The 110,993-nt window shown below is 37.6% G+C and overlaps 2 protein-coding genes and 1 non-coding gene across 6 annotated transcripts in view; 2 read left to right on the plus strand and 1 right to left on the minus strand.

Moving 5' to 3' along the window:
- LOC145996312 (uncharacterized) overlaps positions 1-20,726 on the minus strand; it is a 27,527-nt gene extending 6,801 nt beyond the window's left edge. Inside the window, exons 1-4 of the mRNA XM_083132744.1 lie at positions 20,606-20,726; positions 18,103-18,183; positions 5,011-5,071; positions 1,077-1,185 (exon numbers count right to left, since the gene is read on the minus strand). Of these exons, the coding sequence (XP_082988870.1) occupies positions 1,077-1,185; positions 5,011-5,071; positions 18,103-18,183; positions 20,606-20,639 (285 nt within the window). The 5' untranslated portion in view covers positions 20,640-20,726. The remainder of the gene's footprint in view (positions 1-1,076; positions 1,186-5,010; positions 5,072-18,102; positions 18,184-20,605) is intronic.
- A 12,700-nt stretch (positions 20,727-33,426) lies between these two features.
- Positions 33,427-33,499, plus strand: TRNAM-CAU (transfer RNA methionine (anticodon CAU)). The gene has a single exon. It is a non-coding gene; the product is annotated as a tRNA-Met (tRNA).
- Positions 33,500-37,724: 4,225 nt separating this feature from the next.
- bur (GMP synthase burgundy) lies at positions 37,725-102,277 on the plus strand. 4 transcript variants are annotated; one of them, XM_083132182.1, is made up of 14 exons: positions 37,725-37,969; positions 51,100-51,305; positions 56,927-57,021; positions 62,975-63,092; positions 70,248-70,401; positions 71,590-71,733; positions 78,061-78,226; positions 83,667-83,818; positions 85,948-86,163; positions 88,433-88,612; positions 94,470-94,595; positions 96,775-97,005; positions 98,157-98,345; positions 101,491-102,277. In XM_083132182.1, exons 2-14 carry the CDS (start codon positions 51,121-51,123, stop codon positions 101,590-101,592), a joined length of 2,058 nt encoding a protein of 685 aa, XP_082988308.1. In that variant the 5' UTR covers positions 37,725-37,969; positions 51,100-51,120; the 3' UTR covers positions 101,593-102,277. The 4 variants fall into 4 exon arrangements, with proteins under 4 accessions (XP_082988308.1, XP_082988309.1, XP_082988307.1 ...); XM_083132183.1 differs by having other exon boundaries at positions 37,729-37,834; XM_083132181.1 differs by lacking the exon at positions 37,725-37,969 and adding an exon at positions 37,981-38,351.
- The last annotated feature ends 8,716 nt before the right edge of the window (positions 102,278-110,993 follow it).

Genomic DNA, 110,993 nt, shown 5'->3' on the forward strand with positions numbered 1-110,993 from the left:
GATCTTTTTTGAATTTCTAGTCTAGGTTTTTTAGTATAAAATAACCTTGTATTGCGAGTTGTGCGCATAGGTACTCTAAAGTGGAATTCCTCAAGGAGTGTGTTGCAGCGGATTTTGCCATTCACAATTTTGTATAAGTAACTGAAATCATTCTGCAAACGTCGCTGATAAGCAGTTTGTAAGTTTAGAAAAGACAAGAGATGCGGAGATGAAAAATTGCGTAATGAGGGAACCCTGTGACGGACTATAGCTAGGAAGAAGTTAAAGACTGAATCGAATCTGGAGAGGTGAGTGGGACATGCCATGGACCAGACGGGAGAGCAGTATTCTATTATTGGGATATTCCTGACGAGCATGGGGCAACATGGCACTTTCAGCTATCATTGATGCTCGTATACCAGCGTGTAACCTCAACGGCGCATACTACGTTCAAATTCAAGCACTTTAGACTGAAAGCCACATATTTCCAGGGGCGACTGCCTGGGGTCACGCTCGAGGGAACCAAACCAGAGCGTCCCCTTTGAGTAGCGGCAAAACCTAATTTCTGATAACGTAAGCCTGGCTCCTTGTTTTGAAAAAGTTGGGTTTATGTAGGCAAGAATTAATTGTAGTTACTGCTGCATAATGTAATAAGTATATTTCTAAATCATGTAGCAATTTAAGCTAAGAGATTACAGTTATTTTGATATCATTATGTATGTATTAAATAAATGTATACCTACAAAAAATTTAAAAATGGGGCGACATTTTTCATAATTAAAACCATAAATGAAGGATGGTCAAGGTTTTTATTGGAGGAAGTGCAACGTAGCGGGACCAGCGTGGAAAGTTAAGAGTGTCAGAGTGAAAAATAAGGAGGGTGCCAAACGCCACCTCGTCCGGGTGAAAATTTTATCTTGAGTCGCTACGTACACTAAAAACGGAGTTGTCCTGTGAGACCGAACTCTTGGTTCACCCTGTATATCATTATACAGGGCGAGTCAAGAAATAGAGATTAATCTTGGAAAGACGCTGCAGATTTACATGCCAAGGTTAACTTGAAATATCAAACCATAGGTTTGTCACAGATAACTCACTTGCAGAACGCTCAAGAGAAGTAGAAAGCCAAGGAAACCCAAAGCTACATCCCCTGCGTTGGCTCCACCGTGGTGATCCGGTACAGGGACCGCAATGTACCCTCCATGCCTGCAAAGAATCAAATACGAATCCATAAATACAGTAACTTATACATACAACCCCCAACACTCCAGTACCCCTAAATTAAGCGTGAACCAAGTGAGACTACATTTCCTACTTGATTATACAGTTGGACTTGGACTCTTGGTGTGGTACTTTCTCACCTGCTGGTTTTCGCCTGGCATGGTACTCGTTGGTAGACTTTTGTTCCCACAAGGCATTGCGCAGAGCAGACAAGCTAAAAGATAGAAGAGTGGCCTGAAGAACAAGGTTATAAGCATGGCTGTATTTAGAGGGAGAGGTATAGGGTTCAACCCTCCCCCCCCGAAACTTCTGGCATGTTGGATTAATGGAAGTTAAGAAACCAAAGTTTGTAACACATTTTCAAAAATGTATTCACAGTTTCATAAGAATACAACAGGGAGACAATCCTGGAATGAACGAGCTAGAATTTTCAAACATTTTGAATTCTGAAATTTGAGCGAAACTGATATAATTCTCAGAATAGCAGTCCACCTGCGACCCTATCATTTTCACTTCTGCTGTCCTCTGTTGCTGTTCCTGGATCAGACTGAAAATTCCCTTGTGATTGTCCCAAAATTCCTGATCCAACTTCTAAATTCCCAGTTCGATAAGGGTTAAAACTCCCTTTACAAGAGTTCAAACCTAGGATATCCAGCTTCGTAGTGCATCACATTCATTATCCTTCACCCAGCGGTTCGATATAGTATAGGGTGTTTTTTTTTTTAGAGTGATAGAACTTTGAATTGAAATAAAACACATACAAAAATAAGTTTGAAGCCAATTGTGTTTCTATTTGAAAGATAACTTTCTGACATTTACTTTTTGAAAATAATTTCCGGCATATGTCCACCACGACTAGCTGTGATAAACCGGATTCGATCAGTCCAATTTTGAACCACTTTTTCAAGTAATTGGGGACGTATGTCGTTAATAACACGAGTTATGTTGGCTTCCAAAGCGTCAATTGTTGCTGGTTTATCAGCATAAACCAGAGACTTTAGATATCCCAAAGAAAATAATCCTCCAGTGGCGTTAGGTCCCATGATCTTGTGAGGCCAATTCACTGACAGCACCGATATTTCCGAAGTGCTCTAAACGTTTGGCGAACAGAATATTGATTTTGGAAATATATTTCCACAATTTGTAAACGTTGTTGCGGCGTCAGTCTTTCCATGATCATTTGCCAATGCTCACTGATATGAAATGACAAAACAACATGTCATCAAAACAAAACAAATGACAGCTATCCCTATCGAAAGTTCAATCACTCTTAAAAAAACACCCTTTACATACATTTATCCTATATGCGGTCCTATAAAACACATACTTGTATAGTGCATAGTGGTTGTATATTATATAATGCTATTTGGTATGTATAGGAACAATATGAGCGTCGGAAAGTGGGATCGAACTGGTCCATCCACCCCCCTCCTTCCCAGAATTGACATAATTTATTGCAAGTTACAAAATAGTAAAAAGTTTGTTAGTTTTATTGTTAATAACGGAAATAAAAGTCCAGTTAGTTAGTATTTGAACAGAATAACCAAAGAAAAACGCCGTCAGATCGAAAAATTGAGGTTACAATACAGGTACCACGTTATGTTTTACCATTTAATACAAAGAATAACTGGTTTCCACAGTTTTCAAAATTCCAAAAATTTAAGTTTTATGTGAGTAGTCAAACACATAAACTTTATGACTAAAACTTATCTCTTACTTTTAAAGCTTTTTCTTGAAGTATCTAAAATTCAATAACAAAATATAATAATGGGGTATTTCAGTCACTGCATGAAACGTAAACAAAAAAATAAATAAATAAAAAGAGTTGTGCTGCATATTCAAACTTCTGATGGATAGAATAGAAAAGTCTCATCAAGCATATAAGGACAGCAATAATAATAATAATAATAATTAATAATAATACGTTTGGAATCAATTAGTTTATTATGAAATTGTCACTATTATTAATATTGTTATTATTTCTATTATTCAAATTTCTTGCGACGAAGATGGGAACAATTATGAGTGAACAATTATGAGTGAACAATTATGAGTGAACCCCCTTTCCTGCCTACTGTCATTGTTATAAGAGAATAGCTAGTTCTGCTATTTTCCTGACAATTGCAAAAATTAAAGGTTTAAGAAGAAAGAAAAGTATGGACAAAATAATGGCTTAAGAGATGTGTGTATTCATATCATTCATTGGATTCGCAGGATTTATTCGTTAAAAAGTTTTTTAACACACTGGTAAGAAGATTCTCATTGTCGGTACTGTAATCACATATCATTGCTATGAATAAATTCCATTTATTTATCGAGCAACAAACAAAAAAAAATCGCACAACCAATACTCATAAACCACAGACAAAACCACTTTTCAATTGCAAGCTCACAGATTATCTCCACATGACCATAGGTTCTCTCTGATTGGTTGTTGAAACATCGAGCAGAGAAGCAAGTTGCAATTAGGCAACTGTCTAGTCCCCAAAACTATTCTGGCAGCCATCATCATTCCCAGTCTGTCCAGTGTCCAGCCAGTCTAGCTCCAACTAGAGCATTCCAATAGGAAATCCAGTTCCGTGTGATTCAACCACACGAAACGCCTACTGACTAAATTCCTTTTCCTCTAGGAGACAATCGGATGTAAAAACTTACAACACAATATTTCTATTGACATTCATTGCAGTTGACCTTTATACAACGTCGCCATCTTTACTTCTATATTTAACACATGCTCATGGCGATTAATTGTGTGTGTGTGTGTGGGGGGGGGGGGGGGTGTGTGATTAATACACAGGCGTGCGCACGGGCGGGTAGATGGACGTCCGCAGATTTTTTCCACGGAGGGACAAGCAAGGTATTTTTTCATGGGCATATTACCCCGATAATAGTGTTGCCCCCTCAAAAAACACCTTGGCTCTCTCCCTTCCAGACATCCATGTCCCTAAATTTTTATACTTTGACCTAGAAATTTAGTGTAGAGGAATCCTATCGCCGGTATTAAACGACATTATTTTATACTCTTAAAGAAAATTTTTCAAGCGATTAAAGTTTAGAGCAACTACGGGAGAAGGGTGTGCAGTGGCGCACCACAGGGGGGCAATGGGCATTTCTCCTCCCCAACCTTGGACGGAAATCAATTCTAGGAGGGCAAACGTTGAGGAAAAGAAATTCAAGACTAGTAGAATTTAAGAGTAACAGGATAAAAGGATGCTCAAGATGGAATTAGTTTTCACGTCTTTCTTGCATTAATTCTTCCAGACGGCCAAGAGCATCTGCAGGGGGGGGGGCACAAAGGGGCAACTGCCACCCTCGATATCAAATTTTATACAAATAAAAATACCATTCGTAGAATTTTCTTTGCTCGCTTCACTGGCACTTTCTATCTGCTTTTCTTACAGTCTTGCCAAGTTCAGAGCCGCAGCTAGGGGGCGGTGGGTGTATGCCCCGGATGCCTAACGATCTAAATGAAAAAAGAATGTAAAGGAGAATGGCGCCCCATTAATTTTTTTGTGCCACACACACACACAAACCAATGCAATTAAACTAAACAGTGAGATAAAATGAGGTTTTTCTTTCCCGACTGAACTTTCAGCATGGCTTTTGCCCCCCCCCTTAATCAGAGGGTCTGCGCACGCCTATGGTTTAATATTGCTACCAGGTGGAGACTGCTAAATAAAAAAAATAGAATACAATCACATAACTGATGGTTACCAATTATTTCATTATTATTAGGCCATAAAAGTCATAGATATTTCCGGAATATTTAGTGCTTACAGTTTAGCAGTTTAAAACATTTTCTTTACTTACCCATGGCCTCCACTAGGCCCATAGCCTCCTCCATGACCACCACTGTAGTCACCTTCAGAAGCTGAAAAGGAAAAGAAAATAAGAAACCTTGCAATCAATTTTGTCTTGTTTCTGGACATTAGCTAATAAAGCCTGAATCACACGGAACTGGATTTCTAGTTGGAATGCTCTAGTTGACGCTGGACTGGCTACCCATTTGCTAGTTTTCGCCTCACACGATACTTGTTACACCGTACTTGTCGATAGTCTTTTGTTCCCATAATGGCGGCCGCGCGAGATGTAAACAACGCATCACTTCACACTTTTAAAATACGATAACTATTCAACCGAGAGGAATATCGCTTCGTATTAAATGGTTTTAGGTAGAGAAGAACGGCGCTGATAAAATACATACTTTACAACGTTTACTATACACGTATGGAAGAATATTTTAGCTTTTTCAATTGTAAACAAGCCTTTCGTTCTGTATGCACTCGGAAACCACAGACAAAAAACGCTACTTTGTAAGCTCACAGATTATCTTTACATGACCAAACTTTGCTGTGATTGGCTGTTCAAGAGAATCTAGTTGAAGAAAGTTAGTAGCAATTAGAACATGTCCTATTCCTCCAAACCAGTCAAGCAGTTAGCCAGGCGGCCATGATTGCTACTTAGAAAGTTAGTTCAGCGCCAACTAGGGCATTCCTACTACAAATCCAGTTCCGTGTGATAGGGGCTTAAGACTATGAAATTCACTGCTGACTTCTAGAACATTACCACGCACATGGTTGCATCCAGTGTTTGGAAGTGACTAGTCTCTTGTATCGCAGTTACAAGTAGCAATTACTTTTTAGCATGGCCGTAGGCAGGAAACATTTTCGGGGCGGGGGGGGGGGGGGTTCATTCATAATTGTCCCCAGGGGCGTCGCCAGAAATTTGAATAATAGAAATAATAACAATAAATATACAATAATAATTAAAATGTCATAATAATAAAACTATTTTATCCCATAATAATGCTAATTATTATTATTATTATTATTATTATTATTATTATTATTATTATTATTATTATTAACATTGTTATATCCTTGAGGGGGTTTACTCAATCCAGCAGATGAGTGAATATCCAGCACAAGGTCTCTCTTTTGTTTTCTTCCATTACGTTTCATATAGTGTGTACTCAAATGCACAATTATTATACTTTGTAATTAAATTTTAGATACTTTCAAGAAAAAGCTCTAAAAGTTAGATGGAAATTTTAGTCATAAAGTTTTTGTTGTTTGACCTTAAAATTCAATTTTTGGAATTTTGAAAAGTGTGGAACCAGTTACATTTTTTTTAAACATTGCCTGGTGCATGGGTTGTAACCTCAAACGCTACGAAACTGGAGATTCTAGGTTTGAACTCCTATCAAGGAGGATTTTCGACTTTTACTGATTGGGAATTTTGGGACAATCATAAGGGAATTTTCAGTCTATATTCATTGTGACGTTATAGTACCGCAGGAACAACACTGGAAAGAGGACAGCAGAAGTGAAAATGGAGAGGTTGCAGGTGGACTGCGATTCCGAGAATAAATTCCGTTTCATTCAAGTTTCAGAATTCCAATTGTATGAAAATTCTAGCTCGATCGTTTCAACATTGTCTCCTTGTACTTTTGTGATGCTTCGAAAAAAAAATTGAAAATTAGTTACAGATTTTGGTTTCTGAACTTCCATTAATCCAACATGTCAGAAGTTTCGGGGGGGGTTGAACCCTAGAAACCCCCCCTCTAAATACGGCCATGCTTTTTAGGAATGCTAACTGTAATGTAAACTACTTTTAGAAGTAAGTAGCTGTAACTCTTAAAGTGTTACTTTTCTTCAATATGACACTTAAAATGTTAACTTGAAAATCTGTAATCTGTAACGTTTACGTGGGGGAAGTTGTAAACTTGGTGACTCAGATTCCAAGGTGAAAGGATGTCCGTGGAAACTATGCTTCGTTGCGTACTAAATTTAGAACATACACGCTTTATTGCAATTCGTCATTTCTAGTTCCGCGAATACTTCACTCTTTTGGGCGGACTGCTCCATTTATTTTGTAGTCGAGTAAATTAAAATGAATGATGGTTCTAGCAAAGCTGACTCCTTTCTCCATCATTTAATTAGAGCTCGGAAGTTGAAGGCCTATAAATTGCCAAAAGAAAGGCCTGTAGAAAGACCTAAAAACGGAAAAAAGGACCTATAAATGTGATCCGAATTAAGTAATAACAAATTACAAAATTCTGGTGGTATGGAACACACAGTGCGAAAAAACTATATGAATGAAATGCATCTTCTTTCAGTCAAGAATGTTTTTCTCTCGTTTCAGGGATGGTTCAAATATACTTCTTTCTTTCTCTTTTTTTTTCTTTACTACAGAAAGGATGTTTAAGAGGTGATGAACTGATGATGATTCGAATTGAGAATGGGCAGCAAAAACGTAGTGGAAATTAGGTGAAGTTACAAAAAAAAAGTCGTTAAGATCTAAAAAAAAGGCTAAAAAAGGACCAATAAGGCAAAAAACGCCGAAAAAGGACAAATAAACCCCACCTGTTTCTGGCCTACAATGACCCAAAATGAACATATATTATGTTGGGCCTCGTCTTCGGACACTAGGGGAAAAAAAAGGATATTTCCTCAACTTCCGAGCCTAGTCATAATAACATAAATATGTGCAGATATATTATGTACCAGAAGCATAAATAAAACACATGTAAATCTTCATCTTCGTATATAATTTTAATGATCACTGCTTGTGTGGACTTTGCAATATTCCCAGCAGAAAGTACGCGTAGCTGTAAAAAGAACTTACGATTACTTTTCAAGTACCAGTAAATGTAATTGAGTTACTTCTCAACTTGAGTAGCTGTAACTGTAACTAAGTTACTCTTTGTACCGAGTAACTTTAACTGTTACTCGGTTACTTTTCAAAATTAACTGGTTATCTCATGGGATGCTTAAAACGGAGTGTTGATGGGACGAAGGCAAGAATTCATTCTGTGAATACAGGGAAACAAAGGTAACAAATATCTGTCAGACGATCGTTAATCCAGCACTGGTGATTAAGGTTAAGTTACTAATTAGAAAATTAATGTTTTCTGTACATGAGATCAGGAAAACGTTGTCTTCTTCCTAATTTATCAGCTCAGAATGTGAAAAGAATAAAACAAATATAGGGGACTAAAATTTCCATAGCTATGATCAAAAAGCCGAGACAAGAAAGGGACATCTCCACACAGCCCAACAGATTAAATATAATTCAATTACCTTGCCGTGAGTACAAACGCTCTTTCTCTTTCTTCCTCTGTTTATTTCTGTTTCATTCTTTTTCTTTTTTCCTGTTATTTTGTTTCTTTCCCTTCTTTCCTGTTTGTATCTTTCTTTCTCTTCTTCCTGTTTGTATCTTTCTTTCTATTATTCCTGTTTGTCTCTATCTTTCTCTTCATTCCTGTTTGTCTCTTTCTTTCTCTTTTCCTGTTTGTCTCTTTCTTTCTCTTTTCCTGCTTGTCTCTCTCTTTCTCTTTTCCTGTTTGTCTCTTTCTTTCTCTTCTTTCCTGTTTGTCTCTCTCTTTCTCTTTTCCTGTTTGTCTCTTTCTTTCTCATCTTTCCTGTTTGTCTCTTTCTTTCTCTTCTTCCTGTTTGTCTCTTTCTTTCTATTATTCCTGTTTTTCTCTTTCTTTCTCTTCTTTCCTGTTTGTCTCTTTCTTTCTCTTCTTCCAGTTTGTCTCTCTCTTTCTCTTTTCCTGTTTGTCTCTCTCTCTCTTTCTCTTTTCCCGTTTATCTCTTGCATTCTCTTCTTTCCTGTTTGTCTCTTTCTTTCTCTTTTCCTGTTTGTCTCTTTCTTTCTCTTCTTCCAGTTTGTCTCTCTCTTTCTCTTTTCCTGTTTGTCTCTCTCTCTTTCTCTTTTCCTGTTTGTCTCTTTCATTCTCTTCTTTCCTGTTTGTCTCTTTCTTTCTCTTCTTTCCTGTTTGTCTCTTTCTTTATCTTTTTCCTGTTTGTCTCTTTCTTTCTCTTCTTCCTGTTTGTCTCTCTCTTTCTCTTTTCCTGTTTGTCTCTCTCTCTTTCTCTTTTCCTGTTTGTCTCTTTCATTCTCTTCTTTCCTGTTTGTCTCTTTCTTTCTCTTCTTTCCTGTTTGTCTCTTTCTTTCTCTTCTTCCTGTTTGTCTCTTTCTTTCTCTTCTTCCTGTTTGTCTCTTTCTTTCTATTTTCCAGTTTGTCTCTTTCTTTATCTTTTATATAGTGGTAATTAATTTTACTTCCTTACCAGGATTAAACATATTGTATAATACGTAATTTGTAATATACTGAGAAATTCATCTTCAGGGCTATTACTGTGACACACATACACATTTTTTGTTATTAGATGGTGACTGCTGATAAGGGATGAGCCCCTCCTGAAATAAATTCCTGGCTACGTGCCTATTCCTGTTTGTCTCTCTTTCTCTACTTCCTGTTTGCTTCTTTCTTTCTCTTTCTTCCTCTTTGTCACATTCTCTTTTTTCCGATTAGTCTCTTTCTTTCTCTTTTTCCTGTTTGCTTCTTTCTTTATATTTTTCCTGATTGTCTCTTTCTCCCCCTACTCTGTTCTTTCCCCCTCTTTCTTTCTCGCTCACTCTCTTTCCTTCCTGTTTCTCTCTCCCTCCCTCTCCCCTGCCGCTCTCTGCCCGCCCAGCATTCTAAACAAGAGAATGTCAAATGCAGGAAAATATCGCAAAAATAGAGTTGTTTTCTAAAAGAAGAAGAAGGTACAACCCCTCTTGCAAAATTTCTGGGCACCCTGTTGGATTTTGTGAAGGAGCTACTAAAAAAGGTAGAAAACTCCCAGGATTGTGTACGATATCCTCTTTTTCGTTTCTAAACATTTGGCCACTTCATCCCGTCCGCAGTTTCTTTTTTGTTTTTTCAGAGTGTAGCAAGCAATCCCATTTTCTCCCATAATAGCGTTGTACCCTCAAAAAACACTGCATCAGTTTGAAGTTATCATGTTCCTGCAACACCCTTGCAATAATTAACATACTGTTATTGAAATTAAATTATATGTTCGGAATACGTAATTTTTGGTCGACTTTCATTGTCCATGGGGTCATAGTCCCTTTGGGTGGAATATTTATTTATTTATTTATTTATTTATTACTAAACACAACAGGCGAATGCCCAATTACAGTGTTCTACATTTCTTATTTATCTTTACACTCAGTATATCAGATCTTTACCACCATGTACAATATATATAAGATACAGATATAATATATTATAAATTACATAAAATATGGAAATAAAATAAACAAGGATAAATCAAGGATAGAAGTTATTTACATTAAAGAAATATATTAATTATGTGTGTAATAAATTACCTGTAAATAATTGACACACTAGAAAGTACGTACATATATGTAATTGAGTATAAACTACGAAAGAAATATATATTTACAAATATTGCGTTTATGTTTACATTGTTGACATTTATTCTTCCATTCCTTGAATAACATTTTTGAATGTCCCAATAGGCATGTGAAATATGTCTAATTTTGGTTCCCTTTCGGAACATCTGTTGTACAGTTCACACATTCTCCTGATAGGTGATTTATTTATAATGTTCGATCTTCTGTTACTACAGTAAAAGAGGCCCCCTTTGGATCGTGTCTTGGAGATAGGAACACGTATGTGTATTTGTTCTAGAAGATGTTGCACTTGAATATTATTGTTCATGATTTTGTATAAGAAACAGAGCAATTGCATTTTCCTTCTTTTGCTGAGAGAAGGCAGGTTGTGGTGTTTACAGAGGGAAGTGTATGATTCATATCGGGGATATATGCCTGTTTCTTTATAAGTGGCGTACCTTACGAATTTAGACTGCAGCATTTCTATTTTATGCGTGCACTTTTTGTCCTGAGGAGCCCATATTTCTGCTGCATATTCTACATATGACTGTCTTCATCTCTAACCAGGCAGTCCTATATTTTATTATCTTGTCCTTGACATTTCTTTCTGTATTTTAAGAACTCTGGGACAAAGGGGGGGGGGGAGTTTACAACCCATACCAATCCCAACTTGCGTATGCCACTGATTCAAAGTCGCCCGAAGAGGGGGGCAGCAGGGGCACGCCCCCTTGAGATATCTTGAAAGACTTGTAGCTTGAAAACATGGACGAGGGGTGCCGTGAAAGGCAGCAAATTATCCTAGTGCTGCGGATGCTTTATGAGAATTTTCTTAACTGGGGAAAGCATCCGCCCGCTTTAAGCACTGCTGCCCCCTTGAGAAAAGTCCTACGGGGGACCTTATACTGATTACATCTGTAGTCTTGTTTCTTACTTCAAATCAGTTGGTAGTAATGTGCGCAGAAGTTTCACAATGAAACAGGAAGTGGTTAGAAGGAAATTCTGCAATTCTGTTGCAGTGTTGCAATTCGTGTGAGTTTCTTTCTGTAAAAAGGACATAAAAAGTTCTTACTCTTTCCGTACCGGAAACGCATGTGATTTATGGGAGCGCAGTACTGGTAGTTTAAAATAAATAAAACGTGGATTTATCTGTTTTTGTTTTTTTTTTATTATGAAGGATGACACAAGCTTGTTAGGTATTATTACTGAGATATTATTTACGTACGTCAACGTAATTTTACATGTGTGTGTGTGTGTGTGTGTATTGTACTGTAAGTACGTATGTGTGTGCTCACAGCACAACTTCGCGAAATGTTCTTCCGACAATTACGTAAATCAAGAGCTGAAAAACTAGAGGCAGAGTTAGTTATTGGAACGCGACCAGCCAGGCATGTACACGTAGTAAAGGAAAATGCCTGCAGATGGGGACACCAACAAAACAGATGTATGTGACATCTGATGGTCAAGTGGGAAAACAGTTGGACATTGACGCTTGCAGAGTGACGTGTTTTATTTATGTTTCTGCTGTCGTAAGTCTTCATGTATTTATACTATTGCAACAAAAAAATATGCAACAAGACGCTGGACTCTTTGGGTGCAATTAGAAATGACGAATTGCTATAAAGTGTGGATGTTCTAAATTTACCATGGAAGGAAGCCCAGCTTCCTTGTCTTAGATAACTCCACGAAAATATTTTCACCTTAGCATTCATTGGGTAGTAGTACTATAGCGGAAGGATACAGACAAACCTCGTGAAAGTTTTAACAATATTGCAGTGACGTGCGGTGACGTCGCCACTTGGAGTAGCAATCAGTGGCGTGCTCAAGGGGTTGGGGTTGGTGTGGGGCATAACGCTCCCCCCTTTATGACACAGAATTCCTGAAAATAGAACGTCAATAACAGGAAAAGATTGCAAAATGATGAATGAGTACTAAAAAAAAGTACACGTAACCCCCACCCCCATTCGAAAATAAAAAAATATTTGATTTGACTACTAAGCCAGAGATCCTGGGTTCGAATCTCGGCTTGACCATGGGTATTCTTTGAGTGTGTCCCTTCATCAATTATATTCAGTGGCGTGCGGTGATAAATCAGGCAGGGGAACAGGTCACCTGCACTTGCTCCCCATCGCATGGGTGTCTTAATATAATACAATAGATCAAGTAAAATTCAACCCTTATTGAAATGTCAGAAGTGACAAACATGAGGCACGTTAAAATTATATGACAATAATAATTTTAAAGCAAATGTGATATAATATAAAGAAAACATTAAAAATAAAATTGTCGATGCACAACAAAGAAAAATTTGATAATATAAATTTATGAGTCATCAGAGAAAGAAAATAATATATTGTCGTGACCTGTTTCATCTCTTTATTCGTAGATTAAGTTGACGTTTTTTCATAGAGTTGAGTATTCTTGTAATTCAAACTTTCTCAATCCAATAATGGCACACAGATGGTTGAGTTTTTCATGACGTTCGCTAGATTAGTCAGGGTGGCTACTGTAGGACCATAATAAAATTCAAGTATAATTCCCGGTTTTCAAAGCGAACTTTACAAAAATTCAAGCAGATGTTTTCTCTATTTCAAACTAAGGTTTTACCGTCTCTCACCACCCACACACATACACACAAACAAATACTTATATTAACAATATATGGTTTGTGCGATTCCAATGAATCCAATAATTCTAATTCACTTGGACGGTACATATATATAATTTAAGGTGCGGAGTTTACATTTGTCATTTCACATAGCTACTCGGCAGTGGCGTGCCCAATGGGGGGGGTTGGTAGGGGTTATACCCCCCCTTGGCCCAATATTCCTAAAAAAAGAACGTCAATGGTAGGAAAATATGACAAAATGAGGGCGGACTACCGAGAAATAGTATAGGGGCTATCCACCGGAAGGAAGTGCCTTCGCGCAGACGCCATACTTGTAGCACAACAACTTCCGGTTCGTAGGCTCATAACATGCTGCTAAAGGAGCTGAGATTGTGTCATGTATCAAAGGAACGAATGGGTGTGTACAAGGAGGATGTAAACTACGATCAGGGCTAAATAATCTTTCATGGATCTCTCTTCATCCATTTACTCGAGATCTAGGCGCCAAATTATTGCATTGAAGCTGTCAGGCGTGAAAATTGGAAGACCATTAGCAGTAGACTGCGCAGTAATGACAACGGAACGAAAAAAAAAAACACATTCCGATCCAGACTTCGGAAAAAATGATAGTTTAAAAGTAGTTTATTCCCTGCATTTTTTTTGTACTAAATGTCCGAAATTTATTGAAATTAGCAGTTTTTATTCCAAAAATGCAAAATAAATAATCACCCGAGGGTGATATTGTGTGTATAATTATTATTATTATTTTAGTATCGGGTAATGTTGAATATTTTCTGCTCCTATAATCTCCCAATTTAGTCGGAAATAACATTATTTTTCCCGTTTTGAACGTCAGGACTTTAAAAATACCCCGTCCTGTTTTCTTCCTAACCAAAAATTTTGCGTCCCGCACCACTTGCACTTCATTAATAGTAGAAGAGAAATCATTCAAATCTCGATTTTCTCTCTGTTTTAGTAATATGAGCAAAAATATTACTTTTCCTTTCAAAAGATGCTCGGTCATGGCCAGATAGGTTACACGTTAAGTTCTTGAAGTACACACGAACTGTATTAAATTTTTGTGTAACCAGATTTTTTTTTGTGTGTGTAACCAGAGGAAATATTTTTTTGTGTAGCCAGAAAATTAAGTGCGGGTACTATTATTAATTTTCGTCTTTTGCAATGGAAATCTTTTCAACATTGATAGATAGAGTGCCTCCCCGATGGCGCAGTGGTAGCCTCGTCGCCTTGTAATCAAGGGGTTCCGGGTTCGATTCCCGGTGGAGGCATATTGTGGTTCGGATCCCAATTTAAACTGTAGGTCCAGTCCCGATTAGCCTTACTGTGCACAAAGTGTACTTAAAACACCAACTCAATCAATCAAATCAACATTGATGGAGAAGAGGTCCTAGGTTTGAACACCATGGTGAAGCAATGGTGTGTCATTGTGTTTGTCCCATCATTAATTTTTCCAGTTTATTATTCATCTTCATCGTCATGTTTAACACAAATAGCAGAAAATTGACTTAAAAAAACAATGAGCGTTTTGTATTTCTGCGTTCAAACGAGAACGAAACCAGCAAGTGTGCATTATCGCATCCCTCTGACTCGTCCTGACTGAAGAAAGAAGCTCCTTTTTCCGTTTTTTATATGTCCGTACATCTCGCACTTTTTCACTTAAAACATAAATGTATGCATTTAAGCGCTCTCGCTCTGTAGGAAAAATTACTTTCTATTTAATATGTAGGCTACAAATATCGCCAATGAAACGACGATCAGCAAATGGATCTCATCTTGGAATAATGCCGTATTACTTCCTAGTTGCTCATCCAATTGATATGCAAAGGCCTCTACTTTGCCCTGATATCTCTTATTCTCCTCGTCGTCAAGTGCTTTTATATGATCCATTTCATCCGGTATACAAAACGAGAAGAAATGCCACAAGTACGCGCTTGAATTACCCGGCCGCCGTGAACCGGAAGTTGTTGTGCTACAGTTCGACAATCGATTGTGCCGTTCGATATGTTTTTGTTTACTCGTGGATAGCCCCTATAGGTAACCCCTCCCTTACAAAAATCCTGGGCACGCCACTGCTACTCGGGACTATAAATACATCTACAAACACAAGTCACATATGTTACGGGAAATAGTAATCTACGAAAAATTGTTAATTCTATAAGAATTTTAAATTTACCTAATCAACTTCAAGATATTTTATCTTGCAATAATCTTCAGTCTATCAGATGGATTGTTCTTCAAAGAACACTAACAAAGCAAATGGATTGATAGAATTCTGTTTTATTTTCCACGCAGCTTTACTTACCTTCCTCAATAAAAATAAAACCTAAACTGTGAAAAACTTGTTTCAGGTCATTAATAAATATGTATAAATTCATAGAACTTGCTCAAGATAGGGAAAGATGGAAGGCCTGTGTTGCTGCAGCCATGAACCTTCGGGTTTAAGAAGGCTAGGGAGTTAGTTAGTTAGTTAGTATAAATTCAATGGAATTGGGATTTTAAAAAGTTGCAATTTTTCATGTCTACAGAGAAAATTTCAAGCAGAATTCACGCACAATTCCCGGAGCCAATAATTCACGCATAATTCCCGGAATTCAAGAAATTCCCGGTGAGTAGCCACCCTGTTAGTAGAAGTTGTTAATGTGAGAAAACCCGACCTGTTCCAGACTCCCTTCTCAGGATTAAACAAGGACAACAATATAATTTGCCACTGGAAGAATATTCAGTTAATAATTTACAGAAGTGTAGTAACTCGTTTGAAAATGCTCTGTGTATGATTTCGTTTTAGTTTTTAATTCAGTTAGAATATGTGTTGGTTTGTTGTATTTTCTGCAAAGTTGAATGAACTAAACGCTTTCGTCCTCAGCCGGTCGATCATACAACACTCGCAACATTCGCTTCTTGTCCTGCCACTGCATGCCTTGAAACTTTGGTTTTGGGGTTGGTGGAACAGGTGGATGTGAGCTGTTCCCTCGGAAGCTATTTCCCAGCATTTAGCCAAGGCATTTAGCAGACGCTTAGACTGTAGAAGATTTTTCCAGTTCGTTATGAATGTCAGACGCAAGTTCTCAACGAGATTAGGAAGTTATAGACTTTCTACACTCAAATGTATCACTTGTGACGCGATTAAACTTCAGCACATAGCAAAAACGGGAAGAAAAGCGAATCCGCAATATCTCTCTGAGGGAACAGCTAGAGCGTTCAGCTTCCGTGGTGCCGTGGGGATCGTTCACCTTCGGACGTGGTCGGAAATACTCGGCTTCAGACAGTAGAGGGCATGATACTAAGAGACCATGGTAGAGCATGGGGTGAGAACCATGATGCGTTGGGGGTAGATGACGTCAACAAACGTCCAGCCACGGTGAAAGATTTTCTTCAGTGTTACTTTTGGAAACGTTGATTTCGAGAGAAAAGTGTTCTTATTATGTTAATATAAATAATTTAAATAGCCCAAAAGTGCAGTAAGTAGGAGGGAACAGCCTGTTCCCTCTGTTCCATGGAGGGACCGCCACTGATTATATTGTATCATTTTCGCGTTTAGCCAAAAGTGGCGGAGAAGCGAAATAAAATAAACCAAATCAAGCAATCAATCAATGATTTGACTTGATTTTTGTTACTTAGCGCCGCTTTTTTATCATATTTGGTTAATTGCGAAGATAATACGATAAAATTAATGAAGGGAGAAACAGAAAGAACACCCATGTCCAGGTCGGGGTTCGAACCCGGAACTCCTGGTGTCGTAGCGCGATGTGATAACCACTCCCCCACGGTTGATTGATTTGCTGTTTTAAGTTCACTTTATGCACAGAAACAAAACAGGTAACAAAACACACTTTTTTTTGTAGTTTCTTCAATAATATTCATTTGGCTTCGTGAGTTCTGAGATACATTTTTCATTTCAAATTATTTCATTATTCACTGCATAGTACAACACAGGAACAAGAATGCGCGCTCATCACAGGTTCGAATCCCGGCCTGGATTGTTCGAGGTCCCTTCATCAATTTCATTTGATTTTGATTTGAATTTAAAATTTTGGGTGCGTCAGCACTAAGGCTATTTTGCACCCGTCATTTATACGGGGTCCAGCCCCTTATCGTTACACAGAACAACTCTAACGTTGCATAACTAAAATCATAAAATATTAAAATCTTCTGACTTTCATTAAAAGCTGAGGCTGTAAAGGAGCACTCAGCACAAATAAGGAGAAAACACAGGACAACACAAACAAAATTATACTGGCCATGGGGCCAGTCGCCAGAGCCTCGTTAGTCTGCAGTCCAGGGTGTACTACGTGGAAGTGAGGTTGACTGTTACTTGCACGACGTGGAAGGAGCACCCCTTACACCCCTTCATCAATTTCATGATATCATCACTCATCCTCATTTTCGCGATAACCAAATGTGGCAGAAAAGCTAAGTAAAATAAACCAAACCAATAACAATATGAACATGCGTTCTCTTGCCCAAATAAATACATCCGTTGGAGGCCAAAAGATTAGTATATTTAAATAAAACACTACTAAAACGAGAGCGAGAGAGAGCCTGAGCAAATATTTGTATTTTAATCATTATACGTATATTCCATATTTGAAAAAAAAAGAAAGAAAGAAAGCATAACATTATTGTCTGCACATAACACGTTCCCATTTCATAAATAATAAAACTACATCCCATAAGGTTCTGTAAATACAGAGAACATACGTAAGTACTGCAGAAAATTTTCCCTTGAGTTCTTTAGAAGATTTACAAAGAATCAAGGGAAACCAATCCCCTATCTGTCCTATAGGAGATAGACTGGGGGACCTGATACCACGGGCTTTCAACCATTGCAGCGGGAACGAGGGGACAAGGGAGGGAGAGGCAGAAATCTTCCCTTTTCACAATAAATATTGTGATTTGAAAATAATTATAGATCTGAGATTGATTAATCTATCTCTGCTAGACTTTCTACTCCTCAGTGCACGTCACTGCAATATTGTTGTAACTGTGCAGGAAGCACCTGAGACAAATTCTGTCTACGTTAATCTTAATAGTTTATACTTCAAAAAATAAACTGTTAGCAAATTCAAGATCTAAGCACAGACCTGAATATCCGTACGCCGAAGCTCCACCGCTTTGATGACCTTGGCCATGATGATTATGTCTCTTCTCCGGTTGCTGGTGAACTAAGAATAAAAAAATTATAAATTTCAACTTTATGATCACATTCTAAACTTCAATGCAATCAAAAATATAGACAATGGCTTGAACGCTCTGGAAATGGCTTACGTTTTACTAGAATGGTCCATATCAGGCACTATCTAAAACTCAGGAGCGTATATTCTGGGCTGGCTAGGCTATCTACGAAGCCTGAAGTCTAGAGAATAAAACACAGGCGAGAAATCGATCAGAAATTGTAAATAATAATATTCATATCAGTGAGATGATGATGCTGATTCTGGAGCTGGCAACCTGATTTCTTGTGAGTTGGTAAATTTATTTCTATTCATAGCCTAGGACCACGTGACATAGTGAGATAGCCCAGATCTTTGACTCAGTATACGCTAATGCTAAAACTATATTTCTAGAGAGGACCAAACCAAGTGTCTCCACATGTAATAATAAGAACAACGTTTATCATTAATAGATTAATAACATTAATTTGTCTATTAATGATATTATTATTAAACTAGTTCAATTTAAAAATATTATTATTATTATTATCATTACTTGTTAACATATTATTGTTACTGAACAGGTAAAAGTATGTATTAATACCAGTGGCGTACGCAAGGGGGGGGTTACCGGGTTTAAACCCCCCCCTTGAGCTTTTGAAATATTATGGAATATGCTGTAGAAAAAAATGGCTAATTTATCACAGTCAAAGATCTGCGACAGTAATAATAATAATAATAATAATAAAAATAATTTGAATTATTATTCCCATGCAGCATGAAGAAAAAAACAACATTCCAAACACAATCTAAGCGGCAGCAAATTTCAATTTTGCAATTTTTTTTTGCAAAATGACGCGCAGTGACTCTCGCGAGAATTGTGAAAATTCCTTGCTTCGTCGCTGTGTGCCGACCTTATTGCAAACGTTCTTCTCTGTACTGATTTCGCATCCCCTTGTGAACTCTCAAGTGATGCTGAGTCTACATCCACATCATTAAATAATGTTGAAGAAGTGCTTTGTGAATCACCTAGAAGTGATAAATGTGTTGGAATGTCTATAAACTTACTTTTCAACGAACACATAGACTCAGTGGAATTTAGCAACATGTATTCTCGCGCTTCATCATCATCCTGGGCGAGTTCCATAGGTAAAGGTAATGTAAATTCCCCCGTGCATATAGCACCGTGCCATGAAGGCACACGTAGTGGTGTGGTGGGCCCCAAAGATTCTTGATCTCGAACTATTTTGCAGGTGATGTGATCAGCACCATGCTCCGGCAGCCTTCATCCACCAGGGTTGCTCTCAGGTACCCATTGCTATGAGGCTGGGTGCGGAGACAAGGCTGGATAAATTCCAACCAGTTCCGGGAATCGAACCCGGATATCCCACGAAGTTGTCAGACTAGACCAGCGCGTCTCCTTGAATGAGTTTCATATTTCGATTATTTCAATAAATTTAATATATTTGCTTGTTTTTATGGATTTTCTTCACACTTAAAATGTCTCACTTATCATATACAAATAACCGTTGACTAGACAATTATTTTGTAACAAAGAAACAAAAGAAATGTAATTTTGTTCTATTTCTGTCATAAATAGCAGCTGCATTAATAATAATTATTAGTAGTAATTAAATTAATTATAATAATTAATTAATTAATTATAATAATAATTAATTAATTAATTATTATTATTAATTAATTAAATAAAGTATAATAAAACAATGGTAATGTGAATTTGTAGAAAGTTTTCGAAATAACACCCCCCTTGATGAAATCCTGCGTACGCTACTGATTAATACAGTAATTATTATCTAGCTTATGTCTAGTTAAGATCACTAAAATTTGTATAAAAACACTTGTTCTGCGAAAGATATCAATGTCCAAAAAGAAAATGAAAATGGTTCTTATTGAATACCAAAAAGGTTGCTAGGTCCAGCTAATCAAAAGCCAAGTATCTGATCATTATTTTAATGCGTATTAATATTAGTAGTAGTACGGATAAATTTTGACATACACTATTAATGCAAAGCTGTAGAATCAGAATCTAATCCTTAACTTTATGTAATTTCTACGTAAATAAATCAACTTCATATTATACAAGGGTATACTAGTATTTTGCATATATAATTTTGGTCTTGGAAATTTTTTTGAGAGGTCCGGCCGGCCCCTTGCAAAGTTAGTGTACAAAATGTTACTGATTTTCTTAATGTTTTACTCAACTTTGGGCCTCCCCAAATATCAGAAGAAATCGGCGCTTATGCATATACTACTGCAATTTGTATCGATCATCGAAATCGTTTAACAATTTATTGAGCTTCGTTTGAAAACAAACGGTATTATCGCATGTAAAGATGTATTCTATATTCAAAAAATTCTGCAAATACAATACAGGATGTTTATAAAGTATCTTTTTTCTATCAAAAGTACTTACGTGAAGAAGTTGCATCGATGTGATTGTTGTACATGCTTGTTAGAAAAGGTGAACTAGAGTATAGAACGGAATCCGCAAGGCTAGTTGGCCACACCAGTGCAATCAGAAATAGAAATGTAAGCTTCATTCTGCAAAAAAATATGAGAATTCATTATATTTCCATTACTTTCACCAGTATTAAGTCTTCTCTGGATGCTGTGAAAGGATTTTTGTTGAATCAGCTAAGGCAAGGAAGCATGCTAAATTTAGAACATCCACGCTTTATTGCAAATTGTCCTTTATAATTTCGCCCGAAGATTTCAGTGTTGTGTGTGGATTGCTGCATTCATTTGGAAAGAAGTCTTTGTTTAATAAGAGTAAGTGTTTAAAGTCCATGCCTTGAATGATCATTCAAGAAAAGCTAACTACTTATTCATATAAATATATAATAAATATGAGCCAGGAAACTGACTTAAAATTACAGAGGAATTACAAAACACTAGCTAGATATTTGTTACTGAAATTACGCCGAGATAACAAATATGGTCCGAAATCTCGTTAAACCTTTCACTCTCTCCAATAACATCTTCGGCAAAGAGTTTTCATTGTAACATTTCGTTGACCATTTCGGTACATTGTACGTATCAAACTCTAACATTGAACAGTTTGCCACAAAACAGATGAAGATCGTTTTGGTATTAAGCTTTTCGAACGATCTGTTTGGATAGCGGTTTGACCCGAGGAGCAACTCATGACCAAGAAGCAGAAAATCTGCGTATCGCTGCAGTGTGGCAGCTCATCCGAATTTCCACAGCTCGCTCGAACGAGCACAGAGGATGAAAATACAGAGAGCACGACCATGAAATTCAAACGGCCTGCCTGCTCCAGTTCAGTCACAGTCAGTGCAAGCCGCGAGTAACAGTAAACAGAGATCATCGATATCTTTCCCAGTGAGCTACATTGCCAGCTGGATGCACAAGAAGAAAAGAGTGAGACAGGCCCGCACTCAGGTTTTTTTTTTGTTTTTTTTTTGGTGGAGGCAGGGCTTAAAGTGAGCCGGAACGCACTGGTACCCCGTTCCGGCAAATCAGTTTGGTGCCAGAAATCAGTTCCTGCTGTAACATTGGACATCCATTTTATTTATTTAATATACTATACAAAAGTCCATCCTTTGTTACATTAATTTTTGTAAACAATAGATGAAAGTGAAAAGAGAAAGTTCTTGTACTAAATTTATCTCTTTCCGGTGGACAGTCCGGAAATTTAGATAAATATATTTCGATGAGTGCTATTTGTTTAAGATTTAAGTGAGAACCTAATTTCCTGAAATAACAGATGTGATAGATCTTGTGTTTATATATTTACTTTGGATGCAAAAATAACAATATTCAGTGTTCTATTCCTGGCGGTACGCAATGGTACGCCGTACCGGAATCTATTTACAGGTGAGTATAAAACTAAAAACATTTTATTTTAACGAAAGAAATGTGTGTCTACATGTATGCACGATCGTTTATGAACATACCACAATATTCAAAGCAGTTCTTATGATTAACACAATAACAAATAATAATAACAACAAACCAACTTGAAGACTACCAAAACCTTTCTTCCCAGAAAAAAATAATAGCAATAGTAGTAGTAGTAGTAGTTGAAGTACTACTACTAATAATAATAATAGTCTAATAATAATAATCAATACAATTTTTAATTTAATACTATGCATTTATTTTCATCATCATCATTATTATTATTATTATTATTAGTAGTAGTAATAGTACTCGTGTCGATTCACTTGTGGTTGGTGTTCGTTCCGGATATTGACTTAAACCACTTTAAGCACAAAAAGGGGGGGGGGGGGCAGATCTGAAAATTTGGAACAAAGGGAATATCTGAAATGTTGTTGGAGTGTTACATATGACCACCAACCCTATAGTAGCATTGGAGCTAGATTTACCATAATAAAAGTTGGATTGTTGCTTTGTTTACATTCAATTCTCAGAAGTATTTCAGTAGTAGCTACTGTATTCCGCAAATTCACAATGCATATTTCCATGTTTTCTTTAATTTTCTGATATCAGCTGATGAACAGCCATGATAATTCTGTTTATAAAATAATATATTTATAAATTAAATGATACGTATTAACAATGATTATTATAATGAAGAACATGTCTGAATGTGACTTATAAAAAAGAACTGGATATTTTACCATCAAGGCTGCAGTTCGAAAAATGTTGCAAGAGGAATTAAAAGAAAGGACTTCCCCGACTAAATCGGGACTAAACCTCTCTCCACAAACAACCCATTCATTTATGCAAGGACAAAATCGAAGTTATTGCACAATCTGAAAAATTATCAATGTTATTTTCGTAGCTTTTTATAAGTTCACATTAAAAATTGTCATAGTTCGAGGGGGGCATGGCCGCGTGTCCCCCTCCATTGGGTACGAGCCTAGAGAGAGAAAATATAATGACGAGAGTAACTGTGGCTTTGTATTTATGTTGCAAACTCAGTAAATTTGTCACTAGATCTAAAAATTTACTGAATTTTTAACATATTGGAGTTATTCAATCAAACAGCAACTGTGGGGTGACCGGGTAGGTTGGTAAGGATCATCACTAGAGCCCGGAAGTTCAGGCATTTATTTTCGTTAAAATAGGCAGGCAAAAAGGCATTTATAATGTGGTAAATAGGCACTAAAAATGAAAAAAAGGCAAAATAAACCGAAAAAAGGCACATTTAGAAGTCGCTTACTTTTATCTATAATTTCTGGCAAAATGTTAAAATCTAAATTGGGAAGAGCATTTCAATTTTCTCCGTTTGATTGCACATAACTACAAGGTGCTTTTTAAGTTCTAAACATTCATTGATAGTCGTCTGTCAGAGAGAATGTTTTTCATAATAGAAAATGATCTTTCTACTTCGACAGAAGTTATTGGAGCGTACATATAACAAGCTAATGTAGCTGGACTCATTTTGGTAACATCATTTTCACCTTTTAGAATATCACAAATTGTTTTCAATTGTTTCAAGCAGCGGCGGCTCAAGGGGTAGAGCCGCCGTGCCATGGCACTACCCTCAGAAGAAATTCATACGTCGCCAAGTAAAGTTAAATGAATACATTGATAGTTTACAGACAAGGAGATTCGAATCTTGCAATCGGTCAAGCTGACGTGACGACCGCCCCAACCCCCTCACTGTATCGCCAGCTGTTTCGTTCGTACCCTCGCGAGGCAACATTTCGTGCCACTGAAGAGCTGGCCTAATCATGGACCTAACCAAGTTGACACACGTGCAGAGGGTTGAAGAAGTCTCAGCGAGGAACATTTCCACCATGAGCCGAGAACGAAGTGGCAGGGGGCGGGGTTAGCCCATAAGAAACCGTGCCAGTCGTAGCCTGGCCTGGCGAGGGAACTTTCGCAGTGTTGACACGACACAGTTGCCACCTTCAGAAAAAAGTCGCTAAATACGACTGGTTTGTAAGACCCGTTGGGGAAGTAATTTCTGCCTACTTTTGGAGAAACGAACCTAATATTTTTCCAAAGTAAAATGAACATTTTTGATAATAGATAGATGCACCAAGAGGGCCATCCAGACTTTTTTAAAAATATCCTATGATGATGCGAGTTTCCTTTTGCATTTCGACAGTTTCTTTTCACAACAAAGATATTTTCGACAACCAGTTAGAATACGTGTGCATGGGGGAGGAGAAGATGATAGGATTTGTTTTTTCCTCTTGTAATTGTTGTATTTTTAGGGAAGTGTCCTGTAGTGTATAAAGATAGGTTAGTGAGTGAAGATGAATCTGATTAGTACGTTATTACTTAAACACATGTTGTTTTCCACGTTACCAAACGAGGACAAACATCTTGGCTAGTGGCGCAACCTCAAGGAGGGGGCGGCATTGCGGTGGGATTTTTTCTATTTACTTGATCACGTTGGCACTACCCATCATAGTTGTCGCCGGCCGCCACTGGTTTCAAGTCCTCATTTGCACTCACTACCCGTTAGCACTTTTCCGCAACAGCTCACCCCTTTTCTCCTGGCACTTCCATCATCTGCTGCATAGATTCCTCAAAGATTTTCATGGATGCTATAATTGTAATTGTCTCTGGCAATGCACCATAATGTGCAAAAGTAAACTTGAATAGCACAGGAGTTTTTGCACTTCACGAATTGAAGCCGCTTCATTTTCTGGAAGAGCATCGATCACCTCACTGATTTTTTGAAGGTTGTTAGCATAATATATAGCTGCTGATATCCAGGTTCCCTATCTCGTCAAGACTGGTTGCTGAGGTAAACTAAGCTCAATCGCAACTTCCTGAAATTTTCGGGTTCGAGAGGGAGATTTCAGAAATATTTTCTTTGTGTTCGAAATCAACCTGTTCACTTCAGCAGTCAATCATGCACAAGAAATGTTAACCGAAAGGCAATATCCTGACTCAGCATGAAATACTTTTTTCTCACACTTTTCTCCTTCAGCAATGTTGAAACATGCGTGAGTTCAATATTACTTAAATAAGGCGAAAATTATTCACATAATAAATGGAAGAAAAATAAATGCCAACAACGTTTTTTGGGAGAAAAATAATTTATATACACATTTTTTTTAAAAAAAAATGTCAAATTATATTTAAAAAGGCAAAAAAGGCATTATAATTAAAAATAGGCAAATAGGCAAAATAGGCAAAATGAAAAGGCTTCCAAAACATTCGAAACAACATAAGAAACGTATATCCGGAAAAATTTTATCAATATATGCAGTAGATAAAAAGAGGCATTTTGCCAAACTTCCGGGCTCTAAACATCACCATGTTTGACTTGGCACTCCTAAAAGAAAAATTCTTGAGAACCGCTAAAAACAAAATGAAATGTTAAATTTGGATTATCTCGCGCCTTGTGGTCGCGTTAACAAACCCAACTGTGTGATTTGGGCTACTGAACATCCACATGTGGTGAGGGAACACATACGGGACTCCCCGAAGTGGTGTGGTGTGGTTTTTCAAAGTTGGGAATAGTGGGCCCCTATTTATTTAACACTGCAACGGTCACTGGCGCCTCCAATTGGGCTATGTTAACTCATTACGTGGTCAACAACTTTCCATTAGCCATTCTTGCAAGTGGCTACTTTCAACAAGACGGTGCGGTGCGCCTGCACTCTATCACGCGGATGTTCGTGGTTACCTCGACAGGACATTCGGTCAACAATGGCTTGGTCGGCGTGGTCCACTTACAATGGGCGGAAAGATCACCCGACCTTAGCCCGTGCGATTTCTGGTTATGGGCGATGGTAAAGGAGCGTGTTTACGCAACAAAACCAAGATCTTAAACAATGAATTTCGACAGTGATACGCTCTATACCGCAAGACATGTGTTCAAGGGTCATGGACTCGATGGTTGACAAAATGCTCAAATGTATTCACATTTATGGTTCACAGGTTGAAAGGGTATATTAAATGTGTATGTTTCCCTTCGGTGGTAACATTGTTTGTCCCACCGAAACACCATATAAGTGGTAACATTATTTTGCCCCACCCTGTACACTTGTAAGGAATCTCAGGAAACGGTTAACATCTTTCGGTGTTATTGCAGTCGCGGAAAACAAGGCCCATAGACATACAGTTACATATCCTTCCATAACTTAAAAAGAAGCCAGGGCCAATCAAAATCTATTTTTAGAATGGCTACTTTTGTTTCTGTAAAACGTGCATTGTAGGGAAGTGTAATTGGAAAAAAATTGGTAGGGAGCGGACTCGGTAACCCCATGTCTGGATACGCCAGTGAGTGACAAGCAATTAATAATTAACCCGGTAATATTTATGCATTATACGTACAGTGGGATCCATGAGTATTACCGTGCAAATTGTCCATGACTATTTTCATTAATTTTTCTCTTACATCCTATGTGTTCTTAAGCGATGGATTTTTATGTATGCTGGTGAAGAAGTTGTCAACAGCTTGTTTTGAGTTTTCTTTTAATTCTTGAAGCTGTTATTGGGTCAAATAAAGTGCACGAACATGGTGATGGACAATTTGCAAGGTAATACTCATGGATCCCACTGTACAGTCAGGCGCGTTGCAGGATTCTAAATTTCCTTTGTTCATATTCACGCATTCACCACGTCTCGTGGTAAATTTAACCTAGTGGACCTACGTTAGACTTGGATTGTATTGTTTTCAAGCTAATATACATGGGCGGAGTTTGAGCTTTTGCTTTGGGGGGGGGGCAGACCCTAGGAAAAGCATATGATGTACCTGAGGGTTATTGAATATCCCCTAGTTTATAAGGGATCCGGAGGCCTTCCCCCGGAAATTAAAAAAAAACAACTTAAAAACACTGAGTTTTAGGCCCTTTAGATTTGAAAATGTTAAATTTCCTCGCTTAAGTAAACAAGTATTAATTAGTACATTGGTTGTCAGCTTTAAAAGAAGCAAAACAGTACGATTATTGCATTTTGCATTTCATTATCTTTTTATTGATACAATACTCGTATTACTTTAAAAAGTTACGGTACAATAGTAAGCTTCAGAAATTTTAGAAAAATTAAATTGAAAATTCATTTTGATGCCTCAGCAGTAACTGTTGACTCAACACAGTCATTTTACGTTTTTGTTTCTTCAAACTGCACACATCAATCAAATCGTCCAAGACCCGCTATTGCGGCGCAATTACCGCATCATGCCAAACGTCAAGATTTGCTGTATGGCTTCATAACAAAAATGTAGTAACTGAACTTAATCATGTGTTATTTATTTAGTCTTCTTTAAGTTGGGGGGGGCAGGCCCCCTGGCCCCTCCAGAACTCCGCATATGCTAATATGGTTCTCGTTTTTACTTTTATTTGCTTATTTAACGTCACTATTCTGCTTCTTTAGAGTAATTGACTTCGCAACCAGTAGCTTTAGTTAGACTGGGTTGAAGAGTAACGGAATATTTTTCCTTTGCTGGCCGTGGTGGCTACTGCCAGTATAAAATCCTCAATTGCTATCTCTCTTTTTATGTCTCTTTCTTTCTCTCTTCCTCCATTATTGATTCTGTTTCTTTCTCTTTATCCTTCTTTTTCTCTCGGTTTCCACCTTCTTACTCTCTCTCTCTCTTGCCCTGTTCATTTTCTCTCTTTCTTTCTCTGTTTCTTCCTTATCTCTTCCTCCTTTTCACCTTTCTTCTTCCCTCTTATTCTACTCCCTCTGTATTTATTTTCCTGCTTCCTTATCTCTATCCTCTGTCCTCTGTGTTGTAACGTATTGAAACGTTAACAAATATAGAAGTGTAGCAATTATCTTGATGTTTTTACTGTAAGGCATCTTTAAAATGGGTGTTAAATTGCGAGGGAAGTAGTTGACGGAACTTGCCACTGTAACCTTGACTTACATTTATGAAAGTCCCAGTTGTTACTTAATCCTCCTCTTTCTTGTCTTTTAGATAGAGCTTTGACAGTGAAAAAAAATTATCAGTATGGCGTCTCATTTTTCTAATGACGAAACAGTTGTCGATATGAACCCAATTATGTAAGAATGTCTCATTTTTATTTCACTGATATTTGTGAATTAGATTAGGGACAGAACGAGACATATAAACCAGACATACTACTAATAATAATACCTTATTGTTATTTAATGCTAAGCACAGCAGTGGCAAGATACAGTACCAATATTTCTACAATTAATCCACAGCAGATCTTCGTTGAAATTATCCATAAGAGTTTCTACCAGTCCTCTACCATTGTTACTACTGTTGTATTTACTGAAAAAAGGGGAGTATGTCTACCCCTATAGTATTTAGGAACCTCGTAAGTAATGGCTCTCCAGAAATAGCTACCATCAATCTGTCCTTCTTAAATTCAGTGTTTGTAAATTAAGAGATTACAACCATTTCTCATATTTAAGTGTTACATAGCAGTGACTGATAATAATGATGACAATAAAATTGCTTTTTTGAGCGGGTGTGTTTTTACAACAAACCTTTGTCCGTTTTAACTAATAGGATACATACAAGACAGAAAAACATTGCTACCAAATACAAGATATCAACTAAAACGGCCGTATGTAAAGTTAATATGTTCAAATTTCTGATGTTAGTTACATTGATATTTTAACACCATTAAGCCTTGTTTCCATGATATGAAAAACTCAATGTGCTGACCAAGGCAGAAATTTATTTTATTATAAAACATAAACTAAACGTAACGTTTCAACCTTCTAGCAAGGTCTTCTTCAGACTCTGTACAAAGTACAAATGTAACAAGGTACAAAATAGGACGATATATATACACAAACATTACTCCCCTCCAGACTATTAGAATGTAAAGAATGTAAAGAATGTCAGAGTGTGTACATAGGAGAAACGAAAAAGAGGCTGAAAGACAGGTTGAAACAACATAGGGATGATGTACGACTTAAGAGAGAGAGAAATGCGATATTTAACACACGAGAGAAACAGGACATGACATAGAGTGGGATGAGGCTAAGCAGATAGGAATGAAGAAGAGAATACTAGTGAGAAAATGGAAGGAGGCCAAGGAAATAGAGAAGAAAGGTGAATAAGACACAATGAACTGGAATGGGGGACTGAAGATAAACAAAGAATGGAAGAAGGTGTTAGAAAGAGTGGAAAGGACAAGAGAGAAAGAGGAGAGAAGAAGGAAGAAGATTGAAGGAAAAAGAGCGTGAGAAAAAGAGTCCAACCACATTCTATATGGAAGTAAATATGTTTAGCCTTTTAGGTGAAAGTGCAGTTGACAAGGGAAAGCCATCTGCTACAATGTTCCAGAACAACTTTCTAATAGTCTGGAGGGGAGTAATGTTTGTGTATATATATCGTCCTGTTTTGTACCTTGTTACATTTGTACTTGGTGCAGAGTCTGAAGAAGAACTTGCTATAAGGTTGAAACGTTACGTTTAGTTTATGTTTTATAATGAAATAAATGTCTGCCTTGGTCAGCATATTGAGTTTTTACATTAATGTTTGAGTACATATATAATATAGGCCTATATCAGGTTGTACTATAGTCTAGGTGTTTCATCTACGTCCCAAACTGTTGCATTCTGGCTTCGAGCAGCTATGATTGAGGCCAGTTCTTGTAAGCATACGGAATTCATGCGGGCGGGCGGGAGATACCAGACATTTGTGATTTAGAACAAGGGTCCACTTGGTGCAGATGTAACTAACAGGGTCGGCGCTACAGGGGGGCTAGGGTGGGCTGAAGCCCCTCCGAAACTGACCTCAGTCCCCCCTATAGACTCCCAGATTTTTCTTTAATATGTTGTTGTTCTTACTTTTTTTCTTTTTCTCTTGTCTCTCATTACAGCGAAAAAACGTAAAATGACGCACTGTATTATAATTAATAATGGTTAGGCTAATATTAAAATTCATACTGAAAATAAAAATGTAGTAAAATATATACAAAAATTAAACGTACCGGAACAGTCCGTTGCCATCTCTGGCGAAAAGGAACGGAAAAGTTCCAGATATTCACGAACCAGGACGTCATTTCTCTTCAAGCTGTGGATCTCGTCCCGATTAGCCTCTGTGCATGTAGTGGATGTGAATATAAATGCAAACATCTAAATGCTGCAATACGGTGCAAAAATCAGCACGGTTGGGCAATTGTAATGCTCATGGGCCTAAGCGTAGGCCTACATAGCCTATTAAATAATTATAATTTGTCAGGTTAAAAAATATTTTCTGCAGTACTGTCATAGTAGCCCATTTCGATTCCAGCATGTGGAAGCAAAAGAGCTGCATGTGAAGAGGATATTAAAGTTAGGATCCATTTTCCAGCTCTTGATCACCTGATTTACTAAGGATAGTGATGTGTTAATTGCAGTTAGGCGTTTCAGTTCAAAAAGTGCAGAAAAAAGCTACAATCTTTCGCCGCCCACTACTTTTGTGATATGGACAGTTTACAGTTTGAATTAAAGCTGATGCCTAAAGTTATGCCAAGTTACGAGGCAGAAAGATAACTCAAAATAAGAATGTTTCAGCAGCTGCTTGCGCTGGTTGAAACGTTCTAATTTGCCTTTCACTTTTTTAAGCTTTGTGTTGTGGTAAATTGCAGTGTGCAGCATACCCAATCAACAGCTGGATGTGAAAGAACATTTTTCTAGTTTCCATCAAATCAGATGTTACCTTCGTAATCGGATTGGTAACTAAAGGATGAGTGCTCTAACTATTGTCTTGAAGGTAACAGTTATTTAGGAAAATCGTCCTGGACACTATTCTTATGCGATGGAAAAATTTTCCATTCTGCCACCCCCCCTCCCCAGCCTCTTCGAAAGTTAGGTCCCAACTTACGCGCATGTGTTAGCCCCCGAGAATTTTAAAATAAAATCTGGAGCCCCTCCCCAATTATATCAGGCTGGCGCCATCACTGATAACGCTATGTGGTGGATATTTCCTTGGAAACGGCAAATATAAGTGGCCGCAAACATGGCGACTGTGCGCATCCTGATGTCACATGAAACCCACCTACAATGGTGAAAGAATAGGGTTACCAGACGTCCGTTTTTTTCCGGACATGTCCTACATTTTAGCCTTATGTCCGGCGTCCGGGCGGAATTTGAAAGAATATCATAAATGTCCTACATTTTGAGCGTCACAAAATATGAATTAGGAAAATACGTGTTTCAGTTGAATTAATGAGAAATCATGCAAGTTACAAGTCCATGGACTACACTCCCAAATTGAATAGTGAAATTTATTTTGATTCGGTCATTGCCCAAAGAGAAAATAAAAGTTTGTCCTGCTATAACAAAAACGGAAGCAATTTATGACTAAGTTTTGGGGCCACATTCTGATGATGTCACTGTTCGGTGCATGAGCAAAATTTCTTGCCTTCGTGTTTACACCGATGGACTAAAGTCTGTAAAACGTTTGGCACTGGTTCATCAGTCTCTCAGAAATATACTTTGACTAAACCTGAAATTTTGAGAACTTTGAAAAGTACCAGTTAAAATATGTAGTAAGAAGTGTACTGTTTACTTTTGATTACAAGTTTAGGAATTTTGCACTTAACAGGTCGTAAATAAATCATATTTAAAAAAAACAACTGAAAAGTGCTAATTTTAAATGACTTTGTAACTTGTTCTAGAAATCTGTATTATTTATTGTGAGTGTTTTGCGTCCTACATTTTGGGACATTATGTCCTACATTTCGCTCATAGCGATCTGGTAACCCAATGAAAGAAAAATCACCAAATGTGAGGTTCAAATATTATCCTTCTTTTCTTTATCATTACGTTTATTTTCTCTGCCGTACTCTCTCCTTATCTTTAATCTCTCTCTCACGCTCTCTCAGATTCTATTCTAATGTTCCTTCTTCTCCCAATACAGCTTTATAGTTTATATTTTTCTTTATTTTCAGTTCCATTATTTCCGTTTACTTCGCGAAGGCATTTTTAATCTCCCGTTTTTCTCTCCTCTTACCCTTTACTTTCTCCCTTGATACTTTCATTTCTCACCCACATCTTTTCTTCCGCTTTTATCTTCTGTAGTACATATAGACAGTTTTATGTTTGTATGGAACCATGGGGTTTATGTCGGGAACATTAAGAGGATGCTGAAAATTGATATCCTGTTGGATCATCACAAGAGATGCGTTCCTGCAAAAGCATCCGGAGCACTAACTGTAGTAAACCCGGTGTCCCGGGTTCGAATCCTGGGTAAGACATGGAGGTTTGGTGTTTTTCTATGAAGTTGAATATTAAAAGAGTCAAAGTGAATAAAGAAAAATGAAAAATAAAATAGCGAAATTGTTTCTTAAAAGAAGGAAAAAGTGGCGTAGTCAACTTTCGATCTCGCAACCGGGTTCGAGTCTCGGCTTGAGCATCTGAGTGTTCCTTCTACAATTCTATCTAATCTTCCATCACACATGCTCTTTGTCGGGATTGGCCCAATTTGCCAGAGAAGCGAAGTGAAATAACGAAAACACAGTTCACAAGTAGGGTGATATTTGAAGGGGGGTGGAGGGTTTTTCCCTCCTGATTTCTGCAACCCCCCCCCACTCAGTTGTTAACTTTTGGCACACACAAAACCCGATGCTTCAAGAGTTGTTACTAGAGTTTCGAGTTGTTTTAAGTTCACTTTATGCACAGAAGGCTAGTCGGACGGCACTGGGCCTAAAGTTTAAAGTGGGATCCGAACAACTATGAGTCTCCACGGGTAGGTGTGTGCGGGATCCCGAAAAGTCGGGACCGGGATCGAGAAAGAAATTTCCCGTCCAGATCCCGACTTCGGGAAATGACTTCCAGACTTTTCGGGATCCCGAGCAGTCGGGGAAATACCGAGTGGTCATTTTAAAAAGTAGTTAATTCTCGACGTTTTCTGCATTGTAAGTTTCTGGAACTTATCGGAAATTGTTAGTTTTTATTCCAGAAATGCAAAAACAATCACTTAAAGTGAAAATGGCGTGTAGAATTCGAGATTTGCAGAGCTTCGGGAAAATTCGAACATTTCCCGTCCCGAATGTCGGGATTTAAAAAAAATTCCGTACCGATCCCGTCCCGACCCAAAAAATTCTGTCCCGCAAACCCCCAAACACTTTGCGTTATTACTGGAATTTACCCCCACTCGAAGATTTTCAAATGCCACACTGAGCACTGGAATTCACTTCCATTTAAAATCAAACACAAGAATTATCTGTTACATAGTCACTTCGATCGCACTTTGCGGTGAAATCTATTACGTAGTAGATCTACTGCATATCGAGTGAGTACCACAAGGCGAATGAACAATCGATGAGGTTTTTCTACGAACGCAGAAATGAGACAGGACTGAAATCAAGGTTGAACAAGTACGGTACGTATTTTCTTTACTGTCCAGGTGCAGCTGTGTCCAGAATCGCCTCGGTAGCGCAGTAGGCAGCGCGTAAGTCTCATAATCTTAAGGTCGTGAGTTCGATCCTCACCCGGGGCAAATTTTTTTTAACATTTCTCTTCCTTTAGACTTTTGTTTTTTTGTATTTTCCTTGATTGTAAGTTTTACTTATTGGTTCGTAGAGTCTAAAGAAGAAGTAAAAGAAACAAGACTTTAAATATGATCTAAACAAATAAAATCAAACACAATGCAACCAATAATTCAAACTCAAAGGTATCAACGCCTATGTTTAAAGAAGAGGCGTATCAATTATACACAAACAGCTCAGAATAAATTTAGACTTTTTTTTACACCCCAAAGAATAGAAATATTAGTAGATGACATGTACAAAGTTTACAAAGGTTAATTCCTACCTGCTACCTTCGACGTCTGTGGTAAACGAAGAGCGATTTGAATCCAACTTCCATCGCCAGCGACCTATAAAGATGATAGAGTCACCAGAGCGTAACGATCTGAACGCTGAGAAGTTAAAGTGGAACTTGACTTACGGAAGGTAAATCGCAGTTTTCCGCAAAATACAAAAAGGAAAGAAGCTCCACTTTAAGCCTTGAAGCGTTGAAAATCACTCATTCGGCAATCGGTTAGGAAAGAGATACCATTTACCTCCTTACGGTGTCGATGTGTTACTTGTATTGTTTACAATAGCAGAAAAAAGGTCACGACTCAGACTGGAAACGGCAAATTGCCTTTTTTTAATATGTTTTTTTACTTTATTTCTGGGTGAAGTGTGTTGACGATCTAGCCAAATCTAATTTGTGGGAATCTGAAAGGCACCACACAATTGTTGATATTCTACACAAAGAAAATAACAGAATTACGCATGTTTTTCTCTGTAACTGGAGTAAACGAGGATATAAACGGAAAAGTGTACCCCAATATTTCATATTTCATTTAATACATAATATTTTAAACTACAAGATTACAATTAAAAGCTATGCAACATTACAGATGGACAAATCACGTTCGTCGAACCATGAAACGGAAAACCGATTGAATATTCCAGGCTGTGTCCAGGAATTTTTAGTGTTTTTCTTTTATATTGCTTGTCAAAAATTTAATTCCTATTTTCCCACGTACTGAATTCCATGTACTCAGGTCCAGTTTGCATTTTCGCTTAAGTTTCTTTCTACGATATATTCTGTGTGCATCTAAACGTAAGATAAATAAATTACATGTGCTTGTATATTTCTGTTGCGGTGCGGAAGCAGATTTAGTAAATAAAGGGAGTTTATCACTTTGGTAGTTTAGAGCGTTGAACGAACGTAAAAAATAGATCAAATAATGTTTTAAGTCCAGTTTATGCACAGATAGGTTAATTGAGACGCCACCTACGGTTTAAAGTGGGATCCATCCAACTCACTTGGCAATGTGTCTCCACCAGGATCGAACCCTTGATTACAAGGCGACAGCGTTACTACGCCAGCGGGGAGGTCCTCAAACGGATTATATAGTGAAATGAATGTTTGATTGATTGATTGATTTAGTTTTATTTTACTTCGCGTTTTGTGCCTCTAGGCTAATTTGCGAAGACGGGGATGAGTGATGAAGTGATGAAAGTGATGAATGGACATTCACAAACAACCAAGCCCGACCGGGATTCGAACCCGGGACCCTTGGCGTCGCAGCGCGATGTGCTAACCACTCGGCCACAGGGTCGGGCTGAAATGAATGTGGCAAGGCAATTAATCTGTGGTGGAAGGAAATGGAATGCGAAGTGCCGAGAGGGGAGGGGTACGTGATTGAAGATTATAGCATTTCCATTTGACGTAGCTCTTTAGAAGATAAATCATAAAACAGCCAGTAAATCAGAAGTCAACATGTCTTCTTAAAATGTATCTAAATCTAAATACCGTGCAAAAAAATGCATATTTGAGCTAAATAAGCCTTTCAGTATCCACTTTTCTTCTCCTCTGAGGGTGGGACGGTAAGGGAGGTGCAAGGTGGACTGGTTGACCGGGGGCCCATAGCGAGTAGTAGGCTAGGGGCTGAGCCTTGGGCGCCATGCATAGAGGGCACCATTCAAAGCATTTCTTGAAGAAGAAAAGAAAATACAACAAAGCTCGAATATGCGACCGAGAAATTTCCACTTGGCAGAGGTAAGGAGAGAAGGTGTTACTCGACCCTTGTTCTCATTGAAGGTTTTCAAGTGAGACACTTTCTTTGGGGGGTCAACACGTGAAAAAAATGACACCAAGTCGATACATGGCGTTCCCTGTTCGACCACGTCACGAAAATATGTTCATGATAAATCCCTTTCGATTTATGAGGTTAATTTACACACTTATCCTGTATATGGATATCATTTTACATTATCCTTACTTACTGACATTCTCAACTTGCCCCGAAATATTTTTCTCTGTGATCCCATTCCGAAAAACAAAATTCTGGCAATGCCGCGCCGCTGTTATTGTTGTTAGTTTAATGAAATTGTTGCTATTCGCCGACTTTTACGAATCTTTAAATATATATTTTGTAATGAGCTTTCCTTTGTTTTCTTTCAATTTGTAGGTTGTATATATCAAAAAACAGGTCCGTGGCCAGGATTTTTTTTGAGGAGAGGGCCAGATATGAAAACAAAGAGAAGATACAAAATGCAGTTGGATTGATTAGATTAGGTTATTCTACGTCGTTTCTCTGCCACTTTTGGCTAATCGCGACGATAAGGGTTTGTGATGACATGGTGAAATTGGTGAGAGGACTCTCACAAAAGCCGAATTGGAACTCGCGACCTCTGGGGTGCTAGCGTGCTGTGATAACAACTATGCCACGGTCGCCTGCAGAGTATTTAATGTGTCCACTTATGATGGTAGTAGTATTGCAGCTAGAGCTAAAGGTTAAATTGAAGAATTGAATATTACGGCCCAAAGTAATGGAAAAAAATCAACTGACCGATAGACTCCCCCCCCGAACCGAAAATCAGCAACAAGTTGCTTACACGGGGTTCAGCTTGGTGCTTATTGATTACATCCAATGGAGTATTCAAATAGTACTGTGTTCTGCAGAATAACAATGCTGTCAAATTTCCTTTCCTTTCTTACACCAGGACCACTGAAGAGCCATTATAATTCCATGTTTTAAAAAAATTATATATTTATAAGCTAAATGATATATAGTAATGATTATTAAAATAAAGAACATGTCAAAATGTGAATTAACAAAAAGAGAAAGAGAAAGAGAGAGAGAAAGAGAGAGAGAGAGAGATTCTCGCATCACTACTGCAGTTCTAAAAAAGTCGGGACGTGGATAAAAAAGAATGGACTGTCCCAATAGAATTGGACGTTCGGTAGCCTTACATCAATAGTTATAAAACTAAAATCACACAATATTGCACACTGCGAACTTTTGTAGCTGCCTCTCTTCACAATCCCATTCATTTATGCAAGAATGATATAGAAATTCTTGCAACATTTTAAAAAAATGTCCATGATATTTTCGTAGGTTTTATGGGTCCACATTTTAAAAATGTCATAGTTCGAAGGGGGCCATGGCACCCATTGCCCCTTCCCCTGGGTACGGCTACGGGCCTGTCACAAAACATGGCACAAGGAGAAAATACCGGAGGGAGGACACACATAAAATGTCGGTGCTCAGTAGTGGGGGACAAACCTATCCTGCCTAGGGCGCCGCCAAAGTATCTAGCTACCGGGGTCGTTTGGCCCCCGTTGTTCTGAAGAATCAGCTTACAACCTCTGCACAAGCATATAGGGACAATTGGCATTCCTAGAAAACGCGTAGATGAAAATATAGTGACGGAATGTAAACATGGCGGGAAAAAAATTCACCTTCATTGACAATAATGAAAGATAGATTGCAGGGAAAAAACACAATTTATTGTGCGCTGATATTCTGAGGGGCGGGCATGAGCCTCCTGCCCCTCCCCTGATGTCGTTACTGGGAAGGGAGAGATGGGGGTGTTTTATGGTCTTAATTGGTTAAATCACTCTTTATATTCTTCGATTTTCTATTTTGTATTATAATAGAATAGTTGTCGATGGAAGAAGAACGTGTGTAAATTCATTTTGATCATCGTCATTTGTCAAGTACAAGAACTAGGCCTATTTCTGTCTTCAATCATTCAGCATTATTTACAAAGCTTTTTATGTATTTATTTCAAATGTTAGTCAAAATTTATGTGAATTAGTTTTAGAACAAAAGTCTGAAGCACTGTAAATTACAATAAAATGATTGTTTATTAACCCACGTCAAAAATCCAATAAATTCGGACTTCGCTTGAATCACATGGCAAATGTCGCTGAAAGTCACGATTTTAGCTGCCATCTGGTGGAAGAACAACACCGGCGCCAAGTTGTGCGAGTGGTCGACGAAGTGTGTTTCGTTTTATAAGTGTTAAGCTATAAAATATTGGTAATTTTGGTACGTAGATGTCAAGTACTTTACAGTTAATTGTAAGTGCGAATTGCAAATGGGTTGCAGATCCTAACTCATCTGATTCCGAAGAAAACCGACTATCGGGTGGTTTTTTAACGTGATTTTCATTATATTGCACAGGTAGGTCGTCCCTAAGAAGTACGTATACTTAGGCTATCATCGTGTATCACTAGTGTTTATATTAGTTTGTGACCAGTGTTATATAAAGTTTTAGTACGCCTACATAAATATACTCGACCTGTTTAATGGGAATAGCCATATGTGATGTGCTCTAAAATTACTGAGTGGAGAATTCATGCCTGGATGTATATACATATATAACAAAAGCAATTAATGTGAAGTTCGTCAATTACAATTAATTAATTTTTTTTACGACTACCACGACGCAGATATTAATAAAATAGTGGGACCATTTTAAAGAGACAAATTGTGGTGAATGCTAACGTCGTAAAATTGATCGTACTCTGTCTCGGCATTTGCTTATCCACATGCAAGAAATATGGTAAGTATATGCATGTCTTGAGCATTATTTTTGTTAACATATTTACATCACTTCTCTGTCTCAAATGAAAAACTACATTTTTGATGAATGTGGTTTCATAGTTATTAATAATTCAATCTGGCAGAAAGTGTTATTTATTTTAACCTAAGCTTCATTTTAGGACTTATTCTATTATGTCATTACTGTGGTAAATAAGTAAAAACAGACAACTTTACTTACATAACAAGAATTTGTGTGCTATACAGAAGATTGCATTTGTTTCGAAGGCATATTACCTTCGATTAGATGTATTAGATATAGAATTATTTTTGTTAATGAATACAAAATATGAAATAACTGTTGCAATAGTATTTTCATAATTTATATTTATTTACATTAATAAATCACCCAGTGCACCATGATGTCCATTCCAAGTGGGAAATATTTTTTACAGATGACAACAGACATGATTTCTGCATTCAGCGTGTTAACTGAATTCCTGAATCATCTTTTTTAACAATTTATGTGGAAGTCGTCATTAATACCCAAAGTAGGCTACATATATCCTTGAAATAAGGTAGAAGGAAACTATTAGGCTATTTTTTAATAAATTAAGCTCAAAAGAGCACAATACTTGTTGTTTACGCAGTAATTACATGTAGCATGAACTCGCCCATGTGTCAGATACTTAAAGGTATGTACAATATTGAGAAATTGTAATCACTTCATTCTCCCTGGCAATTAAGATAATTGAAATTAGTACCAGGCAGTGTGTGCAGTGTAGAACTTTAACAAGGTCCAAGTTCCTCTTGTTTAATTGAGATTTCATCATGCTGCACACACATTTGTTTCATGGTTCGATTTCTATTTATGTCTGTTAACACATTCAGAATTGTAGTGATTACTTACTGCATATTTTCTTGAGAATGTTTTTTCTCTTCTGTATACTCTTATGTGATATTATTCTTGTCACCAGCCATTTGTTTACTGTCATATTAGTTATCAGACATGTGGGGTGCAAAGGGGGGTTTTCTAAATCGGTCTGTTTACTGTTTGGTGAGCTATTTTGTTGTTTCCAATTGCCAATTACTTCCCTAAATGCTTTCGTATTTACGTCAGGCATATGTTAAGGGCTCATTAAAATTTCAGCATCCGCCAATCGTCTGAAATTCCTTTTTCTTCCTTTTCACATTGGTACTTACATATTCTGCATTCCTAAGGATTCTTGAAGGTGCCATTTTGTTTTTTTCACGCAAATAATCTCGTTTTTGCTTGCGTTACATGCAATATGGTGGGGAAATCTTGACTAGCATTGTCCATGATCAGTGGTTATGTAGTGTTGCATCCTTCTTCATCGAAAAATACCTACTTTCGTGTTATTTATTTTGTATTTTTTCCAGGTTCGAAAACCCCACAAACCATTCATAAATAGCTCCACGAACCATGCAAGTTTAGGTTAGGCAAACATAGTTAAAATTGTAATCTTCAAAATTGTTATGTTCTTCAAAAACAATGGTGAGGTTGGAAACACTGACCAGGGGTTACATCATCGAACGCACGCAACATTTGATTCACGTAGTGGAAGGACATAGAGGCAACAGTTTTCGTGCATTGGAGATACATTAATCTTCAAAAATACATAATTTACCGGCTAAATAAATTAACCAATGGAAAAAAAAACATTTCCACGACCTTTCAAAAGTGTATGGAAAGTCAGTTCGGTAAGTACTTTCTCCTGTAAAATTGAAGAAATACCTCTCAAGCACAACACTCCTCCAAGCCTCATGTGGAGAGTCAGCTGCAGGTGAGGGAATAGTCTGTGAAATGCCTTGTCGATGGGAAACTGGAATGTTTGCGGAAGGTACCTCTTGCATCTTCTTTTCGCTGATAGGACTTTTCAGAAGTACAGAGAGTACTAATTACTTTCAGAAAGTTTCAAATTTACTTTCACAATCATCACTATTCTGTAATGATTTTTCTTTCTTCTGTGAATGAAAAATGCCTTCTCGATGGAAGCACAGATGCTTTCATAAGATAATTTTTACATATTTTTTTTACCGATAAATTGCTCTTTCCTGAACTCCAAACAATGGTAATTACTTTCACCAAGGTTCAAATTTACTGTAACAATCATTTTCACAATTCTGTGATACTTTGTCTTTCTCCTGTGAAACTTTGAAAAAATTATTAATCATTAAATGGTACTATACCTTTAACGACTCGTATTGAGAGAACCACTTGCTATACATTTGCAATCTAACTTTCAGCCAATAGGATATCTCTCCAAGATAAGATTTGTTTTGTCACACATTTGAGGTCTCTGGTGCTAACATGTCACCAGTAGTCATGCATATACAAAAACAACATGGGAATTGCTATTCCGTCTATATGTAGCCCAAGTATTGGCCTGCCTAGATGCCCTATATTATTATTATTATTACTGTGTATACCAGAGTAAGGTTTGCGATTTAGAGAGAGTTTGTATATCCTTCTTGTATCTCTTGAGCTACAACAGGTACCACGTTGAACTTCATTGACATCCATCAAAATTTGGTAAGGTTCCTTGTAATTTTGTACCTGCATTGCTACTGGCATCAGCAGTGTGTATTTTCATGATTGAGTTAGGACTGGCATCTTGTTGGTTATGTGTTAACAAGTAGCGTTTTAGTAGCATGTCACAATGTGGAATGAGCAGAATAAATTGTCACATATTTTTGCACAGTTAATTATAAGATTACGGGTTTCAAAATGGGACTACAGTTTTCAAATTGGCACCCTGCTCTGCAAAGAACAGAAAAACTCTTGTGCTGCTGTTGCATTCTCAATTCTATGAGAGTGAATTGAACGTGGGTGATGCGTTCAGCTGCTTGCCATGTAATTCACAATGTGTTGTGTTTTACAACATGTCTTAACACCAGAGCTCGAAAAATCCAGGTCGCCATGGCGACTGTGATGTTTTGCTGTTATGTTGCCATTTTTTAAATTAGCAGATACAAAATTCTAAGTTCAAATTGCAGTACAGTGTAAGTTAGCAAATTATTTATTTTACCAACGTTGTGAACATTCCATATAATCAGTAACAATTTCTTACTCTTTGTCCCCACCCCCCTCTTCCCACTTTCTCTTGGCAAGCACTTGGTAATTAAACTCGCATGATTTAGCGATGTTTTGAATTCGGTGATGATCAGCTTCTTATAGTATGCACAATTGCTTGTAGGTGGTTTCCTGGTACCTAACTCTGAAGAAAATTTATCGAGCACTGCTTATCACCTTTTTTCATTGCCTAGCGTTTGTATCATCACAAAGGGGAAGATCAACTTAATATTTAATTTTTCGTCAATGAAACAAAGAATGGAAGTTATAAATATGACAAGACAAAATAATTGGACACAAGCAAAAGGAGACTTTTTCATATGCCTATAAGAGAGGTAAACAAATGACCGCTTTAGCTCGTGAATTGAAATACACTCATGTTGGTACAACTGCAACTGAATCTATCAAGTTGCCATTTTTGGCAGTTATGCAGTTCTGATCATTATAAAGATGATGGAAGTTTTTGCATGTTATCTGAGCTGTGGTCAGCACAGTGTGCTATGATGCCAAGGCTCCTGGGTTTGAATCCCAGCCTGGGCATGGGTGTCCTAAGCTTGCCTTGGCCAGTACTATTTATGCAGTATTATCAGCTGATGTCACCCTGTTACCCCACGTCACCTTATCTTTGATAGTATTTTTCTTTTTTTTCTTTTACTGTAGTAAATACTCTTTTGCTCTACATTGAATAAGCCTAAAGGAAAAGAGGCTTTTACATGTAAACATTTTTATATTTCAAACACCTGAAAGAGTGCCGTACTGTGTTTATTAATCCCACTCATATGCACATAAGATAAATTTCTTCGCATAGCTGTTCAGGAAAATATTCAAAGCATAAATTTTACGACTAGTTTATGTAAATACAGAAGCACATGGTATAATGGATAGGTACTTTTTTTTTTATTTCTTTAGGCTAAAATAAAGTGTAAGAGTAGAATGATTGTCAGGTCAAATCAATTGCATTCACACTGCTCAAATTGCATATACATCTAGGTTCTTCATGTTCCTGTACTTTTATTAATCAAATACAAGCAAAAAATGTTGTTTGTATTATTATACTTTCTTGCTTTATGTATTAATCACAACCACATTGTCACTTTCTCTTGATGATTTCAAGCAGGTAAATGACAAATATGGTCATGAAGCCGGTCGCCACAAATATAATGCCTTCATTTGGCGTTGTTCCCCTCGAACGTATGCCAGTGTAGGCTGAATCCATCTCCAGAGGGGTGGGAATCATCAATTTTCCTGAAATTTTAGTATGTGAAACTGAGAAACTCTGAGAAATAAGTTGTTTTTTTTCACTAGATATAGCTGTTCAAAGTTGACCGTGCGGCAGCAGTTTTGGATCTGTCAAATTTTTCAAATTGCAATATCTTCTCAACAGAGATAAATGGATGAATCTTTTTTTGTTTTGAAGTATTTGTGTTTCTACATATTATAAATAAATATAATCTCCAAAACCAACATTGGAACAGCAATAAAAAAATGAACCAAGTTTTTTTTTTAAAAATTGTTTATCTCAAAAACACCAATCTCAAAAATTCTAAAAATATTACAATAGTTGTATATCTAAGGGTACTACATATTCTGAAAAGGGGAGCATGCAATTTTGCTTCTCGAATTTTTAATGATTTTTTTTTTTTAAATCCATTTTTGGACAAATTTGGAACCGTGAAAATGTTACATTAATACTAGAGCTAAGCTGATACTGATGTATCTGTATCAGCCAATACCAGTGGTATCGGTTAAAATTATTTCACTGATACCAGCTGATGCCATTGTTTTTGAGTCGCTAGAAGTGCGTCCAAAACCAACATTTGTTTCTTTTCAAAGGTTCATTCACCTTTTCCAACTTACATTTGGCTTTGAAGAAAAATAGGTATTTGTGCATTTGTTAATTGAACATGGATTCAAGTTCCGTGAACAGCAAGTACATGACAAAGATCCATACGCAGAAAAGACTCGCTGTAAAGTATCTTGCAAATCAAGGGTAACGAGAAATTATCCCCATAGGAGTTCGCTGCTTCTGTTTAGTTATCTCGAAGTCTAGCAGGCTTTGTTCCTACAGATGCCGTCTCGTGTCACAATAATCTCAATGAGGTCCCGGTAGCCACGAGGCACGTGGTGTATTGTGGACATTTCTCTATTTATAGACCTCCCGCAGTCAAAACAGTCATCGGCCACGTGCTGGTGGACGTATCTCAGACAAAGTACATAGCATATTCCTGGAAATTCAAGTACTTGGGCTAATCCCCCTTTTCCTTTCAAACTTTAGACTTTTGTTGTCCCGACCTGCATAACTCTGTTTCAACAGGCATGTTTCGGCACAGGGAACGCGGCAAGGAAATAATTTTATTTGAACAGAAGTTGATTGCACTTACTTTCTGGAAAGTGTAGTGGTGGGTTTGAATTTCCTTCCACGCCAAGGGCTAGTACTAAGTATTTAATACTTGTTTAGAAATCATTTGCCGAAAGTATATATGTCGAAAGCAAAGTCAAGTCGGAATATCACTGTACTGAAGTCAATCGCCTGATATATAAGCAAGAGACTGGCAAGTTATCATTCTCTCCTTACATTTCGTTTAGTATTTATTATTCTCTTTGTTAAAGGACAACAAGGAAACTAGGTAGGGTTTACATTACAGTTTTACTGTTAGTTTTTTAGACGTTGTGTTCGGGGCTAGTAAATCGCCAATTATCCTTGCGTGATCTCTTAGTTTAAAGGAGGTTGAAGAGGCATGATCTCATTTTTCAACATGGGGGCTTGGGAGGGGGGGTATGATCGCCTTCTTAGCTTCTCATATTTAAAACATCTGATCGATTGTCACTGATCTATAAAATATTTGTAAAGTTGTGATGCATTGTTGCGAGATAGCATTGTTTGGTGGGTTCATTTATTCGTCGCCCCTTGTCAAAAATACATATCTACAAAATGTAAGAATACTAAACATATACACACCCACATATGTAATAACTAGCCTTTGTTATTTTAAATTGGAATTATACCGATATCGGTTGGAATTGGTGAGAGTATCGGTTCGAAGTTGTATCGGCTCAGTCCTAATTAATACACTTATAAATTGTTTTATGGAATATATATTATGCATATATGCTATAAGACACTGTTTGCTGAAGCAATTAAAAAAAAGTTCTAATATAAGAAAGACAGTGCACCTATTATCCTAATCCATTATAAGCACTGAACAGTTGCTGAATAGATTTAGTGTCAGCATCTAGTATGGAATGAACTCTTACTGATGCACCAACAGGGACAGGAGGATCAATTGTCTTTAGAATATCATGCAATGGGATAGAACATGTGTGATAAGTTTGCTGTTTCTTGTCAGGAAATCGGTACCCAGTGGATAGGCTATGAGGCAGCATGAAGTTAACAGTAACTTCCTGTAACTCATTGCTGAACTGTGTAGCTTCTACCACCCACCATTCACCTTCAGACACACAGGCCACAAACATTCCAGTCTTTAAACTTTGGAGACTTTGGAGATCGTGCAGTTTAACAGCTGTTATATCCTTCACTGTTGCCAAATGGAGAGCTTGTTTCCATCATAAGCCCACACATGAGACTTTTGGATTCCTTTCACTGGTCCAATTGTTTTCCAGTTTTCTAGCTCTAATATCTTGGATGTCCACAGTAGGGGTGTGGTATGTCAAAAATTCCTTTCTCCAACACCAGTCTTCCCGATTTGTCAGTCATGTGTTTGGTAGAATTTGGGATGTGTTCTACCTAGGTAATATCTGCTGTTTAGTAACAGATCTGGGAACAATAGACATAACTTGAACCTTTTGGTTGTAAGTTGTGCATGACTCAACAGCTGTATTTATATTTTTTAACCATAATTCACAACACTCACATTGTGGATTAACTTTATGTTCTGCCAGATGGGAGGTCGATTCAGCTTGAAATATTCTGGACAGACTCTTTCCAGTTGACACATCTACTGCTGTTACAAGCTCTTTTCATTTTCTTCTTACCTATGGTTGTGGATTGCCTTTCAGGTAACCAGGCTTTCTAACAGGTGACACTCCAACGGCTGATGCTGTTGTATTTAGCTGCTTCAACTCTTCATTTTCAGAGACAAAGCGTGTGTCACTACCATCTTCAGTTGCAACAGTAGTAGGTGGTTTGGTTTGGTTTGAGTTTTAAGTCCACTTTATGCACAGGACTATACCTATGGTTTAAGGTGAGATCCGAACCACTGTGCCATGTGCCTCCACCAGATATCGAACCCGGGACCCCTTGATTACGACGTTACTACTGTGCCTTCATGGAGGCCCAGTAGTAGGTGGCCCATATTCTTCTACATAATCTATTGTAGCATTTTGATTCTGCTCTCTTTGTTTGCCTGTTGACAACTGAACCATGAATTCCATGTGCCCTCCCTTTTATATGCTAGGCCAAACATCCAGAGTTATCTGAAAAATTCAAGAAGTTTCTGTTACGATGTGGAATTATCTGAAAGTTACATTCTGGAAGGTTCCTTGTTCCAGAACATTTCCATGGTTCCAAATATGTCCGCAAGTGGATGATTGGTGTTTTTGAGATAAACAATTTTTCAAAAAAAACTTTTGTTTATTTAATTGCTGTTCCAATGTTGGTTTTGGAAATATTATTTGTTTGTAATATGTAAAAACATAAATACTTCAAAACAAAAAAAGATTCATCCATTTAGCTCTATTTGTTGAAGATATTGCAATTTGAAAAATTTGATGTCCAGAACGGCTGCCACATGGTCAACTTTGAAGAGCTATATCTCGAGTGAAAATTAAAATAAAAAAGATAATAAAATACATGTATTTCTCAGATTCTCACATCTTAAAATTTCAGGAAAATCTGAGACGACGATTTCCCCATTTTCATTTTCACTTCCTGTCTGGAGATGGATTCGGCTTGTAACAGCTGGAACCACAATGCCTGTTGACAAAATTGGACTTAGTGAAACTCCTCAACTCAAGTGCATAGATTATGTTAATTAATGTAATTTTACAAATACAAGGAATCATGTACTTTTGCAACAGAAGATGTGGGAAATGTTTTCCTTGTACTGCCACATATTTCTCACATATTTTGAGAAACATCACTTAAAAATCACCTCTCAGTTCTGCACAAGTTTGTTTTCATATAGGAATTGTACACAATTTTTTTTGGTTCTAAAGTTTGCTTATGTGTGGCATTATAACAACACTTATTGGTTTATGACTTATCACCTTAGCAAACTACACATCCATCTGTGAAAGCAAATATACTGACATTCATAGCAGACCGATAGGTGCCACAGTCCGATGGCATATATCTGCTCTTGATAACATGTTAATCCGAGTTAGCTGTACTGCAGTGTTCTTATTGAAGAGAAACTTCATGAAACCTCGGCTTCTAAAGGTATCAAGCGTACTATTGGCTTGGCATGCACATGTGGCTAGCAGGTTGGTTCCAGCTGCCAGATGGGGGAGGAGGGGTTACACACTCATTCGACACAATGGCAATTGAAGGCACTGTAAATTTTGTACCTCAGTTCTTTAGAGAGACATTGGTACAATTAGTAGGGGCTGACTGCCATGTCATGCAGGGAACACAGGCTGACAAGTGTCCCTGTATGGGATAACTCCGGGACTCATCCGGCCTCTGGATGCCTTCACTCCTACCTTGGAGTGAAGGCATCCAGAGCATGGTGCTGATCACGTGACTTCCACAATGGCTGAGATTGCATTCCAGGGTTCCAGATGCCCCCCCTCCCCTTTGCCGGAATACTTAGCAAGTACATAAATAATGAAAATGTACTTGTTTAGCATTTGTTGTATAATTGATTCTTATTTATTTCCTCTGAACTTACTGGAAGACGAGGATTAGATTGGGATCATAGAGCTTTGAAAGACAATACCAAAGAAGATTTATGCATGCTACTAGCGTACTTATTAATCACTATTAATACTAACACTTATTATTACTACTACTATATATGCACAAAATATTAACCATCAACTCGATCTAACATCCTTTTTTTGTTATTCAATTAATATTCAATTCTCTATCTATTTCATATTAATATCCTTGCCAGGACAGTTGTTTCTGTACAAATTTTTGACAATCTTGAATTCACACAATCAAGTCTTTCAATGCAATATTAATTAATGTACAGATTTTATTAATATTTTAATTTAATATACCTAATTATAATTTAATTATTTTTATTATTATTTAGTCGTTGGTGGTTCTGACCCCCTCCGAAATATATTTCTAGATACGTGCCTGGGTGTGATATAAATGGAACAGTATCAGAGAGTGTACTTTCTCATTATATGCTCAAAGCCTAGTCGTTTTGTCCCAGTTGTCCAAGCTGCTTTTCTTTTGTAGTTTCATTGTTTACCTTCTGTATTTTGTGCGCATGTGTATATTACTATCAGCTGTTTTGGCACTTAACACAAGGCTCTAAAAATAGAACAGGGAGTCAGTGAGACCGAGGCAATGGCAAGCGAATGTGCTCCTTGCCAGAGTTATATTTAGATGGTAGCAATCAGCTGTTCTCATGAGATGTGGAAATGGGATTTTCTTCATTTGTTGTGTCCTTGTTATTGAGTGAGAGTGCAGTATGGAAGACAGCACTGTCAGGTGTTGTATCAAATACTTAGCTTGTGATTTTGCACCGGATTTCATCAGTAGATACCATTTTTCTATTCCAGGTATGACCAGCTTCTTATTGCTCTTCCTTTACAATTATTCACTAAGAAATATTGCCCTTCATTAGGACACAAGGCTTGCAGCTGAAGTCTGTATATTAACCTAGCAGAAATATAAAGATATGGCAGTGGAAGGCTTAAGCCGTAAAATTGTAGGTTTAGAAATTATACATAAAAGGCTTGATAGTATAGAGGTTTATTTAACAACAAAATGCCTGAAGGGTTTGATACTACATAAATAATGATTATAAGAGAATAAACCCCCAATATAAATACAATAAATAATAAAGAAACCATTAAATTATCCAATTAAATCTTAACATAATTTAGACTTCTTTACACATTTAACCAAAAAGAGTTTATAGTAATTTCATTTTAATATTAATTTCCCCCCAAAAGACCTATCTCTGAATAGAACAAAGTGTGCAGTGCTTTAACTAAAAAACCCAACCAAATACTCTACATAAAAACTTAAAATACTAAACCACTACAAAACAACTACTCCCTGTACTTTGTTCCATTCCGAGATGACCCCTTTCATCACTCAAAGAGAACTCAACTTAACGTGCTTAAACCTCTGCTAATCAGTAGGAAGTAAGTTCCCACACGAGGCTTGCTTTCCTCCGGAATTTAAGCCACGCCCCTTTCTCCAAATTACAGCCATCTGGTGGCAAAATAACTAAACATTTCTTTCTTTTCACTCGTACACCTTGCATATGGTTATACATGTAACTGAAACTGTGAATGCGATCTTATTTTTACTTACTTTGTAGGATGTGGTAATGTGTAAATGAGGCTCTTCTACTCCTTAGGTGGTTGTTAACCATAATGTTTAGCCAAATGTTTCTAAGGTGTTATAAGGACAACTGAGTTTTGTGTAGAGCATAAATAGAGAAAGCAAATATAGCAACAAAAATCTCCCATAAGCTATACTTCACTGGCATTTCTATTCAGTAATGAGAACTAACTAATCTTCTATTTTGAAATTGTTGTGTACAGTTATATGAGTTAGTCAAGCTACAGCAGATGGGCACCTTCAACTATTGTTTAAACTCTGGACATGTAATATTCATAACACAAAGTTTTAATGCTTCATTTACTGTGTTTGATCTGCATCCTGTACACATTGTTGATTGTTACTTTGGCATCTTGTAGTCTTCAGAACCTGTTTCAGGGTTTTTTAAACATTATAAGCAAGGGTAGGCAAAACTAAAATTAATTCAGGCTTCATCCCCTTGTCCTCAGGGTTTTTAAAAAAATATTTTGTTATTATTATTACCCATACTATTATTATTATTTGCAAATATGGGCTAAGAAAGCCATGAATCCAACTAAGATAAGCTATGAAATATGTTATTAAAACATTTAATTTATTAATTCAAGATTGGATTTATAGTAAAAAAAATGTTTGCTCTGGAGTGACTTCCTACAGAAGGCTCAACTGGTAACAGCATGAATAACTGTGCAATACATTCTACCATATCACTGCAGATTTTAAAATTTTGCTAGCAACAGTGCCAAAATTTATAATTCCAGTTTATTATTCTCATTGAATGATTCACATGATACAGAAAACACACAGATATTAAGAGAAACACATATTGTACTCTTTATTTTACTTTTTTATTTTTTTAATGTTGTTCGAACTGTTCAATATTCAGGCACCAAATGAAAATTTTCAGGTGCCATGGTGACCATGTGCCCTGTATTTTTCTACCCCTGATTATAAGGACTGGCATGAAGCTCAGCTAATACTGAATGGTTCGTTCACCTAAATGTATCTATCCAGCTGACTACAGTAGATTTTTTCTTGGAAGAAGCTGTCTTTTCACACTTACTTTACACAATCAAGATGTACAAATTACATCTTTATATTTTAAAAATAATAATAATAGTAACAAAATGGAAGCATTTTGCACTAAGTCACAGGCTGTTGATAAAATTGCCAGATCAGTACTTTTACTGATACGTTCATTTGCAGCATATTTTGTACTATAGAAATTGATATACGTTGGGGATGTGGCTGATTAATTAGTATTAGTGTTTATAGGAAGATTGGCCCATTAGCAAAAATGATTTAGTGTACTGCTCTTAGTTCACTTTGCAATTTGTTGTTATGATTGTGAAGGCAAATTTCTCATCTTTATCACAAACTGATGAGACAGAAAAGTGAGGAATGGATAGATTGAAGAAAGGCAAGTTTTCCTCATGTTTGGAGCAGTTTAATCACAATCTAAAACTAGTACATTATGAACAGCAGTACATAAATAATATCAGGCAGGTGTAGCAGTTTTAACATAGAAAATAAAAGTGACATGTTGTGTACATGATACTGAAAACCCAAACTTTTGAGAGCAGGTACGCAGTCATAGTACAGTCATGGACACTTCTAGGTTATAACGAATGCTTTGACTTCAATGGGATTGTTACAACCCAGAAGTGTCCTTGACTGTAGTATGCACAGGGGGACAATTTTTTAAAAAAATATGCCTATATATATATATATATATATATATGGTGTATGAGTGTGTGTGTGTATTTTTAATATTTTTGTTCACATGTATCTGGTTTTTTTAATGTATATGCTGTAGGTGTGTGTGTATTTAACGCACATGCAAGGATGCAGATATAATGTCTACTTGTATGATCACTAATTACAAGAGATTTAAATTTTTCAACAGAGTAAAAATGGTTTACTGGAAGAAAAGGCATATGCATTAACTCGCGAAATGAAATTAAATATTGTGAGGCCCCAATTCTATCATCAGGACACCGAGCTAGAAAATGTACAGCGTGTGGAAAATTTAATTTTAACATGTGACTTTATTGGGACCATGAAGATTGATTTATAATGTGGAGACTTATAAAATCCAACTATGTAAGACTGATTCCGCTACATTTAAAAGTACTTTTGCTGTAATATATACATAGTTCAAAGTGCTAAATTCCAAACATTTAACATAATGCTGATTTTTCATTGCAGAACTGCTGTCCAGTAGGTGACATGCACAATACAAGTCCTGAGCAGTACCGTGCCAATGGCGCTCACAACTCAGAGAAAGTAGCTATTTTGGATGCTGGAGCTCAGTATGGGAAAGTGATAGATCGCAAGGTTCGGGAACTTCATGTAGAAAGCGAGTTATTGCCTCTTGATATACCAGCCTTCACCCTCAAGGAGAGAGGGTATAAGTAAGTATATTCTTTACATTTCTTCTTCCTTTAACACTAATTATTGGGAGGCACAATGTATAAATTTTACCTGTCTTTAAAAAAGAAAACAAAACCAAATTCATGTTTCTACGACAATTAGTTCTCAAGCTATGACCTTTTTTGTACTTGTCACCACCCTTAGTATTCTCATATAATTAAGATTTGGTCTACAAGACGAATCCTCTACAGTTATATATACTATGGGTTGACCATTTGACTACCTTGCTATTAACCATAGAACACTACCGTGTCCCCATATTACATTGTAACTAGCACTATGTAAATTTTACGTACATGAAGAAATTGATTTCAAACAGAACCTCGACATCATGAAAACAAAATGGCTATTCTTTTTTAACATTATTTTGTCTATTCTCCTTTATTGGTGTTTTATTCTTCATTTAAAAATGTATAAACATGGTCTTATTAAACACAAATATTTTAAAGCTCCTCCCCCTTTGGTTTGAGTTGGTGTTTTAAGTCCACTTTATGCACAGTAAGGCTAATCGGGACTGGACCTACAGTTTAAAGTGGGATCCGAACCACTTGTGCCTCCACCGGGTATCGAACCCGGGACCCCTCGATTACAAGGCAATGACGCTATCGAACCCGGCCGGTTCAAATCCGGGAACTTTTCTAACGGTGAAAGCGGCCCCGGCGCCCACCCAGCGTCGAATAACATGGGTACCTGGGGGAAACCCTGGGGGGTAAAGGCGGTTAGGGGCGTGATGCTGATCACATCACCCCCACTCACGACCGGATCAAGAAAGTGTGGGGCGTTACCCCCACACCCCCTATACGCCTTCATGGCGTGGTGCTATGCACAGGGGAACACTTTACCTTTTTTTTTTTTATCCTCCCCCATGGCGCAGTGGTAGCGTCATTGCCTTGTAATCGAGGGGTCCCGGGTTCGATACCCGGTGGAGGCACAAGTGGTTCGGATCCCACTTTAAACTGTAGGTCCAGTCCCGATTAGCCTTACTGTGCATAAAGTGGACTTAAAACACCAACTCAAACCAAAACAAATATTTTAAAAGAATGTCTTGCTTGACAAGCCAGTACATACTTTAAGGATAAAGTCGAAAAGTTCAAACAATGAAAACAAACAATAATAATATTTATAACACTGTAAATAAGGAATGAATGTGATTTTAAAGTTTTAGAAGAAATAGTGTGTGCTTCTAAACTTTTGTTTTTCAAAATCTAACTATCAAAATCGAATTTACAAATGTCAAAATTAGTGCACGATTTTTCTTCTATTACTAGCGCTACGTATTATTGACGTACAGAGTCCAACATAATGAACAAACTAAAGACTTTCATTGCTTTCAGCCTCCTCACCACAGTGCTGCCTCTTGTCTGACAGAATGCCCGAGGCACTGATAGGTGGAGGGGTGAGTGGGTGTAAGGTGCAAGGTAGGGGAGGGATTTGAGCGCAAAACATACGTAAATTTTACATATGGTAGTGTTCTAGGGTTGAAATATTTTAGCAGAGTGAGGCCTTTTGTGGGACGTACAAAAAATAAATGTTATTTTAATAGTTTATTGATGTCACACCACGAAGAGAACTTTTAGTTATATATAACATTTTAACTTTCAAGAATATGAAATTTTCCAACAAATCTTTCGTAATATATCATATATAAATCTGATTAACATTAATCATTCTAAATAGAAATATAACTAATTGACTCTTATATATGGATAAATGAACTTTACATTAAACGTAAATATATTAATAATACTACCAGTACACAGATGATTACTTCCGAAGACCCATGCCAACAGTTCTGGGTAGAATTTCACACAATGCGAGAGACTTCCCTTCTCACGGTCACATGACCTGTGATGTATTACTTCCCAAAAAGAGAGAAACAAATGACTAACAGCTAGCACACAATCTGATCCATATTCTTTTGCAAGCGAGGAATAGAGTTACCACGGTAAGTTTGAAAACTGCACGCATCAGGTGTGCGAGACTCTGTCCACTCCTACTTCACACTTTACTGCCGATAAGAAGAGATGGAGTTAAGTCAATCTGCTTCCAAATCCAGCTCTTCAGAGTGAGTAGGTAACCAAAAACAGCATTTTTCAAGTTACAGCCTCTGATTCTCACACGACCATTACATGCTACAGATGTTCACCTCAAGCTCTCTCCCAGCCCCACCACCAGAGTGCAATGTAGAATGTCCTGGATATTCCGAGACCCAGATCTGTATGGGGGTCATCCCAATGTACACTGTACTCTTTTGCAAATGACAAGAAATGCTGTACCTTGGAGCTGCAGCGCACACTATCATTAAGAATCTATGACCCAGGCAAGAGACCAACATTGTCTCCCAAGCTCAGATCATGTGAAGTACAACACATTTTAAGTGAGGGCAAGGATCCCAATTCTCAAAAATTAAAAGTAAAATGTGTGTCATTATTATGACCCACCTTGTACCAGGGTTGACTGAAATGTTTGGAGGTGACCATGAAGGAATGAAATCACTAATCCTTTATATGAATGTACCATAAACTGCATGTCCATCAGTTTGCTTTTCTTTGTTTTGAGTAAACATTTCATCTTGCATGTGTAAATGGAGCTCCGTAGCTTCCATGTATGCATTCCAGCTGGAGGGAGTCGTATCAGGTGAGAGCAAAATGAGTTGAAATTCACACTCGTGCACTTTTCTATGAAAATAGCAGAGGCATGACCTGATGCGTTATCAGTAGGGCTCGAAAGTTGAGGAAAAATCCTTTTTTTTCCTAGTGTCCGAAGACAAGGCCCAACATAATATATGTTCATTTTGCGTCATTGTAGGCCCAAAAAGGTGGGTTTTATTTGTCCTTTTTGGGCGTTTTTTGGCTTATTGGTCCTTTTTTAGCCTTTTTTTAGGTCTTAACAGCTTATTTTGCAACTTTGCCTTCTTTCAACTACATTTTTACTGCCCATTCTCAATTCGAATCATCATCACCTCTTAAACATCCTTTCTGTAGTAAAGAAAAATAAATAAATAAATATATTTGAACCATCCCTGAAACGAGAGATAAACATTTTTGGACGACTGAAGCAGGTATGGTACAAGGTCCTTTAACCGTAACTTGGCTGGATGGTCGCAAATATGATTTTTCAAATATGTTAGTCTAAAAAATATATAATGTCTGAAAGAAGATGCATGTCATTCACATAGTTTTTTCGCACTGTGTGTTCTACACCACCAAATTTTTTTATTTTTTTATTCATTAAATATGTAATTAAAACTGAAGTTATTAATTAATTTGGATCAAATTTATATGTCCTTTTTTCCAATTTTAGGTCCTTTTTTTATATTTTTAGGTCTTTTTATAGGTCTTCAACTTCCGAGCCCTAGTTATCAGTTTGGAGCCACCACTTTCCTCAGCATTCCTTGTCTTTTTCCTTTGATTGCATACCTCAGTTTGTCCAGAAGTGAGGCATAGTACATCCCCATTACAATTTCATCCTTACGCAGAAAGTTGGTCAACAAACAGGGTGACTACTCACTGCGAATTATTGGCTCCGGGAATAATGTGTGCATTCTGCATGAATTTTTCTCCATAGACGTGAAAAATTGCAACTTTTATTAATCCAAATCAGTTTTAATTTGTACATATTTATAAATGCCGTGAGACGAGTTTTTCACAGTGTAGCTTTTATTTTTATCGAGGACTGAAAAGGAAGCTGCATGGAAAATAAAACAGAATTCAGTCCATTCACCTTGTTAGTGTCCCTTGCAGAACAATCTATCTGACAGAGAGAAGATTATTGCAAGATAAGATCTTGAAGTTGATTAGGTAAATTTTAGATTCAAATTCTTATACAATTAACATTTCTTTTAAGATTAGTATATGCCGTAACATTTGTGATTTGTGTTTGTAGATGTATTTTGAGTCTGAATATGCAAAATGGCAAATTTAAACTTCACACTTTAAATTAAATATTTTTTATTTATATGTTCACCTTGAAAACCGAGAATTTAACTTGAATTTTATCAGTGTCCTAGAGTGGCCACCCTGACAAAGCACATTTTGAATCCCAGAAGATAGATGCCATCACCTTCCCAGCTGATGTGGTATGTTTTTTAAACTGATTGAAAGTGGTGGGACCCATGTTTCAATCATAGTCAACCAATTGGGACTGAAGCATCCATAAAATGTTATGAAGAGGTTTTCTCGGGATGTCAGCGAGGTGATTTCTGGATAGGCTTCCAAGCTTTTGATACCTAACGTCACTGTCATCTTCAGGAATTGAAATTTTGATAGTTTGACTCTCTCGCTTTTGATCAGCTGATAACAATCTGGGGACTCAGCATGATGAGACTACATTCAGGAACGACTTGAGATGGTCGGACCCCTCTCCGATTTTCTTCATATTTGACATACTCACTAATTAAGGCCTAATCACGAATCTGAAGTTAAAATTTGTCGGAAACGTCTAGAAATTGCAAAATAAGCGAAAATAAGGCGTTAGTTTTCGGAATGGAAACTGTCGATTTCGCGAATTTTTTTTGTTTCACAATCAAATATATATATTCCTGATACTACCACGACACCAAATTTTAACTATGTTTGCCTAACCTAACCGAACTAACCTAACCATGTGCCAATGGTTTGTGGGGCAAGCATCAATGGGTCGCAATTATTTGCAATTTCTAGATCCCGATACTACCACGACACCAAATTTTAACTATGTTTGCCAAACGTAACCGAAACTAACCTAACCACATGCCAATGGTTCAGTAAGTATGAGCAGTACTATAAAAATCAAAGAGCGGTCCTGTCGCGAAAATTGATTCGCTTATTTTGCAATTGCTAGAAGTTTCCGACAAATTTTAACTTCAGATCGTGATTAGGAGGCCTCAATTAGTGAGTATGTCAAATAGGAAGAAAATCGGATAGGGGTCTGGTCATCTCAAGTCATACCCTACATTTATACCAATAATCCTATTGATGATGTGCTGTACATATTCAAAGCCTCTGCAATTGACCTGGTAGTGCAACACTGATTTTCCATCACTATGTGGTGAACACAGGGCCATCTTCAAGCTTGCTTATACCACATTTAAATTCAGCTACAAAGTCCTTCACAGTTACCTATGAATGGGACACCTGTCCCCAGTTTAGGCAGCCTCCCCGGTGGCATAGTGGTAACATGGTTGCCTTGTAATTGAGGGATCCCAGGTTTGATACCTGGTGGGGGAACATAGTCTAGCGGTTCAGATTCCACTATATACTGTAGGTCCAGTCCAGATTAGTGTATGTCCGCATAAGGTGGACTTTTAAACCTCAAAAACAAAACTCCACTCTTGGCTTCATTGATTTCATCAGTGGCATTCTTTTTTGTGAAGGTATTGGATCACAGTTCGATTAGTTATTCTCCTCATTTTGACATTGCACTTTCCTCTATTCAATTACATTAAAAGAAAGAAAAAATCACATGATAGACACATGGTTTATGGTATATGTTCATATGAGGAATTAATGGTGATGCATGCAAAGTTTCACTCCTCCTTCATGATCAAACTCAATTTATAGTAATTTCCTCCCATCTCATAGAGAAAAGCATCTATTTTAACTAATTTTTCCTTTTTTTTCAGAGCCATCATAATTTCAGGCGGACCAAACTCAGTTTACGCCGAAGATGCTCCACGTTACGATGCGGATATATTTCGAATAGGCATACCTGTTCTTGGTAAGAGTAACTCACTTGAATTCTTTTTTCTATTCATAAGCTAGTCTCTTTATTATGTTGTGTCCACATTGAACAATGTAAACATTACGCCGCGTAAGAATCTCCTCAGTTCTGACCACGATAGTTTGGACGTGTCCATTTCCATCCCCCCACCTACTAAAAGAGGTCATCGCCCATTGATCCAGAAGAAGCGCCACCTATGGAACCGAGCACCGTGGGAGGAGATAAGACGTACCCTCGAATGCTTCCCCTGGGGGCTTTTGGAAGACGGGACAGTCGACGACGCAGGTGAGCTATTTACAGCTGCCATTCATGCAACGGTGAACGACCTTGTTCCTTCGGAAAGAATAGCATCTCGCCGATTTCCAAGTTGGTTCGACTCCGAAGTGCGTGCTGTACTGGCTAACAAGAATCGAGCCTGGCAAGTTTGGAAGACTTCCCGAGTGAACACACTTACAATAGTTTCGCTGTTCTTCGACGGCACTCTTTGTACCTTCTCCGAAACAAATACAAAGAATACATAAACAGTATCAATGCAACAATCCAGGAAAATCCAAAGAACTTCTTCAGTCTAATAAACTCGAGAAGAAACAACAGCAGAATTCCTCTTGAAATTACACACAATAGTGAAAGTGCGAAAGGTGACCGAAGGGCTGAACTCTTAAATGCTTATTTCCACGGCAACTTCTGTCCACCTGCCCCCCTTGCAACGTTGCCAAACGTAAGATCAGTCTGTTCTTCCTCTCTAACAAAGCTTGCCACTACAACCGATGAAGTGAAAAGTCTATTGTCGTCTCTCCCAGCTCACCGTGCTCTAGCGCCGGACAATATCACCACCATGTTCCTGAAGAAAACTGGGGAATCCCTTTCTTATCCCCTCTGCATTCTTCTGAATAGATGTTTCTCGGAGGGCGTCTTTCCTCACGCTTGGAAGCAAGCTAACATCACTCCCATTCACAAAAATGGCAACAAAAACTGTGCTTCTTCCTATAGGCCAATCTCGTTACTCTCTCCTCTGTCCATCATTTGTGAAAAAATCATCAAAGACAGGCTATATAAATTTGTTTCTCCGTACCTTAGCTCAAATCAACATGGTTTTCTTTCTGGTAGTTCCTGTCTTACGAACCTGTCTGTTTTTCTCTCACATGCTATGAAATGTATTTCAAACAATTCACAACTGGACGTTATATATTTTGATCTAGCCAAAGCTTTCGATACTGTCAGTCATCGTCTTTTGATTCATAAATTATGCAATAGATTCAACATTCATGGTAACTTTCTAAACTTGCTCACAGATTACCTTAGTGATCGCCAACAACGTGTAGTCCTTCCAGGAACTCTATCTAACTTTCTTCCCGTCCTTTCTGGAGTACCACAGGGCAGTGTTCTAGGACCCATATTGTTCATATTATTCGTCGATGACCTTACCGACCATCTCACAGCCGCCTCTAGTAATTACCTTCTCTTTGCAGATGACTGTAAGATCTTCAGAGAAATCTCCACTTCCAACGATGCTCATCTTCTCCAGAATGACATAACAACGTTTTTTTCATGGTGCCTGACATGGAAACTTACTTTAAATCCTGAAAAATGTACTACTCTCACCATCTCTCTCAAAAAGAACCTGTTAAAGTCATCTTACTCCATCTTTGGCAATAACATCAAAGCAGTATCCTCTCATAAAGACCTAGGCATTGTTTTCGACCAAAAGCTCACATTTGAAGAACATATTACAGGCACGACAAAAAAGGCTATGTGTCTCTTAGGTTTACTCTACCGTTTCACCGAAATTAGTGACATCTCAGCCCTCACCTTGTACTATAAATCATTCATCTCCCCAATAATAGAATACTGCTCTCCCGTCTGGTCCATGGCTTGTCCCACTCAGCTCTCCAGAATTGATTGTGTTCTTAACTTTTTCCTGGCTATAGTTCGTTACAGGGTTCCCTCATTACGCAACTTTCCAACACCACATCTCCTGGCCTTTCTAAACCTACAGACTCCCTACCAGTGCCGTTTACTGAACGATTTTAGGTATCTTTACAAAATTGTCAATGGCAAAATCCGTTGCAACACGCTCCTCCAGGAATTCCACTTTCGAGTGCCTATGCGCTCAACACGCAACACAAATCTATTTTACACAAAAAAGCCAAGACTGGAAATTCAAAAAAGATCGCTCTTCCACAGACTTCCCACTCAATATAACGACCTCCCATCAAGTGCTGATGTATTTTCCACAGAATATGCCTTTCGGTCAACCATCAGAAGATATGTTGCTAAATAATATTTAATTGTGCTATCTTGACTTATTTATATTAATATTTTGTCTTATTTTGCTATTTTTATTTTTGTTCTTTTTTGTTATTTTCATTGTTACTGATTTCAGTGTAAAATGGCTACGTGCTGTATCTGAAATTTTCTCAATAAATAAATAAATAAATGTAAACCACAGCTTGATACTTGAACGTGTGAAACAATGTGCTGAAGTAGAAAATTTCATTATATGTGGTGAAAGACACAAAATATAGAAGTCAGCATCAATTGTTGCTGATTTTTGTAACCTGTTTAACTTTATGTAACATAATGTATCAAAATTAAAACTTATATTTGTTTGAAATATACATGACACTAAGTTTCAAATACCACCGTTCCTCGGATTAGTAGAATTTAGAGTGAATATGAGGAAACATTTTTTTTTCAAAGTCCCATTTGGTAAATGCCTCATGGATGACATTGTGGTAACATCATCGCCTGTAATCAAGGGGTTCTGGGTTCAATACCCGAAGTATGTATATAGTGGTTTGGATTACACTTTAAACTGTAGGTTCAGTCCCGATTAGCCTATCTGTGTATAAAGTGGTCTTGAAATAAAAACTCAAATATTTTATTTTATTTTATAATTTTGAAGTGATTGCATGATATATACTAGGTCGTTCAAGTCAATCGGGGACTTTTTTTTAAAAAAAATAGAAGAACAAATTTCAAAGTGTGGTAACTGGATTTATTTTTCCACATAACCTCCTGCTACAGTTATACACTTATCCCAGCGTTTAACTAACGCCTGGAATGCTTCCGCATAGAAGGATTTATCATTACGGCGGAACCATTGTAGGACAGCATTCTTCACTTCATCATCAGTGTTGAAATGTTTTCCTCCAAGGAATTCCTTCAGGGCTCCAAACAGGTGAAAATCACTTGGCGCTAAGTCAGGACTATAGGGGGGGGGGTGTGTGTGTGGTAATATCTCCCAGCCGATTTCCTGGAATGTTTGGAATGTGTGTTGAGCGGTAGGCGGTCGTGCATTGTCTTGCAAAAAGAGAACACCCTTTGTGATGAAACCCGGATGTTTCTTCCGTAAACTCTTATGCACATCACGCAGAACACGGCAGTAATACTCACTGTTGATAGTGACACCATGGGGTAAAAAATCAACGTGAATAATCCCCTGTTTATCCCAAAAGACACTTGCCATCACTTTACCAGTAGACGCAACTGTTCGAAATTTCTTGGGAGGTGGTGATTCCGTATGCTTCCACTGCATCGATGCTCTTTTGGATTCTGGAGTGAAATGGTGAACCCATGTTTCATCACATGTCATGATGCGATTCAGAAAATCCTGGCCTTCCATGTCATAGCGGTCCTTGAGTTCTCTGCAGACTTCAACTCTTCTGTGTCGGTCAAAAGCGGACAGCTGCTTTGGGACCCACCGTGCACTCACTTTTCGGAACAACAAATGATCATGAATTATTGTGTTCACTGTTCCTAACGACAGATTACACACCCTTGCAATTTCACGACAGGTTATGCGACGATTGTCCAGGATCAGCTGCTCCATGCGCTGAATGTTTCCAGGAATGATTGCCGTGGGCTGTGATCCACCACGACCGGGATCGTCAGTAATAGAGATACGGCCATCTTTGAAGCGCTTACACCATTCAAATGTCTTACTGCGACAGAGTGTCTTATCACCGTACTGAGCCTGAAGTCTTCTGTAAATTTCTGCAGGTTTTCTGTCCTCGTTCACTAAAAACTTCATCACAACACGCTGTTCCATGTAGACATTCACACTGTTGTCCGCCATCTTGAATAACGATCTATGCAGAAACGCGGGAAATGAGCGCCGCCTACCTGTAACAGCACACAGTTGCCAGTTCCTACTGCATACAAAACCTCCAGCCTAGGTGTCTATTTAAACCTGGAAAAAAAAAAAGTCCCCGATTGACTTGAACGGCCCACGTATGACACTGCATTATGATGATCAAGGTGTAAATTTATTTACTGTGGAAAATTTCTTTATGTATCTGTATAAAGTACAATGTTGAAACTACTATTAGAGAGATCTTCAGCAGTTAAATGTTTAAGGGTGGATTAACACAGTTACTGTGAAGAACTTCACTGTCTTAAGTATACATTACAATATTTCTATTTTGATTCCCAATATTAACCAGTCTGTTAGTTTCAACTACAAGGGCTGTTCAAAAAGAAACCAAACTTTTATAAAATTTAAATACATCAGCTATTTGAACCTGTCTCCTTCAAAGCACTTCCCTCCACTGGACACTCACTGCTCCCAGCATTTCTATCAGTCCTGGAATTCCTGCTGGAACTCCAGTTTTGGTCCCTTGTCCTCTTCCATTTTTTTGAAATCTGTAATATTTGAGGGTTGGTTTAAACTTAGGGAAGAGGAAGAAGTCTGCTGGTGCCAAATCAGTGGGGCAGGCCTGTTGTGGGACAACAGGTATCTGGTGCTTTACCAGAAACTCCCGGACAATGAGTGAGGAATGAGGACGTGCATTATCGTGATGAACCATTCAGGACTTAATCTGCCACGTCTGTGGCCTATTGCACCATGCCTTTTCTTGCAATCGTTGCATGATGGTACACTTCTGTTCAGAGAAAGTGGCGCACTCGTTTGAGTTTGAAGTCCAGCTTCGTGTCTGGCAGTACAGCCGAAGTAAGTGTTCGGAAAGCAGCAGTGTTGCTTACTATCAATCATTTTAACCACATGCAGGTAATTTTGTGTCTCTCAGACTCGAAGAAAGAGGCTAACGAAAAGATTGCAGTGTAAATATTAATTAACTGGTCTGTCCACGTCTACAATCAAAGTAATGTAAATGTGAAAAATATATTTAAAAGAACACATTTTTGATGTTCGTGATGAAGTGGTTATCACAATGTGTTAGAATGCAAAGGCCCCAGGTTCGAATTTGACCTGAGCATGGGTGTTCTTTTGGAGTCTCTCTCGCAAGTAGCCAAAAATGGAAGAATAGCAACACTAAATAACAAAAAGAAAAAAACTGAATTAAAATAAGCAAGACGAAATAGTGCTGTTGTAATTCCTGAAAATTATGCAAAATAATAATAATAATGCGGAAATAGTGTTATCCTAGTCCAGGAGAAGTCTTGAAGAATTAAAAAAAAACTCCTTCCCCATGCACTTTGGCAAACAGATTCGCAAAGTTAGCATTGCATATGAGATGGGAAAGATAATAGAAATCCGAAAGGAAGAAGAGTTTGTCACAGCCAGGGGGACACATGAGAGGTGGTACCCATCCCCCCCACATCAGTCATCCAGGCTATTAAAAATATGTCAATGGTTGTCCTCTCATTTAACTTTAAACAGTAAATGGAATTTTTGTAAAATAAAAATTGTCGGACTTTACTTTTTTTTACACGTGCATGTTGGTTTCGTAATGGAGCACAAAAATAGAATGATGACTCGTAAAATTCTTACCGACTGAATGAATGCCTCCGTAGATTCCAGATTCCACCGTGGCTTGTGGCCATGTTGGTTGAAGGTCAGCTTTGTAAGCTAAAATCCTAGGTTTGAATCCTCTTGTGGTCGCTTTTTTTTTTTACCAACTTGTGACACATTAATTATTTCATTGCCTGTATTTCAGTGTTTTAAAGTGTAATGTTTTGCATCTAAACAGAGGATCATGTTCAATTGCAGGCATATGCTATGGGATGCAAATGATGAACAAGGAGTTCGGTGGTCAGGTGATAAGAAAAGATAGCAGGGAAGACGGACAGTTTCATGTGGATGTTGACAACAAATGTCTGCTGTTCAAGTAAGTTATTCCCCATAATATTAATTGCAATGCTAATGTTTGGAAGTGTTTTGGTTTCAAAAGGGCAATTAATGCATACTGCAATTAACAAACTGAGAATGAATAACAACAATCAGGGTGTCTATTAGTCTGGAAAAGTCAGGGAATTTACTTTTTCTGGAAAAGTCATTGAAATGTCGGAAATTTACTGTGTTCCTGGAAGAAAGTCAATATTTTTGTGGAAGTGCACTAAAAATAGGTTCTTGAACAGAGGACAAAGGACAATCAAGATGTTAGATGTTTGTGGACAAATTATACTACAGTTTGGTACATTGAATATGACCGGGAGTTACAGTAGAAATTGCATATTAAATACTCTAGGCGTAGTGGTAATGTTTTGAATTATTTTCAAATACAGATCTACTCCAGTAAGTGGCTATTGGCATTTACCACTTTCTTGTTACAATTTTTTTGTTGTGTTTGGTACATATTAGAATTAATTCATATATTAATAAAATTTTACTCTATATATATTTTTTATGTTACGATTGTTATGATTTCTTTAAAAAATAATTCTTTGTTTATCATTAGTTATACGTGGCAAGTTTTGTGTTACGTAAAAGCTCACCCCTGATGACCCCAAAAGTCAAATGCTGTTCAGTTTTCCTTTTTGTTATCACTTTTAACTTCGTTTAGTAGGTCTCTAAGTGTGGTGTTTAACTCAAATGTAGTGTCCTTCTTTTACAAATGTGTATATATGAGGGCAAATTGAAAAGCCTTTGCCCCATTTGTTTTTCAGCCGAAATAATAAACATGCAGGGAAATCAAAATATAGGAATTGTTCTATGTACCTTGCACTATTTTTCCACATAGTCACCACAGCGGTTCAGGCATTTGTCCCATCACACCACTAATTTGGAGATGCTGTTGTAGAATTCGGAACCACCACCGGACAGCGGTCTTCGCTTAGTCGTCGCAAGTGAACCTCTGTCCTGACAGGAACTTCTTCAGTGGACCAAACACATAATCAGTGATGGCGAGATCTTGACTATATGGCATGCTCCAGAATCTCTGAAGTCTGTCAATGGTCCTGTTTACCACATTAGGCCTGGCGTTATCGTTGAGGATAACCACATTGTCCACATATAGAATCCTTTGGCACTTTTTCCTGATGGCTGCTCGCAGATGTGAGAGTGTGCTACTAGCTGTCAGCATTGATGGTGTTACCTCGTGACATGAAATGCAGCAGGAGTGGTCCTTGGCGATCCCAGAAGACTGTGAGTAATATTTTCTGTTGTGAGCGAGGATGCCTAGACCACTCATTGTCATGAAGGTCTTCTCAGCTATTTTCGAACTCCCAACACCACCATTGCGCACTTCTGAAAGTGGACACTTGTCCCCATACGTCGGCTGAATTTCCCTATGGATCTCGATGGGCGTTCGTGCCTTGCTAATAACACTTTGCTGCTCATATGACGTGAATGTGTTGAGTACTACAACCATCTTTGCAAACTGACAGCAGGAAGGAGGCAGCCGAGAGTTAACGCTGAGCCGTTCCAAGGAAAAAAACTATTGCATTCAATTTATATCTCGGTTTCTCAATCACACTAATATTTCGGATGAAAATAAATAGGGGAAAGACTTTTCGATTTGCCCTCGTACATGAATTGCTTTCATGACTTGATCTGGAAAATTTTGGTTATTTGTCTGGAAAACCTGGAAAAGTCAGGGAATTTTGATTTCACAAAATTTTTATACAAACTAAGCATTAGTTTTACATGTATAAAGTCATACAAATAGTGAGACATGGTTACTGGTTGATCACAATCTCACCTGCAAAGGTTCCACATGTAAATTTTCTGGGTATGGTAATTTTTTTGAGTAGGGATAGACCAATATAAAATTTGCCGATACCAATACCTAATATTCTATGGATCCAATATAAAATTCTAACAAAATGGCACAATATTGAACTAGATTGTTGTGAGGTAGGTATTTATGGATTTATCAGACCAGGAAAATTACACTGTTCGGCAAAATTAAACTTTTTGTCGCTCCCATGAACCAAATTAGGTGATTCTTATAGATTTCGAGCTCCTGAGTTCGAATCCGCAACCCGTTTTTCTCCAAGACGTACCAGTTTTGAGGGAGGGGGTGGGGGCGGGTTTCAATTACCACGCAAAGGTGCTATTCTCCCCCCATATAAAATTGCATGCTATCATCAGAATTTCAATATAAAACAAGCAGATACAACTACATAAAGAGTAAAAGTTCAACATTTGCATGTCAATTGGTGTTCCTGCTCCTCTTGTAATTTGTACAGGGTGTCTCGCGTGTCGCATTCCAACAGAAGTCGGCGAACATATTCACACTCCATTTCCCACTGTAGCGCCTTTCCATGGTAGCTATTTGTTGATGAAACCTTTCACCGTGTCCATCGGAGACCTCACCCAAGCTGTACTGTTGAGGGAAGAAGTCCAAGTGACAATGCAGGAAATGTAACTTGAGGGACATATTAAATCCCATGGTACGAAATGAAGTAATTAACCTGCCCACAATGTCTTTGTAATTAGGTGACTTATGATTCCCGAGATAATTCTTCAGTGATATAGTCAAATTTCAGTTGTTCCATAAGCGACGGAATGTCACTGCAATACACCAAATCACCATCCTTTGTAAAATTAGGAACTAGGCTCACCTCTCTTTTTCTGTACATCGATATATTCACATCTCGGTCAAGTAGATTCCATCGTTGAAGTCGCGATGCAAGCAACAGGACCTTGGTCTTCGGAAGGTTTAAGTCTTTGATCAGATCATTCAGTTCTTCCTGACTTATCACGTGTGGTTCCTTAGTGTCAGACACGGGCGTAATTGGGATCTGAATGCGTACTCGAAAGTTGTGCAACATCCTGACAAGTCGCAGGTTCTTCGTCGGATGAAACACTGCTCAGCGTGTATGAGTCTGGTGGTACGGGTACAGGCAGAACAACATCATGTGGGACAGGTCTCCTCGCGGAATCCAAGTCAGGATACTGTATTTTATGCTTCGTGCCTTTTCAGAAACCTGTAATATTGGTCAGGCAGAAATAACAGTCTGCAACATGATCCCGGGGCTCGCGCCAAACCATAGGTACAGCGAATGGTATCGATTTATGTGTACCTTTCAACCATCCTTTTAGAGAACGCGCACATGAGTTACAACTTTGTTTGGGAGCCCAATCGCGATCCTGGTCGCCGACTTTACACCCAAAGTACAGGTGGTACGCTGTCTTTAGGAACAGTGAGAATGCCCTACTTTGCTCCTTGAAGACCACTTCCCCACATATGTAGCAGAATGAATCTACCGAGTTTTTGCAAGTTCGTGGCATGTTGGTTTAACACAAATGTCAATATTTCACGCAGAAATATTTTTCCTTAACGATATAAACAGACACAGAGTAACGCGAGACTCTTACACCACGATCACCTCGGAAGTAAAATATCTGCTTCACGGGACAACGAGGTGGATGTCTTGGCACCTTTTTCCAGCCACATCCTGTTTGTCGTCTAGACAAGGGGGTGCCAACGAATGACCACAAGTGATTACGAATCCTTTTACCTTGAAGGAAGCCGAGGTGACAGTGTAGGAAGAGTGTAACGAAAATAAAACGTTGAACTCCAATGTACACAAATAAGCCTGTCTCACACAGTTAAAAATTGTAAGATACCATTCATTTTAGAGCCAGTCACTTATGGCTCATGGGACATCGTGAAAATATTTCTTCCAGTAGTAATGTTAAAATGCAATATTATTCACATTTTTGTTTTGACATTTATCTGGAATTTTCAAAAAAATGTGTGTTGTGGCAGAATTCACTGTTTTTTTGGAGTGGGTGGGGTGTATTTGGAATTTTCTTCTATTTCGGGGGGGGGGGGGGGGGGTTGTGGGGGCAGGGGAAAGAATGTTCCTAGGATATAGTAACAATTCTTGGATTGAGGTAAGGATTGAGGTAAAAATACACAATTATGCATTCCAAGCATAAAAAATACAATTTCATTACAAAAATACAATTTTTCGGTAATTTTTTATGGAAAATGCCCCCTAAAAAAAAACCTTACGTGCTGGAACTTTTTCAATGCGATATTCGTAATCAGCGACTCGAAATCTATAAGGTACACCATTTCATCCTCGTGGGAGGATTTTCATGCCGATCAGTGTTATTGGTAATTTTACCAATATTGATAGATCTGGCCCATCCCTAATTTTGAGATTTTTACCTTCATTAATTCTCATTATTGGCATTTAACTGAAGACGGGGAAAACAGTAAAACAGGTAAAATACAAATATGAATTTTAAGTATACAGAATGTGTATTCGGAAATGTATATTGGTATTTCATGCTATGCGTCAATGGCTTTCTAACATCAGAATTTATAAACTTCAAGTCTTGATAATGTATCTTATTTAGTCAGGTGTTTCCAAAATTTGGGAATTTAAATAAGGTATGTGTCTTCTTGCCAAGTTTAATGTTACTATATTCAAAAAGATTGTTTGTTGTATGATATTAATAGGGACATGTATATTTCATTTTTAACAGACACAAAAAGTGGAAGGGAAGGGTTGAGCTTTTGTGAAGTCACTCAAATATCAACCCCCCTTCCACATAGTATTACCCAAAGTTTTCGTGAGTGTTATAAGTTCTTTTTGGTACCTTTTATTGTACATTTTCTATAAATATAGATTTTCTGCATACATTACTATAGTGCTAGACATCATGCAAACCAGTAAATCCAGGTCGCCATGTCGACTAAAAATTTCAGCTTGGCAACTGTGATCACTTGCTGTAATATTGGCATTTTTTAAGTTTCAATGTACGAAACTTTGAAGATTTTAAGTTCAAATTGCAATACAGCATAAGCTAGCAAGTGATTTTTTTTGTCAATGTTGTGAACATTCCATAGAATCGGTAACAATTTCTTACTCTTCGTCCCCACTTCCCGCTTTCTCACATGATTTAGCGATGTTTTGAATACGGCGATTCTCAGCTTCTTATAGATGTATTGATTTGCTTTATTTTACTTCGCTTTTTGTGCCACTTTTGGCTAATTTGCGAAGATGGTAATGAATGATGATATGAAGAATGTGTTGAACAAACACTCAGAAACATCGAAGCCCAGTCCAGGATTCGAAACCGGGACCCCTAGCGTCGTAGCGCGATGTGCTAACCACTCCGCCACAGGGGCTGGCTCAGCTTCTTATAGTATCCACAATTGCTAGTAAGTGGTTTCCTGGCACCTGATTTTCAGAGCTGGTGCCTTGCTCTGAAGAAGATTTGTCGAGCACTGTGCATACCACATTGATGAAGATTAGGAGTGTAAATTTTTATTTTGTGTAATAAGTAGGGAAAGTATTTTAAGGTGCAAAATTATGGTCGGTAAAGGGGAAAGAAAGGTTCTGAAAATGTTTTCGATAAGGTCCAACACAGGTGCTGATAAAATGCCTTCATTCAGGTCTAAATTAGTTACATTAGCATTCTTTTTTCATTACTGTATCAAGTAACATAATTAGTAATAATTAGATAAAGTAATCAGTATTTAGGAAGTAAACATGGCAAACAACTTGTTACACTGGATTATGCTCAACATTTCTGTGTTTTCGAATGTAAGTCGCTGACGCTTTGAGCTCAGGAGATCCTTAAGCCACGTCCACATAAGCGTAACAGAACACCATTCCGTAACCACGTAGCGTATTATGCGTTTGTATCTGGACGGTTTTGTGTATCTTGCACATTCAACCTGAGCCTGCAATAATTATGTTACGCATCGGGGTTATCTCCGTTCCATGGCTTGTCGGTTTTTCCACGTCGCATCAAAGGGCTCAGCACGTTCAAGTTGCAGCAAGTCTGGACGTGCATAGAACAGAGACGCGTAACTCATTCCGTGACAGTCGAAGAGAAACATGGAGTGGACCCAAGAACGTACTCTAAATTTTATTGAGTTATACACAGAGAAAGAGATCTTATGGAATGCCAAACATCCCAGGCATTTCAACAAAATTTTAAGCCATGATGCGTGGGAGGAACTGGCATCCGAATTAAACACAACAGCCGATTAGTGCCGCAAGAAAATGACTGTTTTACTGTCTGCACTTCCATATTTAGTTCTACGTTTGTATAATTGTGTTTCCCACCAACGTCTGTTTTCCTTTCTGTTTCAATGTGTAATGCAGGTAAACATACGCTGCAGCAACTTCCATGTTCGTACACACTCAACTGCTGGAACGTGGGAATGTTGCAGTTATGGACTCCGGTGCGGATTGCAAAACTTTCATGCCGTAACATCATCGCTTGCATTGCCCAGTATCAACCTTGATATGCTACGTGGTTACGGAACGATGTTCTGTTACGCTTATGTGGACGTGGCTTTATATGTAGAAAACTACATTATCTTGGGAACTATTGGTCCTGCAATGATTATATTGTACCATTTTATAGCTTTCGTTCGACTACAAAATGAGACTTTATGATTTTCTGTAGCTGCTAAGGAAGAGTGAAAAATCTTTTTTTTTTCCCTGTGCAATTGTTTAACAAAACATGAAAGAAAAGGAAGGAAAAAGGCACTGAAGCATCAAAGAGGGGGTAAAGGTAATAAATGTGCTAATCTCACGAAAAAGTGTAACATACTGTGTTCATTTTACTTGATTTCATGTACTAAAATACACATCTCAAATGATCGGTATGAAAACAGCTATATTTTTGGAAAGGTGTTGCACGTCAAAATCCGTTCCGTACTAATAAGTATAGTTTTCAAATCAAATTTTGGTTTTTATTCACCATTTAACGCAATCCAAAGATGTGCTGAGTTTTGTGCACTCCTGTTCACATAAAGTGGCACATTTCATAATTGAATAGATGGAAGTATGTGGCACCTGAACAGGAGCGTATCAAAATTTGTTATCTTTTATTCGCCATAAATGTGTGTTCCCAGATACTAACTCATTCATAGGGTGGCAGAATGGTATGTATCCATATTTTTTCCTGCAGAATCTTTTTTTATTGTAACCAATTTGATCCTTCAACCAGAGTTTTTATCTTAATTTGGTAAGTATTGATTGTACTTCATTGTTGCTAGTATTGTTTAGTAAAACTAGAATCTTTTTATTTGGTTTTACTTGAGCTGTATGCTTCTGTTTTCCAGGGGGCTTGACAAGGATCAACTAGTTCTGCTTACACACGGAGACAGTATAGAAAAAGTTGCTGATAACTTTCGCATAATAGCCAAATCAAGTGCTGTGGTTGCTGGCATAGCCAATGATAAATTACGACTATATGGGGTACAATTCCATCCTGAGGTAGGGCTACTTAATTCTTTTGCTTTTTGTGTAGACTGAATAGTAGATTTACACTTTAGTTAGAAAAAATATTTGTGAACTTAAAAATCTAATTACATTTTTATGCAATTTCTTTGTTAACAGAATTTTGTTCATTAGTTCCTCTTTTCAGTTTGAAATTAGAGCAAAATGTAGTCACATTTTCCAACACTTCATTTTTCTTCTAGGTCGTAGAATTGAGATCCCCACTGTATGTGCTAAATTTTAATCACCACCTATTTTATGTGAGTTGCAACTTTTCGTCTAGTTTTGTCTGTTGTTACTGGAGAATATCCATTTACAGCGGTGCCTCACACAAGGAAAGTTGCACAACAAACTTGCGCATGGGTTGGAAAGTGTCGTGCATTACGAACTGCATGCAGGCGAGCTTCATTACCTTACACCAGCAGGTGCACGGGTGCTGTAATTTATATACAAGCAGCAACGTCTCTATAATTCATGTAAAAACAATTGTTATAAATGCACTAAAAGAAAGATCGACCAAAGCATAAAAATCTTTATGTACTGTATTTTCTATAAATTGTGGTTAATGTGGACTAGGAATGACCACAAAATTGAGATAATGGATATCCAAATTTTCAATGATCCGATATCCGTTTTTGATGCTACGGATAATCCAAATATCCTGATAATTTGAGTATGTGAATAATGTGAATATCCAGGTAGTACGGACAATTTGGATATTCACATAATACAGATTTGATGAAGGATTAGTACAAAATCCATACAGTGAAATACAAACATGACAAATAAAAGAATATCTGAATGCCCGTGAAATTGATAAATGATAAAACTGTCCAGATAATGCACACATATGAATATGTGGACCTTTTGGATAATCCAGATGATTTGGATAATTTTGATAGAAAAGTATCCAATATCCGGATAAAACTTTATCTGGATTTGGCCATCCCCATTTTGGATACAGCTCAGGAATGGATTAAAATTATTCCTAAAGTAACCTATGGGAAGCAGCATCCTGCAAAACTTAACACCTCCTGTAGTGGATTGATTACATGTTCGTTACGTGAGGCACCACTGCAGTGTGATTTCATATTGAGATATATTTAATATCAGTGTAAGCATTTTTAAATTGATGGTGTAGGTTGCCTTTGTGTCAATAATTAACATGAGTTATTTTATTTTTAGGTTGATCTCACTCTAAATGGTAAAGTAATGATGAGAAGTTTCCTCTTTGACATAGCTGGCCTTACGGGCAATTACACAATGAATGGACGAGAGATGCAGTGTATACAATATGTAAAGGAAAGTGTAGGGAACAACAAAGTGTTGGTAAGTTTCAGAGGTGAAAGAAATGAATAAGATGACAAGTCATCAGTCATTTGTTTAATGTGTGTCTTCGAACAAAATGTAGGACTTAGCTGATATCAGTTTGCAATAATAACAATACCTATGCTGATACTGCCAGCCTCCATGGCAAAGTGGTTAGCACAGCATGCCACGTTGCCAGGAATCCTGGGTTTGAATCCCAGCCTGGGCATGGGTGTTACCGTATTTATGTGTGTATAATGTGCACCCTGGTTTTTGATGGGGAAAAGTGACAAACAATTATATCTCGTACACAATGCGCAGTACAATCCAGGTTCAAGAAATTTCTCTCTTAGTTGTAGGTCATAAAGCTGTTGCTATTCCTATCAAGAGTAAATGACATCAGACATATTCAATGAGTCACCTGTTGCTATGTGGAGCAAGAGGAGAATATTCTCTTGTGTAAACAACAAGTCAACAACCCACACTAATCCCCCCCCCTCTCCCTCCACTGCATCTAGCATCCCAAATCTTTCACTCTTTAACCTTTTGAGTTCCAAGGCCATTTTCACATGTAACACCCTTGGTCCCGAGCCGATTTTGAGCAAAATGCAGTTTCAATTAAATGAGTGTAGATTTGAGGATAATTGCCCTAAAGTGTAAATCACCAACCCTGAGACCTTCTGTAAACAAACAGTCTCACCGATTCGATGTATCACTCCACGTCAGCTGATTCATGACCGCAATCATCTGCTCTTACACTCATAGTTCGCCGCACCTATTCTTTTTATATAAGAGCCTCTGAATGTGAGAACCGCTCTCAAAACATCAGACGAATATGCAGCCGCATACATTGTTACTCTCCCGGTCATTCTCTCTTTCATAACCCTTAAAACTGCAGACACTGACACACCACTGCACTGGTATACCAACTTAACCACTTCATTTACTGGTTTCTCAGGATACCACTGACAGAACGTTACATAAATATTGAGTAGAATCTGTTTCTCACCCCTTTTCAAAGGCTGTCCTTGCTGGTGTTTTGAAAACAAGCTCGGAGAACACTGAGACTTTCCCGCACACATAGAACTCTGCATGTTATTTTTCTAAGGATAAGTCAGGCAATATTACTAAGTTGCACTACTTCCTTGCTGTTCACATGATTATTTTTAGAAAATAACCAATGTTATAAAATATCATTATGTACACAAATCTCTAAGCTCATTGAAAGTTACAATGCATATTACTACAAAATGTTCACACTTATTTTGCCTTGCCATGTTAACTTTTTGTCTTGTTTTGATCATCATCATCAATATATTTATTGGACTTACAGCAATGCGTATGGCTGTTTATGCCCATTATATATTTTATTTACATAAGATACAATTTACATAAAATCTACAAACAAATTTCAAATACACTCCTATCTATATCATCCTTAGAAATATACATTACCATGTTATATCATTTTGTCTAAAAAAATGCAAGTAAAATATATTCAATTCACATGCAAGAGAGAAGTCAAATTTATGGGAAATGATTACTGGTGCAAAGAGTTAACCATAAAGGTGAAGCAATAAGTAAAAAAAGAAAGAGCATTGGGTTTAAAGTGAGACGTCATTTGCGGCAGCGTATCCCATACTACAAATTGGCCATTGTTTTACCTTATGTAATGAATCCTGTAACAACGCTGGATTTTCGTGTGGATTATTTTACTTCTATGAGTTTGCAATGCTTTCTGCATGCAGGTGGTTTTGTTTACAGAAGGTCTCAGGGTTTGTGATTTGAACTTTAGAGAGATGAGTGATATACCGTTGTACGCGGAATGAACCAGAGATTCAGACTATATGAAATTTATGCAAATTTGGCGTATATGTGGTGGGGGGGGAGTGGGCTAACTCTCAAAATTCCAAAATTTCGGAAAAAAGAAATTGGTTCCCCCACCCTCCCCCCAAGGAAAATGTACATGACAGTGTCGACATGCACATGGAAATGATCGCTGACATGTAAGGAACACAAAAATATTTGCATTATTGTCATATGACCAATGTAACGTGAGTTGTACCCCCAAAAGGAATGGTCGGCACGCCACTGATTCAAGCTTCAAAATGCAGTGGTACCTTAAAATGACTTTAGCTCAGAGACTATTTGCCCTGGAGATATGAACGATATACCGTTGTACGCAGAATGAATCACAGATTCAGGCGATATATAATTTATGCACATTCGGCATACGTATGGAGAGGCAAAGGGGGGAAATCCCCTGAAAAATACTTTTTCAAAAAATGGGGTGTCAAAATGCAAAATTTATGCAAATTCGGCGTATATATGGAAGGGGGAAGGGAGGAAACCCCCCAAAAATAATTTTAACAAAATATAGAAAGAAGAGTACAAATAAGAAGTTTTCTTTGTATTTACCTTTTCTGCTCCAGCTCCCAGGCTTGGTCTGGAGCCATGATGCCTTACTTCTGGTGGTACTCCATAAAACATGGCTCCAGACACAGGGGCACCTTGCAGGTAACGCAGCGGCATCTACTTCGCCGTGAAGTTCGTGGCCCGCACAGCACACATCTTCATTGTTCCTGTGTCATGGTAGGGAAGTGACGGAAGCCACTAACCTCATAGTGCATGTTGGTGGATGGAGACGAACTTGATGATGGACCAAGTTGTGCTGCACCTTGGGGGAGCTGGGGTTCGAGTGCCTCGCCCACCACTTGTCCCCAAAAGACTTATAGCTAGGGGCATGCATATTTCGTTTTTGACGAAAAAACGAAATTTGAAAAAACACATTGTAGTGTTAATTTTTCATGTTTTTGAAAGGTGTGAGATGCATTTTGTGACCATGTTTTGTCACGAAATAATGCAAAATGAACTGCAAAAAGCGAAATTAACTCTTAAACACGAAATTTAGGGTTTATTCAACGACACGACACCTTCCGAGGTCTGAATTATCCTGAGAGTTATGCAATTCCCGGAAAATTGATTAATTCTGCTGTTAATATCGGAGAAGCAAAAATGGACTCCTTTACACAGAAATAAACTTAATACTCTGATAACTACATAAATGTGCTATTAGAAGTGAAATATTAATTCTGTGGAATAAGTGTAGTTTTTAAATAAAATTTAGGATTATATTCACAATTTTAAAACCAAAATGTTTTTTTATATACCACTTTTCATTCAATTTTTCACAGCTATAACACCGATATTTTATTTTATTTACCGCTTTTGAACCCGAAATTGACTCAGTTTTTATACCGAAATTTTGCTTTTTTATTTACCAAAAATATGTGCCTCTACTTATAGCCAACTTCTCACGGAACTCACAGTGCCTCACGTTCTGATGAAATGTCTTGAAGAGCAGGTAGGCGTTGAGGATATTTGAGTAGGTGGAAGAAAAGCTTGACATTCCACTTCATGGTCTTTCGTTGGACACCGTAGGAATTAGTCATGCGGTCGGCCTTGTCAACGTAACCCATGTGGCTATTGTATTTGCATACAATAGCCGGCTTGAGTACGTTGCCATGGTCATCCAAGAAATTTCCCTCAGCTGGTGACTGATGGTTGTTCGTCAACAGGTACACCTCTCTCTTGTCTTTCCAACATATCACAGTCAAGTCATTCTTCACCCGAACACGTAGGTCACCTCTCTTCAGCTTCAAGTCAGTCTGAAAAGTTGGGTGCGAGGCCTTTTCGTGGGGGATTGACGGTCCCGCAGCAATAGATACTTCTTTTTGCGAGATCATCAAATAGCTCTGGAGAAGAGAAGTAGTTGTCCATAAATAATTTATGGCCAACTCCCTTCACCTTCTTCGTCAACGCTACCACTAAACCATGCATCGCTGATGTCGTTGCAGTCGCTGTGTTCTTGTCCATGCCCAGATATACGGTCATGTGATAGGTGTATCCCAAAGAATCACAGAGTTTGTAGATCTTGATCCCAAACCTCTTGTGTTTCTTTGGAATATACTGTTTGAAGATGACTTTCCCTTTGTACAAGACCATAGCTTCATCAACTGCTAAATGCTCTGTAGGATAGTAGCAATTAGAGCTAAGCTCATTGATATTGTCAAAGACAAACCTCATCTTCCACAGCATGTCATAATCGGGATCTTGGGGAAAGGGGTCTTCATGTTGTCCTCAAAGTGTAGGAATCTGAGCAAGTGATAAAAGCGGTTACGTGAAATCTGTTGTGAAGGTGGGGTTTTCTGGACCAGTATTCTCGCCAACGTAATCTGCGGTCATGTCCCATCAGTATTGTCAAACCAAAGAAAGTCTTCATTTCGTCAATGGTCACATCACGTTCGGGCTTTTTCGTTGGGTGCTTTGTGATATGTTGGTGGTAGTAACTGTTGGTCTCAGTCACCAGATGCTGTAAGATTTCTTCGGAGAAAGTTGAGGAAAAAAAGTCCAAGGAAGAGGATGCATCGTCAATGTGTTGAACCTTCAGTCCAGTCTGTCCTAGGAAAGGTTGTGGGTTGGGAGCAGTTCTACCAGTTCGGGAAGGGGGTTGCCAGTCGGATGGAGCAGGAGGAGGGGAAGGGGAATGTCTTTGTGACATATCATCAGAATCAGATTCTGATGATATATCAGAGGGAATGTCAAGCTCTTCTTCATCCCACTCGGATTCTGTATCATTATCATCCAGCTCATCTCGGATTTCATCAGAACGGAGATCACGGGTGGCAGCCATGGTCGACTATAAGCCTTTTGGGGACACAGCAGGCACAAACGACACTAGCACACTTTTCACACCACAAGAAAAACACGTAGATGACAAAAAAGGCCTTGGAAGTCTGTCACTTCACTCAATAAATATCCTCGCACTTGGGCACAAAACGACACACACCTACCCACAACTTTCACGGACGAAAAGCTAGAACATAGTGAAAAATGAGCGCAGATTCTTGCAGCTGGTTGAAATTCTATTTTTAGACAATGCAGGGTAACCTGTGTTGCAACTTGTGGAACACGTGTGCTCAAAAACAAAGGTTTCCTTCAGCATGCCTCAAAATTCCATTCTCACAACGCAGATTCAACAACCAGTCTTCCCCCTCCCCCTGCTTGCGCCCGCACGGAAAACTTTCATTTTGACATCGGATACTGATAAACAAGCTTCCTTCGAGTGCAGTTACCAGGCGGGAGTGAAAAGCATTGCTTTAGAACAACAAAGCCGGTCTTCCTTTGTCGGCAAAAAATTTCCCTTGAAAAGAGACACAAAAAAGAAGTCCTTTTTCCTGCCTTTTCCCCTCCATTTTCATGATGAAAGAAAAGTACAAGATACATTTCTGTTAAATACATGTGTTAGGAACAATATATATATAAAAAAAAAATCGAAATTCTAGCCAAAAATAGAAAAGTTATAATGTAAAAACTACGACCTTTGAGATGCTTGGGACCGGGGGGTTTACATTTGGGTATCTCGACTGAGACCCTTGGGACCCAAAAGGTTAACCACCCTATTTATTCTGTAATAGTAGAAAGTGAGATCAAAATTACCTTATGGATTTGCAGTGCTCAAAAAGTTATTTTCTATTATTTCTCATTCAGTAAATACCACTGATACATATCCCATGTGACGGGAGGTGAATTCCCGAATTCCACTGCTTTTCTTGGTGTTCCAGAACATTACATTATAAAGTAAAAAATTACTTCCACCCATTCCTCCAATGTTGATGTCCTCCCACTGCTTTTACCTTACAGGGACATCACATTTCTTTGAATTTCCTTACCCAATCGTATATGAATTGCCTGCCCAGGAGGCGCTTTTTTAAATTTGGTCCTGAACTTGCAACGCACTGTGGTAGCAGATCGTTGGATATGCAGGTTAGATCCCCAGTGGAGGCACATTAGGGTTCGGATCCACTTCAACTGTAGGGTCAGTCCCAATTAGCCTATATGTGCATGAAGTGTACTTAAAACAAACTTGGACCTACCCCCTCCCAATTTGTCTTCATGGTACGATCCATTGCTTAGGGGATAGATTTACAGACTTTCAAAACCCCTTAGCACAAAAGGCCTTCTCCGTTAGGTTAGCAGCCATTTTGAGGTACTACGGTGGCAGGCAGTCACTGAAATAAAACTTTTTTGAGTAAACTGTTTCATACATGCATAGCATATTAGCACATTTCAACAACAACACAAGTTACAATCATTTCAAAGTGTCAATTTTTTTAAAATCACCCTGTACTTTGAACAACTTTGAATTGTTATTATTTTCAACATTGGTGAGAATCAGTGAGAGTATTGGCATCAGTATATGTGTCAGCTCAGTTTATACATATTCTCTGTCAATAGTTTATATGATACCTACCACTGTTTAATTCCTTATTCTTTGTTTATTTCCAGTTGTTAATCAGTGGGGGTGTGGATTCAACAGTATGTGCAGCTCTTTTACACAAAGCTTTAAGAGAAGACCAAGTAATAGCTGTTCATATTGATAATGGTTTTATGAGGAAAAGTGAAAGTCAAAAAGTGGAGCAGTCTCTTGAAAAGTTGGGCCTTAGGATAAAAGGTAACATCGCTAATAACTGCTGAAAGTGTTTGTGAAAATTTGTTTTCTTGATTAGGTAGGTATTAGTATTCCTGACATTTGCCACCTCAGTGGACAAGAGCATTCAGATGTCTACTCACGATCTTGCTATAGAAGACTCCGGATAAGTGTCCTGGTCATTGTCCCCACATCAATTTCATCTAATTTTCCTTCATCTTCATTGCAATTTATCCATAAGTGGCAGAAATACAAGTCCAGTCCTGATTAGCCTATCTGTGCATTAAGTGGTCCTAAAACAAAACTCAAACTCAAATTATGTGCAAACATCATTTTGAAATAGTGTGTCCTCGATGAGTAGACATGTTTTCTCGGTAAATGCAAAATTTAATGTAATAATACGCAATAGTGTTTATTTGTATCAAGTTCCATAAGAATGCAATCCCGAGGGGAATGAATAATCTTGGAATTTTTGGACCAGGGACTCAAATTCTGGGTTTCTGATCTTTGATGTTGAAAAACCATTTGTCACCACCTCTTGCCTTCCCTTTGAAACATTCCATGTGGCTAAAAAATATGTGTCGAAAGTGGTTATATATAGGGAGCCATAAAACGTAAAGAAAGAGAGAGAAAAAAAAGCGTGTTCTGCAGAGGGTTGACACTCTTTGCATTACTAAATGTGCAATAATATTCTTGTTACAAATATATCAGTATATCTCCTTCCTTTTTTTATTGCAATTACAAACAAATCATGTAAACAATAACTGGCAACATCCAGTTCTTAGGAATTGGTTTAGACTATTTAAAGTGTGCATAGTGGGCATGTAATCCTGTATTAGCAAGGTTAATACCACTTTAGTAGTAATAATTTAAGTTTTGGTGAGGGAAAAGAGTCAAGTAAAATGTGTGTTGTTGAAGAATGTAACATCGAAAAGAGAAATATCCACTAAGCATGGATAAATATAGAAGGGAAATATGTTTGGAATGTGTAATGCAAATTTGTGCAAACCTGGGATTTCAGGTTAACAGAAAGGAAGCGGGATATCAGAATTACATTTGGTTTTTTTTTCCTTGTGTTTGAGTTTGAGTTTATTGAGCAATTTTCACACCGAAAGTACTCCTGTGGGGCATTGGTGCATGTACATTACAAAATACATCATGTTGACATCGCACATAATATATATATATCTACATCAATTTGGCAGAATTTTTTTTTATAATAATATAACATAATATAATAGTAAACCAATGTCAAATTATTTCTTGAAGTGAACTAGTGCTGTAAAAATACATACTATATAGTATATACAATCTAAATTTATTTTATAAAGTTATTTAATTCCTGAAATTCTTGAACTGAATATAATGTGTATTCCAATAACAATTTTTTCACTTTACTTTTAAAGATCATGGTTCTTTCAAAATTTTTGTAACGTTTTTGGTAACATATTGTATAACTGGATGTCTGAGTAAAAAGGTCCTGTTTGGTATGCAGTTAGCCGCACTTTGGGAATGTGGAAGTTATCTTTTTGTCTGGTATTGTAATTGTGAGTGTCTTATGTTCTTTGGATAGTTCAATTTTGATTTGTGTATGAAAGTAAGTGTTTCAAGTATGTACAAACTTGGAAGTGTTAATATACGGAATTTTTTAAAAAGAGGTTTACATGTATCAGTTTTGTGTGCATTTGCCAAAATACGCAATGCTCTTTTTTGAATTTTAAAAACCTCTGCGATTGAGCAGAGTTCCCCCAAAATTGGATACCATACCTCAAAATACTTTCGAAGTTTGAGAAATAGATATTTAGCATACACACTGTATTGAAACTATTTTTTAAAGTTCTTAATTGGTAACATACGGTGTTTAGCCTCTTGCATAAATGATCTATCTGAACTTTCCAGTTCAGACACTCGTCTATAAATATTCCAAGAAATTTTGTATTGTTAGTAGCAGTTATAACGGCATGCCCTACTGTGAAAATATCTTGCTTAATAGAAGAGTTTTTGGCTCTAGATACACCAAATTTTATTATATTAGTTTTTTCGTTGTTCATAGAAAGTTTGTTTGCTGAAAACCAGCTTTGTAGTTCAGTAAGAGCTTCTTCCGTTTTTGAATTAAAGTTACATTGTTAACAGAATCTACTAAAGCCGTAGTATCATCAGTGTCATGTGAAGTATTGCAGAAATAGCTTGCTGGAGGATAGTGACATGCACAAGATTTTGGAAGGGGCCAGGTTAAGTGAACTTTTTTAGTAGTGCGTCCTCATTTTGCCATCTTTTTCTACCATTGATGTTCTTTTCTTATTAATTAGGGGTCAGGGGGGAGGGTGGGATATGACTCCCACCAACCAACTCCCTTGGGCATGCCACTGCTGGAGGACATTTAAATGAAGAGTCCATGGAACTGAATGAATGAATTAAAAGTATTGGGTTCATGTGCACTTAAGGCCATTTTGCACCCTTCTATGTATACGGGGAAATATCACCTTATCTAAAATTAAAATAAGGGGTGTAAAAAGCCCTTTCCCTTAGGAAAAATTAAAAGTGCAAGGTTGTGGAAAGACTTGCACAAAACAAGCACAACACATTAAGAAGGCAGAATGTATAAAAAGCTTCCTCGCAGACTGTGGAAGAAACCAACTCTTCGCAAAGATCTAAAAACATTTGATAAGACACTGTTTCATCACCCAACAGGGATGACAATCAGTGTTCGGCATATTCTTATTGAATGTGCTGACTTTGCTATCCTCAGACACACTTTTAATCTTCCCAGCTGTTTGTCATCCCTGTTGGGTGATGAAACAGTGTCTTAAAGCAACGTTACAAACACGACACATTGGAGGGTCCAACCCTTGCCGGAAGTGGTGCTGTGTTGATGACCGTGTCTGATATGTAGTCTCGTGAGAATAATTTCTTCTCAATGAGAGGGACTGGATGAGGAACGCCATGACCTGCATCGCACTCGGTCTGCCAAGTGTCAAGAAGGCAACAACGAAATACATTCTGTAGGTCGCTAGCTGGCAGCAGGTGGACGAGAACGTCGCCATCTGCTGATGCAGACTTGACGGCAGCATCGGCTGCTTCGTTCCACTTAATGCTCATGGGTTAATCCATATGAAGTCATACAACATGGTTGCTTGACCATTTTTAAAAAAGTTTATTTTTTGTGTTGTGTGAGCCTCTTATGTTAACAGTTCAGAACCACTGTTATTTTATTTTTACTCTCACCGATTTCAAGATGGCAGGCATTCTTTTATCATGGCTCACATAATTTTCTCCATTTGTAAGCATCAGCAGCAACTTTTTTATCTCAGCTCTGGTAAGTCCTACGACAATGAGACAAAATCTGTGATGTTAAGCACATTATAGGCTACAATTATATTTCTGTGTAATTTTCTAAATATTATTCCTTCATAATAAATTTTAAGGTCAAAATTGTGTATTTTAATCACGCAAAATGACATATTTGGACATTTGTTTTAGGGGGAAGGCAGTTTGTTTGACACTTGAATTTTTTTGTGCAAGTACCTGTGTACCAATAGAGTATGTCAAAATTATTTGAAGCTTGAGACTGGTCACAAACCTGTACTTTTTGTTAAAAAATTCCAAGTTCAGGGTTAAATATCTCTGGTGGGCAGTTGTTTAAAAATCTGATATTTGTACACAATACAGTACTCCATGATAAGTAACTTCAGTAAAAATTTTGAGTTTGAGATTCAATTGGTTTAAGAGATACAAAACTCGTGAAAAATTCAATATTTTGCATTAAATATGGATATGCCTAATTTCATTTCTTATTAATATTTTGTGTTAAAATTCTGCAAACTGTAATTTGGAATGACAATTACAACATTACAATCCTGAAATGGCTCTGCAATAAAGTATATATACGAGGGTGTGCTGAAAAGTAAAGCTTCCTATGTTTTTATCTTCATTGTTACCTTGTAAACACATTTTGGATTTTGAGGAACCATACATTGCACTTATAAGACTTTCCCGCTTCTTAATTGAAGGTTTCAAACTTCTATCGCCAGGGGGTGCTGAACTATAGTGAGGAAAATGTCAGCATGTAGCCATGCAATGTCGGTGAAGCGCCTGAAGTAGCGTGCCGTGATCGAGTTTCTAACCGCAAAAAATGTGCTACAAATTGACATTCACCTGAGACTGAGAGCATTTTATGGTGATGAATGTGTAGACATCAGTACTGTGCGATCTTGAGTTTATCATGCTCTTAAAGAAAACCCCAACTGAAGAAATCTCAGCTATGTGAGAGAATGGAATGAAAGGCCATGAACTGCAACTGATGGAGGTCATCAGAATCCTGTTCAGCTGGGGTTACCTTCATGAGCATGAACAGCCCACGATAACCCCAGCTGAACAGGATTCCGATGAATAATAAATTTTAAGGTCAAAATTGTGTATTTTAATCATGCAAAATGACATATTTGGACATTTGTTTTAGGGTGAAGGCAGTTTGTTTGACACTTGAATTTTTTTGTTCAAGTACCTGTGTACCAATAGTGTCTCTCAAAATTATTTGAAGCTTGAAAGTTTAATCCTTTTATTTTCTGCAGGGTCACAGACATGTACTTTTTGTTTAAAAAAATCCAAGTTCAGGGTTAAATATCTCTGGTGGGCAGTTGTTTAAAAATCTGAATTTTGTACACAATACAGTACTCCATGATAAGTAACTTCAGAAAGATTCGAGATTCAATTGGTTTAAGAGATACAAAACTAGAGAAAAATTCAATATCTTGTATTAAATATGGTATGCCTAATTTCATTTCTTGTTAACATTTTGTGTTAAAATTCTTGCTTCTCCATTGATGGTTTCTAACTTCTATCGCCAGGGGGTGCTGAACTATAGCAAGGAAAATGGCAGCATGTAACCATGCAATGTCGGTGGAGCACCTGAAGTAGCGTGCCGTGTTCGAGTTTCTAACCGCAGAAAATGTGCTACGAATTGACATTAATCTGAGACTGAGGGCATTTTATGGGGAGTATGCGTAGACATCAGTACTGTGCAATCTTGGGCTTTTCATGCTCGTAAAGAAAACTTCAGCTGAAGAATTCTCAGCGTATGTGAGAGAATGGAGTGAAAGGCCACGTACTGCAACTAATGGAGGTCATCGGAATCGTGTTCAGCTTGGAAAACCCAAGAATGCCCGCCATCTTCAAATCGGTGATAGTAAAAATAAAATAACAGTGGTTCTGAACTGTCAACATATGAGGCTCACACCACACAAAAAATAAACTTTTTTAAAAATGGTCAAGCAACCATGTTGTATGACTTCATATGGATTGACCCTCATGTGACTAGGGACCCAACAGAAGCAGACATCAGCACTGGCAGATAAGGACACGAGCTATCAGATTAATTGGTTAAAGTATTGATCAACTTTAAAATATATTTTTCTGATATTTCTGTAATATTTATGTTTATTCATTCCTGTATTTCTTCTTCCAGTTGTGAAAGCATGTCATCAGTTTTACAATGGATCAACCACAATTCCTATAGATAAGAAAGATATAAATTCTAGAACAAGAGTTACAAAAATGTTGTGTATGACGTCAAATCCAGAAGAAAAGCGGAAAATAATAGGAGACGTTTTTGTTAGGGTAAGTATTTTAAATGCTGCGTGTGTGTATGGTTGAATGCAAGATTAAACTTGTATCACATCTGTCTCTTGCAGAGCGTGTGTTACTGCAAGGGTTGTTTGTTAACGATTAACTCTCACATAGAGTAAAATCATTCAATGCTGACAGTTGTATGTTACATTTCTATGTGCCATGTTCATTCACATGTCAACAACAGGCAGCTAATTTGCACAGTTTAAACTGCAGGGTGTCCAAAAGTGTGGACAAGTCAAAACGATTAGAGACTTATGTGGAAGTGGTGGTTACCTGATTGTATGCTACTAGATTTTTTACTCTTTGGTGCAGGGATTCCCAAACTTTTTTGTTTCACAGCACCCTTATTGTTTCAAGATTTTCCCATGGCACCCAAATCAGAATGTAGCAAGCAAGCTAGCCACAGTGCCCCAGGGTGCCGTGGTGCACATGTTGGGAACCACTGCTTTAGTGTAAATGTGCACTAAAGTTACATAATCTTGATTATCTTCAAGGGAGAAATGGGGGGGGGATGGTATCCAGTGGATATCATTGGCCTGGTAAACGTGGAAAAGCCAGGAAAATGAGCTTGGCATAAATTATACTGGGCCGCAAATGGTTCGCGTGAAAGAGTTTTTATCAAATCAACATCATTAAAATCAAATTAACAATACATTTTCCAGTTTTCCAAATATAATGTTACAGTAATCAGTTTTCTAATTAGTATTACAGTAGAGTCTCACTTGTCAGACATAAACTGGTCGACAGAACATCGGATAAGCGAAAATGTCGGATAATAGGGAGTTGTTAAGAAAAAGCCTATTAAACGTCAAACTAATGTTACAGTTTTACACATTACGAATCTAATACAGTAATCATGTTTTACAACAATACAGAAAAAAATTAACTGGAAAAATGAACTTGCAGTTACAGAATTGTCTGAAGTTAGACACAGTACGTATGTACAGTACTTCAAAAGTTCAGTCCTGTGATGATTGAAAGAAATTTTTGATCATAGTCTGCTTTCCTGTCGATTGCCGTTTCTTCGCTGCCAAGTCTCGCCACTTTGCAGCATCATTATGTCAATTCCTGTAACTTCTTCTTGTTGCAGTTTCTAGAGCCGTAACTCCGTCGTTATGCGAAATTCTGCGAGGCTCAACAGTAGGTGCTTGATCTGGATCTTCAATTTCGTTGTCTTCGCAATTGACAAGAGCGACAATTTCATAATCAGTTATTTCATATTGATCATCATACTTCATCTAACTTTTGATTTCTTACAAAGATGCATCCTCACATCCAGGGATACGTTGCACTAAAGGTAGAATGGTTTCTTCAGTTTCATCTGTGCTTTCCGTTAACATACTATCATCTTCGCCTAGCAGCAGCTTCCATGATTTGGCAATTGTTGGAGCCCTTACGTCAGCCCAGGCCCTTGCAACCCAATAAGCAACATCCTTTACATTGATACGTATGTCGGATAAGCGAAGGTCGGATAAACGAGACACTACTGTATTTGTAAATTTTCAGTGTTCAAAATGCAACATGCCATTGAAAGTCACCAAATTAATTTAATGATGTTGGACTGGAGAAACTACAAGATTTCATTAGATCCAGTGGTTGACAACTAATTTAAAACTAATTTTATATTTGTCAACAAGTCTAAGCGTAATCAAACTGACTCTCTATGATTGTCATAATTTATGTTTTAATGGTTGATTTCTAGGGTGCATATTAATTCATGTATCATGTTTAAAATATTAGAAAGGTACATGTGAGTAAAATTGTTTGGATCGGAGTATCGATTTTTTAAAAATAAAATAATTACAGGTAGTTGTCTCAAAGGTTGAGATTCACTGCTGTAGAATATAATAAAAGCTCCTATTGTGTATAAAAATAATTAGTATTTGAAAACACGAATGTCTTGTAATGCCATTAGATGTACATGTCTCTCTATTAAATTTAACTTGTAAGCATCTCTCTTAAGAACTACTGTTTGCGAATTTTAAAAAAAATTCTGATAGTTTTAACTGGTGTAATTGCCATAAGTTAAGTATTTATTTATTGGCAATTTCAGTACTTACATATTTAAATCTGTTTAGCATTCCAACTGCTGACTGAATCCTGCTATTTCTTTCTAGGTTGCCAATGAAGTTATTGCAGAACTGAATCTTAAGCCAGAGGAGGTGTTTTTGGCTCAAGGAACGTTACGACCAGATCTTATTGAATCTGCTTCCCACATTGCAAGTTCAAAAGCAGATACTATAAAAACACATCACAATGATAGCGAGTTGATAAGGCAGTTGAGGAACGAGGGGAGAGTAATTGAACCGCTTAAGGATTTCCATAAAGATGAGGTATAGTGAACCATCATCTTCTCAGTGTGTGACTGACTGAGTGAGAGAGAGAGAGCGCAAAGATTTACTATTTTCTGTAACTGAAAAATAAATTATTATTCTTATGTACCCAGACTTATAAAATAGAAAAAGATACATGTGTAATACATCTTTGATTACTTGGATACAGTAACAGACAAATCTGGGGTGTAATCATCTCGTTAACTTTCAATTGAATCATTACAACCGAGAAGTGTCTATGACTACAACTTGTATTTTAGGTCTTCATCTGGAAAAATAAGATAATTTTGTAAAAACGTTCAAAGGTTGTTTTTTTTGGCAGTATTGGGAACAAAACCCTTCACTTCCGCCCCCTTCCCCCAACTGGTTTCTTTTTGAGGAGTATTTCATATGAACATATTATTTTATTTTATTTCTTGTCATTTATTGTCAGTAATGTTGAATTGTGGCCACTGCCACCATTCTCGTTGGAACTTGTTGTACTGTTGCTTGGCATGCTTCTATTGTTCTATTGAACAGTACAACAAGTTCCAATTAGGATGGTTGAAATTAATAGAAAAAGAAGAAAAGAACAGTTTCGCGCATACAGGGAGTGCTATTTTCTCCGTATTTATCTACTACCGCATCTCTCTTCTCCCAATTATGAATTGTTTAATTAACATGCAAAGATTAAGACAACTCATACATAGTGTTCTGGAAAGTTTTTAAAATTGCCTGAAAAATTAGTTGAATTGAGTATTGTAAAAATTAGCAGGAATTATGCCTTATAATTCTAGTTTTTCCTTAACATTAAATTTGTGCAGTACATTCTTTGTTTACTTGAGTAGACCTGCCTCTTTGTAGTCATAAGATAATGCATGTTATTGGAGGAAAAGAAGGTAGCTTATCGGTTGTCTAGATGGCTACTGATACAATCCTCCTAGAGCATTGTGGCGAGAGAACAACCTCCCTCAGAGAAGAGCCTTGTGGGAGGCTACATCTTGCCATACAGTTAAACAACCCCATCAGTGGCTGAGTGTCGAGAAAATAAAGATTACGCCATTTTGAGTACCCTTAGTGATTCCCATCGATGCCAATAATTTTAAATTGTAAAGCCTGCTTTAGACGAAAGCATTTTCCTTAAGATTTATGCCATGACCAAAATGCTACCGTGTAAAGTGAAAAATCTTATGGCATTTCTCGAGGATAGAATCCACCCTATTTCCGTATCATTTGTCATAGCATAACCAGTGCAGATGTATTGCTGCTAAGTGAGATGTAAACAATGTATCACTTCAAATTTTTCAAGGTCAATAAAATCTTAAAATCTAACCGAGGCAAATAATGTTTCCGATAAATAGCTGTTAGGTACAAATCAATGGTGCTGCTAAATACATACTTTATAGTGCACACAGTAGCATTTACGCTAGCAAAAATACTAAAGGAAATGTTTTTGTCTAACAGTTCAATGTAGTACAGAATATTCATTAATTTTGCTGTGTAAACATACCAATATAACTATAATATTCCTTTAAAATATTCATAGTTTTACATAAGACAATCATTAAATAGCTTAATTCATTTCTCTCACAATATTGTTGCAAAATTAATTGAAATTATTCATAATAATTTTTTGGGATATTCACACTCTGTAAAAGTGCTGCACAACTTTTTTGCAGAATCCATAAGAGTATTGGCTGGCATCAGTAATTAAAGTTCAACTGATAGTTTCTGATACCGATACGTTGATATTGGTATCAGCTCTGCTTAATTCATGTAGTTTATTTTGCTTTTCCCACTTTTGGGTAGTCACAAAATTGAAGATGAATGGTGGTGAGATTTATGAAGGAATCATAGACATATGTGAACAACACAACAAAGAATTAAACTGGTTATTTTGGTGTATTTTACAAAGGGTCGCCCCTTACACCCCAGCTCTAATTCTTGGTGTGCCAGGTGTGCCACAAGGTATAAAGTTAAGGACTGCTACTTTTGCACAGCTGCTCATACTTTCATCAATTGTGTAAAAGCTTGGGGTTTTTAAGGTTAATTAATAACTTATTAGTATTCTTGAAAATTTAATGAAAATTGAAAATGTTAATGTGTTGTAGGTTCAAAGTGCAGTGATGTTTTAGTGCAAACTGACATCATGACATTATACTTCCAATATTTTTCTTATTTTAATTACCTAAACACTTGGAGCTTGTTTTTGATACAGTGGGTCCAGTTAATGGAAATGTGCTAAATTACTACCTGTTTTTCTATGCAAGGTATTTTTTTCTTAAAATAGGTTCGGATACTTGGAAGGGACCTAGGTCTTCCACAGGATCTGGTGATGCGTCATCCCTTCCCAGGGCCCGGCCTCGCAATTCGAATCCTGTGCATGGATGAAGCATACATAGAGCGAGATTTTTCAGAGACTCAAGTTCTAGTGAAGATCATAGCGGAATATTCTCAAATGCTACAAAAGGTATTATTTCTTTGGTACAATATTGACTTTTCAAATGTGCATTATTGGCAAATATATACAGCGGAACCCTGATTTTGCATTTTTCGGGGGACCAAGCTGAAAAAAACTTAAAATGCTGGAAAGTGTAAAATCTAGGAAAATTTTATAACATTTTGCTTTGTTGGAACCATCAAGATTGAATTTATAATGCTGAAAAATTGAATTTATAATGCTGAAAAATGCAAAATCTGGGTACATAAAATTGTGGTTTCACAACATATATATCGGGTGATTGCTTCACTACATGCCCCAAACTTTTGTCTATAAAACTGCCATTTACTTAAAGTTTGTCTTGAAATTTTGTATACATATACAGGAAAACCTCGTTAATACGAAGTTCAAGGGACCAAAAAATGTCAACTTCGTATTAAACGACTTCGAGTTATCCAAACTTTTCAAGATGGCGCCTGTTTTCAGGTGTAAATAAAGTAGAGTATAAATTACCCCCACAAAGGATATTTTGTACTGGTGGTAGCTCAGAAAATAAGCTTTATATGTACTATATAATAATATTGTACGTTTTAAAGAAAGTGTAAAAAATGTTACACAAAATGAGAACACGGAGCTTAACGCGGACACAAAGATTACAAGGTGTCGGTTAACACCATTTATCCTGCCTAGTTATACAACCGGTTATGCACGGGATGCATGTTGTGGCAAAAAGTCTTATAAAAAACGGTATTTTCTTTTAATTGTGCAAAGTTGTTGCTCTTCCACGAAATTATTACAATTTTAGTTCATAAGAAACCCGTTTCCACGGAGACCTACGGAAAAGAAAACAATCTCGTTTATTGCAAGAAGTGAAACTCGGAAGAATCTTGACAGTAGTCACACTGGCGCGAGCAAGAGACGGGAGATAGGGAGATAATCGGACAGAATGAATATTGGATTTTATGTGCGTTCACTATTACATTGTCCGTTACAGGATTAATTGGTAAGAGAAGATTCTCTTGGGAGAGAACACAACCTTTCCCTGGCACAAAACAAAACAAAAAAATCGGGCCTGTAAATTTCGTTCTGATTGGGCTGTAAAAACACATCGTAAAAAAAGTCACGTATTCTTTGCTTCAGTTAACTTCATATTCGCCCCCTCCCCTTTTTCAGGGAGCAGTCCAAACTCTTCCTCAACTTGCATTGTAATCCACTCTGAAAAAGTAAACACACAACTTGCAATGTTTGCACCCAATGTGTATCCTAGGTCACATTAAACAGTGCCGCACTTGATAATCACTCTGGTTTGGATCCCACTTTAAACTGTATATTTAGTCCCGCTTAGCTCATCAGCATAAAATGAACTAAAAACAAGCTTTAGGAAACTTGCGTATTTTCAGATTAATCGACAATTTATTGTAGGTTTCAGGAGTATTCTGGAGGTCAAACACTCGCTCCGCCAAAACTTTTCCTCTCGTATACCTACATTGAGCATTGCGGTTTTTTTTTCTTTTTAACAGCAGCACGCTAATGGTTCTGAAGAAAAGCGGGGATTATATGGCTTTGCGAGATTCAAAACAATGAAGCTTATTCCTTCGCACTGGATGAGTCATTGCAGTTATCAGCAAGCCAGAGCTTTCCAGACCCTAGACTAAACACTGGCGCCAGCTGCAGCGTAAACCCAATGAGACCGGCTGGAAGTTAGAGCAGCAGGTGGCAGAAGGGAAATCGTCGGCATTTTAAAGATAATGAAGTTGTCGAAGACCGAACTTTTATTAGCAGTGTAAAAAAATCACATTACCATGCACACCAGTGGCGGATAATGAGCTGTAGAAGAAGGAAGGGGGTCACTTTTCTTTTACTTATCATGCGGTTTTTGTTCGTTTTAAAGAAGGTTTTCAGAACTGTTTGCTTTTTTTTTTAGACTCCAAAGGAGCCCGTGCGCGCACACGAGCAAGAAGATCGTGGCCGAAACAATTAGCAACGGACCCCCCCCCCCCCCCCCCCCCGTTTGCTGATAGATAAAGGGAAGAAGTCACTCAGACAACAAAACACTGTTTTGGCAAATTTTATGACCGGCACAGTTGGGGAACGTATGAAGCGGGAAACTGGAGTTGCAACATACGTAAGATCGACGTCAACTTTTGCGGGTTGACGATCTTTAGTTGGCCTTTGCGGCTTTGATTATCTGTAACAGTTTCCCTTTTTTTTTTTTTTTAGGAAGTTCTACAGGGCACAAAGAACACGCTTTTAATGAAAGTGGTTACCGGAAGTTGTCGGCTACCAGGCCAAAAGTTGCTCGCTCACGGGAAATTGCTGTATCTCGAGCTCAGAGCTAGACAGATGGGTGAGACTTCCAGGCGCCACGCGTCTTGTATTTTGGAACATTCGTGCGATATTATCTCGCATTTCTCATCTGGCACTGGTGAATATTTCCAAGGTGGCGCATTCAGCGGGGAAAGAGCTTGACCTCCCATGCACATTGACAAAGAATGTTAATGTCCAGCGGGCATTTCGGGCTGCTTCCCTCGAGTTGTCAGCAGCTCTTAGGACAAGGAAACATGTCAAGGTCAAGTTAAAATAACGTCCGAGCTCTCTCCACATTACGATCTTCTCTTGTGGACTTACGCAGGTGTCTACTTCGAATTAAGCGTAACCAGTTTTGGGGAAGGGTCTTGCAAACAACTTCGTATTAAAAATTATCCGTATTTCGATTTATCCGTACTGAAATACATTATAAATCCTATCTTATCGGCTGGGGAATGGGAAGAACTTCGGATTAAAGGGTACTTCGTATTAACCAATATCGTATTAACGAGGTTTTCCTGTACCTTGAACAATGTAAAACAGGATCTAACTCCTCACAATAGATTTGGACTCTTCCAGTTACCTTCATTTGTTTTGTTCCTCGACAATGCATCTCGGTAGTGTTGGCTCGAACGTATAGGGATTACAATGTACACAATCGAAGAGCCTCATTCGTTAATACTGGCAAACTTGTTCATTTAAAGCATGTTAAATTTCGTGTGAGACGTGTACTTTCAAAGTGTAAAAAGGTAAAGGTAAAGTGCACCCCTGTGCTTAGCACCACACCATGAAGGCGTATAGGGGAGGTGGGGGTAACGCCCCACACTTCCTTGATCCAGTGATCAGCATCACGCCCCTGACCGCCAAATCAATCAATCAATCCAATAAGTGGCACAAAAGCAGTGAGTGATATAATCTAAATCAATCATCATTTGAAGAAGGTGTCAAAACTTTTTTGTATGTGTGGTCAACCTATACGCTGGTGGCGTGAACGTCACTTCCGGCACTGTCACTATATAGCAACGGCAAATTCCCTACTTCACTCCATATGGCTATCATTGGTAATGGGTTGCGGGGGAGATATTTCACCACCAATATCAGCAGCAGTTAAGAAACTAAATGATAGTGTGTATAATACATCAATGTAAAGATGAGATTCAGGAGATTACATAGAAAAAATACAGGTTGCTTGCAGGTGAGAAGTTAAAGAAGAAATTAAGAAACAAAAGCAGGTATTTTCCAAGAAAGTGACCAGCAAACAATTGACCGGAATTTATGATTTCTTCGGTTTAGCTACCATAGGTTTGCTGGCATGTAAAGGAACGTGAAGACACATGGTTCTTTGAATTGTTGATTTTTGAAAGCCTAGTAGCCTAGTGGAAAGACAGGAAACATGTCTAATATTTGCAATCATACGCGAAACAATAAGACATATCTGGACAAAAGCCGGAATGCCAATCACATATTAATAGAACGACAACTATTGCTACTACTAATAATAACAATAACAAATGCATATTAAGATAACAATGGTATTATTAAAGTCTGTCTTCCTGTCTCTCATGTCAGCCATTTCAGGAAATTAAGTTCGCAATTATGTCTTAAAGGGATAGCACTTACCAAATTTTTCTAAATTTCCGGAAATACTGAATAATCGAAACTCGTCAATAAGCAAATTCTAACCGGATATATTTACTTCCATATATAGATTATCAAGAATTGACATAACATAATTGTTTCTAAGTGTTTTTATTTATTACAGTACATTGGTGGGGGGAGGGGGTGGACTATCCAACGAAAGATTAAACATGTCATAAACCTGCCACCTTGAAATGCCTGGCGCCAGGAGTCTACAGATTGCCCACCGACATATAGCACAAGAATTTTTTTTTCCTCTTCATCTATTGTTTACAATAGGAATGAACCTAACAGAGGATTGGCTTCTGTACAGTGTATTAAATAAATAAGATAGATGTTCAATGTCGCAGTAGGAACTGATTTGCCGGAACTGTTCCGATGAATTCCAGCTCATTTTAAGCCCTGAGTGTTAGTATTACAGTTATGATGTTGTTATGCAATGACTATTATAAACTCATAGATATGAACTAATTTTATTCCACAATATTATTATTATATCCTTGGGAAGATTCTTCTACTCGATCCACAAGATGAGTGAATCTAGCACAACTGTTTTTCATAATTTGTTTTCACATTTCCTATAGTTGGTGTACTGAAATTGAAATGCATAGCTATTCTAGTTTGTTACTAAATGTTACACACGAAAGTTAGGCGAAATTTTAGGCCTAAAGTTTGTTGTGTGACCTCTCACATAAAACTCTAATTTTTGAAATTTTGTAACTGTGAAATCATTTATTCCTTGAATTAAATGGTAGAATGTGAAAACATAACCTTGTTACTGTATTTTACACTATTTTTTCAACATAACAGTTTTTAATTTCGTTATTCAGATCTTTATTATTTTTATTAACAATAACTTTTCTGTTGTTTTTTTTGTAACTTGAAATGAAGTACGTCAATTTCCATGGGTGTCCAAGGACCGGTTCGACTCTCCTTCCCAACGCTAATATCATTTTCTTTCAAGTCCAGAAATTTCCCTGTACTTAAACTTCATCTTTTGGAATAAAAATGAAGCAAAGAATAATAGGCCTTAATGAAAGTTACCAGTACTGCTGATATTTTTGTTTTGAGGATTTCAATTATTTTCTGTAATCTCATGAAAAGTAAATTACAGTAGTTACATGAACGTGTCCACTTGTTGGTCAATTCTGATCGACCTGAAGACGTTTTTAACTTGGCAGACCATTATTAATTACAACAAATTGTTTTCATTCAATTTCTTGCATAAAGAACCTGATAAGTTGGAATAAGAACGACGTAATAATTACGAATAGAGGAAACTGCACATATTGTGTTCAACTTTTGTCCTTGTGATAACTTCGTAACAAAGGAATACAGACCACATTGGTTAAATAATATTAAATCTGATTCACGTTAACATCTCTTCAGTCATACACAAAGTTATTATTAAGAAAACTGCTTTAGACATTTCGAAAAATTGCTAGTTGCAACATGTGCAATATCTCATCTGAGTAGCACTTTGTTTCGGCATGTAGTGGCTTAGCAACCACCCTAGCAACCTGTTGTATAAACCCAACCTGGTCGCACCCATGCGCGGGGCAAGCTAGACACCACCACCAGCGTATTGAGAAATTCACACCATTGACCATATTACATTTTACTTTCACTGTAGATATTACCTTAAAATTTGTAAGTTTCATAAATTTATAAAAGACTAAGAGAATCAGTAACACAACAAACTTAGCAGGATGGAAGACCACAGGTTATACCATGTGGTGCACTGCTATATCAGATTGGTAAATTATCAATATTGGCAAAAAAAAATTGGATTCGATCTGTATGCTGGGTTTAACACAAATATGCAAGTTTAGCTGTTACGGAAGCAGAATAAAAACAAATCATACTTTTTCACTCTTTTTGTGTGTATCCCTGTAGTGTTTTGTGTGTGTGGGTCTGAGTGGAAGCCTGCTTTCTCTTCCAGAAACATGCTTTGCTAAACAGAGTGGAGAGTGCAACATCTGATGATGAGCGCCTGCAGTTGGAGAAGGTGTCGAGCAAACAGCACTTGGCTGCGACGCTGTTACCGATTCGAAGTGTTGGAGTGCAAGTAAGTTGAAGTTATGTATGTCTTCATGACTGGAATTTTTTTAAATTCCAGTAACTATGCTTAAAATATGCATGAATTCGGAAAATTTTACTGTGCTAAGATTTCATTCAAATTAAATACTGAAACATCACCAAAATATGCCATGTCAAAAAAATGCACTTATGGCCTGGAATGTAGATAAACATGTCTTAAAATGCCATAGAAATATGCCCTAACAACAATGTATGTTTCTAATTAATAAAGGGTGTATTCTCATGTAGCAATGTGTGTATTGACACTAGCATTTTTTTATTATAATTATTTTGTGCCTGTACTTAAAATTATTCTAAACTTGGGTATGTTACTACAATGGAATATAAAAAGTTTATGTAATTACAAAATACAGTCTTTACACATACTGTTGGTACAATACGAGGGTCACTATTTATATTTTGAGCGTTGGCAACACTGATTGAAGTTGGGCGCGATTTGACGTTTGCACGGAATCGTCTGGCATTATTGACCATAACGTACTTCAAATGTTTTGTCAATAGCTTCATTTGTGTTGTTTATGTTGCCTTGGAGATTGCGCGACAACAATAAAATGGAATTAACTCGTGAACATTTTCGTGCAATGATTTTTTACGATTTTCGACGTGGATTATCAAGACAAGAGTGCATCGATCAACTTACTTCCACATTTGGCGATGAAGCCCCATCCTTTGCCACTGTGAAACGCTGGTATAACGAATTTAATCGTGGCCGCCATTCGCTCACCGACGAGATTCGCGAAGGTCGTCCAAAATCAGTTGTTGTTCAAGAAAACATTGATGCTGTGCAAAACCTAATACTGCAAGATCGTCATGTGACATACTGTGAGATTGAGGCAACCATAGGCATTAGTTCCACCAGCATATATAAAATATTACATGATCATTTAGCTGTGAGAAAGGTATGTTCTCGTTGTATTCCACACAATTTGACAAAAACTCAAAAAGACGCTCGCGTCAATTGGTGCAAACAAATGCTCAATAAATACAATTGTGGTGCTTCAAAAGACGTATATAAGATTGTAACAGGTGACGAATCATGGATATGTGCATATGAGCCGGAACGTAAACAGCAGTCGACTGTATGGGTGTTTCAAGATGAACCCAATCCAACAAAAGTTGTTCGCGCTCGAAGCACATCGAAACAAATGGTTGCTTGTTTTTTCTGGAAAACTGGTCATGTGGCAACTGTGCCTTTAGAGGTACGTAGAACGGTCAACTCTGAATGGTACACAACAATTTGTTTGCCAGAGGTCTTCGGTCAAATACAGAAAACAAACAAACGCCGTTGGATCATTCTTCATCAAGACAATGCCAGCTGTCACACATCTCATCTAACAACCAACCTTATGAACAGTCAAAAAATCGAATTGTGGGTCATCCGCTGTACAGTCCTGATTTGGCACCCAACGACTTCTTCTTGTTCCCGAATGTCAAGAATAAATTACGTGGACAACGATTTTTGTCAGCGGAAGATGCCGTTGATGTGTTCCATATTATGGAGGTGTCTCAAGAAGATTGGAAAAACTGCTTTGACAAATGGTTCGAACAAATGCAAAACTGTATTGACCATAAAGGAGAATACTTCGAAAAACAATAAAGCAGTTTTCAATGCCAAATTCCTGTTTTTTTCATTGTTAGGCTCAAAATATAAATAGTGACCCTCGTGTCAATGGAAACTTGAAATTGTGCATGCCTTCCAGGATAATTATAAACTCAAAATGAGATAATGTATTGGCTGATATTGGTAAATATTGGGGTAAGTCAGTAAGTAGGTCACAAAAGTTTATTAAAAAATTACTAAGCGACTTACTGATTTGGAAACCATTTTATTTTTCAACATAATCTCATACCTTCTCTTTATCAGCCCCCCAAAACATGTTACATAAGTGTTTATTGTGTGCTGTCTCAGCTACAGTCGCACCTCATGTTCAACATCTTCATCATCCATGAAACGTTTGCGGCCAAGGTGAGAATTACTGTGGCATATTTACAGACTCCCCCTCGTATAATCGAACTGGTACATCCGTATCGGTACTAGCTCAGTCCTAAATTTTATTAATATGTTTTCATGCAGCTGGGCCTATGCTACTGAAATGACAGAAACAAGATGTTGAGTAAAATATTAATATTTTGTTGTTGTTTTGCAGGGAGATTGCCGATCGTACAGCTATGTTGTTGGGATTTCTTCAGAGAGAGAACCAGACTGGGCTGACTTGGTGTTCATAGCAAGACTCATTCCTAGAGTGTGTCACAATGTAAACAGAGTGTGTTATATTTTTGGAGATTTCATTCGAGATTCTATCACAGATATAACACCAACATTCCTGACATCAAATGTTCTTAGTACACTAAGACAAGCTGATTATTCAGTGAACCAGGTAAATAATACAGTAAATAAAGGTGAAACAATTTTGATAGTGTTCAACAAGTCTTATGGCAATAAGATGGCACGAACACGATTTGGACATTATAAATCCGTTATATGACAGGTTTGTCAGCTCACATCATCGAAGAGAAGCATTTGATTAAGAAGAGAAGGGTTTTAAAAAGATTGACGGGAAACATAGAGTTGAATGTCTGGGAAGCTTCTTTCATTGCAGAACAACACTGGAATAAATTAAATAATGAAAATGGTAACATAGATCCAGTTTGGAGTTTTCTTTTTCACAAATGGAGTAAGCCACCATCTTTAAAATTTAATATAACAGAAAACATCAAGAGACTTTGTGAAAACATTGATGACTTTGAATTACCTGATGATATTTGGAATTCATAGTTTTAAATAAAAAATAATGTGACCAAATTTTTTTATCTGAAATAAAAATAAAACAGACTGCTTCTTTTCACAGTTAGGTTGTTATAACTGTATTTTTAGTCAAAATAAAAATAAATGTCTGATGAAGGGAGCGTGTGTTCTCCTAAAACATCACAACGAAAACTGTTTTCTTATGCTTGTAATAACCGTAAACTACAAGAAAATAAAGATAACTAGTTTAGGTTTTTGTTTTAGGTTTTTGTACAATAAATTTCATCTTTTTTCTTTGATCTCTGTATTGATGAATAGCATAGACAGATGTCGGACACACCTGGTACTGCCCTCTGACATGACCAATGTTGTAGTACACCTCGTAATTAAAAAAAAACAACATTTTTTTATGAATATGCCATAATCAATCCCATAAATAGTCTGAAATGCATAGCATGAATATGGAATATATGTCTGAAACATTTGAAATACACAAGTTATTGTAAAATATGTGCTAAAGCTGATTTATGTAAAAATATGGACAGTAAAAATAGCATTTTTGAACTTACGTACCATAATTCACATTGATTTTTAACTTCATATGAAGATATGTATTTTACATATAAATCAGTCTCCTGGTAATAACTCACCAAGAAGACATGATCTGCAATATTTAAATAAGTTAGATGGAAAGTACTTCACTGTCACAAAATATTTACTCTTCATATTTATGTATAAAATTGAAAGTTGTTGAAAATAAGTGTCATTTTATGTATTTTTCAGGTACTTTCACAATCTGGATTCATGAACAAAATCAGCCAGATGCCAGTGATACTGATTCCGATCCACTTTGACAGAGACCCTGCATCGAGGATCCCTTCTTGCCAGCGATCGGTTGTGCTGAGACCTTTCTGCACTCATGATTTCATGACTGGGGTACCGGGGGTGCCTGGTCAGGAGCTGCCAATGGATGTAAGTATGCCTGCACCTGCGGGAGTGTCTCTCTTGTGTTGTACATGCTGGCAACACTGTCAAAACAAGATGTTGGTACGTTGGTGACCAACCTTAGGGTTGCTTAAGGAGATTTCATACTGAAGCAACAAGCAACATTTGTTGTATGTTGCTTAAAAAAAATCAATTGAGCATTCAACATTCCTACTGATCCTGGAACCTTTTTTCCAGATCAACTTAAATACAGTCCAGAAACCTTTTTTCCAGATCAATTTAAAAGTCCAGGAGCCTTTTTTTTTTTTTTCTGATCAATTTAAATTTGATCCAGGAACCTTTTTTTTTTTTTCAGATCATTTTAAATAGGGTCCAAGTTCCGTATTGAAATGAAACAATATGCAACTTGGACCGAATTTAAATTGTTCGGAACAAGAAAAAAAAGGTTCTCGGGGTTGCTCCGCGTGTGGAACACAGGGAAATGGCAGGGAATATTGCAGATCATCTGGAATTTACGTGCATTTTGGAGTCTGCAAGAGAAAAAGTTGCAAAATCAACAAGCAATTCACTTCCACTTCTGGATTCTGTTTCTGCGATTCCACTCCCAAAAAAGATTCAGTTTAGAAACGTTTTTCTTTCATTCTTATGATTCTCAGTCTTGTACAAAATTATGGTTCCTTTGAATTTCTGTAATAAATTTTCACTTTCATAATATCAAAGTAAAACTTACAGTCCAGATATCTGATTGATAAGTAAAGTACATTGGCAATATGATCATAATTATCGGAAAGGTTGGTGAAGATGAGGTTATCGTCTATTATTTCATAGATCTTAGTCTTGTTGACATTTCCTATAAATTCCTATATGCAACAAATATTTATCCAGATGCTGTGTACTTATAAATGTAAGCAAAATATCAAGCATTTTGAACGACATTATAAATCCACCAGTAAATGAAAAATTGTGTATGATTTATGAACTTTTTCTTTTTTTATATTGTGGATATGTTATGGTGAAATAATGTACCTCTTGTTACCTTAGCCTGAAGCCTAGATGCACGTAGTTGTAGCACCCAATACATTTGATGCCAATTGTAATTATACATTTTATTCTTCGAATTTACACGTGTTCTTGTGTGTGTAGAATGAAATTTGCTAAAAAAAAAAAAAGCTGTGAAAGTGAATATTCATAATAATTAACGGATTATATATACAAGGTGCATTTAAAAAGAAAGGGCCGATATTTTTATAAGAACCGACTGGCAACGGTGATCGGATCTCGCCTCCACAGTAACATCCCTTGGTCCATTGGCTATCCAGCAACCATACTTTCGCTAGTCAGCCGTTCGTTATCGTGTGTGTTGAACCATGTTAAAATGACTGCACGCATACACAATCCTGCCAGGTGCGAGGTCCGTTCTGTGATTCGATTTCTTCACGGCAAAGGACAAAATGCTGCTCAAATTCATCGAGAATTGTGTGAAGTGTGACAGTATAATGAGTGAAGGAAAGGTGCGGCAATGGTGTCGTGCATCCAAAGAAGGCCGTACAAATATCCACGATGAAGACAGGAGTGGAAGACTGAGCATTCAGACTGACATTTTGGTGCAGTTTGTGAATCAAAAACTGCAAGAAAATCGTCGCTTCACCATTAGCTCTCTAGCCATCGAATTTCCAGAAGTTTCGCCATTCACATTGTTCCACATTGTATCAGACCGATTAGGATATTGAAAATTGTGTGCCATATGGTTCCCCAAAATGTTGACAGACGTTCACAAAACAAAATGAGACACATTGGCACGTGCCTTTTTCGATCGCTAGGACTGAGAGAGTGATGATTTTTTTTTATCCACATTGTTACAGGTGACGAAACGTGGATTTCTTACGTCAGTGTCGAGTCCAAACAACAATCGATGCAGTGGCATCATTCAAATTCACCGAAGGCGAGAAAGTTCAAGCAAGCTCCAGCTGCACGAAAAATGATGGCAACTGTGTTCTGGGACCAACAGGGCATGCTTTTGGTGGATTCCCTGGAACCGGGGAAAACAATCACATCGCAATCATACTGTGAAACACTTTCCAAACTCAGACGTGCCATACAAAACCGACGACATGGAATTTTGTGTTCAGGAATTGTGCTTCTCCATGACAACGCTACACACTGCTACCCTCGCTGTTCAGACGATTCAGAAGTTCGGATGGGAACTTTTTGATCACCCCCCCTGTATAGTCCGGACCTTGCACCAAGTGACTTTCACCTTCCTGCACCTAAAAAAGTTCTAAAATCTTAAAGTACGAGAGGAAAATTTTATAACTTTTTGCTTTTTTGGGACCATGAAGATCGAATGTAAAATGAGGGAACATAAAATCGAGGTTCTGCTGTACTCTTTGAATGTTAATAACAAGAACACTAATATTAGCGAGTACGAACATTTTTTTGGTGTCGCATACCTTAAAGTTATAGATGTTCACTGGCAGGAATACATTGTCTGCAACTCTTAAACAGATCAACAAGACAGCCGATATGTTCTCCATGGGAAGGAAAGCACAAGTCATCCAGTGTTCGTGGCTTTGTGGGGTACATATCATTCTTCGCAGTTCCCCAGAGGTAGAAATCTAACAGTGTTAAATCAGGTCGTCTGCGTGGATATTCGACACTTCTTACAATCCTTGAAAGAAAAATTTCTTACCTACACCATTTTGTGTACACTAATGCCTAACACCCTGTGGGCTATGATGGAACAAAATTGACAGAATGCTTACACGTGCTCACACGGAATGAATGTAGCTTCAAATGCAAATGGTCCATCTTTAAGAGGTTCTCTTGTTATTAACGTTCAAAGAGTGTAAACATTATTTTGGGACTCTGTGTCTACCTGGTGACATACCTGTGCCAGTAACCTCAAAAGCATGACAAAACAAGTCTTAAAGAAATTTCCTACCGACTTAGCTTTAGGTTAAGAAGTGAGTGGTTCTTGCATTATAATTGGTTACTTTTGGATACTTTTAGCCTGGACACCCTGTATTAATCTGGATAATATCCCCCCCCCCCTTTCCCAAAAAACTTAGAATTATCCGTGTATTTTGCCTTGCTGTTCATGGTAAAGTTTGTGTTGTGTTTCTTTTTTAACTGTTTTACCGAAATGTACTAATAGCATTTCTTCTGCTTACAGGTCGTTAACCGAATGGTTTCAGAGATACGCACTGTTCCGGGCGTTTCCCGAGTTCTGTATGATCTCACCTCTAAGCCTCCGGGAACCACAGAGTGGGAGTGATGTCTTCATAGTATGTGTTCAGTGAATGAATGTTTTTAAATATTTTTTTTGTTTGTTTGTTTCTTCACCACAGACACCATTGCATTGGACCTTTCACCTAGTGCGGTGGTGTTCGACGTGTGAATTCTGTTGACAAAAAAAGGGCAGATGAATGCACTTCCTTTTTAGAAGAATCAGTGTCTTCACAACAACATGTATTGCGAGATCTGATCCAAAACTTGATTAAATCTGCTCTTAAGATGAAATTTTGCGGAGTAGATGAGGCGTAAATGTGACCCATGAGCTGTGAATGTACTGCATTGTTATATATATACATATATATATATATATATATATATTTTGTGGACTGGACTACTTGATCTTTTTTTTTTTGTCATAACTCATTTCGGGGCAGAACACAACTTCTATAATTTGGAGCCATTGTAATATATGAAAATTAAACAGACACTCGGTAGTCATTGTTATACAAATTTGAGATGTTTTACATTGATTCTTAAAGGTGAACGTGACTAGATGCCTACCGCGGGCTCTCTCAGGTTTGTACAGCACGAACACACTATGCAGTTCTACTTGGTGAGAGGAACTCGGGTTGTAAGCATAATATTTACTGTGAATAATTAATTGTCTCGACAACCTAAGGCATTATTATAATAAAAATTGCTATAAAGTCTTACTTTTTTTCGCACAGGTTTTTTTATTATTCCTTCACCACCATAAGGTTAATTTCTAGTGATAATGATGTAGACATGTATGTCCAGTTGACTGGTTGCAGAAAACTGCTCTTGTGTGTTCTCTGTCAATGATATAGACAAACTGTTGGCCCTAGCAAAAAGTAAGACGTGTCTACCAGTCTTTAAAACCAAGAAAAGTCTGGATATATCAATGTTTTTGAAGTAGCTCATTAAAAGTAGATACTCAACCCCCAAATATGAGACCATTTCAGTTTTAGATACTGAATAGTGGGTGCAGCAATGGGCAATTTTAACCTTAGTAGCCTGACAGTTGAAATTTCGACCACCACATGTAAACCCCTCAACGCCGGGTGGTTGATATTTCAACCAGCAGCACGTGGCAGCAATTAACGTGCAATTTCTCAAGAATTACACACTATATTTCAATTCTGTCTTTTTTATCTTTTGTATACATACGAAGGTGTGACATACTCAAATTACAAAACAATACAGGAAATCCTAGTTAATACGAAGTTCAAGGGACCAAAAAATGTCGACTTCGAGTTATCCAAACTTTTCAAGATGGCGCCTGTTTTTCAGGTGTAAATAAAGTAGAGTATAAATTACCCCACACAACGGATGTTTTATACTTGGTGATAGCACAGAAAATAAGCTTTATATGCACTATATAATAATATTGTACGTTTTAAAGAAAGTGTAAAAAATGTTACACAAAATGAGAACACTGAGCTTACGCGGACACAAAGATTCCAAGGAGAGGGTAGCACCATTTATCCTGCCTGGTTATGCACGGGATGCATGTTGTGGCAAAAAGTCTTTTAAAAAATTGTATTTTCTTTCAATTGTGCAAAGTTGTTGCTCTTCCACGAAATTTTTACAATTTTACTTCATAAGAAACCCGTTTGCATGGAGACCTACGGAAAGAAAACAATCTCGTTTATTGCAAGAAGTGAAACTCAGAAGAATCTTGACAGTAGTCACACTGGCACGAGCAAGAGACGGGAGATAATCGGACAGAATGAATATTGGATTTTATGTGCGTTCACTAGAACATTGTCCGTTACAGGATTAACTGGTAAGAGAAGATTCTCTTGGGAGAGAACACAACCTTTCCCTGGCACAAAAGAAGAAAAAAAAAAGTGGGGCTGTAAATTTCGTTCTGGTTCGGCTGTCTAAAACAACACATAAAAAAAAAGTCACGTTTTCTTTGCTTAAGTTGCCTTCATATTCGCCCCCCTCCCCCTTTGCAGGGATCAGTCCAAACTCTTCCTCAACTTGCATTGTAATCCACCCTAAAAAAGGAAACACGCAACTTGCGATCTATTTGCTCTTAATGTGTATCGTAGGACACATTAAACAGCGCCACACTCCATAATCACGCTGGTTTGTATCCCACTTTTAAACTGTATAGTATATTTAGTCCCGCTTAGCTCATCAGCATGGAATTTCGTTATCGTCAAATCAAAACAGCTTTGCGAGATTCAAAACAAGGATGCTTTTTCCTTCCTGCTGAATGAGTCATTCCTGTTATCGGCAAGCAACAACTTTCCAGATGCTAGACTAAACACTGGCGCCAGGTGCAGTGTAAACACAATGAGACTGGCTGGAAGTTAGAGCAGCAGGTGGCAGAAGGGAAATCATCCTCATTTCAAAGATAAAGCAATTGTCGAAGACGGAACTTTTATCAGCAGTGCGAAAAAGGAAAATGATCCTTGCATTACGTTTTACCATGCAACAGACAATAATACAGGCAATATTTCCTATCCCGACAGCTGCATTCAAACAAGAAAGAGGGACCTGAATTCTCCAATTATCGCATTGCCATGCACACCAGTGTAGTGGCGGATAATGAGCTGTTGTAGGAGAAGGGAGGGAGTCACTTTTCTTTTTCTTATCCTGCGGTTTTTGTTCGTTTTGAAGAAGGTATTCAGAACTGATTGCTTTACTTTAGACGCCAAAGGAAAGGAGCCTGTGTGTGCACACGAGCAAGAAAATTGTGGCCGAAACAATTAGCAAGAGACCCCCCCCCATTTGCTGATAGGAAAAAGGGAGAAGTCACTCAGCCAACAGAACACTTCTTTGGCAAATTTTATGACCGGCACAGTTGGGAAACTTATGAAGTCGCAAACGGGAGTTGCAACATACGTAAGATCACAGTCAAATACTGGAGCAAGTACCAGGATAAACTTACCAATAATAATAATAATGTTCATGAAATAATGTTATAACATTATTATTATTGATTTGCTTTATTTTACTTCGCTTCTTGTGTCACTTTTGGCTAATTTGCAAAGATGGGGATGAGTGATGGCATGATGAATGGATACTCGCAAACATCCATGCTCAGGCCAGGATTCGAACCCAGGACAAACATTATTATTACTATTAGTAGTGGTAGTATCAAAGACATTATTATCCTCGCAAATTTCGCAAAAAACGGTAGAAGTTGGTGCTAAAGCATTTGTGTTCTAACAAACTATTAGTGGCCGCGGTGGCTCAGTCGGTAACGCGTCTGACTACCATGCTAAAGGTCCCGGGTTCGATCCCCGGCCGGTTCAAATCTGGGAACTTTTCTAACGATGGAAGCGGCCCCGGCGCCCACCCAGCGTCGAATAACATGTGTACCTGGGGGAAACCCTGGGGGGTAAAGGCGGTCAGGGGCGTGATGCTGATCACATCACTCCCACTCATGACCGGATCAAGAAAGTGTGGGGCGTTACCCCCTATACGCCTTCATGGCATGGTGCTATGCACAGGGGAGCACTTTACCTTTATACCTTTTTTTTACAAACTATTTGAATTATTTTTTTAACATGTTCAACTTCACATTAATAATTAAAACAAGCGCACAAACTATTTTTGAAAGACAGAAAATGTTTGATAAATGCATTTCAAATTCTTTTTTACATTAACGTAACTTCCATGCACGATACATGTTTCACATATATGCAATGTGGAGTGAATTGGACACTAAATTGTGTACGTATTCAAAGTTTCCTTAATAAATATTATATACAGCATATATTATTTAAATATATTACACAACCAATTCATCCATATCTCAATAAACCAACAGCAAAAATTATATAAATTGTGTCTCAAATGTGCATGCTCCCTTTCCTCCAAACAATTGTTCATGCATTTAAAACAAAATAAATTAACTGTCGTATTTCTCTGTCTAGTGATTCACAATGCATTACAGCAAAGAGAAACAGATTGTGAGCGAAGCGAGCAAGAAAATTTTTGGATCCAATTTGTTTGCAGGCTGAAATCAATATTAGTTTAATAGAGCGCAAGTAATTTCATGGAACGCCATGGCGTTATATCATTTACAACTTTTGTGCCTCCCCGATGGTGTAGTGGTAAAATCGTTACCTTGTGATTAAGGGGTCCCGAGTTCAATACCCGGTGGGGGACATAGTGGTTCAGAACCCACTCCAAGCTATAGGCCCAGTCTCAATTAGCCTTTCTGTGCATAAACTTTTTTTCATTTAGATCGTTCGGCACCCAGGACTGTCTCCCGCCATCCTCTAGCTACGGTTCTGAACTTGATAAGACTAAGAAAAGCAGGAATTGCAAGCGAAGTGAGCAAGAATATTTTGCGAAAAGTATTTTTATTTGCATAAAATTTGAAGTTCTGGGCAGTAATTGCCCCCCCCCTCCTTTGCAGGTACACTTGCCTGTCAATGCTTGACCCCCCTCCCCTGTGGTTGCACCACTGGTTTCTGTTGAGACACTTATCATATTGGCGAACAAGGTTAAAATACCCATGTCAAACACATCTGCCGCCTGTGCATTCAGCCATACAGTAACACTGTTTTTGAGCTCCTGGTCATTGTTAAAGCGCTCTGCCCCTAGCCACTTCTTCATTTGTGGAAAGAGGTGATAATCGCTAGGGGCCAAATCTGAACTGTAAGGAGGGTGATCAAACAGTTCCCACTGAAGACATCGGAGAAGATCCTTGGTTCGAGCAGCAGTATGCGGGCGAGCGTTCATGAACGGGGACAATGCCAGAACTCAACATGCCACGTCCCCTGTTTTGAATTGCTAATCACAATTTCTTTAAGGTTTCACAATACACTTGGTTGTTAATTGTTGGAACTCCACCAACAGTATCCCTTTTCTGTCCCAAAACACAGTTGCTCAAGAACAGTGTTACTGCATGGCTGAATGCACAGGTGGCAGATGTCTTTGACATTGGTATTGTAAACCTTGTTTGCCGATATAAGTGTCTCAACAGAAATGGTGCTTATGTAGAAATATAGCTTAGAGTTGTGTCTTTCAGTTGTATATAATAAAAACTCTCACAATGTCCTGGTGTTTCTTTTATACCCAAACGGAAGTTACTTTCCGAATGACCCTCGTATATGGAAATACAATCCTCTGTTGCTGCCCTCTGTAATAGTTGCTCTAATCCTAGATGTTGGAGACATGAAATTAGGCAACCAGATGAATATCAGAAGTTTGCTGTGATTAGCCAAAAGTGGCAGAAAATAGATGAAAAATAAAAACATAGGTGTGCCTGCTGGAAACGAAGATCGTTTGAAGGTTATCAAGAATGCATTGTCTTGTTTGCCATTTTTGCATGAATTTGTTGTATGTGAGAAAGAGAGAGATATATTCATACATACTGGTACAAAAATACCATCACGTGTAAAAACCAGCCATTCATATTCTTTGTGCACCTTACATTTCCTGTGTGTGTGACACAAGCACACATCAGCAGTCATAATTACAGGAGCTTTCAGACCCAAGCAACACATGTCACTTGGAAATGAACCCTCAGTAATAATAAAGAAACTTTTCCAAACTGAAGTGACATGCCATGCTACACGTGTTGCCTCAGTCTGTTGGTAGTGCATGCAGGGTGAATCCTTGCTTATAGACTGAAGGGGCTCATGTCGCTTTTAACTTCGGTATGAAACCAAACTGGTTAAATTATAGGAAACTTTACTGATAGCCCAATATACTAGGATTACCTGAAACTATAGGTTACCAAATGATATGTTATACTTACAGAATACTGTACAGACATTTTTTTTCTGTTGATACCTCACCTAAATGATACTTAGAACTAACTCCATGGTGGAACAACCCTCCAAGGGCAGGACTTGCCCTTAAATACCCCCACTGAGAATCGAACCCAGGGCCACTCACATCAAAGGTAAGAGCCCTAACCATCATGCAGGAGCCTCCAAATTATTCTTACAGGATAAGATATTAAAAAGATTTGTTTCACTATTCTCCAAATAGGAAGTGATCTGATTGTAACCATTTATGGTGCACATTTTGAACCTTATTTAGTACAATAAAATATCTCGCATTTTGAACAATTTCATTTTCATGAAAAATGCAAACTGACAGCATGATCGGAAAATTATGATCTGGTAGTTTTGTATATCAGGAATACAACAATTGGAACATGGAAAATGGTAATTGTGGCAAAAAAATATGATTTTTCACAGTTCTATCATTTTTATATTATGAATATAAAAACAAAATCCATGTAAAATAACTTTCAAGTACATTGTATTGTACTGCCCTCCCCAATGCCAAACATAAAAGCTATCTGAATATATTATTCCAGTTGTGATCAAAATATTTGTCACTGCGTATTGGGTCAGTGCATTTTTGGGCAAAATTTATATAAATACCATATTCGTAATAAGATTTTATTTCAAAATTGCAACAAAGAGCAATACCATTGGATAATTTTGTTTTTTGTCGTGGGTGTCTTAGAAAGGTAGAAGCAAAAACATGGAAATAATGCAACACTTATTGTGCGAGGCATCTTTCAGACAAGCAGCAAGTGATAGGTGTCATTCGGAAAAGAACCTTCAGAAATAAATGCAACCTTATGTATAAATTGACTCCACAAGCTGCACATTTGCAAGTCACTCGGATTGGGCCATGCATCATGTCACCTTACTCTAGGGCCATTCCATCCTTACTGATGTAACATTATAAAGTGTTCTTGAGACAGTTTTGCATTTTTCACTGCACTTGCATAACTGTATTCAGTATTACCACTGCACATACAAAGATTGTTCATATGCAAATAATAATAGCCACTAAAATTTCGTTGTCTCTTATTTTCATTCCCACAGCAGAATATGAAATGCACTGTTATTGACGTAACACGAATAGTTTTTAGAGTTCCATGCATATTGAAAAAATTCTGTGAGATATTAAGAAATAGAAATATTATTAATACAAATTATTTTTGCCACATATATGTAGTTTACATTAGGCTCATTACCATTTGTTTATTTCAACTCGTACATTTTTCAAAATTTACTAAAGTTGTTACTGACATAACCTCTAAAAAAACATGGGCAATGCACTTTAGTATTATAGTATATACATACTACTTTAACAAGACAATTTAACATTTTTTGGAACATTCCCAAGCAATAATCTTATTTTTGGATTTCTAAGAACATCTATTGCAACTGTTTATTATTTGTTTTAAATGGTATAAAATAGTCACTTCTGCCTTAGTTTACGCACTACTTTTCGAGTTTGCTTGAGTTCTTGGCCACTTTTTTTTAGTACACTTTAGGCACAGCAGGGTAATTGGGACAACCTACAGTTCAAAGTGGGATCTGAAACACTATGTGCCTCCGTTGGATATTGAACCCAGGACCCCCTTGATTACAAGGTGACGACATCGGGAGACCTACTCTACTTTTCTATGTACTAGTTTTTCTTGGCTTATTATGCTTTAATGATATTAACTGATATACATGTAAAGATAGATACATAGATACGCACTTGCACAGGGTGTCCGGAAAATATTCTATCTTTTTCAAAGCATTTTTTCTGAGCCACATTATGTTGTACGAACAAGCTCTTTACAACAAAGGAAGATAAACTCTCCAAAATTTGTTAATGTACGTCACAAGTTTACAAGTTGAATTTCAGCCAACCTTTGTGGCTGTAGTTATTCCTACATGTTCATGCTGAAGGTCAAGGAAATTCTTTATCTGGTTCACCGAGTGCCTGCACCGAGTTTCACCTTGTGTACAAACTCTTGCTTCCACTGAACATGATGGATGACCAGTGTTTTGCCTTTGCACAGGTAACTTTTCTCCAGAAATTGTGCAAATGGAGTTATCAGTTGAATCAAACCAAAACTGGCACCGAAAACTGCGTTGAACTGTGATAACCGACGTCGTTTTCGCATATTCTGCAACACAAAATTCTTTCTGCTGTTTGGTCAGCACTATTTTCCACAAACAGTTCGCATGTGCACGAAGGGCATTTCAAATGAAACTTCTTCAGTCTAGTACATTTTTCTCCGAACACTGATTGCTTAGAACGAAGAAGAAATAGGTAAATCTTTTCAGGATACCCTGTGTAGTCAATTCTTGCTTTTTGCTTACTGTCTATTCCGACCTCTCAGCAGTTGATTTGGGTGGCATCTTGCTTCTCAGCTATAAAATAAAGTAAATATACCTTCAAAGTCAGTAACACGAATTGGAGCATTTCTCGATGCATCGTTACTGCTTTAGTGCAGAAATACATGTAAAAATGATATTGCTTGATTGGTAATTCTGTTCTTTAGAACATTTATTGGCATTTTTGTTTAGAGCTAATAGTTTGCACATAATAACAATTTCACTAAATTTCTGTTACTGATGTAACAAACTCAAATTCTGCTTACGGAATGAAACAAACAATTGATGCACCAAATGTTGACAAACATCCGTTTGTCATGAGGATTACTTGGAAATTGCTGTAGCCAACTTTCTTCATTCTACACTAAATAATAAAACTTTTCTGTTGATTCGGTTAGAATATTATTTGTCCTTATGGCATTTGTTAATGTACATATTGCACTCGTATAACTGCATGAACATACACTTGCACAATTATAATCAGAATCAAATAGTACAGTTACGCATTTTTCATCGGTGCAAGAAATGGTGAAACATGCTTATTATTCGTAATGATTAGATGCACAAAGGGATGTACATCTCTACGCTGGGAGAAGTCTAGTGTTTCAAAGGTAACAGATCCTGTTTTGGTAGTACTGGCAGAGATGATTCCACGCAGGTAAAACAGCGACAGCGAAAAATTGGGCGAGGCCAGGCTGACTCGGTAGCTCAGTGGTAGAGCAATGGCATGGTATGCCAGAAACCCAGGTTCGAGTCCTGGTCGAACCCGCATTTTTCGCTGAAAATTTCTATGCTTATTGTTTTCATTTTTATGAAGAAATTCTGTGCACTCACTTGTGGAGTGGAATATGTAGTTATAAAAATGTAGTTTAAAAATGCAATCTTGTGTGGTGCATTAACTCTCAATCTTCAAAAATAGTTGTTAGAACTGGAAATATGAAGGTATGCTCACTGCAATGTTAGTTGCCCCAGCTTCAAAATTTCGGCTTCAAGTTGACCCATGTCCCCGGTCTGCTGCCTGGAGGTCTGTGATTGTACTCCAACGTAGATAGTAATCATGTGCTCAACAGAATATATAGCCGGCACCTGTGGTGGAGTGGTTAGCACATCGTGCTACGATGCCAGGGGTCCTAGGTTCGAATCCTGGTCTGGTCATGGATGTTTGTGAGTGTCCATTCATCAATTTCATCATATCATCACTCATACCCATCTTCGCAAATTAGCCAAAAGTGGCACAAAAAGCAAAGTAAAATAAAGCAAATCGTTCATTCAACAGAATATATGAATTATATTTTCTGAAGTACATTTT

This window comes from Lepisma saccharinum, chromosome 12, assembly GCF_977018435.1.
Source record: "Lepisma saccharinum chromosome 12, izLepSacc3.1, whole genome shotgun sequence".
Lineage (NCBI taxonomy): Eukaryota > Metazoa > Arthropoda > Insecta > Zygentoma > Lepismatidae > Lepisma > Lepisma saccharinum.

Excerpts from the sequence above, each read along its gene's own strand:
- bur (XM_083132181.1), top strand. Across the intron at positions 86,164-88,432 it reads AGGATTTCCATAAAGATGAG|GTTCGGATACTTGGAAGGGA; the intron begins GTATAGTGAACC and ends TTCTTAAAATAG. Across the intron at positions 97,006-98,156 it reads CTGATTATTCAGTGAACCAG|GTACTTTCACAATCTGGATT; the intron begins GTAAATAATACA and ends TGTATTTTTCAG.